Source organism: Malania oleifera, chromosome 10, assembly GCF_029873635.1.
Source record: "Malania oleifera isolate guangnan ecotype guangnan chromosome 10, ASM2987363v1, whole genome shotgun sequence".
Classification (NCBI taxonomy): domain Eukaryota; kingdom Viridiplantae; phylum Streptophyta; class Magnoliopsida; order Santalales; family Ximeniaceae; genus Malania; species Malania oleifera.
Genome location: NC_080426.1, coordinates 16,384,029 through 16,487,264, shown reverse-complemented (window position 1 = coordinate 16,487,264; position 103,236 = coordinate 16,384,029). Strand labels below are relative to the sequence as shown.

General features: G+C 37.3%; 1 protein-coding gene across 7 annotated transcripts; it reads right to left on the bottom strand.

The window, feature by feature from the left end:
- Positions 1-15,349: 15,349 nt before the first annotated feature.
- LOC131165423 (uncharacterized) lies at positions 15,350-101,569 on the bottom strand. Of its 7 annotated transcripts, none has more exons than XR_009139562.1 (15): positions 101,296-101,569; positions 98,294-98,378; positions 98,048-98,137; positions 97,921-97,965; positions 82,883-82,960; positions 82,183-82,258; positions 53,211-53,272; positions 45,172-45,282; positions 44,930-45,066; positions 44,796-44,835; positions 32,666-32,728; positions 32,159-32,352; positions 30,570-31,067; positions 29,412-29,752; positions 15,350-15,685 (listed from the first exon to the last, which is right to left on the bottom strand). XR_009139562.1 is itself a non-coding variant. In XM_058123228.1 (14 exons), exons 1-13 carry the CDS (start codon positions 101,493-101,495, stop codon positions 30,575-30,577), a joined length of 1,674 nt encoding a protein of 557 aa, XP_057979211.1. In that variant the 5' UTR covers positions 101,496-101,569; the 3' UTR covers positions 15,350-15,685; positions 30,570-30,574. The 7 variants fall into 7 exon arrangements, 5 of the variants coding, with proteins under 5 accessions (XP_057979211.1, XP_057979214.1, XP_057979212.1 ...); XR_009139561.1 differs by lacking the exon at positions 29,412-29,752 and adding an exon at positions 22,890-22,948; XM_058123228.1 differs by lacking the exon at positions 29,412-29,752.
- Between the last annotated feature and the right edge of the window lie 1,667 nt (positions 101,570-103,236).

The window sequence follows — 103,236 nt, the reverse complement described above, 5'->3', positions numbered from 1 at the left end:
ATCTCTCTATTGAAAAATTAGGTAAAATGGAAGACCTAACTTCAATTATAGGTTTCTCCCTCTATTTATAATATGTGTCAAGAACAACACCAATGGCCATAATACCCTTACTAACTCACACTTATTACCAACAAAACTCAAACACATAATAATAATGCTAAATGACTAAAATATCATTAGCACTCCCCCTTCAAGCTAGATTGTATATATCATACGCTCCTAGCTTGCTACAAATGAATTTCACATGAGCACCTCCCAAGGCTTTAGTGAACAAATCAACAAGCTAAAACTCAGACTTCACGTGAGTGGTTGTAATGAGCTTCTGTATAAATTTTTCCGAATTAAAGTGGCAATCAACTTCAATATATTTTTTCTGCTCATGTAAGACCAAGATGGAGGCAATATGTGTAACAACCCGAATAATAATGGAATTTAAATAATAAGAGGAGGGGAAATGGAAACGGTAACAGAAGGAGAGTAATCGCACTTTGGAAAAAAAAAAAAAAAGGGAAGTCATCAGGGCTTCGTCGATGAATACAGGGGATTCGTTGACGAGAGCTTAAGAGAATTCATGGACGAAGAAATGTTGAGAGGGTTTGAGCTGACTGAATTTCGTCGGCGAATTTATTGAAGGATTCATCGACGAATGACGTGGCTCGTCGACGAATCCAGTTCTATATATATCAAAAATCCGATTTTTAACTTCATTATTTAGCTACCTCACTTCTCTCTCTCTCTCTCCCCTTCGGCCCTCTCTCTCTCTCTCTCTCATCATTTTTGGGCCATATTTACGCCGGATCGACAATCCGAAGTCACCATGATGCTCCTGGGGAAGTTCTCTCCAAATCTGCCAGAGCAGATCCTTAGTGAAAGTAAGTTGGAAATCATCCCTAAGTTGAGGTAAGACTTTTTAAGTCAAATTTGATCTTATGGTAGTTATAAGAAATGATGTACGCATGAAAATACTGAAATTTAATACTGGGAGTTTCAAGTTTCAGGGTATTGATCAGGAAATCCTATGGGAGTCAGGCTAGGATATTTTAAGGGCTTTCTCAGTAACCAGGTAAGAGAATAAACTAAAAAAGTTATTTTTCATGCAAATTATTATTAATTATAAGTAGATCTATTTTCAGAAAAGCATATTTTATATCTGTTTATTAAGAATGAAATGTACGATTGGGAAAATACTGTTATGATGATTAAAATGTATATGTATGTATGAGATGCCAGAAAATCACGATTTTAGAATATGAAGTATGACTTTTAACAGCACATGTGTGGCATGAATATTATTTTATGTGAGATGTATTATGCTATGAAAGATTTTACGAGCAAAGCATGTTTTCAGGTATTATGAAAAGATGAGTTATGTTGTGATGATTTTGATGAATATATGATAAATGATTTATTTTCAGAATGTATATACCTAAAACGATTCTGGCGCGAGGCCATGTATTTATGTTATCGGCATGAGACCGTATTTATGTTATTGGCATGAGGTCGTATTTATGATATCGGCACGAGGTCGTATTTATGTATGATTTCGGCGCGAGGCCGTATTTATGATTCCGGTGCGAGGCCGTATTTATGAAAATGATTAGCACGAGACCGCTATTATATCATGTATTATATGTTATCAGAACCCGAATATTAGTTGAGTTTAGTTCAGGGGCTCGTTACCGTAGCTTATAGATCAGATGTTTATGATCAGATTAGTGCTAACCACCCCATGAGGGGGTGGGAGATGGATAGTCGATGTGGCTTTTAGTAGAGTGTGGACGTCCACCTCGCAGTCCGGACTAGGGTGTGGCGGGCCCATCGTACTTACAGACATATTTAACTCAGAAGTGGTCGGCCAGCCATTGTTGGGTCTCGCTTTCGGGCTGCACAACCCGCCATGGAGGGTAATACATGACACCAGCTAGCTATTCATCTTGGGTATATTTTTAGTATTACAGTTATAACAGATGTTTTATGTATGTTATGAATTATTAACAAATATGAAATTATATGATTATCCAGTATGATATGATGAATGTTTATAGAGTTATGAAATGTACTGTATACGTATGAAATGTGCCGTCGTTAAGTGGGTTTAGCTTTCCTGCTAGAAGGATAAGCGTTGAACTAGGATCAGGAGATTTTTGTTGTACGATCCTAGTGTTATTTTGACTTTTTGGAAAATTATAAATAAATATAGTATTTTAGGAATGTAAATAACTCTGGTATTATGTTTCATGGTTGAATGATTGAGATTTTATTTTACTGCTGCTTAGGTTTCCGCTGTGATTGACAGGTATCCCCGTTACCCACGGGTTCGGGTTGACTTTTTCATTTATTATGTTATATCTCTTATTAAGAAATTGAGGTCGCTACATTTGGTATCAGAGCCTAGGATACTAGGTTCTGTAGACTCTAGAGTGCAACAGTAATAATATCAGAGTATAGGATAAGGGGATTTGAGGTCTAGTTGTGTAGTCTAGATGCATGACTTCCGTGGTGGTTTGTATGATTTTCCTGGGGTGACGATTTCAGGAAAGTCATTGTAAACTATCATCAGGTTGGGTATCTAGGTTGCAAGATTGAACCTTGAATTAAGATCAGGAGAGATGAATTAAATAGGAGAATATACCATATGAGTTGAGTGATATGTATAGAGAAGAAGGTTTTGAGTTAAGTTACTTGTTTTTCAGGATGGACCTTGGTGGCAATAGTGCCCATGCCAGTGGGAGTGAGGGTACTGGACAAGAGATGGAGAAGATATTTGCAGTGCTGCAGTGTTTTGAGGAGCAGAGGATACTATTTGCTACATATAAATTGACTGGAGAGGCCGAGAGATGGTGGTCAACAGTGAGATTATTAGAGCAATAGAGGACTGTACTTGTGGAGATGATGTGGGAACGGTTTAAAGGAATATTCTTCGATAGGTATTTTCCAGCCTCGTTTAGGGAAGCTAAGATTGAGGAGTTCCTGAATCTGAAGTAGGAACAGCTATCAGTGTAGCAGTACGCGACGAGATTCATCGAACTATCTCGCTTCACCCCGTACATCATTCTAGATGAGACAAAGAAGGTACGGCAGTTTGAAAGAGGCCCGAGGAGAGAAATTTATAAGCAGGTATCGATTCTGAAGTTGCAAGATTTTGCTAAGTTAGTGGATAGAGCCACTATAGCAGAGATTGGAGAGCGGTTGGAGGCTGAGGAGCAAAGGCAGAAGAAGATGTCTACACCTTCTGGTTCCCAGCAGGGAGTCGGTTGTGCTACGTGGAAGAGAGGTGACTATTATAGAGACCAGAGACAGGAGACTGGGCATCGCGGTTTCCAAGGTGTGCAGCCACCTCCAGCTTGCCTATCTTGTGGGAAGAGACACCTAGGGGAGTGTCGTGTCGGGCGAGGTGTCTGTTACAGGTGCGGGGAGTCAGGGCATATGATGAGGGAGTGTCCGACACAGACTGGTACTGCTCCAGCTCCTAGATCTGCACGAGGAGGTTACTAGGCACCACGAGGAGGCTAGCCGAGGAATACGGCCCCAGCTAGAGTTTTCGCTTTGACGCCGGGTGACGCTGAGGCTGCCGGTGACATGGTGACAGGTACTGTTAGTATGTTTTCATTTAAAGTTATTACACTTTTTGATTTTGGTGCCACACATTCATTTGTGTCCTTTGAGTGTGTTAAATTATGTGGGACAGAAACGCAATCATTAGACATCGAGCTATTAGTGGCTACACCGACCGGGTCAGCGGTGAGATGTAGTAGGGTACTCTGTGGTTGTCCAATTAATGTTTAGGGGAAAATTTTATCTTCTGATTTGGTGGTATTAGATATGCATGGGTTTGACATTATTTTCTACATGGATTGGCTAGCGGCTAATTCTGCTATTATAGACTGCCGTGCTAGGGAAGTGATATTTAGACTTCTAGGGAAACCAGAATTTAGATTTATAGGGTCACGAGTGCAATCCTTACCTCAGATGGTCTCAACTGTTCAGCCAAGGAGACTGCTTCAAAATGGCTATCAGGGATTCGTGGCTTTTGTAAAGGAAATGTCAAAAAATTAATTAAAGCTTATTAATACGTCTGTAGTGAAAGAATTTACAGACGTGTTTCTAGATGAATTACCAGGTTTACCGACTGATCGTGAAGTAGATTTTCCCATTAATCTACTTCCAGGTACAACGCCTATTTCTAAAGCACCGTACCGAATGGTGCCGGCAGAGTTGGCAGAATTGAAGGATCAGTTGTAGGATTTGATTGATAAGGGCTTTATACGACCTAATGTATCGCTGTGGGGAGCTCCAGTACTGTTTGTAAAGAAGAAGGACGGGTCTATGAGGATGTGCATAGATTACAGAGAAATTAATAAAGTGACCCTCAAGAACAAGTATCCTCTACCTCGTATCGATGATTTGTTTGACCAGCTCCAGGGTACACGGGTGTATTTCAAGATCGATCTCAAGTTAGGCTACCATCAGGTAAAGGTGAGAGCAGAGGATGTATCGAAAACGGCTTTCAGGACTAGATATGGGCATTATGAGTTTCTAGTTATGCCATTTGGTCTGACGAATGCTCCTGCGATATTTATGGATTTAATGAATAGAATTTTTCATCCATACCTAGACCAGTTCGTGGTTGTTTTTATTGATGATGTACTGGTCTATTCGAGGAGCTATGAGGAGCATAAGATACATTTGAGGCGAGTTTTACAGATGCTCAGGGAGAAGAGGTTGTATGAAAAGTTCAACAAATGTGACTTCTGGCTCGAGAAATTGTACTTTTGGGGCATGTCATCTTCGGAGACAGAATTTCTATAAATCCCAGCAAGATTGAGGCGGTGGTGAATTGGGCTAGACTGAGGAACGTCTTGGAGATTAGGAGTTTCTTGGGGTTAGTCGATTATTATCGTCATTTTGTCGAGGGGTTCTCAGCCTTATCAGGGCCTCTGACACGACTGACGAAGAAGAATGCTAGATTTGAATGGAACGATAGCCATGAGCAGAGTTTTCAGGAGCTAAAGCAGAGGTTAGTCACAGCGCCGGTATTGATCATCCCATCTGGGGGTGAGGGGTACACTATTTACAGTGATGCGTCCTTGAAGGGACTTGACTGTGTGTTGATGTAGCATGGCAGGGTGGTGGCGTATGCGTCTAGACAGTTAAAAGAGTACGAAAAGAACTACCTTACTCACGATCTTGAGTTGGCTGCAGTGGTACACGCATTGAAAATTTGGAGACATTACCTATAAGGTGAGCAGTGCGAGATTTTCTCCGACCACAAGAGTTTGAAATATTTCTTCACCTAGAAGGAATTGAATATGAGATAGAGAAGGTGGTTAGAGTTGATTAAAGATTTTGACTGTATTATCAGTTACCACCCAGGGAAAGCAAACGTGGTAGCTGATGCATTGAGTAGGAAGTCTAGGGTATCTGCGTTGGCAGCTATAGAGATCCAGCATCCGATCATGATGGATCTGGAGAGACTCGACATTGAATTGTTAGAGAGTAATACTCCAGTATGTATCGCCAGCTTAGTGGTACAGTCTACACTACAAGAAAGAATTAAAGCTGCTCAAAAGGAGGATCCAGAATTGGTAGAGGTAATGGACAAAGTGCAGAGCGGTCAGGGAGATGAATTCTGTATTTCAGATGACAGAGTTTTACGGTTCCGTTCTAGACTGTATGTTCCTATTGATGCTGACATTAGGAGGACTATTTTAGATGAGGCCCACAGATATTTGTATATAGTTCATCCTGGCAGTACGAAAATGTACAGGGATCTATGAGAGTTTTACTGGTGGAGTGGAATGAAGAAGGAGATTGCCGAGTATGTAGCCCAGTGCTTGACGTACCAGCAGGTAAAAGCTGAGCACCAGAGACCAGCGGGTCAGTTGCAGCCACTATTTATCCTAGAGTGGAAGTGAGATCATATATCCATGGACTTTGTTTTAGGGCTGCCATCGACATCGCATGGTCAGAATGCGATTTGGGTGATTGTAGATTGGTTGACTAAGTCTCCCCATTTCCTCCCTATCAAGATCAACTATTCTCTCAGCCATTTAGTGGAGATTTACGTTCAGGAGATCGTCCGTTCTCATGGGGTGCCTGTATCTATTGTGTCAGATCAAGACCCGCGATTCACGTCACGATTTTGGAGGAGCTTGTAGGAGGCTCTGGGGCCTCAGTTATCGTTTAGCACGACATTTCATCTTCAGTCAGACGAAAAGATTGAGAGGACGATACAGATACTAGAGGATATGCTTCGTGCATATGTTTTAGATTTTGGGGGTAGTTGGACTCAGTTTATGTCACTGGTAGAGTTCGCGTATAATAACAACTACCAGTCTAGTATTGGCATGGCACCGTTTAAGGCCTTGTACGGTAGGAGATGTCGATCTCCTTTGTATTGGGATGAGATAGGTGAGCAGCGAGTTGTGGGTCCAGAGCTGGTACAACAGGCGTATGATAAGGTTTGACTTATCAGGGAAAGAATTAGTGCAGCTCAGAGCCAACAAAAGAGTTATGCCGACCATCGCTGCAGGAATTTAAAGTTTGACGTGGGTGATCACGTCTTTTTGAAGATAGCTCCGTTAAAAGGAGTTATGAGATTTGGTAGGAAGGGTAAGCTGAGCCCTAGGTTCATCGGTCTGTTTGAGATTTTAGAGAAAGTGGGACCGGTGGCTTACAGGTTAGCTTTACTACCTTCATTATCCAGAATTCACGACGTATTCCACGTATCGATGTTGAGGAAATACGTTCTAGATCCCTCTCATATCATCAGTTATGATGAGTTGGAGTTTAGTGATTCACTGGGGTATGAGGAGGTATCAGTACGGATTCTGGATAGGAAAGTACATGAGTTACGTAATAAGAGGATTCCTCAAGTAAAAATTTTGTGGAGGAATCATGCAATTGAAGAGGCTTGATGGGAATTTGAGGAACAGATGAAACAGAAATATCTGCAATTATTCCAATAAGTTTAAATGTAATTAGAAAATGTGAGTAAATATGTAATATTTCTTTGGCAGGTACATGTATGGTTTTAGTAGTGTAGCATTTTAGTTTTGGGAGGAATTTTATTTTGGTATATGTAATCTCCCAAGACTTGAGTTGTAACCACGGTATTCCTCCGCCATAAGTGAGGGTAAGTAATAAAACGAGTAGACCATTTTGCCTAATAAGGGATGATAAATTATGTGAATAGCAAATTTCGAGGACGAAATTTTATAAGGAGGGGAGAATGTAACAACCCGAATAATAATGGAATTTAAATAATAAGAGGAGGGGAAATGGAAACGATAACAGAAGGAGAGTCATCGCACTTTGGGAAAAAAAAAAAAAGGGAAGTCATTAGGGCTTCGTCGATGAATACAGGGGATTCGTCAATAAGAGCTTAAGAGAATTCGTCGACGAAGAAATGCCGAGAGGGTTTGAGCTTACTGAATTTCGTCGACGAATTTATTGAAGGATTCGTCGACAAATGACGTGGCTTGTCGACGAATCCAATTCTATATATGTCAAAAATCCGATTTTTAACTTCATTATTAAGCTACCTCACTTCTCTCTCTCTCCCCTTCGGCCCTCTCTCTCTTTCTCTCTCATCATTTTTAGGCCATATTTATGCCGGATCGACAATCCGAAGTCACCACGACGCTCCTGGGAAAGTTCTCTCCAAATATGCCGGAGCGGATCGTTGGTGAAAGCAAGTTGGAAATCTTCCCTAAGTTGAGGTAAGACTTTTTAAGTCAAATTTGATCTTATGGTAGTTATAAGAAATGATGTACGCATGAAAATACTGAAGTTTAATACTGGGAGTTTCAAGTTTCAGGGTATTGATCAGGAAATCCTACGGGGGTCAGGTTAGGATATTTTAGGGGCTTTCTCAGTAGTCAAGTAAGGGAATAAACTAAAGCAGTTATTTTTCATGCAAATTATTATTAATTATGAGTAAATCTATTTTTAGAAAAGCATATGTTATATCTGTTTATTACGAATGAAATGTACGATTGGGAAAATACTATTATGATGATTAAAATGTATATGTATGTATGAGATGCCAGAAAATCACGATTTTAGAATATGAAGTATGACTTTTAACAGCACATGTGTGACATGAATATTATTTTACGTGAGATGTATTATGATATGAAAGATTTTAGGAGCAAAACATGTTTTCAGGTATTATGAAAAGATGAGTTATGTTGTGATGATTTTGATGAATATATGATAAATGATTTATTTTCAGAATGTATATACTTGAAACGATTCTGGCGCAGGGCCATGTATTTATGTTATCGGCACGATGCCGTATTTATGACATCGGCACGAGGCCGTAGTCATGTATGATTTCGGCGTGAGGCCGTATTTATGATTCCGGCGCAAGGCCGTATTTATGAAAATGATCGGCATGATGCCGCTATTATATCATGTATTATATGTTATCAGAACCTGGATGTTAGTTTAGTTCAGTTCAAGGGCTCGGTACCGTAGCTTATAGATTAGATGTTTATGATCAAATTGGTGCTAACCACCCCACGAGAGGGTGGGAGATGGATAGTTGATATGGCTTTCAGTAGAGTGTGGACGTCCACCTGGTAGTCCGGACCAGGGTGTGGCGGGCCCATCGTGCTTACAGACATATTTAACTCGGCAGTGGTCAACCAGCCATTGTTGGGTCTCGCTTTCGGGCTGCACAACCCGCCATGGAGGGTAATACATGACACCAGCTAGCTATTCATCCTGGGTATATTTTTAGTATTACAGTTATAACAGATGTTTTATGTATGTTATGAATTATTAACAAATATGAAATTATATGATTATCCAGTATGATATGATGAATGTTTACATAGTTATGAAATGTACTATATATGTATAAGTCCCTTAAATATTCATGTTGCCATAGAGCTGTATTTAGTTTATTTTCCCTTACTGAGAAGTGTCTCACCCTCGAATATTAAATAATTTTCAGGAAATCCAGAGGGACTGGCGGGTCAAGGCCGCCGTTAAGTGGGTTTAGCTTCCCTACTTGAAGGGTAAGCGTTGAACTGGAATCGGGAGATTTTTGTTGTACGATCCTAGTGTTATTTTGACTTTTTGGAAAATTGTAAATAAATACAGTATTTTGAGAATGTAAATAACTCTGGTATTATGTTTCATGGTTGAATGATTGAGATTTTATTTTACTGCTGCTTAGGTTTCTGCTGTGATTGACAGGTGTCCCCGTTACCCCTGGATTCGGGTCGACTTTTCCATTTATTATGTTATATCTCTTATTAAGAAATTGAGGTCGCCACAATATGAATAGCAACTCAATTATTACACATCAACTTCATAGGCTGAGAATGTGGAAAACCTAGATTTTCAACATGTTCTTCAACCAACAAGTTCACATGTAGTGTGCGCCATAGTCTTATATTCTAACTCAATACTTGACCTGGCCACCACAATTTGTTTCTTACTTTTCCAAGACACCAAATTACCACCGACATTACTTGATTGTGGATCTTTAGTCGGAAGGTGACCCGACCTAATCTACATTTGTATATCTCTGAATATGATGACCACGATCCTTATATAAGATACCATTCCCTGGTGTACCCTTAATATATCTCAAATTGCGAATTACTACATCCCGATGACTTGTTCTTGAGAATCAATAAACTAACTCAAAACACTTGTTACGAAGGATATGTTTGGTTGAGTTACTATGAGATGATTCCACTTTCCAATAGGTCTCCAATACATACCTAGGTTAGGCCACAAATCACCCATAATTAGCACTAACTTACTATTGGGATCCATAGGTGTATCAACAGGTTTGGATCCTAGTAGCCTAGTCTAATCTAAAAGATCAAGAATACACTTCCTTTGTGAAGAGATAGTTTCCATACAAGATCTCAATACTTCCATACCCAAGAAGTACTTCAATTATCCCAAGTCCTTAGCCTGAGACTTACTTGGTATGTAACGACCCGTCTATTTTACCATAATTTTTTTCCCCACATACTTAAATATCATTCTTAAGAATAACCCTAATACCAATATAGCAAAATCAACCCAAACCCGTGGGTGTCGGGGATGCACCTATTATACATAGCAGACACCTAAGCAGCGGAAAATATAAAATTTCATCCATAACAAACAGTACCAGAGTTTTACTACATTCCATAATATTTCTATAAATATAAATATACAATCCTCAAAAAGACCAAAAGGAAAAACTAGGATCATAATCCAAAAACCATCTAACCCTAACTCAGTGACTCACCCTCCTATCGGGGTAGTTTGAACTGCCTCTATCGACGCGGAGCTCGGTCCACTTGTCTATCTGGATTCCTTGAAATGTTTTGTAAGTTAAGGTGAGACACCTCTCAATAAGGGAAATAAACTAATATCAGTTGTGTGGTGGTATGAGTATATTCGCACTATATTAGATAAACAATACATAACACTTGTCTGGATAAAAACTAATGATATAATACTAGATAAAACATACATAATCATGATCATGTTAAATCATACTGAATTTTAGTTATTATAAAATCATCTGCTATAACTGATAGTACTGAAATATTACCCAAGATGGATAGCTAGCTGAGGTCATGTATTACCCCCCATGACTGGGTTGTGCAGTCCAAAGGCGGGACCTGACAATGGCTGACCGACTATTGTCAAGTCAAATGTGTCTGTAAGTACGATGGGCCCGTCCCACCCTGGTTCGAACTGCTAGGGAGACGTCTACAACACTACACTGAAGTTACATCGACTATACTTCTCCCACACTCTCTATTAGAAAATGTGGTAGCACTAATTTAAACTGAACTGAATAGCTATGCTACCGAGCCCTGAATACTTATCTAAGCTAAACTATCTGGGTTCTGATAACATATAATATGTTTACATAAACTAATTTAACATGAAACTAGATTGATAGTATTTTTCTAAATTCTAACATATCATACATAATCACGGTCTTGCGCCGAATAATATACATAATTACAGCCTTGCGCTGGCTATCAATCGCGGCCTTGTGCCGAGCATATTATAACATATTGAACTGAAATTTGTACTATTTATCATAAAATTCTGAAACCATAATTTCCTGTATTATTTATGATTTTCCTGAAAAATTGTTGTAAACATGCTTTTACTGAAAATCTGACATAACATAATATTCGTAAAATGATACTCATGCCACACAGTTTTGAATAATATTAAAACCGATTACCTAAGCTGAATATATTTCTGGTTAAACATTTTAAAACCGTTTTCCTATTCAACAGTAGTATTTCCAAACATTCTGATATAACATACATAATTACTGTAAATACATACTGTTTAAAAATAATAAATTTTCATAAAAATAAATTGACTTAATTTATCCCCTTACCTGACTACTAAAAAGCCCGCAAATTTAACTAAATCTGCACCTGTGGTGTTCCCAGCTCAACATCCTGAAATTCACATTTTTCCCCAACCCCTTTTCATGCTAGAAATAATAACTAACTCAATCCTCCTTACAGGTGCTCTACTAGGCCTATTTTTCAAATGCCCAAACCATCTAAGCTGGCCCTACCTTATCTTGTTTTAAACCGATGCTATGCCTAAATTATTGTGTATATGCTCATTTCTTATTTTATCTTTTAAAGCTAAACCATTCATCCACCTTAACATTCACATCTCAACAACTTTTATTTTTTGTACATATTGTTCCTTAGTTTCCCAATATTCTAAACCATAAAGCATGGTTGGTTTTAGAGTCGTCTCATAAAACATTCCTCTTAAATTTTAAGGATATTCTATGATCACACAACACACTTGACCCACTCCTTCATTTTACCCAACCTATTTTAATTCTATGTACTACATCTTCTTCAATTTCCCCTCAAGCTTGCATAACATAATCCAAGATGTCTAAATCTATCAATGCTAATAATCCCTTGATTATCAATTTTAATCTTCTTTATGTTGCTACTTCTTACATTATTGAAATTACATTTCATTTATTCTATATTATTCTAATTTATCCTAAACCTTTTAGACTCTAATGTGACTCTCCAAAGTTCTAGTTTATTTTAAGCCTACCCCTACCCCCTTTCATGTTAGAAATGATAACTAACTCACTCCTCCTCATAGGTGCTCTACTACTCCTGTTTTTCAAATGCCCAAACCATTTAAGTTGCCCCTCCCTTATCTTGTTTTAAACCGGTGTTATGCCTAAATTATTGTGTATATGCTCATTTCTTAATTTATCTTTTAAAGTTGAATCATTCATCAACCTTAACATTAGCATCTCAACAACTTTTATTTTTTGCACATGTTGTTTCTTAGTTGCCCAACATTTTAAACCATAAAACATAACTAGCCTTACAGTCGTCTTATAAAATTTTCCTTTTTAATTTTATGATCACACAACACACTTGACCCACTCCTCAATTTTACTCAACCTATTTTAATTTTATGTGCTACATCTTCTTCAATTTTCCCGCCAGCTTGCATAATAGATCCAAGATATCTAAATTTATCAGTGTTGTTAATCTCTTAATTATCAAGTTTAATCTTCTACTACTCTTTAAATTATTGAAATTACATTTCATATATTCTACCTTATTCTTACTTATCCTAAACCTTTTAGACTCTAATGTGACTCTCCAAAGTTCTAGTTTAGATTCCACTCCGTTCTTACTATCATCAATCAACACGATATCATCTGAAAACAACATACACCAAGGGATCTCATTTTGGATATATTCCTAATTAGTTCATCAATTACTAAAGTAAAAAGATAAAGACTCAAAGCAGAATCTTTATGTGCACCTATAGCGACTGGAAAATCTCTAGATTCTCCTCCTACAGTCCTAATGTTAGTCATTACTTATCATACATATTCTCAATGACTTTTGTATATCTATTACAAGCTCCCTTCTTTTCTAAGACCCACCAAAGAACTTTCTTAGGTACTTTATCATAAGCTTTCTCTAGGTCAATAAAAACTATATGTAAGTCCCTTTCTTTTCCCTAAACTTTTCCATTAAACTTCTTAAAAGATAAATAACTTTTGTTGTCGATCTCTCAGACATAAAACCAAATTTACTTTTTGAAATTTTCGTTTCTAATCTTATTTTATGTTCAATTAATCTTTCCCATATCCTTTATTCCTTGAGTGCAAGGGTTTGGGCTGCGAGGGAGATTATTCTTGTACTCTTCAATTACCTTTAGTAGACTTTTTCATCTCTCCTCTTTCTGTATTGTTGATTGCTGTTTTGATTTGCTAATGTAGCCTGGGGCAGTTGACTCTAAGAAGTGACATGAACAAGGATTAAAAGGAGTCATTCATTTTCACATTTTAGAGGTTTTGTACCTCCCAAGCAGTTTAGAATAGGAGAATTCATGAATCAGCAGGATCAGCAATTCATATTTGTCTTTGTATTTGCATAAACAATATACATTTTAAATCAAAACATTAATTGCATCAGCATGTATTTCCTGTGCTAGCATTTGGCCTCTTGCCCCATCACCAATGCTATTTTTTCTCTTAACTTTATAGTGAAGACATACTGTTTATATCGGCATAATGCAATTATTTTTGCACCTATCACCACTTTAGCTTTGAATAATGCGGATTTTTATACTTGTGATAGTGACATGTCTAATACCTATAGAAAATGATACGAAGTAAGAAATAATTTTTTTGTTTGCAGGAATAACGTAATTTGCTTCTTACCTTATTCAATAATTTGATAAATTCAGTTATGGCATCCTTTTAGAGATAGAGTAGCATAAAATAAAATCACTTTTACGATAGAGTAACATCAAATACTTCAATTTCAAGTAGTATCTTAAAAAAAGGATGTTCTCAAGTCACAAGATTCCCTGCTTTGCAAGGCAAGGGGGAGGGTCATCACAGTGTATGCAACTTGCAACCCAACCCCTACTTTTTTATGCAAAGAGGTCGTTTCCTTAGACTCAAACTCATGACCAATCCATCACTAAGGGGAAACATTACGTGGATCCAAGGCCCACCCTCAATTTAAAGCAATGTTTGCAAAAGAAAAAAAATACATTAGTATTTTTAGATTATAAAGAAGAAAACATATAATATTTTTGTGTCCTATTTTTTCTGAGTACATTTCCCTGGAGACATAGATTTCGTTCATTTTTGTGAAAGCACTGGTTTATGATGTCTGGTGGCAAGTAGCCAAAAGATAGTTGTATTCCCTAGAAGCCAATGAGTTGGCTAGGATATTTTTAATTTCTCTATATTACAATTAATCAATTAAAATAGTTATAATCAAATATAATCTTTGTTATATGAATCTAAGTCGAGAAGATAAATCTAAAGTAATTTAAGAACATTGCACTCATGCTTGTCAGCACTCAAGTCCTAAATGCTTGCAGTCTTACGGCTGCTAATTGCGCATTGACTATTCAAATAGAATAGCCCATGTCTGCTTCTTAGGGGTGATAAGTTTCAAGTCGCTTGCGTAAAAGGCGCCAACACAAACATTGAGATGCTTGTCAATTAGATACTCTTAGTCACAATTGTACGGATTATATCTAGACCTAAAACTTCATACCTGTGCTGTATTTCAACTGCTAAACTTTAATTAACCATGCATCTGCTTATGTTCTCATGAAACTGAAAAACACACCTGAATTTGATTTAGTTGTTCAAGTATGGGAATAGATGAGGGAGCAACATGGAATCTATCTCTCAGTAAAGAGAGAACTATGTCAATGATTATGATGTGGTTCAAAGAGATTTTTCCCAAGGTGAAAATAAGATCACAAAGGAGTTCCAAATCTCATGAAGAGTTGGACAGTATAAGTGGGACATGAATGAACCACGTGTTTAATAGTAATTCCACACCCTAATAGTTTTGTGCAGAGAGAGTGAGAGATAGAAGGAGCCATGACATGGTAGCTGTAGCAGAATAGTTCTTTATATTCACTCTAATTGAAATTACCCCTATGATGAAAGTCCTGATTTCATTATGAGAATTAGAAGGCGTTCCAAGTCAAATTTATTAAGAGTTCTAATTAAGCATTAATGGAGACTAATTTAATTATTCCTAGTACCAAATTAGAATGAACCTAAGAAAATCATACACAAGGAACTAAATAAAATAAAGAAGAGAAGAGAGGTTAAACACATATGATACAGGTGGGAGGATAAAAAAAATTGCAAATATAAAGAAGTTTCAAAATTAGTGACGAGGATTATGGTACCGAATCCCCCCCACTCAACTCTTTTTTTTTTTCCTCTCTTATTAATTCTTAAGGAAAGGCAGCCATAGCTCTCCTCTCTTCTCACTCTCTCTCTCTCTCTCTCTCTCAATTGTAACGCCTCAAAACTTCACTTAACATAATAACAATAATTCATTTATTCACATATAATAACACACTACCTCTGATACATTAAGTGTGACAACCCGAACCCAAAAGGGAATTCCGGGTACATTCTTTCCATAACATAATTTACATGCATACAACAAAAGCAAAAGATCATCCATTTCCTACATACCAGAGTACTATCTCACAACCGCTATATCTACCATACCCAAAATTCATATTACAACCCAAAACACCCAAAACATCTAATATAAACAGACCAGTGTCCCACCAACACTCACCCTCAGCGAAATTGTCTAAGTCCCGCTTTGGAGCTCTAAGACTCGATTTCCCGTAGGCCCTGAAAAGTTGATATAATTTATTGGGGTGAAACACTTCTTAGTAAAACGAAATAAATTATTATCAGTGTGTGACTAACAAGAGTTTCAATGAAATCAAATACATTCTTTAATTTACTTTATCAGACAAATATGACATTTGTATAATATAACCCACACCTATACAGTTGAAAATACACATTTTCCTTCATTATATAAATCGGCCCAGTAAACAACACCATTGACATAAATTCACATATATGAGTAAAAGAAACCCCCTTTTAGACAAACAACATCATCATGTAATAACCCCACATGATCGGGTTGTGCGATCCGAAAATTGGACTTAGCCTTGACTGACCTACCACCAAGCTAAGTCAATAAACCTTGTCTGGAAGTACAATTTGCCTACAGCAACCTGGTCTGGACTCTAGGAGGGTACAACAACTCTTCGCGGCCAAATTGACTTTCCATTACCAACACTACTGAGAACAATGTGATTGTACTAACTCATTCACTAGCTGCGGTACCGTGCTCTCAATACATTTGGTCCTTAGGATTCTTAAACCATATAATGCAATTTAAGTAATAAAACAGTATCATGTTTCCATTTTCTCAACATGCATCTCACATCAATAATTCTAACCATTCACAACACGGTATAAAACTGTCATTTCACATCTCGGTATAAAACTGTCATTCCACATCTCACAAATTTCGCCGCATTTTCAATATTTTCATAAATCAGTATAAATCACATTTTCACTATATAATACCATAACAATACTCATATTCAATTATGCAAATAAAATGAATTAATCTCATGCAACACGATTTGAATGTTTATTCGTAATATAGTAAATTACCCGAGGAAAATATATTTTTGCTGAAAACTAGGTTTGATCATCTCCATAATTTTATTTAATTCAAAATATATACTTTTAGGGAAACAAAGATGATTAACCTACTCACTTTGGTTTTTCCCAAATATGTATAGTAATCAAAACGTCAATTTCATATGCCCGAATCATCCAACAAATCATTTACAACATTCACGAGTCCATATACTCAAGTTTAATCAGTTCAAATTCTAGAAAAAGCTGACATAATCTATTCCCCTTACTTGTTCCTGAAAATACGCCTACCACGCTCATTGGAATGAACCCTAGGTTCCTTAATACAACGAGGAGAAGGCTGCTGGCAAGCCGAGGAGAAAGAGAGAGGTGATCAGAGGCCGTGCCGGAGCCCCGGGAGGCCTTAGAAAGGAGAGAGACGCGCGGAAGAGAGAGATGACCGGGAGAGTTGAAACTTTAGCGGAGGGAGGGAGGAGAAATGAAGGGAAATAAAATTAAAATGACTTAAGTGCTATATATAACATCTCAGCATGGGACGAAACCGTCTACGATTTTCCTGAAACCGTCGACGGTTTGGCCTTTAACCAAATCAAAACCTTCGTATCTCTTCCTCAAGACCTCTCGGTAATTGAAATCGTCGACGATTTTTCTGAAATTTATGAAACCGTCGACGGTTTGCCTGAGGCTTACAAAACCGTCGACGGTTTGGTGCTGTACCAAACCGGGTTCTTACTTCCTCCCCTCCTTATAAAAATTTCGTCCTCAAAATTTGTTAACTCATACTTAGCATCACTTCTGGAACTACCGAATTAATCATCCGACTCTAGGAAGAGTCGATGACCACGCACATAGCGGCCCCGTCCCAAATTTATTAATAATTCTCACTTATAGCAGAGGAATATTGTTGGTACAATTACGGTCTTTGGGAGATTACAAGTAGTCAAATAAAATTTTCCCAAAACTACTTAAAACACAAAACCTAAAACATAAAGATCTACAATCACTCAAACTTAACTAGACAACCTGCACAAAACAAATTACCTTCACAATCAAACTCTTACCTGAACAACTTCACTTACCTAATTCACGTTGGTCTTGTCGAATAACTGCAGGTACCTCTGGCATATCTTCTCTTCCAATTCCTATGAGGCTTCCTCAATTGCATGATTTCTCCAAAATACTTTTACCAACAGTATCCTCTTGGTACGCAACTCTTGCTCCTTTCAATCTAGGATCTGAACAGGTACTTCATCATATGATAAGGTGTCACTTCCAATGATTCATGGCTTATCACATGTGAAGGGTCTGGAACGTATTTTCCCAGTATAGACACGTGAAACATGTCATGGATCCTAGATAGGGCTGGGGGTAATGCTATCCTGTAGACAACTGGACCAAACCTCTCCAGAATCTCAAATGACCCAATATACCTAGGGCTCAGCTGACCCTTCTTCCCAAATCTCATAACCCCCTTTATTGGAGCGATCCTCAGAAATATCATAGCCCCTACATCAAAATCTAGCTCTCGTAGGCGAGTATCAGCAAAACTCTTCTGCCGATTCTGAGCCATTTTAATTCTATCCTGGATAAGCCTAATTTTCTCAGAAGTTTGTTGAATAATTTTTGGTCCCAACATCTGTTATTCGCCAACTTCATCCCAATACAGTGGAGATCGACACCTTCGACCATACAACACTTCATACAATGTCATCACAATACTGATCTGGTAATAACTATTATTGTAAGTGAAACCACTGTCGAAATCCAACACACACGCTTGCAACATATCCTCCAATATCTAGATTGTTCTCTCTGGCTGTCCATCATTTTGGGGGTGAAAGGATGTGCTAAAAGTCAGTTGAGATCCCAAAGCTCTCTATAAGTTATTCCAAAACTTGGAGGTGAACCGTGGGTCTCGATCTGATAAAATGGACACTGGTACGCCATGAAGTCTAACTATCTCCTACACATACAACTTTGTCAACCTATTCATGGAATAATTGACTTCGATTTGAACAAAATGCGCAGTCTTTGTAAAACGATCAACAACTACCTAGATAGCGTTTTTCCCATGAAGTGCCGGTGGTAACCCCGTGACGAAGTCCATCGAAATGTGCTCCCACTTCCACCTAGGAATGTGAAATGGTTGCAATGGCCCTGCTGGTTTCAAGTGTTTAGCTTTCACCTGCTGACACGTAAGACACTACTCCATGAATTGGGCAATTTCCCTCTTCATATTGTTCCACCAGATTGACTCTCGCAAATCCCGATACATTTTTGTGCTTCCTAGATGTACGGAATAACGAGAGCGGTGAGCCTCCTCCAGAATAGTCCTTTTAATCTCTGCGTCATTAGGCACACATAGTCGGGCATGAAACCTTAGAACTCCTTTATCTGAGATATCAAAATATGCTCTCAATCCACTCTATAATTTACCCTCAATCTTTACCAATTCTGCATCTTTCATCTGAGCGGTCTTAATCTTTTCCAACAAGGACAGTTGGAGTACCAGACTAGTAATGTACGCCTGGTAATTCCCTTCCACAATTTCCACACCAAACTTTTCCAAATTCATCCTAATTTGATGTGAGCTACCACTGTTGAGACTGACGCATTCACTAATTTCTGACTCAAAGCATTAACTATCACATTAGCTTTCCCTGAGTGGTAATTGATGGTGCAGTCATAGTCCTTTATTAGTCCAAGTCATCTTCTTTATATCATATTTAGCTCCTTTTGTGTGAAAATGTATTTAAGGCTTTTATGATCTGTGAAAATTTCACACCTTTCACCGTATAAATAGTGTCTCTAGATTTTCAATGCAAAAACCATTGCTACCAACTCCAAGTCCTTTTGTGTGAAAATATATTTAAGGCTTTTATAATCTATGAAAATTTCACACATTTCACCGTATAAATAGTGTCTCTAGATTTTCAATGCAAAAACCATTGCTGCTAACTCCAAGTCGTGCGTAGGATAATTCTTCTTGTACTTCTTAAGCTACCGAGAAGCATATGCAACAAACTTTCCCCATTGCATTAGTACGCACCCAAGCCCTTTTTGAGACGCATCACTATAAATCACAAAATCCCCTTCTCCTAAAGAAATTGTCAGTACTGGCATAGTGATGAGTCGCTGCTTTAATTCCTGAAAGTTTTGTTCACATTCATATCTTACATTCTTCCTACTCAACTTTGTCAGAGGGTCTGATAACTTAGAAAAACCTTCTACGAATTGGCGATAATATCCTACCAAACCCAAGAAACTTCTGACCTCATGGACATTCTTCGGTCTTGCCCAATCCACCACTGCTTTTATCTTACTTCGGTCCACAGAAATACCACCCCCGAAAATCATGTGCCTTAGGAATGCAACTTTTCCCAGTAAGAACTCACATTTCTTGAATTTAGCATACAATCTTCTTTCCCTCAATACCTGGAGTACCATCCTCAAATGATCCTCATGTTCCTCGGGACTCTTTGAATATACCAGAATATCATCAATAAATATTATCACAAATTGGTCCAAATATTTATGGAATACTCTGTTCATGACGTCTATAAATGCAGTCGGAGCATTAGTCAATCCGAAAGGCATAACTAAGAATTCATAATGGTCATATCTAGTTCGGAAGGCAATCTTTGGAACATCCTCTACCTTGGCCTTCACTTGATGTTACTCGGATCGGAGATCAATCTTAGAGAAAACTTGTGTTCCCTAGAGTTGGTCAAACAAATCATCTATACGAGGAAGTGGATACCTGTTCTCAATGGTCACCTTGTTTATTTCCCAGTAGTCAATACACATCCTCGTCGACTCATCTTTCTTCTTCACGAACAATACTGGTGTTCCCCACGGTACTAGGTCTGATGAACCTCTTGTCCAATAACTCTTGTAAATGTTCCTTTAATTCTGCTGGAACCATTCTATATAGAGCCTTAGAAATCAGCGCTGTTCCCGGAGATAGGTCGATAGTAAACTCCACCTCACACTCAGGAGGTAACCTCGGTAAATCCTCTGAAAACACGTTAGGAAATTCCCTTACTATCGGTATATTCTCAAGTCTTAATTTTCCTTTTAGTGCTTCCTTCACACAAGCTAGGTACCCCTGACATGCTTTCAAGAGTAGCCTTTTAGCCTGCATGGCTGACAGTATTTGTGTTGAGGCGCACAAGAATGCCCCAACAAATTCGTATTCTTGCTCCCTTAGAGGTCTGAACATTACCTCTTTCTTGTAACAGTCAATATTGGCATAACTGGAAGCTAGTCAGTCCATCCCCAGAATCACCTCAAACCTATGCATGTCAAGGACTACCAGATTAGCCGGTAGCGTCCTTCCTTGAATACTGATTGGATAATCTTTAAGTATTCTCCTACATACCACTACGGTTCCTGTCGGTGTAGGCACCAATAGATCGACATCCAATAGCTGAGCTTCTACTCCACATAGTTTGATAAACTCCTGAGCTATAAATGAATGTGTCGCCCCTGAAACAAACAATACAATAGCTTTATGTGAAAAAATTAAAATAGTACCTGTCACCACGTCACCGGTGTCCTCCGCATCTTTTGGCGTAAGCGAATACACCCGCACCTGGGCGGTATTCCTCTAGTAGCCACCTCGGGGTGCCTAATTGTGTCCCTAGAATTGATTAGGTGTGGGCGCATCCCTAGGCGATGCACGACAGCCTCGTGCCATGTGGCCAGGTCTACTACATCGATAATAGGCAATCGTTCTAGCCCAGCATTCACCCCAATGCCTCTAATAACACCTGGGACAAGGAGGGCGTGATGGATTTCCTTAAGGAGCTTGGTGTCCCACTTCCCGTCGCTGGCCCGCATTGTTGCTATTTTTCTTCCACAGACCATGGCTGGTACCAGCTTGAAAACCAAGAGGCATGAGCCTCTTCCTCTGATTTAATAGCCCCATGCTCCTCTGCAGACTGGTCTCCAACACGATGACTTTATCCACCAACTCTGAGAAGTCCTCGACCTGAAACACCACTACCTGCTCGTAGATTCCCTATCTTAGACCTTTCTCAAACCTCCGCGCTTTCTTTGGCTTATCTGGAACCATGTAGGGGGCGAAACGAGACAATTCCACAAACTTGGCCGCATACTACTATACGGTCAAGTGCCCCTGAGTCAGATTCATAAACCCCTTCGCCTTAGCTTCTGTGGTGGAAGCGGGGAAGTATCTGTCAAAGAAAACTTCTTTAAAACGGCCCCAGGTCATAGCTGCGAGTCCTGACCTCTGTTCTTCAATCATTTTTATTGCTCTCCACCATCGCTTAGCCTCCCTAATTAACTTAAAAGTGGCGTACTGAACCCTCTGTTCATCTGTGCAGTGCAGGACGGCTAGTAGCTCTTCAATCTCCTGAATCCAGTCCTCTGCTGCGATCGGGTTAGCTCCTCCTGCAAACAATAGCAGATTCATATGAGTAAACTGTTCGATGGTGCAGCCCTGGTCTGCAAGTGGGTAGTTCTGCCCTCTAGAGTCCCGCCTAATATCCATCATAACCTGTCGGGCTAAACCTCGAAGCACCATAGAGGTATCAATATCATCCTCACTGAAAGCCCCCAAATTATTACTCCCTCCAGCATCCACGTTCTTATCTCTAGGATCCATCCTAAAAATAGGACGAAAAATAATTTCCTTAGAATCTTATTGTCAAAATACGACAAGTACAACTAATTAGCTAAAACTATAGAATTCATTACATTCTCGTACTAAAATACTTACGACTTTTCCAGATGAACTTTTCCCGCACAAATAAACCATTTGACCTCCAAACTCCCAAGTTAGGGTTCAACCTTACCGCTCAAAAACAAAATTGTCGATGGTTTGCCATGATTATTCTAACACCGTCGCCTTAGGAAAATCACAGAAGACCATCAAGGGATTTGTTATAAGACAAAATCTCAAAATCTCAGGTACTCTACTCACTATCCATCCTATACCTGACCCACTTTATAACACCTAGACTACCCATTCTTACTCTCATCACTACTTCCTATACTTTGGTAGTATTATCCTCTAAAATCTGCAGAACCTATCTACCTAAGCTCTGATACCACAATTGTAACGCCCCAAAACTTCACTTAACATAATAACAATAATTCATTTATTCACATATAATAACACACTACCTCTGATACCATAAGTGTGACAACTCGAACCCAAAATGGGGTTCCAGGTACATTCTCTCCATAATATAATTTACATGCATACAGCAGAAGCAAAAGACCATCCATTTCCTACGTACTAGAGTACTATCTCACAACCATTATATCTACCATGCCCAAAATTCATATTACAACCCAGAACACCCAAAACATCATATAAACAGACCAGTGTCCGACCAACACTCACCCTCAGCGAGATCGTCTAAGTCCCACTGTGGAGCTCTTAGGCTCAATTTCTTGTAGGTCCTGAAAATTTGATATAATTTATTGGGGTGAGACACTTCTCAATAAGACGTAATAGATTATTAAAAGTATATGACTAACATGAGTTTCAATGAAATCAAACACATTCTTTAATTTACCTTATCAGACAAATATGACATTTGTATAATATAACTTACACCTATACAATTGAAAATACACATTTTCCTTCACAATATAAATCGGCTCAGTAAACAAAACCATTTACATAAATTCACATATATGAGTAGAAGAAAAACCCACTTTTGGACAAACAACATCATCATGTAATAATCCCACATGTCCGAAGACTGGACTTAGCCTTGGCTGGCCTACCACCAAGCTAAGTCAATAAACCTTGCCTACAAGTATGATTTGTCTACCGCAACCTGGTTCGGACTCTAGGAGGGTACAACAACTCTTCGCGGCCAAATCGACTTTCCATTACCAACACTTCTCATAACAGTGTGACTGCACTAACTCATTCAATGGCTATGGTACCGTGCTCTCAATACATTTGATCCTCATGATTCTTAAACCATATAATACAATTTAAGTAATAAAACAGTATCATGTTTCCATTTTCTCAACATGCATCTCACATCAGTATTTCCAACCATTCATAACACGGCATAAAACCGTCATTTCACATCCCGGTATAAAACTGTCATTTCACATCTCGGTATAAAACTGTTATTCCACATCTCACAAATTTCGCCGCATTTCCAATATTTTCATAAATCAATATAAATCACATTTTCACTATATAATACCATAATAATACTCAGATTCAATTATGCAAATAAAATGAATTAATGTTATGCCACACAATTTGAATGTTAATTCGTAATACGATAAACTGCCCGAGAAAAATATTTTTTTGCTGAAAACTAGGTTTGATCATCTCCATAATTTTATTTAATTCAAAATATATACTTTTCAGGAAACAAAGATGATTAACCTACTCACTTTAGTTTTTCCCAAATACGTATAATAATCAAAACGTCAATTTTATATGCCTGAATCATCCAGAAAATCATTTACAGCATTCAGGAGTCCATATACTCAAGTTTAATTGGTTCAAATTCAAGAAAAAGCTAACATAATCTATTCCCCTTACTTGTTCCTGAAAATACGCCTACCACGCTCGTTGGAATGAACCCCAGGTTCCTTAATACGACGAGGAGAAGGCCGTCAGCAAGCCGAGGAGAAAGAGAGAGGTGACCGAAGGCCATGCCGGAGCCCTGGGAGGCCTTACAAAGGAGAGAAACATGCGGGAGAGAGAGAGATGACCGGGAGAGTTGAAACCCTAGCGGAGGGAGAGAGGAGAAATGAAGGGAAATAAAATTAAAATGACTTAAGTGCTATTTATAACATCTTAGCTCGGGACGAAATCGTCGACGATTTCCTAAAACTGTTGACGATTTGGCCTTTAACCAAACCAAAACCTTCGTATCTCTTCCTCAAGACCTCTCGATAGTTTGAAATCGTCAACGATTTTTCTGAGATTTCTGAAACCGTCGACGGTTTGGTCTCAAACCAAACCTTTCCTGATAAAATCGTCGACGGTTTGCCTGAGGCTTACAAAACCGTCGACAGTTGGGTGTTGTACCAAACCGGGTTCCTACTCTCTCTCTCTCTCTCTCTCTCTCAAAAGAGTAAGAGGATTGTGTACACTCAGAAGCTTGTTTGTTGCATTTGTCTCATGTGGATATGCTTAAAGGCTTAGTGTCATGGTCTCACATCGAATGTGTACTAGGAAGATCTTGGGCTTATAAGGATGGTTTGGACTCCAGCTAAGTGAGGCGCCTTTTATAGGACAAACCCATGAGGCCAATGGGCCAAAGCGAACAATACTTCACCGGAGTTGGGTCCAGGACCGTTACATTTGACATCAGAGTTACCCTGGTGGTACTATCATGTGGGTGGATCCTACACAGAGATGTAAGCAACTCCGATGATGGCGCCAGAGATTGGATGGAAGAGTTTGTCATAGTCCCACATCGGATGTGTACAAGGGAGATATTGAGCTTATAAGGATGGTTTGGATTCCAACTATTTGGGGCGCTTTTTACAAGACAAATCCAAGAGGCCAGTGGGCCAAAGTGGACAATACCTCATCGGAGTTGGATCCAAGACCATTACACTTAGCATTTATACGACTTAGTGAATAATTGGGTAAAATGGAAGACTTAATGTCAATTATAGGTTTCTCCCTCTATTTATAATATATGACAAGTACAATACCAATGACCATAATATCCTTACTATCTCACACTTACTAACATAACTCTTAACACATACTAATAATGCTAAATGATGAAATAACCATTAACACTAAGCATATATGTCATATGTTCTTAGCTTGTTACAAATGAATTTCACATGAGCACCTCCCAATGTTGTAGTGAATAAATCAGCAAGCTAAAAGTGGTTGTAATAAGCTTCTATACAAGTTTCTTTTGAACAAAATGGCAATAAAATTCAATGTGCTTTGTGCGCTCATGCAAGAGCAAGTTAGAGGCAATATGAATAATAATCAATTATCAAACATCAGATCTATAGGCTAAGAATGTGGAAAACCCAGTTCTTCAAACATGTTCTTCAACCAAACTAGTTCACCTATAGTGTGAGTCATAGCCCTATATTCTAGTTCAACACTTGACCTGATCACCACAGTTTGTTTAATACTCTTCCAAGAAACCAAATTACCACCAACAAAGATGCAATACCCAGTTGTAGATCTTCGATCAGAAGGCAACCTCGCCCAATCGGCATTTATACATCCCTAAATATGAGTGTGACCCTAATCTAGATATAAGAGACCTTTCTTCAACTACCACAGTTTCAACCAAGCTAGTTCACCTATAGTGTGAGTCATATCCCTACATTCTAATTCAGCACTTGACCTAACCACCACAGTTTGTAATACTCTTCCAAGAAACCAAATTACCACCAACAAAGATGCAGTACCTAGTTGTAGATCTTCGATCGAAAGGCGACCTCGCCCAATTTGCATTTGTACATCCCTAAACATGGGTGTGACCCCGATCCTGATATAAGAGACCTTTCCTAGGTGCAACTTTAAGGTATCTCAAAATGCAAATTACTACATCCGAGTAACTTGTTCTCGGAGAATCGAGAAGATATATTTGGTCAAGTGACTGTGAGATAATTCAATTTTCTAAGAAGTCTTCGATACCATCCTGGGTTAGGACAGAAATCACCCCTATTTGACACTACCATATTGTTGGGATCCATGGGTAGGGGTGAGCATAATTCAATTAAAACTGAATTAATCGATTAAATTCAGTCGGCTAGGGTCGGCTAAAAATTTATTCGGTTCGGTTCAGTTTTCATTTTCATTGAATTTTGATTTTTGGTTTTCGGTTCGATTTTGGGGTTCGATTAATTTGGTTAACCAAATTAACCAAATAGTATAAATTAATAATAAATAATTATATGTATTATATATTAAAATATTAAATCGGTTAACCTATTTAACAATCAAAATTCGGTTCAGTCAATTCGGTCGATTTTGCGTTCAGTTAAATATGGAATTTCGGTCAGTTTGGTCAATTATATTTTTTAACCGAAATTTTTTGGTTAATTTGGTTAAATTCAGTTTTAAGTTCAGTTAAATCGATCAGTTCAGTCAATGAGATTTTTTAACCGAAATTTTTTGATTAATTTAGTTATTTTTTTTGGTTAATTCGGTCGACCGAATGCTCACCCCATGGGATTAATAGGTTTGGATTCCAACATCTCAGTCTCATCTAAAAGATCAAGAACGTACTTTCTTGTGACAAGACTTTCCATCGAGATTTTTCAATGCTTCTATAGCTAAGACGTACTTCAATAGTCCCAAATCCTTGGTTTGAAATTTAGCTTGTATAAAAACTTTAGATACTAGATGCCTTGAACATCATCTTACAATAAGCAAAGCCCAGCCAAATGGAGTAGTATGATAAAATTAAAAAAAGATCCAATGCGCACTGTTAAGGCCATACTCAAGTATGGCAACACTAAAACGACCAAGTTATGCTCTTGGAGACTATTTTAAATCGTATATTTCTTGAGCCGACATACTAAGCCTGACTCCCCTTAAGGAACAAACCCAAGTGGTCGCACTATATAAACCTCCTCCTGAGGATCACCAAGTAAGCAAGCATTCTTCACATCTATTGATGTAGAGGCCATCGACAAGTAGTAGCTAAGGAAATGAATGAACATACTGAAGCAAGTTCATACACTTGAGTATATTCCTTAACAACAAGGCGAGCCTTCAATCAAGTCATAAAACCATCTAGATTGACCTCCATAGTATACACCCAAAGGCAATCAATCATTGCATTCCTTTACCCATAATGGGACAAGGCTTTAGGAATAAATTTTGGGAGAGCAACTGAAGATGAAGTACTAACAAAATAGTAATATGAGGGTTACAAGAAATCATAACAAAATTAGAGATTGGATATTGGATACAACTACATTCACCTATTCGAACAATAATGAGAGTATCAACATCTTGGGTAATAGGTTAATTTGACAAGGGAACAAAAGGCATAGAAGTGAAAACCAGATGAGGTTCTCCTCCCTTCAGTCATCAAGTGTATATTTGAAAATTGGGATTATCCAAGCAGTGAGGACTCAAACTAGATGAAGATGTAGGAGGATTAGGCATAGATATTATGTTAGGATCTAGAAGGTAAGGCAGAGGAAGGGACTCATTAAGGTCAACATAACTCAAGGAATCAAAGTAGTATGGTGTAGACTTAAAAAAATGTGACATTAGCAAAGACAAAGAATCGATGTAAAGTAGGGAAATGTGACATTAGCAGAGACAAAGAATCGATTTAAAGTAGGGCTATAACATCGATATCTCTTTTGAGTATAGGAATACCCCAAATTGGTAGCACAAGGATCCAACTTACCTGTTCCTGAAGTTAATTGATGGACAAAAGACACAAACAAATATATGAGGAGGAAGAGAACAAAAGAGCCTTAGGGCAAACAACTAAATATGGGATTTTACCACCAAGGATAAAGGATGTCATTTTATTAATAAGAGAGCAAGTAGTAAGCACGACATCATTCCAAAAAGACTTTGGGGACATTCATTGCTACAATAGGGTACAAGTAACTTCGAGAATATATTTGTTTTTTCCATTTTGCAACTCCATTTTGTTGCGGAGTATGGGAACAAGATGACTAATGGATCATACCAAAATCAATCATAGAGGTACTGAATTGTGTACTGAAGTACTGGCATATCAAACTAAGTCTTTATTTGAGAATAGAAGTTACAAAGGATGTTGAACAACTCAAAAAGAACTTTCACCAAATGCAACCAAGTCATTCTGGAATAGTCATCAACAAATGTACAAATAACCGAAACCCCAATTTCCACGTGACACGACTAAACCCCAAACATCATAAAGGACAAGCATGAAAGGACCATTTGCCCGTTTGTTGACCTGTGAAGCAAAGAAAACACAACAATGTTTTCCCAACTGAAAAGACTCACGCTCAAGGCTAGACACAAAACTCAAGGTAGGAACCAGTTGTTTCAATTTGTCCAAGGATGGATGACCAAGGCAACGATGGATTTGAAGTGGTGTAGTGGCGACTGTGCAGGAAATGGGAGTAGAGAGCAACTCAAAGTAGTAACGTACACAAGCCTCACATTATGTGTCAATTGTCTTCCTCATCTTCATATCTCAAATGACCACAAAATTAGGAAAGAAGATTATAAAACAATTTAGTGCCTTTCTAAGCTTAACTAACATGAGATTGGAAGGGGACTTAGGGATGCACAAAACACAAGAAAGAGATATGAAGGGAGTAGGATTTATAGTTCCTATCCCCTCAGTTGTAGTTGTGGACACAACAAGAAGGGAAACTTGAGGTAGATTTTTAGGATACTAGAGGGCGGAAAAAAAAATTGGTTACACGTCACATGGTCAATAACAACAAAGTCAATAATCCAAGGACTAGTGGGAGAGATACCAGATGATATACAAACTGTAGGATTACCCTTTTGAGGAAAAGATGAAATGTGATGAGATGTTTGATACTATAGGAATCTAGAAAACTCTTCCTTCAAGACAGTTATAGCACACTGTTCACTTAAACAAGTGCTTGATGGTGGACGGACACTTTTGGGATTTGGGAACTCCATCCTAGAGCATATACAACTTCTATACAGTAGCAATAAGAAATACACAGCAAACAACATCCTCCTCGAATTCATGAACACCATCCCAGCACACAAGTTCGACAACCAGAGCAAACCACAAGTCCATGATGAAAAAAATAAAAATGAATCAAGAACAAAGAAGTACCAAGCTTTCAGGCCTCAATGAACTCAATAAACATTGACCCACAGCATCGTGCATTAGCAAACATTCCAAGAATGCTGCAAATGAGCAACTAAAAAAGGTACCTTTGCACAAAAAAGATGACAAACCTGGTATTATGGTGTAGGGAAAGATTCAAGACATATTAGAGCAAATAAATGGCTGCTCAAAAGACTCTCACATGCTGGTGTGCCAGTGCATGAGGTCGGCACTTCCAGCTTTCATCCTACACATGGCGGCGCATGGAGGTTCCTCTGGCTATGAAATTTTTGCATGCTGGCAAATTGGCAGGTTCTGTGGCTTGCTATGTGGTTAGTTTGGCAAAACATGAGATCTTTCTTGAGGTTTTGAAGCGAACAGCAGCATCCAGGATTTTCCCAGGGACTGCGGTGCAGCTTTTTCTAGCAACTCCTGAACCTGCTCCCGGACATTGATGATGCTGATGATCCTTCTACAGCAGCACATTTGTGTGGTATAATGATGTTTGGTATAATGATGTTTAGGGTTTTAGCAGAGGTCATGCAATTAGGGTTTAGGTCAGATCTTGCTCTGATACATATTGAATGATTAAGTAAAATGGAGGACATAACAGCAATGATAGGTCTCTCCCCCTATTTATAATATATGTCAAATACAATACCACTTACCATAATACCTAATTCACACATTAGTATAATGCTAAATGACCAAATGACCATCTACACGGCTATTGAAAGAGAAGCTGAAAGAACTCAATTGAATACAGACGGTGTCTGTCTTTTTAGTAATAGGTTTTTCATAGTTCTATATTTTATTTGATGTTGCGTTTGCATGCATCACCTTCTTACACATACTTGGTTATTGAGCTTGCATGATTGCATTAGCGGGATGCAGTGTTTTTTTTTCACTCAAAAATTCTGGTTTACATCACCAACAATTGGGCACAAAACAATTCTTAATGTCATAAAATTGCAGCGTTCTGGGTGCAAATTTTTTTGTTTGAATTCTGACTGCTAATTATGTTAATCTACGAGTCTCTGATAAAATTTTGGTTGAAAATTATTATTAATCTATGTCATATTTCTATTGATCTGTCAGATTTTAGAAAAAATAAAAGGCATATATTAATGTTTTAAGTGTGTTGTATCATTTCTTTTTAAAACATAGGGATATTTTTGCCACAATGATTTATACTACTCGTACAGATTAACTTTCTGAACAGTATTCATACCATAAAACAACTTTATTGAATATGTGGCAGAGATAAATAATTTGCAGCATGAATGTACCTTTTTCACTGGATTTTTCTGGAAAAAAGTTGCAGTTTGTCTTTGCTTATGCAACCAAGCAAGCCTGAAACCCCATAATGTGCATATTTCACATCAAGAATGGGATGCTGATGTGGTTTAAGATTCTGTGTGACATTCAAACTTGGCAACTCGGCCAGTCTCAATCCATGTGTTAGTTCATCCCCATACGCAAATAATGGATAGCGATTCTCCACATTTATAATGGTAGACTTCGTCATTTGAACATCACCTACACAAGCGGGTGCAGATCCCAATTTATGGTAAAAGCTACCAGCCACCCGCTTGAGATGTACTTGAGATCCCAGTATACCTTGTTCAAGAACAGCATCTGAATGAGGACGTGAAGATAGAGAAGTCACAGTTCCAGTGGAGGCCTGTACTTTGGGACGATATGAAACAACAATGTCATCACTAGAAGCATTATAAGCAAGTGATGTACAAATGCCTTGATTCTCCAGTCCAGGAACCAGAAATGGCCTTCAGGTAACAAGATAAGTAATTAGTTAATTTTGGGTTACAAGTGTTAACAATATATTTACTTGTTTATATTGAACATAAGCAAGTGTCCAATAATGGAGATGTTATTGCTAAAGCTGTATTTGTTGCTTCCAAAGCTCCAGTAATAACATTTCCATCACACATATAAGAATTATGATAAGTTTTCTTTTACTACTTCTATTACTTCTCTTTCATGCGCAAGACACAGAACAAGGAGGAAAGTTTTGACGTCGATAACTGATACAACACTAAGGGTTCACAACAAAAGAAAACTTAAGCATGCAGCAGTCTCAATGTTCAAAGATAAAGGGCAGACATCTAATAAGTAGTATTAACAAGGTATATAGAGTAAACTCAGAAATGACGATACTCCAATTAGAGTCAAAATGATTGATAGTGTCATGCACAAATACATATGAGACGTATAAACCCTAGAAGTGAAGTACAAGAGGTAAAAGAGCATCTTATAAACACACATTAGCTAATTGCCACATATTGTCATTTTAGCATCCAAATAACATCATTTTGTGCATAAGAGAAGTCCACGGTCCACTGCAAACCTATATCAGTTAATTAAATCAATTTACTAAATCAAATTAGAACTATGAAACTCATTGTGAAAGTTCATGAAAATGTAAAAAACTATAAAGATAAAATGAACAAAACAAAAAATTTAAATACAACGTCTATTACGCAAGGCTCCCACACCATATATCTAATCTTCACATTTGGAGAGATTCCATCCACGACTCGTAAAGTTTGGAAACTATACACTAAATATTTAAACAATAAATATGTTTTCTGAACAGGGTTTGGTAACAATAGATTTAATTTAACAACAAATAATACTACTAAATATGATAATATGAATTTACCTTTTATTAAGAAAAATAGATGCACATTATTTTAATATGATATTGTGCTTATGGAAAAATATTCAATCCTTAAAGGTGGTGAGAATTGGGGTAAGGATCTGATATTGGTAGTTTATATTATATTCAAGATATAGAAACATGAAGCAACGTGAGATAAAGGAAATATAATTTTAAAAGAACTACAAATAAGCCAACCTTTCTCTATGACAGCTGGTGTTCCACACACAAGGGCCAATAGATGCAGCAGTAAGGAGTTTTCGGTCAATGCAACCATGAGCAGGATTATGCAAAAGAGAGTGTATAGTATGAATTGGGTGGGTGGCAAGCCCACACATTGATCCTAAAAGACGCCCACTTTGACGCATATCAAACACCAAAAGCATGCCATTCTGCAAAATTGAAAAAAAAAAATTTGCATTGACCTTAGGATTATAATTTGAAAACAAAGAACTCTTTAGGAATCAATAGAAACAAAGGAGTAAAAGATACAGATGAACAGGGGAAAAGAAGTGAAAAAAAGAAAGGAACTTTCTTAGAAATTAAACAGGTGAAAGGATCCCTTTAATATTGTTAACAACTGAAGACACGGTTGCACTATTTTGGTTCAAATCTCTCAAAATATAATCTATAAGGACTCTGAAATATCAAATAATTTATTCAAAGAAAGGCCAACCATATTATTGTGAGAGTTAAATAACAAACCTGTAAACCAGCATACATAAAATTTGGACTGTTAAGATCCCAGGAACATGACCAAGCTGGTGCCTGGAAGTACAAAATTTATCTTGAGATGGTGATGACAATAGTTATGTTTTTAATAAATAAATTTTCATACATTTCTGAAGAAATTTCATAACAAATCAACAAACAAAGCAAACATGATGCTAAGACACAAAGTAAATCTATCTGCAACTCCCTTTTTGAAAGAGCATCCCTATGATAGACAGGGATCTTGTTAAGAATTTGATGCAATTACTCCAACTTATAAATAGGAATTTTTTATGATACATGAAGTAGGTATAACCACATAGTATATTTCCAATTGCATTTTATCTTAACCCTACAAATTAATCTCTGCTATTTCACTTGGGGGACCGGCCATTAATAATCAGTCATGATTCATGTTTTATGCTCCTTCAGTTAATTTTTTCTACACTTTTAAAACAGAAATTTCACATATTTTACTCACCTTTCTTTTCTAGACGATGCACTAGCAATCACCGAGCTGAGTGATTGATGATTAAAGGAACTAGAGATAGGAAGATGTTCAGTTGTTTGATGGCTGAAATTTTCACACAAATATTCGACTGATAAGGTAGAACGAATTTATAAGAACTGATTGTTTGAAGAACAGCTGGCTTAAGATAATAGAAGGCCTTATGGACTGGTAGATCAGCAAAGAAACAAATACACTGGCAACACCAACTCAATAATGGAGATGGGACAGGCATTTCTCATGATCAATGCCCTCCCTAGAAGTGCAGAAATAATTACCCTGATTATGTGCTAAATTATAGTATCTTCTTTGAATAAAGAAGAATTCGCATTCATTTTCTAGAGCACAAACGTGAAAACAAGCGTCATACTCCATTTCCTGTCGTTATTTTCGCATATATTTCTTTAATGTAACCGTTCACAAAACTAATCAATCTGTCATTGAATTAAGTGTTATTGGTATCAAAACACAAAATATCTTCTATTAAAATGAAAATATAAGCTTCACAGCAGTTGATGAAGAGCAACAAATTTAGCAACAGATCTCATAAATGGAGATGTTTCAGGTCTGAATGATGAAAAAGCATCTTAAATGATGGGGGCAAAATTTTCAAAAAATATAGACCATTACATATTTTCTCATCACCTCAACCCACTTTATTTTTGCCCATCTCCTCTGCCTCAATTGATTTACACCTTGTCAGGGCAACTATTTGTCTTATTTGTGGATGAACAGATCATACTAGACATCATTTTCCCATCTTGTCTGCATATCGGTATAATTTCCAGGTTCTTTCAAATGCTCTCCTGTCTTGTTTATCTTTCGTTATACAGCCACTCATTTATCTCAACATGGTCACTTCAGCTGTGCCCATATTGTGACCAACTACTTTCATAATTGGCTGATTGCTCCCAAATTGAACCACAAAGCAATGAAGGCCTTATTGCCGTCACAATAACTACTTATTTTTTCTTATGGCTAGTCTTATAGACATCTAGTTTCACGATTGCACAACATTCTGTATCATAAAGTACAGAGGACCATCAATGAAGAACTTTAGATGCTTATACGGCTTAGCTTTAGAAATTAGAATTTTTATTTTAGTTTGGAAATATTCTAGTTATTTTAAAAGTTTGCTTAATTTAGGGTGATTTTGCATGTTTTAAGTATTTTAGGGTTATCTTGTATTGCTTGTTTTAGTTGTAATGCTGGGCATATAAATACTCGTCTGTGTCTTGTATTAGACAGTTATCAAAATTTGAAATTCAGAACTGCCTCCTAATTCCATCTCTCTCTCTCACTCTCTCGTGCAGCCCTCTCCCTCTTCTCTTCTTCTTCTTCTTCTCTTTTCTCTGCTTCTCTCCCTCAATTCTTGTTCAATAATTGGGTAAAATGGAAGACCTAACCTCAATGGTAGTTCTCTCCCGCTATTTATAATATCTGCCAAGTACATTCCAATGACCATAATACCTTACTAACTCATACTTACTAACATAACCATAGCACATACTAATAATGCTAAATGACTAAAATAACTATTAACACTCCCCCTCAAGCTGGAGCATATATATCATATGCTCCTAGTTGTTACAAATGAATTTAACACGAGTACCTCCCAAGGCTTTAGTGAATAACCCTTGCTAACTCATACTTACTAAGATAACTCCAGCATATACTAAGAATACTAAATGACTAAAATAACCAATAACACTCCCCCTCAAGTTGGAGCATATATATCATATGATCCTAGTTGTTACAAATGAATTTAACATAAGCACCTCCCAAGGCTTTAGTGACTAAATCAACAAGCTGCAAGTCAAACTTCACATGAGTTGTTGTAATGAGCTTCTGCACAAGCTTCTCTTGAACAAAGTGGCAATCAGCTTCGATGTACTTTGTCTGCTCTTGGAAGACCTTGGTTGGAGGCAATATCAATAGTAGCTTGATATCGCAGATGAGTGTGCTGAAAATCCAGTTCTTCCAATGTTCTTCAACCCAACAAGTTCACACATAGTGTGAGCCATGGCTCTATACTTTAACTCAACACTTGACCTGGCCACCACAGTTTGTTTGTTACTCTTCAAAGAAACCAAATTACCACCAATAGAGATACAATATCTAGTTGTGGATATTCTGTGGTAAGGTGACCTAACCTAATCTACATTTGTATATTCTTAAATACGAGTGTAACCCTGATCCTGATGTGAGAGACCTCTTCCAGGTGCAAATTTGAGAAATCTCAAGATGCGAATTATTGCATCCCAGTGACTTGTTCTCGCAAAATCAAAAAACTGATTAACACTTTTTGTAAAAGATATGCTCGGTTAAGCGATTGTAAGATAATTCAACTTTCCAACAAGTCTCCCATACTATCCTGGATTAAGTAACAAATCACCTATATTTCGCACTTACTATTGGGATCCATAGGTGTATCAAGAGGTTTGGATCCTATTAATATTTGATTAAAATGAATGACCTAACTTGAAAATAGGTCTCTCCCTCTATTTATAATACAAATTAAATACATTCTAATGACGATAATACCCTTACTCTCACTAATTAACATACTAACACACTTAATAATAATAATAATAATAATAATAATAATAATAATAATAATACTAAAAGACATAAATAACCTCTAACACTCCCACTTCAGCTGGAGGTTGGAGCATAAATGTCATATGCTCCTAGCTTGTTACAATAAATTTAACACAAGCACCCCCCAATGCTTTGGTAAACAAATCAACAAGCTACATATCCGACTTCACATAAGTGGTAGTAATAAGCTTCTACACAAGTTTCTCCCAAATAAAGTGGCAATCAACTTCAATGTGCTTCATTCGCTCATGAAAGACCAAGTTGGAGGCAATATGAAGAGCAGCTTGATTGTCATGCATCAACTTCATAGGTTGAGAATGAGAAATACCCAACTCTTTCAACATGTTTTTCAACCAAACAAGTTCACAGGCAGTGTGAGCCATAGCTCTATATTTTGATTCAGCACTTGACCTGGCCACCGCAGTTTGTTTCTTACTCTTCCAAGAAACCAAATTACCAACAAGATACAATAACTGGTTGTGGATCTCCAGTCAGAAGGCGACCCAGACCAATTTGCATCTGTATATCCATGGATATAAGTATGACTCTAATCACGATATAAAAGACCTTTCCTCGGTGCACCTTTGAGATATCTCAAGATGCGAATTACTGTGTCCCAATGACTTGTCCTATGACTATCTAGAAATTGACTCTCAACACTTGTTGCAAAAGATATATATAGTTGAGTAACTGTAAGATAACTCAACTTTCCAACATGCCTTCAGTATTATCCGAGATTAGGTAGCAAATCACCCATATCTGACACTAACTTGCTGTTAGGATCCATAGGTGTATCAACCGGTTTAGATCCCAACAATCCAAATTCATCCAATAGATCAAGAGCACACTTCCTCTATGACAAAACAGTTCCCGTACAAGATCTAGATACGTCTATACCCAAGAAGTTTTCAATGGTCCCAAATCCTTGGGCTGAAACTTAGTTTGTAGAAAAAATTTAAGACTCTAAATACCTTTATCATCACCACCTGTAATAACAATATCATCCACATAAATAACAAGAAGGATCCTTCCCAATGAAGTATGATGATAAAACATAGAATGATCCACAACACACCATCGTAGACCAAACTCAAGTACTACAACACAAACACCAAACTAGAGCCTTATTGAGCCGACACACTAAGCCTGACTGCCCCTAAGCAACAAACCTAGGTGGTTGCTCCATATAAAGCTCCTCCTCAAGGTTAGCATGCAAGAAGACATTTTTCACATCTAACTGATGTAGAGGCCAATGACAAGTAGTAGCCAAGGAGATGAACAAATGTACTGATGTAAGTTTGGCAAATGGAGAAAAAGTATCAAAATAATCTAGACCATACACCTAAATATATCCCTTAGCAACAAGACGAGCCACAGGACCATTAATGTTGGCTTTCACAATGTAAACCTATCAACAACCAACCACAGACTTGTTAGGAGGAAGAGTTACCAAATCCAAAGTACCATTGTCATGTAAAGCAGTCATCTCTTAACCATAGCATCCCTCCACCCAAAATGGGCTAAGACTTCCTAAACAAATTTAGAAAGGGTAGTAGATGATAGAGCAGTAACAAAACAATAATAGGAGGGCGATAAGGAGTCATAACAAACATAGTTGGAAATGGGGTATTGAGTACATGTGTGTTTACCTTTTCAAACAGCAATAGGATAATCAATATCATGGGGAGTCAAGTATGATCATCAAATGAGGAAACCAAAGGCTTGGCAGTAGAAGCTAGAGGGGACTCTCTTCCTTGGAGCCACCGTCGTGAATACACCTGTGAATTAGGAAGATCAAGGCGATAAGGACTCAAGTTACGTGGAGACTCATATGATAGGTTGGGCAAGGACAACAAAGTAGAATCTTGAAGATTAGGGAAGAGACTCATTGAGCTCAAGCGCACTTAGTGACTGGGTGTAGTAAGGTGTAGACTCAAAAAAGGTAACATCGGCAGAAACAAAGAAGCGATGCAACACAAGACTATAACAATGATATCCCTTTTGAGTATACGAGTAGCCCAAAAAGAGACATTTTATAGCACTAGGATCCAACTTATCCACCCCAGGAGTTAGTTGGTGAACAAAAGACACACATCCGAATATGCGAGGAGGAAAAGAAAACAAAGGAGAAGTAGGAAAGAGAATAGAGTAGGGAATTTTGCCACTAAGAACAGAGGATTGCATTCTGGTCGGACAGATAACAAGCTGTAAGTACAACATCACTCCAAAACACTTTAGGTACATACATTTGATAAATTAAGGTGCGAGTGATTACAAGAAGAAGTCTATTTTTCCTATCTGCAAACCTATTTTATTGAGTGTGGGAGCAGGATGATTGATGAACAATACCAAACTGAAACATATAAGTTGTGAATTGTGCATTGAAATACTCTAACATTATCACTTCAAAGTATTCAAACTGGCAAACCAAATTGAATCTTGATTTCAGAACTAAAGGCACAAAATACATGAAATAACTAGAAACTATTTTTATTAAATATAACCAAGTCATTCTTGAATAATCATCCACAAAGGTTACGAAGTATTGGAAACCCAAACCCCACTAGGACCCCAAACATCATAATGAACTAACATAAAAGAGCTTGCAGCCTTATTGAATCAAGAAGCCAAAGGAGAATGATGGTGCTTTCCCAAGTGACAAGACTCACAATTAAGACTAGACACAGAACTCAAACTAGGAACAAGATATTTTAACTTTTCTGATGGATGACCAAGGCAACAATAAATTTGAAAAGGTGTGGCAGCAGCAGTGTAGGTGGTAGCAGGAGATAGCAATTTTGCTTCATGCCCTCTGCCAATCGTCTTCCTCGTCTTCAAATCCTGAATTACCACAAAATTTGGGTAGAACATCACTAAACAATTCGTGGATTTAGTAATTTTGCTAACAAACATAAGACTGATAGAAATTTGGGAATATATAAAATCGAAGAAAGAGATATAGAAGAAGTGGGATTTACAGTCGCAATTCCCTTGACTACAATTGTGGATCTATCAGCAAGAGTAACACAAGGTAAATTTGCAGGATATTGAAGAGTGGAGAAGAAGCTAGGTATACTTGTGATATGATTTGTGGCAATGGAGTCTATGACCCAAGGACTAGGCCGAGAAGCATTGGATGACAGCATACTGTGTGATTTCTTGTTTGGGCAAGAGATGCAATGGGAAGAGAAGCTTGTTGTGACGCTTGACACTACTAGAACTTGGAATACTCTTCCTCTGACATGGATACAGTACGTTGCCACCCACTCGGCCCCAAAGGTTAGGAGTCAGTGGTGGCTGCATTAGCAACACGTGAAGGTCTACTATGAAGATCCCAACACTGCTCAATAGTATGATTACTCTGTCCACAATGAGTGCACTTGCAAGGAGCCTCTACCTCGTCCGTCTCTTCCACTATGACCACTCGAACCACCTAGATAACTTTTGCAATTGTTTCGTAGAGACCTAGAATCACCTTATGTAGCAAAGGTTGTCCTCCGAGAGCCAAATGCAAGAGCAGGACTGCCTCAAACTCAAGTTTCAATCTTGCTAGAACACGAAGAACTATCATCGGCTCCCTCTGCTTCTACATCTCATGAACGTTGGCAATTAAAGGATGCACAACGTTAAGCTCCTCATTAATACACTTCATCTCTCCAAAATAATCTAAAATACTCATATCTCCTTGTTGTAACTGAAAGTACTCCTAGGATAAATCATACATACGTGTAATGTTATTAGAGAATAGAAGTTTGACATAATCCCAAATCTCTTTGCATATATCTAGATGCATACGCATCCGTGCGATCTGTGGCTCCATCAAATTCCATAAGAGGGAAACAATCAAGGCATCTTCTTGAACCCACACATCCTTTCGCTTCTCATCAGAAGGATCAAATTGGAGCGAGTGATCAAATTTTCCTAATCTTGCTAAATAAACCCGAACAGATTTATACCATTGAACATAGTTCTTTCCATCCAACTTTTGAATCGTTATTTGTGGCAATGACGTAGGAAATTTGTTTTCGGGATTCATAGATTCCATCCCAACTCTCACAAATCAGCAACCACACCAACGTCAAACAAGAAGAACAATCAAAACTAATCGGGACAATCACAAACTATGTGAACCACAAACACAACCACGGATGAGGTGAACAACTCACCAATGGATATAGCACTGCCACAGCCTCACAATTGAACATACGAACGCTGTCACTGCTCCAAAAAACTCACAAAGAAGCCTTCACAAAATCTGGACCAAGATTAATGGAATATTGTAAGTGCATGGTCGAAAAAGGTTGGATTTTTTTAGGAAAAACAGGCCTAACAACTTGATAATATTGTCTAGAGAAGAAATTAGAACATGGCAGAGGAAAAAAAAGAAAAAGGTGTCCGGAAAATCACTCACGCGCTAGCGCGTGGGTCGGCTCTACCTACATTTGGTCTGCGCATGGGAGCTCATCCAGAGATGGGGTTTTGTGGGTTTAGGCTTCAAGGGGTTTTGTTTCTGGGTGTATGGTTGGTTTTGTGAAATAATATGGGGTGGAGGTGGTTCTGGGAAGGACAATCATGAGAATGGTTTTTCCTGACAATGACTTAGGGGAATAGGATTTAGGTTGGATCACGCTCTGATATTACGTTAAGATTTGATTAAAATGAATAGCCTAACTTGAAGATAGGTCTCCACCTCTATTTATTATACAAATTAAATACATTCTAATGACAATAATACCCTTACACTAATTAACATACTAACACACTTAATAATAATAGTACTAAAAGACATAAATAACCTTTAACAGATCCCAAAAGCCTAGTCTCATCTAAAAGATTAAGAACATACTTCCCCTGTGACAAGACGATTCCTATACGAGATCTCGATACTTCTATACCCGAGAAATACTTCAATGGTCCTGAGTCCTTATTTGAAATTTGGTTTGTAGGAAAAGTTTTAGATCCTAGATGCCTTGATCATCATCACAAAAAATGAAAATATCATTTACATACACAATAAGCAAAATCCTGTCGGATGGAGTATGACAATAAAATACAGAGTGATCTACCACACACTGTCAAAGGCTAAAGCTACCAAACTCAAGTACTACAGCACTGATTCGACCAAATCATGCTCTACGAGACACTTTTAAATCATACTATAATTTCTTGAGCCAGCACCTTGAGCCTAACTCCTCTTGAGTAAGAAACCCAGGTGGTTGCTCCATATAGATTCCTACTGAAGATTATAGTGTAGGAAAGCATTCTTCCCATCTAATTGATGTAGAAGACAATGACAAGAAGTGGCTAAGGAGATGAACAAACGTACTAAGGCAAGTTTAGAAATCGGAGAGAATATGTTTAAATAATCCGAACTATACACTTGTGTAGATACTTAGCAACAAAGCGGGCCTTCAAGCGGGCCACAAAACTATCAAGATTGACTCAGAGTGTACACCCAGTGACAACCTACACAGACTTATTAGGAGGAAGAGGTACCAAATCCAACTATCATTACATGTAGTGCATGCCCAAACTCATTATCATGTAGCACATGCATCTCTTCAACCATTGTAATCCTCCACCCAAAATGGGATAGGGCTTCAAAAATAGATTTTGGAAAAGCAACAAGTGCGTGATGAAGGAAACACTTTTTTGGGATTTGGAGTCGCCATTCCAACACGCACAACTTCATTGCAGCATAAAATCAGAAATACAGCGAATGAAATGCTCTTGGGATTCATAGACTCCATCCCAACACTCAAAAAAAAACAACAACAAACACGGTGAACTTCCGGACAACTGAAACAACCACAGATAAGGTTAAGCACTCAATCAACCACAAACAAATCACCAACAACCAGACATAGCACTGCCACAGTTGCCCCAAAAAATTAGCCTACACAAGGCACCAACCAATCACCTAAATTATACTAGACAACCACAAATAAGGTTAATCACAAAATCAACCACAAACAAGTCACTAACAATGGGACATAGCACTGTCACAGCCCCCAAAAATTAGCCTACACACACCACTGCCACAAAACACCACCTGATCGCCTTACAAGTACCAAACAACAACCAAAGAATTGCCACAAGCGAACAATCAAAAAACGTTGAATCTTCTACCAAAAAACATGACCAACAACTTGATATTATGATCTATGGATGGATTCACAACATTTTGGAAGGAATCGGAGGCAAAAATTGCTGGGAAAATCTCTCACACGCCGGTGCATGGGGATGGACTTGTCAGCGGTTCACCGGCGCATGGAGGCACATGAGTGGTCCTCCAACCACGAAATTTCACCCACCTACTGATCAGAGGGTTCTATGAATGGCTATGGTGTTGGTTTTGCGAAATATGGTTATTGAGATTCTGAAGAAGGCAGCACTGTCCAGGAAGTTTCTGGTGACTTCCGTGTTTTTCGGCGACTCCTGAGTTTGTTTCCAACCTCTAAAGGTACAGGTGATCCTCCTATAACAACATATTTGCATGGGACGGCCAAGTTTAGGGTTTGGTTTGGTGGTAGGGTTAATTTCGAGTCCTACTCTAATACCATGTTGAATAATTGGGTAAAATGGAAGACCTAACCTCAATGATAGGTCTCGCCCTCTATCTGTAATATATTTCAAGTACATTTCGATGACCAAAATATCCTTACTTACTCTCACTTATTAACATAGCTCTAGCATATACTAATAATTCTAAATGACTAAAATAACCATTAACGATTTTGTCTCTCTCTTTGCTCCCTCTTACAATCCTACATCAATTTGGCATTAGAGCAAATTTTGATTCATCCAAAATCTTCCTCTATTATCATCTGTAAATGATCCATCTAAGAATAATCCAAAAATCAAAGCCATAGACCAAAGCAAGTCGCCACTAATATTGTTTCAAAACTGAAGAATTCTATCATATTATGCCGATCCATCAAGGAAATTGGAGACTCAAAACACTTCATCACCTACAACATTCTCCAAAAATCTCAAACACAAACTTCTTAGCATCATTCAAATGCACCTCGATCATCATTGAAGAAAGACACTGCCGAAAGGCCTTTCATTTATACTTCATCACTAGCTGACCACTACAGAACCCCCATGTGCCACCCGAAGCTGCTCCATCCATCGAGCCTTCAAAATCCCTAGCTCCCTGGCATTAATTCTTCACACGGTCACCAGCATTGATATCACCAACCCTTGATCTAATAAGGGGTTATTTGATGGAGGACCACATGGAGAATTTTAGATGCTTATGTTGCTATAGCCTTAGAAATTAAGATTTTTATTGTAGTTTGGGAAAAAAATCTTGTTATTTTAGAAGTTCATGTACTTTAGGGTAATTTTAAAATTGTTTATTTTACTTGTAATATTGAGTGTATAAGTATTTTGCAAAACTTTATAAATCTTGGTTTCTCTTTAGCTCTCCTGCAGCCTATAAATCCTGGTCTCTGTGTGTGTGTGTGTGTGTTTCTTTTATCATCCTACATCACCTGATCTTACTACCATCATAATTTTTTTTTTTTAATGAAAACCCCAATTTATTGATAGCCCTCACTTATGGTGGAGGAAAACCATGCTTACAATCATGCCACAGGGGATTTACAAAACCAAAACAAGCCTAGCAAAACTTGTACCAAAAACCGACTACAACAAACGAAACAAGCCCAAAAGTAATCAAAACAAACAAACACAAACAAAAACAAATTACCTGCAACCTGATGTCAAATACCTGCAAAACAAAAAACCCGAGGAAAACATAGGAGAACCAAATGATGACAATTAAAGACGAAGGCTTGGAATACTCATCTTATCCATACAAATTAGACCTCTCATTTTACTCGGCAGCAAATCTCCTACTACCATCATAAAAATTACTAGCTTCATCCTATTACCTTCTATAATTCTTTTTTGCATAGAAAAAGAAACTTAAAATACAAAAAATGGAATTCTATCTTCTATAATGTTAACTACAGTTTTGATTTCAGGTAAAACAAAGCTATTATGCAAATTAATGCCCAGTGGAAACAAATGATCTTACAACGCAGCAACCAACGATGAAATATACAGAAAAACACAATCACGCAAATTATATGAAAGCAATAAAACAATGACACGAAGAATTAAGTGGTTCGGCAATGCCTACATACACAGGAGCAAACGGCTGTGAATTTTTACTATCTTCTATCAAAAGACATAGAGTTACATCATACAACATGTATATATAACCCTCCCGGAGGTTTTCCCCCTGAAACCCAACCTGTACAACTTCCCAATTCAAAATTCGAAAATCAGCGCTCAGTAACCGAGCAAAACCATCGACAATTTTTATCATACCGTCGATGGTTTAAAGCTGAGACCAAACAGTCGATGTAACAGGACAAAAACAGTCGACTGTTTCTTCTACACTTGACAAAACCATCAACGGTTTCCTCCTGCATGTCAGCTTCACTGTTTTCTACCATGTTTTCTCTTTGTATACGCATTTCACTCAACATATGAGCCACATATTACAAAAAAATCTATAAATGAAGTTGCAGTAAGCTTGGAGGAGATTCATGAGGAATGAGTATATAACAGAGAAAACATAAAAAGGGGGAAATTTTGGGATTTCAATTCAATATTAAAATACCAACAATTTTTGTTGATACGGGACATCACATTTCAAAGTTGTTCATGATTAATCAATTTCACGAATACCATAATTTGAAGGGTGAAATATTAGCCCATTAAGATGCAATATATATTGCTCAGTGACTATTACTATCAAATATCATTTTAAACCTTGATGATTACTTATCAAAAAGTTTACAACAAAAAAAAAGGTTAAAAATGCCTTAAATAGTAGCCTCTTAAACAAATTAAGAAAAAAAAAAGATTTAAAGATACAAAAGAGTGATGAAAATAAAAAATAAAAAGATATCACAACATGCATGAAAATAACAAATAAAAAGCTAACACAACATGCATTTTGTAGACTATATTTGAAGGATGGAGAAACTATTTTACCGGTAAATCATAAGTGAGGACTACACTGTTGTCTCCCATGCTGTAACAATAAAATGAATTTGGTTTAATTCATTTCCAGAAACAAAATATTTCCAGAAGAAACCATTCCGAGAAAAAGGAACCAAAAGGTATACCTTAGAATTGATATTTGTTTCCCAAGAGAAGCTAAAAGTACTAGTCTGCCACAGGAAGAAACATGTAGATCTTTAACAGCTTTTGTACTTGCAGGAAGCTGTATATCTTCATTTTCACGAGGATATATCAAGTTTATCTGCAGATGCAGAAGTTCATAACTAATCATCCTAAGAAGGATTAAGCTAAATACTGAATACATAATGCAAGTACAGAGTTTTCTTGGTGAACTAAAGAACTTTACTTTGTTCAGCATATGTGCCCCACTCATCCCAGAGGCTCTTCGTGCAAGAATCAGAATTTGATAAGAAACATTCATATCAAAATGCCTTGCACTTTCAACTGCCAACTCATGCTGTGAAAATGTCAGATGCAAACATATGGCAGAAGTCATAACAATAGTAGCATAAAAATTCAAGCAACAAAACTAGCAAATGGCAAAAGCAACCCCCTAAAAAAAATAATGCAGCATGAAAAACCATCACCTGATAAATTGATTCAAAAATCCACAAGATTACCATGGACAAAGGAAAAAATTACAGACCTAGAAATCCCCACAAGCATAAAGGAAGCAGCAAATAAGATAAGAAAAAAAAAAAATTTGTTTAGAAAATAAGGACAATCCTAGGATTGAGGTTTGTTTAGAATTTTATATGCCACTCAACTCCTCATCCTAGATACTAATGTCCTTTTGTCAATAAGATGAATGCATATTCAATAAGAAAGTTAGGACTTACGGAGGACATACTTTTGGACAATTCAAAAAATATGACGATCCCCAGTCTATATCACAAAACATAAGCGTGGATATCTGATGTATTATCAGACACAGCCATTATAAAGGAGTTAAAGACACACTCACTCTCCCTGTCTCTTGCTCTCAAAAAGGAGTCAAAAATTGTGTGGCTTTCTATAAACCACATAATTTTGCTCGTCGAAAGAATAACAGGAAATGCAGAGGGTCTCTCTCTCTGATGACCACAGCATTTTCCCACGGAAAGAATGACAGGAAATGCAAGGGGTCCACAATAGCAGAAGAACAGCAGTCAACTGTAAATTATGTCATCCCGATCAAAGCACAAAGTTTTCTCGATGCCTCCAAAACATGAAGGAATAAGCACAACTGAATAAGATAACTCCACAAAACAAGAAAAGAAATCAAAGAACCTGCCTTCAAGAATCCTAACAGTTCTCTCCAATGTATTCCAAACAACCACAAAAAAAAAAAAGGAGAAGGCTTACAAAAGAAATCCCTAGGACCCAAAGCATTAGACATTAGTTTTCTAATTAAATGGGATCATAAAAAAAAAAAAAATGGGCCAAGGGAAAGCAATAAAACACCAAATGATGAGAGAATAAAGAGCTCATCTGTAGGCAAGCAAGGCAGTGAATAAAAACATGATGCACTGACTCATGACAACCCTCAAACATATCATATAAAATTCACCAGATCTCACTTAGGATCTAGTAGGCTAACCCTTATTCTATTTAACAAATTAGACCACACACAAAGAAAACTCAGAAGGATTGAAAACTCCAAAACCTTTCACAAGGGAAGGAGCTACCCACAAGACCATTTTGATTTAGATTCCACCATAGTACCATCTTGTATCCCCATCCTTTCCAGAGACCTTACAGAAAAGTAAGAGCACAAAACAAATTTTGAAGTTTCCATCCATTGTTAAAATCCCAATCCCAAGTATCATTGTAAATAATACACAAATTAGGAAAGTGGGTAAATATGGGGGATTTGATATTATTTAGTAAGGGAATTGTTTCCTTGTTTAGAATAGGTAATCGTATTATATATTGGGATGTACATATGAACAAATCAATGCAGAAAAGATTCATAGCTTCTGCTTACATGGTATCAGAGCTAAGGTTTCTCAACCTTAGCTAACTATGGCCAGCGGCACCGTCAACAGCAGAGGGTTGACCTCTTCTGCAAATATCGACGGTGACTCAAAGGCCACATTTGTTGGGAGTTCGAATGGGCTAGATAACACAGCCTTTCCACTCTCATTGGAAAAATTAAATGGAAAAAATTTCCATGAGTGGGCTCAATCCATAAAATTGGTGATTGAGGGAAAAGGGAAGCTAGGTTATCTTACCGGTGAAAGGAGGAAACCAGACCCTACCGACGTTGTAGCCTAGCAAAAATGGAGGTCTGAAAACTCCATAGTCACAGCTTGGCTCGTCAACTCGATGCAGCCGTCAATTGGAAAAGTCTACTTGTTCTTGCCAACGGCGAAGGACGTCTGGGAAGCCGTACGTGAGACATACTCTGACGTCGAGAGTTACTCGCAAATCTTCGAAATCAAGACCCGATTGTGGCAGATGAGGCAAGGTGAGAGAGGCGTTACCGAGTATTTCATGGAGATGACCCATCTCTGGCAGGAGCTCGACCTGAGCATCGACGAGGAGTGGGAGTGCTCCGGCGATAGTACACAATACCGAAGGAGGCTCGAAAACGAAAGGGTCTTCGAGTTTCTTGCCGCCCTGAAACAAGAGCTTGACGACGTGAGGGGACGGATCCTTGGCCGGCGACCTCTTCCTTCAACCCGAGAGGTCTTCGCAGAGGTTTGAGGGAGGAGAACAAGAGGTGTGTGATAGCGAGGCCCCAAAATGATCATGTTGGGCTGGATCTCCCCGTACCCATATCCGCCCAAAAAATAGATGGGCACGCTAATGGGCCTGATGTTTCAGCCCTTGCATCAAAAGGCCCAGGGGGACCTAGTCAACGACCACAAAAAGGTAAATTATGGTGCGAACATTGTCAAAAAACAGGTTGTTTAAAAAATACCTTCTGGGAGATTCATGGAAAACCGGCAGATTGGAAGCTAAGACAATACCAAAAAAATTGTGGGTACCAAGCTAGCACTGAAGGGTCAGCTGAATGATTACAAGGAGAAAACACCAATACCTCTTCAAATAGTGCATTCAGTCTTGAACAGTTGGATCAGCTATATAAAATGATTTCGTCAATTCAAACATCGAGTCAGTCTTCTGGTTCCTTGGCTCACCGAGGTAATTATCTATCAGCTTTAAATACTACATCCTGTTACAAATCTCCATAGATAATTGAGTCGGGTGCATCTGATCATATGACTGGGTCTTATCAATGTTTTTCATCCTACTCACCATATGTTGGGAATTTGAGAGTAAAAATTGCAGATGGCTCTCTCTCACCAATTACTGGAAAAGGAAGTATTCGCATATCTGATTCTATAACTTTACAATCCGTCCTACATGTTCCCAAGTTATCTTGCAACCTGTTATCCATCAGTCAGTTAACAAAAGACTCAAATTGTTCTGCTAAATTTGTTTCCTCTCATTGTGTTTTTCAGGACCTATCATCGGAGAAGACGATTGGCACTGCTAAAGCGTATGAGGGACTCAACTACTTTGAGAAGGCAAGCTTGAGTGAACTATGTAATACTGCAATTTGTGATTCTGCATCTACTTCTAGAAATAGTGAACTTTTGTTATGGCATTCAAGGATGGGTCATCCCAATTTCCAATATTTAAAACGTTTGTTTCCTTCTATTTGTTCAAATAAAATGTCTTCTGAGTTTCAATGTGAAGTGTGTGAGCTTGCAAAACATTGTCATACTTCTTTCCCATCATCCATATACAAACCATCTCGCTCATTTACTATGTTTCACAGTGATGTATGGGGTCCCTCACGTTCCCTCAATCGCACCAATACAAAATGGTTCATTACCTTTATTGATGACCATACTTGTCTTTGTTGGGTCTACTTATTGAAAGACAAAACTGAAGTCCGTTCCATTTTCATCAGTTTTCATTCCATGATTCATACACAGTTCCAGACTCATATTCAAATTTTACGTACTAGTAATAGTACGGAATATTTTAATACTATTCTGGGAACTTATCTTCAAAAAAATGGGATTGTTCATCAGAGTTCTTGTCTGGATACCCCTCAACAAAATGGGGTTGCTGAACGAAAAAATAGACATATACTTGAAGTAGCCCAGGCATTAATGTTTACTACCAATATGAAACATTATTTTTAGGGCGATGCCATCTTAACAGCCACACATCTCATTAATCGAATGCCGAGTCGAGCACTTTCCTTTGTCACCCCTCTTCAGAAATTCCAGGAACACTTTCCTACCTCTCGACTCCCCTCTAGTCTCCTGCTGAAAATCTTTGGTTGTACTGCTTTTGTTCATGTTCATGCACACCATCGCGATAAATTGGATCCTCGTGCCATTAAATGTGTCTTCCTTGGTTATTCTCCTACCCAAAAAGGCTACAAATGTTATGATCCGGTCTCAAAACGACTATTTGTTAGTCTTGATGTAACTTTCTTTGAAACCACTCCTTATTTCCCAAAGCCCTCTCTTCAGAGGGAGAAATGGAGTGAAGATTGGTTCTTCCCTCTTTACTACTAAATCTGAATCATCTAATTCAGTACCACCTATTGAGCCTCCTGTCCCTCCATTCCCTCCTGTTGTTTCATTCCCTAACCCATCTATCAAGTCTTCCATTGCATTACTTCCTAACCTGCCAAACACAACAGAACACTTAACCTCAGGGGGAGATACAGGAGAGTAAAACAACGCAGACATACTTGTTTACTCAAGAAAGCCGAAAACAAAGGATAAGGAGAATCTCATACCTGAGGCACCAAGAGTGTTGGAACCGGTGATGGCTCCGAATAACCATGAGCCCATGCCCAATCCCGATCTGGTAATTGAGTCTTCTTCTGATAATCCTGTACCGGATGATATCAATTTACCTATTGCAATCAGAAAACAAACCAAGTCATGTACTCAATACCCTTGGTCTAAATACATGTCTTATAAAAGTTTGTCTACAGGATATCGTACGTTTGTCTCTAACCTTGACCGAATGAAAATGCCAAAGAACATTCAGGAAGCTCTAGAAATACCTAAATGGAGAGAGGTAGTCATGGAAGAAATGCAAGCCCTAGAAAAAAATGGAACTTGGGAGTTAACAAATCTACCGAAAGGGAAGAAGCCAATGGGTTGTAAATGAGTCTTCACAGTGAAATATAAATCTGATGGAACAGTTGAAAGATATAAAGCTAGACTTGTTGCAAAAGGTTTTACATAGACTTACGACATTGACTATACGGAAACATTTGCACCAGTGGCAAACTTAAATACAGTTCGAGTTCTCTTGTCCTTGGCAGCCAACTTAGATTGGCCACTACAACAACTTGATATTAAAAATGCCTTTTTAAATGGAGAATTAGAAGAGGAAGTATACATGACTATAACACCAAGATTCAGTGGGAAAGGAGAAGAAAACAAAGTGTGTAAACTCAAGAAGTCCTTGTATGGCCTCAAACAATCTCCCAGAGCATGGTTCGACAGATTCGCAAAAGTACTAAAGAATCAAGGTTATCGACAAGGGCAATTAGACCATACACTGTTCTTCCAACAGTCTGAAAGAGGTAAGAGAACAATTCTAATAGTGTATGTTGATGATATAATCCTTAGTGGTGATGATACTGTAGAGATGGAGAGATTGAAGAAGGTTCTGGCTGCTAAATTTGAAGTTAAAGACTTGGGACAAATGCGGTATTTTTTGGGCATGGAAGTGGCGAGAATGAAAAAGGAAATTAGTGTTTCTCAGCGAAAGTATGTTACTGATCTCCTAATTGAAACTGGCATGCTGGGATGCAAACTCAGTGAAACCCCGATGGAAGCAGTAAAGAGGGTTGAAGACATTGGAAAACCAGTGGAAAAAGAGAGGGATTAGAGATTGGTTGGCAAGCTAATCTACCTATCACATACTAGACCAGATATTGCATTTGCAGTCAGTGTAGTAAGTCAACACATGCATTCACCAAAAGAAGCCCACTTAGATGCTGTGTACAAGATCCTTAGATATCTCAAGGGATCCCCGGGAAGAGGACTCTTCTTTAAGAAATGTAAAAGCAAGGAAGTAGAAATCTTTACAGATGCAGATTGAGCATGTTCAGTGGAAGATGGAAGGTCCACCACAGGTTATTGTACATTCGTCTGGGGAAATCTGGTAACTTGGAGAAGCAAAAAACATAATGTGGTGGCTCGTAGTAGTGCTGAACCTGAATTCAGGGCAGTCGCTCAAGGGATATGTGAAGGACTGTGGTTACGGAAACTCTTGGAAGAATTACAGGTCCTGGTGAACTTTCCTATCAAACTCTATAGTGATGATAAGGCAGCTATCAGCATCTCTCTCAATCCAGTTCAACACGACAGGACTAAACATGTGGAAGTAAACAGACACTTCATCAAAGAGAAAATTGAAGAAGGAATTATCTATATGACTTATGTACCTACCAAGGAACAAACTGCAGATATCTTCACTAAAGGATTGGGACGACAGAACTTTGATGATCTCATTAGCAAGTTGGAGATGATTAATATTTATGATTCAACTTGAGAGGGAGTGTTAAAATCCCAATCCAAAGTATCATTGTAAATAATACACAAATTAGGAAAGTGGGTAATTATGGGGGATTTGATATTATTCAGTAAGGGAATTGTTTCCTTGTTTAGAATAGGTAATCGTATTATATATTGGGATGTACATATGAACAAATCAATGCAAAAAAGATTCATAGCTTCTGCTTACAGCCATTCATGCCCCTCCAAGAACAGAAGTCCAAGAACAAAAATAAATATCTCTAGCACTGAGGAATCGGAGGTTTCAGTTATTGGCCACTGAAAGAGAGAGAAGTGCCTCTTAAAGGAACATCCCCAAAGATCAAGCCACATAATCCATCCAAAACCCAAACTAATGAACATTATCAATTACATAAAGAGGCAAATATGATGTTATACCCCTCCACACTCCAATTCCAATTCACTATGCATGCCATTAGACTTCCAACCATCTGGACTTCCATAAAGGACAGAATGATGCACCTCAAGTGACTATTCAACCCAGTGTTGAACCTCTCATGTCATATACCAAAGGGAACAACATTCATCAAAGCAAGTGAATAAATAAAGAAATATAAGGCCAAAGAGACACAACAAAGCACCCCTTTCTCACTTAATCAGATGAAATATGCACATTCCTGTTCACCCATAGGAAGTCATAAAAATTTCTGCATTCTCCAACCATTGGCTAACCCCTTTGCAACCCTAACTGAACCAAGTAAAAGAAATTTAAAGTGCACTTGAGAAGGGTAACTGTGCGAGCCTACCATACATAAAAGTGGTGAGATCCCTTCCAAACGACCAGCTGAACTTTCTACTAAACCATGCTGTAAGTACAGCTGGACATCAAATTAGCCCCCAAAGGCAAGCAACAGTAAGAACAGGACAAGAATCCAATCCCACAAGTAAGTTCCCTAGCCAACTCCAGCATGTTATCCATGACCTAATACCATGGTCATACTCTTTCCCATATTAATCATCAACCTAGGAACAGCTTCAAAACATTCAAGAATATGTTTCAATTACCAAGGGTACAAGTATCAACACTATTCATCACTTGCAAATTCAAGTAAAATGCTAAGCAAGCATTTTTCCTAAAATCGCTATTAGGTTTTGGGCCAACAATGTATACCAGGCCTTAATACTCCCCCGCATATGCAGCTCTATTGCACATGGAGAGATATATAAACAATTACTACAAACATTATGGGGAATAACATAATTTTTTTTTCACAAACATACATGAAACACAGGTAACGAGAATGGAGCCCAGGACCTCTTCAGTCTGGTATCATGTTAAGCAACCACTTAACCTAAAAGCTTAAGCTATGAGATTGTCGGCCAAAATTGTATATCAAATCTTTACAAGAATAAAGAGGTCCTTCTCTCCAAAGATAGAAATACACATGTCAGAAAGCTCCACAGTATACCACCTTCCAAGCCTGCAAAACATGAACACGCCAAGATGGGGGTAAAGTTTCCAAAATTGCATTTTATGACACTTTATCCCACCATAAGAATGAGAAGAAAACTCAGGCGGCCTTGACATTTCAGCAATGCTCTCATTAGATGGATTTGACTTCTGCATGGAAGCTTGGACCTAACTTGTGTAGGCTGTGTAGCCAAGTCAACATAACACAATGAATGAAAAAAGATATTCATAGCAACTGGCAGCCAAGCGCATAAAATTAAATAAGAAACAACCTTATGAGACTTGTAGGGGAATATACTTTATTAGAACTGCACACTAGTTCATATCAGATCACCCACTGGCTCTAAGACCAAGAGACAAAAGTCCTCAGTTCTGTTACATTTGGATTATAATGTCACTAAACACAGAGGTAACAAAGAGACATACCTCTAATACAAAGTTGCAGTGAAGAGATCCCTCTCCTCTGAAGTGCAATTGACATCTAGGTCCTACAAATTAAACTTAAACAATCAATAATAATCCACTACATCAATAGTGTACCATGTATTATACACATCAAAATGAAAGATAAAAAGAGCATTGGTAAATGAGCTCAAAAAATCAACAATAAACACAGGTTAATAGAGCTGAGAGAAGCAGGACTTGCAGTGTAGATATTCCAAATTTGGCTTCGGTTAAAATGAGTCAAATTTAAGGAAAGATTGGGACTAAAAATATCGCCTCTTGAGGTGCTTTAAATTTTAAATATTCACCCAGTCCCAATCAGTCGTTGAAGTACACTTTGCCATAGGCAGTGAAGTGGCTTCTATGAATTACGACAGAAATTAAATGATTTTTATCCAAAACGTGGAGCATGTTTTGAGGAGCTATTAAATTATCTAACTCAAGATCTTGCAACTCCACAAAAGCAACATAGCTAATTCTCGAATTAATGCCAAAAACATATGAATTACCTATAAATACTTTAAAATGTTATAAATTCATAAGTAGTTAATACATTAGTAATTAATTGGTAAAACCACCATCCATATAAAAGGATGGGAAAGTATTTATGGCTAAACGTAATAAAATATAAGGTAAAAAAAATATAGAAAAAGAAATGTATTGTTGGCCTTCCAAGGCTTAAATTCTTGTTTTGATGATAACAAATAAAATGAACTTAACATATTTGGTTAAGTGATGATATTTCAAGTTTCAAGTATGTGAACACAAGGTAAAAGGCTCACAAGGATTAATTCAAAGCTTATGCTCCAAAGAAAGATGATCAAATAAAGCTTAAAGAGTCAAAACATGGATTCAAAGATGATATCTAATAAAGCTTGAAAATCATGAGAACGTGGATGTTAAAAAGCACTTGCTAATAGCTTAAAGTATGTTGAAGCTTGAAGTCAAGATGGAACCAAAGAAAGACAAAGCAAGAGAGCTCAAAGAAAGACAAGCATGAAGACTTAAGTGCTTAGAATGTCAAAAGTCTTAAGAAGTCTTTATGTAAGTACTTCTTGTTTAAATATCTTATGAAATATTTTTGAAACTCTTTAGGGGTTATTCATTGACTTAGAGACCTTATTTAAAACCCCAGAAAATGTTTTATAAGTTAACAAAGCAAGAGAGCAAAAAGGATTTTTAAAACCTAAAATGAAAAATTTGAAGTTCGTCTACCCAGACGACTAAGGTGTGTACACTCAGAAGTCTGAAGATGTACCTCAGATGACTGAAGTTTTACTTTAGACGTCTGAAGAATTTCTTCAGAATACTGAAGAATTAGTTCAGTCTACTGAAAATTTATTTGTTGAAACACAGAACAAACAGAACACCCTAAGAAGACTTAACCCTCAATTCAGTCGTTTGAGCTGGGATTTTAGAAGACTGAACCCTCAGCTCAATCCTCTGACCCTATGTCCAGTTCATATTTTTCAGTGTGTTAAGGAACATCAGAAGACTGAACTCGATAGTTTAGTCAACTAAACACTATTAACAGTAAAAAATTTTAAATGTTTTAAAATTCAAATAATGGTTGCTTGTGCCTCAAATTTTCTAAAAACTTGGAAGATACTCCAAGTAACCTTGGAAAACACGAAAACACTTTTCTAAGCCTATAAATACATGGTTTTGCAAATAAAATTACACCAAGAACAAAGATTTGAAAAATCTGTTCATAAAGCTAAAAGCCATCTTGCTATCTTGCTACTCTCTCTTACTCAACACTTCGCACAACTGAATTGCTGAATTTCTGAAGTGTTGATGCTTCCTATCTCTAAGCTCTGAGTTCTGAGTTGCTAAATCTTATCTAAAAGGAACACAGTGATAAATTCTCTTGAGCTTCATTGTATTTCATAATGATATTTAATTATTGAAGTACATAGTGATTGAATTTGTACTAATCTGCTCTATGTGAGAGTGTTCTTGTACGCAACTACCTTTTCTTGTTTCTTGACGATTCCAAGTTGTTGAATCGTTGACCAAGCGTGGGGTATCGCTTGGAGAAATCTCGCTCTAGCCTATTGAAGGAGTGACCAAGTGTGGGGTATCACTTGGAGAGGTCTTGCTCTAGCCTACTTAAGGAGTGTTTGAGCAAGGAGTATCGCTTGTAAAAGGTTTGTTCCGCCCGAAAAGGAACAACATAGTGGAATCCTTTGGTGGTACTGATCAAAGGCGAGGACGTAGGCTGGGGATAAGTTGAACCTCGTAAAAAACGTGGTGTCACTCTCTTTCCCTATTCTCTTTACTTTTCAGCAAATATTAACTACGTGGTTGTGCTTTAATTTTTGTTCATGTACACTACCGAAAAGAAGTACGTTAGTTGATCAATACAAATTGCAGAAACCGTAAGGGAGTACGTTGATTGGTTAACACCCAAAGACTTATTAACTGAAAGTTTATTTAAGGTCTAAGTTTTTGGAAAGAGTATTCGATTACATATTGAGCATCATATTGAGAAATAAATCCATCAATACAGGGCTTAAATCAATCATATACACAAGGCTACAAACAAAGCTGAAAATTTGCCAAAATGCTGCATATTGTATTTTATGATTGATTGCTTTGAGTTATTAAAGTGTTGAATCTTGAAAGCATTGCTGGAATCAATCTAACTTGTGTATCTTGTTTTGATCATTTTGGTTGAATTGAATTGCTAGAAGAATATCTGAAAATCTACTAAGTATTCAAGTTACCATACTTATACTTATTTATAAAGGTTTATAACTTAATTAATTTTCCGCTGAACTTGTGATTATAAACCAATTTTGTTTGTGTTGTGTTGAAGTAGTGGTTTGTGGATTGATTGTCCAAATAAGGTTTGGTTGTGTGATTGTTAAATCAACAAGAGGTTAAGAATTCTTGAAAAGAATTAAAAGAAAATTTTAAAAACCAATTCACCTCCCCCCCCCCCCCCCCCTCTTGGGACTACACCTTAACTTTCAATTGGTATTAGAGCGGGATTGTAGCAAATCCTAACTAGTAGCTATATAAAGATCTAGATGGCACATATAAGAGTAGCTCCCTTTGGAGAGTGTCAATCCTCAACTAGGTCTCCCATCTTTTGTGGTATAAACTATACTTTTTGAAAACAAAGAAAGAGAATCTACCTACAAACTATGGATTGGAAAGCTTGGAAGGTTATCACACATGGTGACTAAATTCCTACAAAACTTGTAGATGGAAAAGAAGTACCCAAAGAAGAAAAAGACATGACCGACAATGACAATAAGATGTTACAAATAAACTCAAGTGCTGTGAATTGATTATATTGTGCTCTTGATATAAATGAATTCAATAGGGTCATGGCATGTAAATCAACCAAAGAAATATGAGATAAATTAGAAGTAACCTATGAAGGTACTATTAATGTAAGGGATAATAGAATTGATATGCTCACTAGCGAGTATGAAGCCTTAAGGATGAACCCGGATGAATCTATCACTAGTATGTACACTAGGTTCGCCCATATAATAAACTCCCTCAATGTCTTAGGAAAAAATTACTCAACTTATGAAATAATTCGAAAAATTCTTAGAGGAATTCCACCGATTTGGGAACCTAAGGCCACTGCAATAACTGAAAGAAGAAATTTGAAAAATACCTCCCTAGATGAACTCAAAGGATCCCTTCTCACATATGAGATGGCTATGAATGAAAGAAGTGGAAAAACTAAAGCTTAAGAATCAATTGCTTTTAAAGCTTCAAATGAAAACTCAAGTAATAAAGATGAAGAAGAAATGGATGAAAATGAAATAGCCTTTATATCCAAGAAACTTGCCAAAATCCTTAGAAGGAAGAACAAATTTACAAGAAAAATCTGGAATTCAAAATCAGATGAAGAAGAAAAAGAAATCAGTAAAAAGAAAACAAAAGCTAAACCTCCAACATGCTATAATTGCAAGAAAGTAGGACACCTAAGACCGGATTGTCCAAAACTTAAGAAAGATTCCAAAAAGAAAAAGAAAAAGGCAATGAAAGCCACTACTTGGGATAACATGAGTACAAGTAGTTCAGTTAATTAATCAAGTGACCAGCAGGTTACTTGCTATATGGCATGGGATGATGAAGAATAAATTCCTCATCCAATTCTCCTAATAGTTCTTGTGATGATTCAGTAGAAGAATCCAATGATGAGAGTATGCCCTCTTATGAAGAATTACAAAATGAATTATTCAAAGTTCATAAGATTCTAGTTAGAGTAACAAAACGATATACTTCATTGAAAAATAAGAATGAAGCTGTTATGAAGGAATTATAATCTAAAAATCTTACTGAAAATGAAAAAGATTTGAAAATCAAGATATTAGAAAGTAAGAATGAAAAGATGATGAAGTAATTAGAAGATATAAGATCCCTAACTTCCATTAATAATGAGAAAGATCAATATATTTCTGAACTAGAGAATAAAATCAGCAAGATATCTCAAGACAAAGAAACGCTACAAGGAAAGGGCAAAAATATACAAAATTCAGAAATCTATGATCTTAAGAGACAAATTGAAGATCAAGCCAAAATCACAACTTCACTAAAGGAAAAGAAAATTTTGATAGAATGACTGGTGCCCAAAGAATGTCTTTAAATAAAGAAGGCGTAAGGTACAATGGAGTTGAAAATACAAGGAAAAAGAACCTCTATATGGGGTACTTTACAAAAGCCTCCAAAGATTACGCTAGCACCTCCTCAAATGCCTACACACACACCACATGTTTTCTATGTAAGAAAAAGGAGCATATTAAGTTCGAATGTCCATTAAAGAGGAAAGGTGTGAAAACTAAACAAGTTTGGAGAATTAAAGAAACATCTCTCGTTAAACCATCCGGACCCAAGAAAGTATGGGTACCTAGATCAAAAGCCAAGTTCATAACCTAAGGATCCAAAGATTTTTGGATTAGTCATTCCCTTTAGAAATTAAGAAAGTCACTTAATACAATTTTCAATAAATGAACTAGTTGAAATAAAAGATGAGTTTAAGAGCTTATTGACAATTATATCATTGAAACAATACAAACAAAATGGCATTGTTGGCCAAAATCATAGGATGAATCATTCAAGGCTTAAGTTAGAAAATATTAAGATTTGAAAAGCAAATTTTGGAATTCATATGAAATCAAAAGAAAGAAAATCTGAAGCAATATGAAAAATATTTGAGAAAAATGAGAAGTAGTTAAGCTGAATGAGAAATACTTAAGAAACATGAGAACAATTTGAGCAAAATTGTAGCACAATGCACAAATAATGATAATATGCTCCATGCTTATATGATATGCTGATATTATGATATGCTACATGCTGATATTTTGATATCCATATGTGATGAGACACTAATATGAACTAAATCATGAGCTATGCTAAAATGCTGACATATATGATATCATGATAATGACTTGACTTACATTGATGATTGATGGCTCACTATACATTGCAAATTTGAGCATGAAATTATTGAGCATGGTTATAAAGCATGAATCTTGGTATGATATAATATTAGAATTAGTATCTATGAAATACATTGGTATCCATGAGAATGTTAAGTGATACTTGAGAATGACAGCATATTTGTATACATGAGCATGTGATGATATTGATATATGAGTATGAGATTAATTCTTGACCATATCAACTTACATACTAAATGATCATTTTATAATGGATAAACATAAGCATGTTATGACATAGATGATATTGAAATAATATTGGTACTATTCTTGATAATAGTATCAATGAGCACTTACATGAAATAAATCAATATTTGAGTATGGCATGATAAATTTAAAAACACAATTGGCATCTTCATGAATACATAGTTTTCAATTGGTACCACAAATAAAAATCTGAATTTATTGAATATAAGATACATTTCATTTAAGGGGAGTTAGACTTATTAAATATGGATATCATGATTTATGGAAAACAATTGAAAATAATGATATACATTCCTTTGTATTTTCTCATGCTACTTTGAATCTTGTTGTCTATCTTATCATGCACATGGTTTTAAATAAAGGCCGAGACTGTTAAGTAACGCCATTACGTAACGCCGTTACGTAACGATTTTTTGGGTTATGGATACCGTTACACACTGCGAAATTGCTAGGAAGAAAAATCACGGCTGTAGCGACCGTTACATAAAGGCTGCTACAGCCGTTACATAGTTGCTACAGGACTGTTACATCAAAAAAATTATTTTTTTTTTTACTTTTTCTTCTCACTTTTTCCCTCTCATTCATAAATCATTCTCAATATACCATATGGCGAGAGGGGGAAAAGATTATACTGAGGATGACAATGATACAAAATTTACTATTTTTTTAAATACTCACAAGAGATGCATTAATTAACAATTTGAAAATTACTGACTTAACAAAATATTTTATTTTGACAATATTAGTAATGTGATATTTATGTTCTATATTTCTCAACTTCAACCTTCTTTCTTTTCTAGCTATTTTATATTTGTATTATTCGTATGTCTTATGTGTCTAATAGATTAATGAAGTGTATAATGTATTTTGTTTTATTAATTAATTTAGCACACGTAAGAATTTATCACAGATAAGAACAATAAGAAGTATAAATACGTACACACGCGTAATTTTTCTATCAATGTTGGTTTAAAACAAATGTAAACTTGTTACCCTTACCAAAAAAATTTAGTTACTCGAACTAAAGGATCCAAAATACACTAAAACTTTTTCTAAGAAGCGCTAAAAGCTTAAAACATGCAAGTACGCTAATATGCACAAGGTTGTGCGTGCTACAAAAAAAATTCACGGCCGTTACACCCGCTTCCCGTTATGTAACATCCACTACTCCCGCTTCCCGTTACACCCGTTACCGTTACATTACGCCACCCATTACCGCGATTTAAAACCATAATCATGCATGATGAATGCAAACTTTTACTTATAGTTGCTCTTTGCCTTAGTATTTATACTTTTTTTTTCTTATCTTACTCTTTTTGATTGATGTCAAAAAGGGGAGAAATTTTGAGCAAAAATTGAACATAATACTGCATACTTAAGTTGATAAGTTGATATATTGGTATCTTGATCTTGAATGATGTGAGTTTGATATATAAGCATGATATTAAAATTAATATTGAACTTGATCTTGATATTGCAAATATTGTTAACATAATGCTTATTGTAAGAAGGAGTCTTTTTAAGGTTTATTCAATTTTTTACTCCTTATTTGTCATCATCAAAAAGGGAGAGATTGTTCGCCTTACAAGGCTTAAAATCTTGGTTTGATGATAACAAATAAGATAAACTTGACATATTTGGTAAAGTGATGATATTTCAGGATTCAAGTATGCGAACACAAGGTAAAAGGCTCACAAAGATTAATTCAAAACTTATGTTCCAAAGAAAGATGATCAAATGAAGCTTAAAGAGTCAAAGCATGGGTTCAAAGATGATATCTAATAAAGCTTGAAGATCATGAGAGTGTGGATGTTAAAAAGCACTTGATAAAAGCTTAAAGTATGTTGAAGCTTGAAGTGAAGATGGAACCAAAGAAAGACAAAGCAAGAGAGCTCAAAGAAAGACAAGCATGAAAACTTAAGTGCTTAAAATGTCAAAAGTCTTAAAAAGTATTTATGTAAGTACTTCTTGTTTAATATCTTATGAAATATTTTTGAAGCTCCTTAGAGGTTATTCTTTGACTTAGTGACCTTATTCAAAACCCCGGAAAATGTTTTATATGTTAACAAAGCAAGAGAGCAAAAAGGATTTTTGAAACCTAAAATGAAAATTCTGAAGTTGGTCTACCCAGACGATTAAGGTGTGTACCCTCAGAAGTATGAAGATGTACCTCAGACGACTGAAGTTTTACTTTACACGTCTGAAGAATTTCTTCAGAAGACTAAAGAATTAGTTCAGTCTACTGAAAATTTATTTGTTGAAACATAGAATAGGCAGAACACTCTCAGAAGACTAAACCCTCAGTTCAGTCGTCTGAACTGGGACTTCAGAAGACTGAACCCTCAGTTCAGTCGTCTACCATGTGTCCAATTCATATTTTTTAGTGTGTTAAGGAACATCAAAAGACTGAACCCGATAGTTCAGTCGACTGAACACTATTAACGGTAAAAAATTTAAAATGTTTTAAAATTCAAATAATGGTTGCTTGAGCCCCAAATTTTCTAAAAACTTGGAAGATACTCCAAGTAAACTTGGGCAACACAAAAACTAATACATGGTTTTGCAAATAAAATTACACCAAGAACAAAGATTTGAAGAATCTATTCATAAAGCTGAAACTCATCTTGCTATCTTACTGCTCTCTCTTGCTCAACACTTTGCACAACTAAGTTGCTGTATTTCTAAAGTGCTGATCCTTCCTACCTCTGAGTTTTGAGTTGCTAAATCTTTATCTAGAAGGAACTCGGTGATAAATTCTCTTGAGCTTCATTGTATTTCATATTGATATCTAATTATTGAAGTAAATAGTGATTGAATTTGTACTAATCTGCTCTATGCGAGAATGTTCTTGTATGCACCTATTTTTTCTTGTTTCTTGTTCCAGGTTGTTGCATCATGGACCAAACGTGGGGTATCGCTTGAAGAGGTTTTGCTCTAGCCTATTGAAGGAGTGACCAAGTGCGGAGTATCACTTGGAGAGGTCTTGCTATAGCCTACTTAAGGAGTGTTTGAGCGTGGGGTATCGCTTGTAAAAGGTTTGTTCCGCCCGGAAAGGAATGGCATAGTGGAATCCTTTGGTGGTATTGGCCAAAGGCGAGGACATAGGCTGGGGATAAGTCGAACCTCGTAAAAAACATGGTGTCACTCTCTTTCCCTATTCTGTTTACTTTTCAGCAAATATTAATTGCGTGGTTATGTTTTAATTTCTGTTCATAAACACTACGTGGATTAGATATTAAAAAACTAAAGCTTAATTTGTTTTTGGGAATTTGTGGAAACTGAAAAGAAGTACGTTAGTTGATCAATACAAATTGCAGAAACCGTAAGGGAGTACGTTGATTGGTTAACACCCAAAGACTTATTAACTGAAAGTTTATTTAAGGTCTAAGTTTTTGGAAAGAGTATTCGATTACATATTGAGCATCATATTGAGAAATAAATCCATCAATACGGGCTTAAATCAATCATATACACAGGGCTACAAACAAAGCTAAAAAATTGCCAAAAGTGCTGCATATTGTATTTTGTGATTGATTGCTTTGAGTTATTAAAGTGCTGAATCTTGAACGCATTGCTGGAATCAATCTAACTTGTGTATCTTGTTTGGATCATTTTGGTTTAATTGAATTGCTGGAAGAATATTTGAAAATCTACAAAGTATTCAAGTTACCATACTTACACTTAATTATAAAGGTTTATAACTTAATTAATTTTCCGCTGAACTTGTGATTATAAACCAATTTTGTTTGTGTTGTATTGAAGTATTGGTTTGTGGATTGATTGTCCAAATAAGGTTTGGTTGTGTGATTGTTAAATCAACAAGAGGTTAAGAATTCTTAAAAAGAATTAAAAGAAAATTTTAAAAACCAATTCACCCCCCCTCTTAGGACTACACCTTAACTTTTATGTATTAAGAAGAATGTACAAAGAGGATGAGAATTCCTCAAAAAGCGAAAAAGAAAAAAATAATAAAATAATAAACCAAAGGCTAAGTAAAGATAGCCAGTCAATCCCGTCGAATGTAAGAAAAAAACCATATTGCAAAATAACCTTAGAGAACACACACAAGGACACTAAAAACACAATCCTGTATTACTACCGATTAATTTGGTCGATCAGCTATCCCTAGGGTCCAAATAACCGATAATCAAAGGTCTACAAACCAAAGTTTTAATTTCAGAAGTACATTTATGCGAGGCGTAGGTACTAGCACCCCCTACGCACCTATTTTACGACCGGATCTATTAAGCTTCATTTGATCACCGATCCATTTATTATCCTTCATTTTATTCATATTACCTTTGCATTTAATATTGCTCCACGATGTGTTCCCACGGTATTGTGATTTAAAATGCAAAACTTCCCACACCTTAAGAAAACCAATAGAGAGTGCTATTACGTCCCCTTATAGCATCCATCGCAAAATTCACTAATTAGGCTTAGTGTTTTCAAGTTCCCAAGCATTCAAACCATTCTCAGATTCAAATAGAAATTAAATCAAGGTTTCACAACAATTCATAGTCATACCACGGAAAAATGCAATCACATGTCATTAAGGCGTCATGTTCAATTCAAACTATCATGGGCCTAAACAAACATCATAAAAGTATCCTTCCACTGCATTTTGGAACAATTCAACAATCCTTCATTCACAAATAGGTAAATGCACATGAAACAAGGTACCGGGGCCACCGAGGCTCAATTTTCATACATTCTTTGAACCTCATACTCAAATTAGGATGCAAATGAACTCAAGATACCATGAAAACTTTTATAAAAAATAAAAAATAAAAAAAATACAAACATCACTGGAAATTTTTGGTATTTTTCAAAAATTTTCTATAATTTTTTATGAAATTTTTAACAATTTATAAAGGCTAAAAAATAATATAAACTATAAGAAAAATTAATAAAAATACTTAAAAAGGACAAAAAATAACCTAAAAAATCCTATGTTTTGGGAAAGCATCCCCTAAACTTCCCAAACAGAAAGCTCCCTAAGAACTTCAAAAGAAAACATTTTTTATTAGAAACAACCAAATTAAAAATAATAATAATAAATAAATAAATAAATAAATAAAGAAAATGGTTTTTTAATAAAAAAAATTTTGGTTGTCTCCCATTTTTTTAGAATTTTTTTTGCAATTTCAAATATTTGTTATTGATTTTTAAAGTTTAATACAATTTTTTAAAAAATAAATAAATAAATAAAATAGGATAGACTGGTTGATCCAAACTCGTCAATCGGTCCAAACAATTTGCCTCAGCACGCATGCACGTGCCACGCAAGCGTGGGGTCGCCAATCAGAAGGTTTTTTGGTGGTCTTCTCTAGAGAAACACCAGAGCAAAGATGCCAGAAACCTGAAAACTTAAATCTCTTACTTTGGCCTCCTTCAAACCACCACCATTTTTCTCCTTTTAGCCCTTCGATTATTTTCCTACCAAAAATAGTGCCAAAAACCTGCAAAATCATGGTTGTTCATCTCTTAGCTAGTCGTCGCTGGCGACCATGGCACCAGCTGGATTCTAGGCCTCCTAAAGCTCTACTGGCCTATTTTTCTACCTATTTCAACCCTAGGTATCTTATTTTTCCTATTTCCCACCATTTTGGTGTCCCATGAGCGTAAATTGATGACCTAGTTTGTTTTCTAACTGCAATGGGTAAATTAATGTCATCAAGTGCAGACTTATCAGATGAAAGCTCATGGCCATCTGTTATCTGACTGGGACTAGGCGTGGACTCATGATTGCTCAGAACTATCACCGGTTCCAACTCTCTTGGTGCCTTAGGTATAAGATTCTCCCTGTACTTTGTCTTTGGCTTTCTTGAGTAAACAAGTATTTCCTTATTATTTTGTTTTTCTGCATCTCCCCCTGAGTTTAAGTGATTGTTTGCACAGGACAGGTCAGGAAATGATGCAATAGAAGACTTAGTAGATGGCATAGAATCAACAGTAGAGAAATCAAAGAACTGATCTTCACTCCACTTCTCCCCACGAAGAGAGGACTTTTGGAAATAAGGAGTGGTTTCAAAGAACATGACATCAAGGCTTGTAGCCTTTCTAAGTAGGAGAGTAACCAATAAAAACGCACTTAATGGCATGAGGTTCCAATTTATACCGATTGTGAGCATGAACATGAACAAATGCAGTACATCCAAAGATTTTCAAAGAGAGATTGAAGTTGAGTCGAGAGTTGGGAAAGCATTCCTAGAATTTCTGGAGAGTGGCAAAAGAAAGAACCCGACTAGGCATTCGATTAATGAGATGTGTAGCTGTTAAAATGGCATCGCCCCAAAAATATTTTTTCATATTTGTAGTGAACATCAATGCTCGCGCTACTTCAAGAATATGCCTATTTTTACGTTCAGCAACCCCATTTTGTTGAGGGGTATCCACACAGCAACTTTGATGAACAATTCCATTTTCTTGAAGATAATGTCCCAAGATATCATTGAAATATTCTGTACCATTATCAGTACGTAAAATTTGAATATGAGTTTGGAATTGTGTTTGAATCATGGAGTGGAAACTGACAAAAATAGATCGGGCTTCAGTTTAATCTTTCAACAAGTAGACCCAACAAATACGAGTATGATCATCAATAAAAGTAACAAACCATTTTGTATAAGTGCGATTAAGAGAGCGTGAGGGCCCCTATAAATCACTGTGAATCATAGTAAACGTGTTGGATGGTTTGTGTGTGGACTTTGGAAATGAATTACGTTGGTATTTTGCAAGTTCACAAATCTCACATTGAAAATTAGAAGAAGTTTATTTGAGCAAATGGAAGGAATTTATTAAAGAAACACAAAAATTCAATTCTATTTTCATGGTATCAGAGCTAGGGTTTCTAAACCTTAGCTACGCAATGGCCGACGGCTTTGTCAACAGGAGAGGGTCGAGATCCTCTGAAAATCTCGATGGCGACTTTGAAGCCACATCCATCGTGAGTTTGAATGGGCCAGACAACTCGGCCTTTCCACTCTCGGTGGAGAAATTGAACGGAAAAAATTTCCGTGAGTAGGCTCAGCCCATCAAACTTGTGATTGAAGGCAAAGGGAGATTAGGATATCTTACCGGAGAGAAGAAAAAAGCCTGCCTCAACCGATGTTGCAGCACTGCAAAAATGGAAGTCTAAGAATTCCATGGTGACTGCGTGGCTCGTAAACCTGATGAAGCCTTCAATTGGAAAGATTTATTTGTTCTTACCAACGGCGAAGGACGTCTGGGACGCTGTTTGCTAGACGTACTCCGATGTCAAGAGCTACTCTCAGATCTTCGAGATAAAAACTCGATTGTGGCAGATGAAGCAAGGTGAGAGAGATGTCACCAAGTACTTCATGGAGATGACACACCTCTAGCAGAAACTCGACCTGAGCGTCGAGGAAGAGTGGGAATGCTCCGGTGACAGCACCCGCTACAAGAGACGACTTGAGAACAAACGAGTCTTCGAGTTCTTGGCCGGCCTCAACCGCGACCTAGACAATGTGTGAGGGAGGATCCTTGGCCGACAACCCCTACCATCGACCCAAGAAGTCTTCGCAGAGGTGAGGCAGGAGGAGAGCCGTAGAAATGTGATGCTGAAGACACCTATTAGCCAAATTGGACCTGAAATATCAGCCCTAAACCCGAAATCTAAAGGGCCTGACGTTTCGAGCCTAATTTCAAAAGCCCCTACGAGATCTGGACAAAAGCCACATAAAGGGAGATTATGGTGCGAGCACTGCCGCAAGCCAGACCATTCAAAAGATACCTGCTGGGAAATTCATGGAAAACTTGCAGATTGGAAGCCAAGGCATAATCAAAAAAATCGTGGCTACTAGCAATAATTCAGCTGAGAAGTCACAAGGCGAGAAAAATAACAATACCACTCCAAGTGGCATATTCAGTCCAAAGCAATTGGAACAACTATATAAAATGTTCTCCTCCATTCAAACATTGGGTCAGTCTTCCACTAGTTTTTTAGCCCACCGAGGTAATTTTCTGTCAGCCTTAAATACTATTTCCCATTACAAATCTCCATGGAAAATTGACTCGGGTGCCTCTAATCATATGACTGATTCTTATCATTTGTTCTCATCCTATTCACCATGTGCTGGAAATTTAAAAGTTAAAATTGCAGATGGATCTCTCTCATCTGTTGCAGGCAGAGGAAATATTCAAATATCCGATTCTATAACTTTAAAATCTATTCTACATGTCCCTAAGTTGTCTTGCAATTTGTTATCCATTAGCCAGTTGACAAAGGATTCCAATTGCTCTACTAAATTTGTTTCATCTCACTGTGTTTTCCAGGACCTATCATTGGGGAAGACGATTGGTAGTGCTAAGACGTGTGAGGGACTCTACTCCTTTGCGGAGGCAAATACGAGTGAACAATGTAATACTGCAATTTGTGATTCTGCATCTATTTCTAGAGATAGTGAAATTTTGTTATGGCATTCTAGGATGGGTCATCCCAATTTTCAATATTTAAGACGTTTATTTCCTTTTTGATCAAATAAAACTTCTTCTGATTTTCAATGTGAAAGTTGTGAGCTTGCAAAACACCAGTGTAATTCCTTCCCAAAGTCTACATACAAATCATCCCGCCCATTTACTATGATTCACAGTGATTTATAGGGCCCCTCACACTCCCTTAATCGCACTCATACGAAATGGTTTGTTACTTTTATTGATGATCATACTCGTATTTAATGGGTCTACTTGTTAAAAGATAAAATTGATGTCCATTCTACTTTCATCACTTTCCACCCCATGATTCAAACACAATTCCTAACTCAAATCCAAATTTTACGTACTGATAATAGTACGGAATATTTCGATAATATCTTGGGACATTATCTTCAAGAAAGTGGAATTGTTCATCAAAGTTCGTGTGTGGATACCCCTCAACAAAATGGGGTTGCTAAACGTAAAAACAAACATATACTTGAAGTAGCTCGGGCATTGATGTTCACTACAAATATGAAAAACTATTTTTGGGGCGATGCCATTTTAACAGCTACGCATCTCATTAATCGGATGCCGAGTCGGGTTCTTTTTTTGCCACTCCTCTCTAGAAATTCCAAGAATATTTCCCCAACTCTCAACTCCTCCAATCTCTCTTTGAAAATCTTTGAATGTACTACATTTGTTTATGTTCACGCTCGTCGAGTTTACGAGCCACGTAGTCACCATGGAATTCTCGAACTTCCATTTTTGCAGAGCTGCAACGTCGGTCGAGGCGGGCTTCTTCCTCTCGCTGGTAAGGTATCCTAACCTCCCTTTGCCTTAAATCACAAGTTTGATGGACTGAGCCCACTCACGGAAATTTTTTCCATTCAATCTCTCCACCGAGAGTGGAAAGGCCAAGTTGTCATAGCCCATTCGAACCCACGATGGAGGTGGCTTCAGAGTCGCCGTCGAGAATTTCAAAGGAGCTCGACCCTCTGCTGTTGACGGCACCGTCGGCCATTGCTAGATAAGGTTTAGAAACCCTAACTCTGATACCATGAAAACAAAATGGAATTTCTGTATTTCTTGAACAATATTGTACAAACCAATATACAACATTTATAATACAATTGGAATGTCTAAATATGGAAACAATCTCCTAACAGAATCACTCTCAATAATATACAATCTTCTACATTTATATACTTCCCTAATTTACACGAAGATACTCGAGATTTCTACAACCTCTTCCTTGCCCAAGAAAAGACTTTTGGCAATAAGAGAAAGTTTTTCCAAGGATAGCAGCTTATCCTTATATGCAATAACTCCTCAATTAACTCAATTATGGCTCAATTAAGATTTAAAAGTGCAATTCAGGGTTCATGTTTGACTTTATGAAGAAAGGCTTGGGGAATGGGGAGAGAAACTTCAATTAGTCTCTCCCATTGAGTTACATTGATAAATTATGATATATTGATATCTAAAAATCTTCTAATTGACAATTTAACAAATGATTATTGAAGCTATGATCATACTTAGTTGAGATTATCTCATGGATTAATATTTTATGGTTTAAGCATTACTGATCTATTTGCTCTATTTAAAATTTTAAACTGAAAATGAATACAAATCAAACAAACTGTTGACTGCTGAATTACTCTGGGAACTCAAGGTACTCTTGGAAATTCAGTTTTCCCAAAGACAGGAGGGGTGACGGTTCACTTTCCAAATTTTTTTGTTGATTGAACATTAACTAAGCATAGGTGGTATTGAATGAGATCATGCATTTTATATATATTCAAAGTCATACCAACACAAAAAGGTATCAAAATACATGTGTGCGAATGATACTCTTATACTTTTACGTACTGCAAGAACTTCATTGCCTATTGTATTTTTTATTATATTGAGCTTATCGTAATATCATTTGAATAGGTTGAAACTATTATAAGCCTCTCTAGTCTCACTAGTTCTGTTAGAAAATAAATAAATAAAAATAAAAAAATAAAAAACCATCAGTGAGCTAGAAAAGAACCTGAGGACCAAAAGTTTCTTTTCATTTGTAAAAGGATAGTTTACCTAGGAGGTAAAGGGTAGGTTGCCCTAAGGGCAGGTTGTATAGTACGTAGGTTGTATTGATTTTGGCAGGTAGCCAAGAGAGAGTGAAAAGGATTCTATAAAGGACATGATGTCCTGAGAGAGATATTTTTCCTGTGGACAACATATTGCAAGCAAGGGTGATAATTTGGCACGAAAGTACAAAATCATCGAATTGTCACTGCCAGCATTAAAAAACAGGTTTTGTTGCTGTAATTTGTGAGTTTTCTTTGTGAATTTGTTTCAATTCAGCAGGGCAATCAAATAATCAATATCAAAAGTTAATTGAAGATAGTTTTAAAAAATTGGGAGTAATGATTGTGGGAAATTGTGTTAAAGACAGATGACTGGAAAAATGAATGCTTTTTGCCATACTCTAGGCATAATAGCAAGCCATTCCATACCTTTCCTAAGTATGGGAAAAAGTATGCAAATTCATTTTTTTATGGAAGATGTCCTATGAATGTGTTTTCTGTAAATAGAGTCATTTGTATGCAAGTTTATCCGAAACCCCATCCAAAGCCTTATGACATATCTTCGAATGATAACACCACCTTACACAGTTACACGTTTATGAGAGATGTTTGTTTCTTATCCAAATGGGTGAATATTTGGCTAATGTTTGCTGTGATATTATACCAATGAAGATTGGCCATGTACTCCTTGGTTCTCTATTGTTGGATGATTTGGGTTTGATTCCAGGACATGAGAACACATATGTCTTCCACTATAAAAGGAAAACATTTTGAAGCCTACTCTACCAACCAATCAGGACAAAGAATCTGAGATTATTGATCATGTCAAAGTTACTAAACTTGAAGACACCACAAGGCAAAGAATGTGTTTGAAGACATCCAAAGTCCTTCAAACATTCCTATTGTAGAGTTTGTCATCCCCGATGAGTTCATTGATGCTAATTCTCGAGTCAAGTCTATGGTGCTGCCAATGAAACGTGGTTTCTTCCTCATTCAAGTGTTCACTTTCGAGACGTCCAAATCTACTTATTCTTTTTGATCCTCCAAAAATTCAAAATCCGGGGCCGACTTTTTTATAATTGGGAGAAAGTTGATGTAGGACAAGCAGCAAGACGTTGGGAAGAGCCATGTTAGAGAATAATTACGAACAATCGGGTTAAAGGATTGTTGGGTTTAATTAGTAGTTTAAAATGTATTTAGTAAAATTAGTATAACATTATGTGTATTTTGGGGGGGCTTGTTAGTAATATTTGTGTAAAGTATGGGTATGTTTGAAACGTAATGTAGTTTTAGGTGTTTTTATGCAATTTCATGTAAAGAGGCTTTCTTATAAATAGTGTGTGAAAGCCATGATGCAGGCAGTTGTTAATGAATTTGAATTGTTGAATTGAACGTGAGTTCCCCCCTGGTATCTCCTCTCTCCTCCCTCCCATTTCCTTCCTCTCTTCTATTTCTTCTAAATTTTCCCATGATTGCAAAACCTTGACGCTGCCCCTGCATCACTTGGTCAAGTGGAAGGTCATCAAACAACCCTTCACTAGGGGACGAACAGACATTAAATAACTGGCTGATTTCAACAATTCTTTACTTGGTGATGAGCTTTGGAGACTTGTTAAAGGGAAAAATCCCTAGAGAAGAATGATCTGGGGGCCAAATATGGGCTTGAGAAGCTTGTGAGCCTTATAGCAAGGGTTGGGATAATTTCTTCTCTTAAATTAGATACACTGTGGGTAATGAAGATAGCATCTTCTTCTAACATAATCTGACGTGGAATATCCCCTTCTTCACACACAATTCCCTAAACTTTTCAGCTTGGCAGGAGACATTTCTCTTGAGAGGAATGCTAACGACTTGGATCTTGACAATTACTCTGATTTTCTTGGTCAAATTTACAGCACAGCCCCCTCGAGCAGCACTTCATATTGGACCCTCAAGAAAAATGGCATATTTTCTGTCAGCTCCTACTATAAAAAATTGAACACAAATTATAGAGTCAGTCTCAACTTCCCCTGAATAGACATTTGGAAGACTCCACCTCCCACCAAAGTTGACTTCTTTGCATGGGAAGCTGCTTTGGGGAAAGTTCCTACCATTAACAACATTCAGAAAAAGGGCATAACTCTTGCAAATAGGTGTTTCTTGTCGCCATCGGAGATCGGTCTAGAATCCACTTGTTAGAGATTGGGGATGATCCAGAACACAAACACAAGCAACCAATCACAAGGAACACTGGAATTACGTGGTTCAGCCAAACTCGGCCTACGTCCACGAGAGAGAGAGAGTTTCACTATATCAATAGGAAATGCAGTAGAGGAGGAGTAACACACACAAACTCAACTCTTAGCTCAACCTCTCCGTCTCTCAATCACAGTTTACAACACACACAGCTCACTTGTTTACACCACCTATTACAATTATGCATTTTCCTCTACAACACACAACCCTTTTTATAGGAGGGGAGAGGAGCCATGGAGATAGCGCAACATGCGTAGCATTTATTTGAGCCAAGAGCATGCGTAGCATTTACTTGGAAGATACAATCTTCTCATTCATTGAGCATGAGTAGCATTTACTTGGAAGATACGATCTTCTCATTTATTGCAATTACATGTGTGGCCCAACAAATCACCCCCTCCAAACATGCGGGGCAACCAAGTGTTGGCTGCTCTGGTGCTAAAAATTGTGTCCTCACCCTAGTCTCTGGGCGACCGCACCCCCTTGCAAGAGTGGCCACACCCCCTCACTAGGGTGCTCATGCAGTGATCATCTTCTGAATGGTTTCAGTGGATCTAGGAGACCCACTGAATCTGAGCATAGCTCCAATTTCTCTGTAGTCACTATCTTTGTCAACATGTCTGCCGGGTTTTTGGTGCCAAGGATCTTCTTAACTGCCACATCAGCAGCAGGTCCCACCTCTGCCACGTCATCAGTGTCATGTCAACATTAACGTCGTCATAATGGTCAGAGAATATACCATCAATCAAGTAATTTTCCATTACTGTTACCATTTACTTGGAAGATATCTTCTCATTCATTAAGCATGTGTAGCATTTACTTAGAAGATACAATCTTCTCCTTTATTGCAACCACATGTGTGGCCCAACAAATCACCCCCTCCAAACATGTGGGGCAACCAAGTGTTAGCTGCTCTGATACTAGTTGTTAGAGATTGGGGATGATCCTGAACACAAACACAAGCAACCAATCACAAGGAACACCGAAGTTACGTGGTTCGGCCAAACTCGGCCTACGTCCACGAGAGAGAGGGAGTTTCACTATATCAATAGGAAATGCAGTGGAGGAGGAGTAATACACTCAAACTCAACTCTCAGCTAAACCTCTCTGCCTCTCAATCACAGTTTACAACACACACAGCTCACTTGCTTACACCACCGATTACACTTATGCATTTTCCTCTACAACACACAACCCTTTTTATAGGTGGGGAGAGGAACCATGGAGACAGCGTAGCATGCGCAGCATTTATTTGAGCCAAGAGCATGCGTAGCATTTACTTGAGCCAAGAGCATGCGTGGCATTTACTTGGAAGATACAATCTTCTCATTCATTGAGCATGCTTAGCATTTACTTGGAAGATACAATCTTCTCATTTATTGCAACCACATGTGTGGCCCAACACCACTGATCATCCTTCTTCACTGTTTATGGATGAGAAACTTTTGGAATCAAGCTCTAGCAATGATTGGGCAGCAGAGGGTTACAGGCTTACAATCAAGACAGTTGAGCAAGAAATTTGGGCCTGGATATCTTTATTATTTGGGCTTTTTGGATACTTTACACTGTTGGAGATAACTGTTTTGTTCTTTTTGTTGAAATTGGGTGGCACCCCTTTTGTGACCTTCAATGAATTCTATCTTTTTATTGATTAAAAGAACAGAAAAATAAAATAATTGCATCATCAGCAAACTGCAGATGAGACGCCATAACTCCATCCCTACCTACAGAAATGCCCAGGGCAAGACCCTTATCAATGACCCTCTCAATCATCCGACACAGCACATCAACAGCCAAAACAAAAAAGAAAAGGAGATAAAGGATCCCCTTGCCTCGCACCCCTAGAATTAGAAATCAAGTTTAAAAATCTAACCAACAATTTTCTGCTCCATTTCTGCACTAGGATATCCACATCATGTAACACTTCATTTAGAAATTCTTTTCTTAAGGGAACCAAAGCAGATCATTGGGCAGAAGTTGGATGAAAAAAATAAGAAAACATATATATAACTATTATAAATTATTTGATTTAATTATGGAACTCATTAATGTGAAACAAGCAATCAAATAGACTCTTCTGATCAAGACAAAAAGTTTTTGGATCTCACTGTTAAAATACCCAAACTGTACCACATCCATGGGACCAATAATGATGCGGTGATGATAAATAATGTTTAATAATTTTTTTTCCCTACTAGTAAACCCTAGATGGCTCAATCAGTTACAATTAAGTTCTTGTTTTAGGACCAAAAACGAATTAATTTAAAAAAAAAAAAAAAAAACAGCACAAGAGAAAATTACAATAACATCGGCAAAGTGAATTCATTTCTAATGGAGAAGCAATAAAACTTGGCAGCAAAGGCAAATAGTTAAATTCCCTCTTTCACTGCTAAGATTTAACCTGATCACTAAAAGATGATTATGAAAATGTTGGAGAGTTATAGTGGGCTTCATGGGAACATGAACCTAACAAAAATATGCCACCTAAGTGTAAAATATTTTCTAATTTCATCAATGGGAAACCATTCATTTCAAATATCCCTCCTACTAGGCATGTAGGTTGTAGAACCACCTATGCAGATACATAAACAATCTACAACAGCTCATGTTGATATTGCCTGTAAAGGGACATCTTGCAAAGACTAAATCACGGGCTCATACCTTATTAACCATAAGAGTGCCCTCAACCTCAAATCCAGGTTGTTCCTTCTCCTACATATTGGGCGAAACTCATTCAAGATTCTGTGCTTTCATGCTTACAAGATTGAAAAAATTTATATGAGTTTCTAATCACAAGGTTGCAATTTTGTCATAAAATAACCTCTATTAGCTTGAAAAAAATCACAACTCTAAGCCCAACATAATCTTCCCTCGACAAATTAAGTAATGCCTACGGTCCCATCTCTGGAAATTCCCCATGCTCACTGTACTTGCTCTAGCCCCTCCCGTATATTTTTTTTCTTTTTTTTTTTTTTTTTTTGGCTGGGACCATTCCCATTCATCATTACAACACAACAGGAGTCAAAAGGTATTAGTAAAAGCATAACCAGCATAAAGACTAAAACATGGGTAAATTCTATGCCTTGTTTTCAATGTCCAGAAACAACAATAAAGCTTATATTAGAGAAATATCTTCACCTTCCATCTATAGATTATTGTACAGTTATTAGAGCATATATTTAGGCATTATTCTTGGGATCTTGTTCCCTTTCTCATATATTTATATACAAATTGTAACCTTGAATATGACATAGAAAAAAGTCCTCCTTCAATTTTAACATGGTATCAAAGCCGACGGTTCTCTACGTATATTTTTTCAAAACCATTTGATTTTCATTTTTTATTTTTTTGCAATCATGTCCAACATCACATCTTCGGAGGTCTCCTCCTCCAATGCAACATCCCCATCAATTCTAGATGTGTCTGCTCCATATTTTCTCCATTCTACTGATCACCCAGGTGCCATCCTAGTCTCCACCCTTCTCAATGGTAACAATTATCCTACCTAGAAGAGAGCCATGAAAATGGCCTTGAATGCCAAAAATAAGTTTGGTTTTGTTAATGGTACCCTTCCCAAACCAACGTCCTCCTCAGCAAAAACTCAATTGTGGGAACGTTGCAGTGATATGATCTTATCATGGATCCTCAACTCCATTGATAAATTCATTGTTCACAGTCTGATCTATTATGAATGCCCCCGTGATGTATGGCTGGATCCTGAGGAACGTTTCTCTCCAAGCCACAATTCTAGAATTTTCAAGTTGAAGCGTGATTTAGGTGCCTCAGATCATATGACTTCCAATTTGTCTTCTCTAGATAATATTCAACTTCTTAATCAATCATGCCCCATTAAGCTTCCAAATGGTGGCATTGTTCCTATAACTCATACTGGCACTCTACATTTTTCTCCTAGTCTCTCTCTTTCTAATGTTCTTTATGTGCCTTCATTTAAATTTAATTTACTGTTTATCAACAAACTCACCACTGCTCTCAATTGTGTTGCTATATTTTTTTTCTACCTCTTGTGTTTTCCAGTACCTATCAACGAGGAGGCTGATTGGAACGAGAGAAGTACGGGATGGACATCACCACTATAAACCTTTCTCCGCCTCAATTTTCCACTCTCAGCGTGTTCCCGACCCTACTCTTTGGCATCAACGTCTTGGTCACCCTTCTATTTCATTCATGTATTCTAAGAACTTTAAATGTTTCGTATTCTTATTTGGCTTGTGATGTTTGTGCTAGAGCAAAGCACACCGTTTACCATTTTCTTTAAATACAAATAAGAGCACATTTTGTTTTAATAGGATTTATTATGACATATGGGGTGGTTATCCTACAACTTCACATTCTGGTGCACATTATTTTTTAACAATCGTAGATGACTACTCGCGTACTACATGGGTCTATCTTATGCACATGAAATTTGATAATTTCACTTGCCTTAAAAATTTTTGCGCATGATTAAAAATCAATTCAATTGCACCATTAAGCATGTGCACACTGATAATGGTCGGGAATTTCTATCCAATCAACTTCAAACTTTTTTTCACGATCAAGGCATTTTTCACAAGCGCACATGTGTGGATACATCTCAACAGAATGGCGTTGCCGAGCGTAAACACTGTCATTTTCTTAATGTGGCTCCGTGTTTACGTTTTCAAGCCAATCTTCCCATATCTTTTTGGGGTGAATGCATTCTCACAGCCACTTATTTAATTAACCGCACTCCTCCACCCAGCCTCACTCATAAGTCACCTTATGAACTGCTTTTTTAGAAACCACCATCGTATACACACTTGCGAGTATTTGGGTGTTTGTGCTATGCCCAAACTGCTCGCCAACATTGCGATAAATTCTCTTTTCGTGCTCTTCGATGTGTTTTCTTAGGCTATCCTGCCCATCATAAGGCTTATCGTGTATACGATCTTGAAAACAAAAAAAATTTCATCTCCCGTGATGTCACTTTTAAAGAAAATGTTTTTCCCTATCATCACATACTTCCAAATCCTACATCTTGTCCAATCCTTCCCCTCCCTATTCTTGCTATCCATCCTTCCTACACTTTACCTATCCAACCAAACACACCTATCCCTAGTCCCTCATCTCTCCCTCTTTCTCCCTTGGTCTCCTCACCCTCACCCTCTTCCCCACCACCCCCTCCACCCATCTCTTCACGGCCAAGACGAGTTGCCACACATCCCTTTTACTTGGACGATTATATCTGCCCTCTTTTACCAAAATCTTCCACGGCTTCACAAGTTTTAAGATCTTCCTCAGGTATAGTTCCTTGTCTCTACTCTTTTTTATCTTATCATCGTTTTTCTAATCGTCATTTGGCTTTTCTTTCTGTTATGTCCCAACATCCCGACCCCACCTCATATTCTCAAGTTGTGCACCACCCACATAGGCGTGATGTCATGGCTGCTGAAATCCAAGCCTTAGAAGCCAATCATACTTAGATTCTTCAACCCCTTCCATCTGAAAAAAACCAATTGGCTGTAAGTGGGTGTTCAAAACAAAAATTGGGGCTGATGGATCCATAGAACGACACAAAGCTCGCTTGGTGGCCAAGGGTTACACTCAAGTAGAAAGTTTGGATTATCATGACACTTTTACTCCTGTTGCTAAACTAGAAACTGTTAGGTGTGTTCTTGCAGTGGCTGCAGCTCGGAATTGGCATCTCCTTCAATTGGACATCAACAATGCTTTTCTCCACAATGACCTCGATGAGGAGGTTTATATGACCCCTCCACCGAGTTATTGCACACAAGGGGAGACTTGTGTTTGTCGTCTTCAGAAATCACTCTATGGCCTTAAGCAAGCCTCTTACAATTGGTTCCCTAAATTATCTTCTATTTTACTTGCTAAGGGTTTCACCCAATCTCAGGCCGATCACTCTCTCTTCACCCACTCTCGGGATCAGTCTTTTACTCTCATACTTATTTATATTGATGACATTCTCATGGCAAGCAATGATCTCTCCGATATTAGCAATTTCAAGGTCATGCTTGCTCAAAAATTCAAACTCAAGGATCTTGGCAAACTAAAATATTTACTTGGCCTCGAAGTTGCTCGCTCTCCCACTGAAATATTTCTTAATCAACGAAAATGTGCTCTTAATATCCTCATCATCCTGCCAACTTTCCCATGGAACAAAACCTCAAGCTCAATAATACTAATGGTGATCTTCTCTCCAATCCAAGCTCGTTTCGACGACTCATTGGCCGTTTGATATATCTCAACATCACTCGTCCTGACATTGGGTTTCCAGTCAACATTCTAAGCCAATTTATGCACTAGCCTAGACAACCACATTATGATGTTGTTGTACGTATTCTTTAGTACATTAAGGCATCTCCAGGCCAAGGCTTATTTTTTCCTACTGCCAACACTCTTCAAGTCTCAGCCTACTCTGATTCGGATTGGGCTAGTTGTCCACTCACTCGCCGCTGCACCACCGATTTTTTTATTCAGCTGGGCACTAGCCCCATTTCCTAGCGCACTAAGAAACAAACTACAGTCTCTCGCTCCTCGGCCGAAGCTGAGTATCTGGCACTTGCTTCCACTACCTGTGAATTTACATGGCTCAAAACTCTTTTAAATGATCTTGATGTACCGCATTTCCAGCCTATGCTATTATATTGTGACAACCAAGCGGCTCTTTACATTGCGCAGAATCCTACTTTCCACGAACGTACAAAACATATAGAAATTGATTGTCATGTTGTTTGTGAAAAGTTACAGGCTAGCCTCATCTTCACTAAGCACGTTCCTACCCACAGTCAGCTTGCCGATATCTTCACCAAAGCTTTGGGTTGTGAACCTTTCCAAGACTTATCACACAGGTTGGGCATTATTAATCTCCATGCTCCAACTTGAGAGGGAGTATTAGAGAAATATTTTCACCTTCCATCTATAGATTATTGTACAGTCATTAGAGCAGATATTTAGGCATTATTCTTGGAATTATTCTTGTGATCTTGTTCCCTTTCTCATGTATTTATATACAAACTGTAACCTTGAATATGACATAGAAAAAAGTCCTTCTTCAATTTTAACAGCTTATGATACACTCCCACTTTTCTTCACAAAATCAATACACTCCTTGAAAGAACAAATTTATATAGCCATGTCAAATGCATGATAGCTTCTCCTTCCCTTAAGGACTACAACCTTTCACCATAACCAAGGGCCTTCTAAGAAAAAGCCTCTCATAATTCTTGGGTTAATTGCATGTAGGTTACCCCTGGAATCCTAAATTTTAGTGAATTCCCAACTTATTCGCATTGACTACCCAAAACTCAAAAAGTGACCAGAATGGAGGAAAACTAATTTACAAGGATGATTATAACCTTACTTATATTTACTTAAATAAAATATTTTAAACCCTAATCTCATTACTTTGTAACTCTCCCTCTCTCAAAGGTAACTAATTACACAAACTCCATCAACACTGTTAGGCTACACATAGATGAATGGAAGATTGGTTAACATTTTTGCCCCTTGTTCAATATTTCCAAGTGCCTAATGTATGTGAATTGCCCAAATCTATTCTTATGCATTAGATTATATTGAGGGTTCCCCTTCCTATCTCTATGACACAAGGCTTGGGAATATTATGTGTTTTTCCATGCAAAGCTATAAATTTTTCATCTAAGTTTTATTAATTTGGGAATGTTTTAAAATTTTGTCATGATTTTCATCCATTTTGATTTGTAGCCCCTTTTGCCACATCTAGCATCCCTTGGTTTTTCTTTCAAGCTTTCTTCAATTTTCCAGTGGTCGTTGTATTCTTAGGCAAGTCTTTCCCTCTGCATGGCAATTTCTTATTTTTGGTTCGCCTGTAAGAGGGTGTTTGGCTCGAGTTATTCTAGAAGCTCACTTGGAATCAATGGGTTCTTATGCCCAAAAATAGGATTATTATCTCATAAAAATATTTTTGTTTAGTTCATTCATCACAATTCCTGAAAATATAAGATTATAATGTTTCACACAACATGGGAATTCAAATGTTATTTCAATAAGATTACCAAAATACCCCTAAACTAGTAATGATAATAAATAGTGGGTATATTCTTGTCACTCACTAGTAATAATAATTATAATAATAATAGCAGCAGCAGTAACAACAACAAATATTTTAATCATAATAATGCAAAATGATAATAATCATAATAATAATATTATTGAATAATAATTTTATAGTAATAATCATAATAACGAAAATAAATAAACAATAATTAATATTATTTTATTATTATTATTAGCCAACAAAACTAATCACTGAAAACCAATAATAATAATAATAATAATAATTTATTTTTATTTTTAGTTTAATATTTTTCTTTTTAATATTAATTTGTTTTTCAGTTTTTTGTTTTTTTTTATGATTTCATATCCTCGGTCAAATTTTAGATTATCTCCCTCTCTTAATATATCTTCTTTTTTATTAAATAAAAATAATAATATTATTATTAGTGAACAAGACGGAGCAATTTTGTCAAGGAGCAATGAATGCTGGGAGATTTTTGTCCCGTATACCTAAAGGAATCCAAGATTACCCAAGGACGAGAGGGTTCTGGGGGCATTCCTGAGGAATCTAACATGCCCACCACAGGGGATTCCCATGGTTCCAATTGTGGGCATCCAGCATTCCACATTTTTAGAATCCTAAACGATAACCCATGCCAAACATCCCTGAAATTCATTTTTTATTTTTATTTTTGCATTTGCACCAATAGAATTTCAAACTTTTGAGTTTTTATTTTATTTTTAGATTTTTAAGGGCCTGATTCTTTATCCTCAACTCCACATTCCGAACAAAGTTGGAACATTTATTGACTTTGCTTCCATCAAATTTTGCAGCACTTTTTGTCGACAGGAAAGATTTTACAGAATGTATAGAACTGCTGTATCCATCATGTTTTATTGCAAGGTGCCTTTGCATTCATTTGTATGCAGTTTATTCTAATCCATTAATTTCAGGTTTCCAGATGGCTAACAATATGTTAAAACATTCAAGTATTCAACATGGGCGGGATTCATATGTTGTTTTCCCACTTCAAGTATTTGCCTTGGCTTGAAAAAATGGGGCATGGAAGGTCTAGAGAGTGAGGCAGCTAACTTCATGGGGACTCTCAACTCCCTAACTTATCAAGTGTTATACAATTATTAAGGGATTAAATTGCTACTATTCTAAGAACTAAGGGGATTTCTTGCCAAAAGATTTTTATCCCTTTACAGCTTAAGTAAGGGTATAGGTGTCCTTTAGAAAGTTTCTCTCTCCATCTGAGTAATCCCAATCTTCGAAAAAAAAAAAAATTTGGGAGGACATTGCACCAATAGTGACAAATAAGGTGGGAGCTTACTCAAATTGAGAACTAAGGGGGTTACTTGCAACTATCCCCCGAGAATTAAGGGTAATTTGTTAAAAGCCCACACTTTTCAGCTAGGGAAAATGAAATACGGCAATATCAATTCCAAAGTTTTCAGCACCTGAACACTGAACACTGTTAGATTTCCACTACACCTAAAAGGTTAATCTATTAGGTTGGGGCCAACAATGTATATCAAGCCTTAACATTCCCCCGCACATGCAGTCTGACAGTACGTGGAGAGATAAACACGCGATAAATAACATCCATGATATGAAACACAATAATATTTTTTTAAATGCACACAATAAACGCAGGCAACAAAACTAGAACCCAAGACCTCCTGGTAACCAGCTCTAATACCATGTTAGATTACCACTTTACCTAAAAGCTTAAGTAATTAGGATGTGGATCAACAATGTATATCAAGCTTTAACAAACACAAAACGAGATGGTTTTACAAGTGGCAGACCTTCAAACATGCGAAGGGAATACCATGACAATGCCATCATTTTTCTTCTTTAAAAAAACTAAAAAATGGAGTATATATATATCCAACACCTTCTCTAGTTTAAAATCCCTCCTTTGCTGAGATAGTGGTCTTAAATATTGAGGGGTGTTGGTAATGTCACATACTAAAAGTGCTGTCGCAGAAAGCAAAAATTTGTGTTTCTCCAACCTTATCTTTGGTCCATGTGTAACATTTTCGTGCAAATAGTTGAAAGCAGCCATCAATCACTAATATGTCTGGACTATGAATCAAATAATCAACCATAACTGTAACCAAGAATTCTACATAATTAATATTTTTAATGCAGTTCTCTTGTTCACTTCATTAGGATCTACTCTATAATCAAGTGAAGTAAAATAATTTACAAATTACTAAATAAAATCTTGAATGCAAGTCCACCTCATCACATCTATGATCATTTGAGGCCGTGTACCATTATGCCTCCATGCATAATTTGTATACTTCAATGCATTACATGTCTCTTAACAACACTCATGATAAAGCTGCAAGCATGCAACCATAGCTACAAAACCTTGACCCAATAAAAAGGAAACAACTAAACCATCAATATTTGTTTTGAAAAACAAATGTGAATATAAAAAAATATTGATTTGCTAGTCATCAGAAAATAGGGAAAATTACCAGATTGCCCATGCTGAAACTCTTTACCAGAAATAAATCCATCCACCATGTGTGCACCCGCCCCACAAACTGGGCTCTACAAAACCAAAATTACGCCCCAAACTCAATAGCAGAAGTGCAGGTTTTTTTTTTTTTCACCAGAAAAAAGGGGGGGGGGGGGGGAGCAGATTCAATATCAGTATGGAACAGACTGCTTCACCACTATCAGATGCTCAATTAACAGCTGAAATTTTTTGTCCTAATTATTGATTTTATGTCACCCCATGATGCTCTTCCACATCAAAATCAACAATATCTACCAAATAAAATACATATAGTAAAAAAAATACTTTTAAGCTAGGCATGCACAGAATACATGAACTAAAAGTCTCAACTGCCTAAGAAAATAGAACAATGTACAAACTGTCAGAAGAGAAGGGGGAAGCTCAAATTCTTCCATAGAAAGTACATCATTGAACATCAATGAAAGAGTGGCAAGAAGTAAAACTTCCATAAGCATCATTAACATGCCATTTAATTTGCAGGCCTTAGCTTAAATAATAGTTAATGAGGCAGTTGGCATGCATACACACAAGTAGCACCAACTGAAGGCATACAACAACCAAAGACAAATATTTAGAAGAAATCAGACAACATATCCTTTAAATTTCCCAAAAAAATGTAAGCTTCCAAGTTACGAAAATAATGTAATTGAGCATACCTGGAGGTGATGTAATGCCTTGAGCAAATTATCTTGTACATTAAGTAAAGTATCTTGTATATCAAGCAAATTCGCTCTCTGCACAACCAAACAAAAGGCAGGTTAGCAACAGAATTACAACTCAACTTATACTCTCTCCCATAAATTATCAAAACCTGCATTAAAAGTTTGAATCCAAAACCTACAGAAATGAAATAGACAAGGAATAAGAACAAGAACTTGATATCTATTCATGCAACAGAAGCACCTGAGACAGCAGTAGCAATGTCCAACCAGCATAAAAAAGAAGTTTCAGTTATGGCATGAGACCAACCCAAAAAATTACTAACTACAAGTAACTGAATTCTATGAACCAAAAGCAGAATCAGAATATTTTCTGTAATCAGCAAGATTGGGAACCATAATGGTTTAGCGAGGGTTCTATGGAGACTCCAGCCATATACCACAACTGTGCCCGACCAAAAATCAACAATGGTGTCCATCAACAATGTCTACATCTCAAGAGAGACACAAACACATGTGCATGTGTTTGCTAACTGCTAACAATAAAAATTGATGAACTTCCATAGTGGAATAGAACCCATATAAGTACAACTCAATCCATATTCAACAATAAAATATTGTGCTGCTCTTAGTTGTGCCAGTGCTTTCATCTTCGGTCTCCATAACTGCTAAAACACATAGAATCTCTATGGAAGATATTAACAGAGATTGAGCAGCAGCATCCTCCAGTTCCATATAGTAATCACTTGTGCCTTGCAGCATGATGGGGTAGAGACATAAAGAAAGAGAAAAAGAAGAAAAAAGGAAAGTGATAGGGAAAAACACACTCAAATCAAATTCATTTATGGTCGACTAATTTGAAATCAGGATGGCCAAGTTGTGACCATCCATCTAACATCATTGAAATTTGTGAATTCAGTAAATTTTCATTATATCCCCCCTTAATCCTTCAGAAGTTGGTAGAGTCACCAATTTTCAATGATAACATAATGCAGGAAGTTTGAAATAGGATCAATAAAAATTTGGTCCATGAGAAATCCCACTATATCTGAAGATACAGCAGGTCTCCTCTTGTCCGAAGTAATTGAGCACAAGATATTGAGAGACCATAGATCCACATACTGCAATGTTATTACTGAAGTTAGAACATACATCTCCAAAATTTATCAGTTAAGACAGTATATAGTGTTCTTAAAGGTAAGTGTTTAGTGCTTACTACAAAAGCAATTTTTTACCATATTTAAAGCAAAATAGCTGCTTATTTTGGGCTTCTGGTTGAGTTAAATTCCCTGCTAAGATAAAAGACCTCCTTGCAGCTCAATAATGAGACTTTTTAGAGATCCACAGCATCATGTTGAGGAATGAATTATGCAGAAATGCAAAATGCACATAAAAATTTTGTGATGTCTGCTATATATTGCAGAATATATCTCAAAGTTGGTGATAATGCATATAAATGATGCACCACAACTGAGCACTCGGTCACATGGGGTTCTATACTGGGAACCCCAGACCATGTCAACTATAAAATTAGTTGTGTACCTGTCCCTTCCCATCAAATAGAAAAATATTTGTAACCCAAAAAAATGGAAACAAAGAGCTTATAAAATGTAGCAATCTAACCAATGTTCAAAATGGCAGGTACAGTAAGGAAAAACAAAGAACAAAAACAAACACAAAAAATGAAACTGAAAATAAAAAAAAAACAAAGAATGAACCAAATAAAAAACAAATGACAACATGAAGAATGTATAGCACCTGTAACTGAGGATTATATCAGTTCAAAAAATGTGAATGGTTATAGAATTTACTAAATATTTAAAAATATGAGTCAAAAAATTACAGCAAAAGTGCTGCCCATGTACATTATTTTGACATACAGAGTGACAATAGACCAATAAATGCATGACACAAAAGGTATCAATAAAGAGAAAAAGATTAACAGAAGTTATTTAAGGGACTGTTTAGTATCACTGTCAAAAATTAGAGAAACGAAAACCAAAAACTAAAAATGAGCAACCTGTTTGGTTAAATTTATAAAACTAATATAAATTAAAAACTTAATTAAGAAATGTTCATTTTTGTCTTTAAATCAAATAATATTAAGGATGGCACTTGTACAGTTTTATACACACAAAGAGAATAATACAGAGTTTATTAGTTTTAACATGGAATCAGAGCCTTCTAAACTTAATTTTTTTTTCACTTTTCCCTAACCTTCCTTGCCGTCGCCCACCGTTTCTGAACGCACGCAACAGCCTCCGTCCGGCGTTCTCTGTTCGTTTCTAAACGCACGCAACAGCCTCCGTCTGGCGCTCTCTGTCTTCGGCGTCATTTCACGCTCATAGTTCCGGCGCTCTCTGTCTCCCAGTCGTCCGGTGCTCTCTCAATCACCGGTGTACGCTCTCCTCTCTCTTTCGGTAACTTCAGTTATCTTCTCTTGCAGCTGGTCTCCTTAGGCACACCATCACAGTCTCTCTAAACCCGATCGCGGCTCGCTCTGCCACTCTATTTCTCTCATCTCTCAGCATCATCTCTCGGCTTCGTCTCTCGGCGTCAACTTCGTCTCTCCGGCAGTAGCAACAGCGGTGGGTTTTCTTTGGCGCTCTACTCGTTCTGCAATCTTAGTTCCCCATCCTGGTCTCCGACTCACCGCCGGCGTTCTCTTTTTTTTTTTTTTTTTTTTTATATCGAAAATCTGAGTTCCAATAAATGGTTCGCATCATTCGTTATTTTCACATACATTACAATTTTTCTCCAGAAGCAGACCGAGAGTAACCAATTCAGAAATTAGAGTTTTTGATCAAAAACTTTGCAAGCGTACCTGCTTCGAATTTAGAAAGGCGTTCGGGACTTGATTATTTTTTATTGTGCTTCAAATTTTAAATATTGTCCTTGCATCTCTTTTTTTTTCTACATGACCACCACGTGCAGGATATAGATAGCTCTCCGCAGCGAGCCACCTCACCTCTCAGTTCCGTATTCGGCTCTCTCTGGCAGCATTCTTTCTCTGGAGAAGCACCAATTTTTCGGCGTGGTATCTCTCAGACTCGTCTCCCAAAGTGCTCGTATCTCCTAGATTCGTCTCTCGAATTCTGTTAAATTGCTCTTTGCTCTACATCGGTAAGTATCATCCATTTTTTTTATGGTGTCTTTAACTGATGTTGCTCGCCCTATAGAGATTGTTTTGAATGACTCCAACTATAATGCTTGGGCCCAACAAATGTCAATTTTTTTTATTGGTCGGAGATTATGGAGTTTTCTCACTGGAACAAAACAAAAACCCACAAAAACTGACATGCAATCCATAAAGGTGTTTTATGAGGCTCTTAATGAATGGGAAAGTACTCAGTGTAAGATCCTTTCCTGGTTTATTAATACATCAGTTCCTACTATTCAAAGTCTACTTCCTAAGTTTCGTAATGCCAAACTTGCTTGGGATTTTTTGGCAAAACGATACAACTGTGGTAGTGATGCTGCTCTCGAGTTTCAGTTGGAAACTACGCTTTCCCAGATGCGCCAGGAACCAAGACAGTCTAATGCCGAGTTTCATGCTCAAGTTAGTGGCATTTGGGATCAACTTTCTCAAGTTGACCCTGTTTTTTCTGATGAGTAGTTAATTAAGCTTTTTGCTACATATCAGGATCGTCGTCAGTTCATATACTTTATGATGCATATTCGGGATGAATTTGAGAATACTCGAGCTTCTTTGTTACATCGATCTCCTCTTCCTACACTTGAGGTTGCTCTTGGGGAGCTCATTTCTGAGGAGACATGACAACAGACTCGTCGAGTTCATTCTACCGATATGGTCTTGGCTACTGCTCCGTCTAGCTCCTCTACTCCGACTACTCCTGCTGCAGCTGTTGCTTCTTCTAAACCGCACCGTTTTAATGGCCAATGCCACTATTGTAAGGAAGACGGTCACTGTATTTCCGATTGTCCTAAGAATAAGGCCAAGGATGCTAGGGATGCTCTCAAGGCTAAGGCATCTTACTCTTCCAAGCCTATTGCTTCTGTCTCCACCAGCTCCTCAGTTTCTACTCCATCTTCTGCACCTCCTTTGTCATCTCTTTCTGCAACTGACCTTCTACTACCTTATCAGTCTCCACAGGTACCTCTACATCTTGGTTTATTGATTCTGCCTATTGAAATCATATGACCTTTGATTCCTCTTTAGTGACACATAAGTAGACTTTAAATCCTATTTCGTTAATTTATACTGCTGATGATTCACATATGTCTGTTAGTCATCTTGGTCATGTTTCTACTCCTACTTTTTCTGTAGCTGACACATATGTTGTGCCTAACTTGTCTCTCACTCTTTTCTGTTGGTCAACTTGTTGAAAGTGGTTTGATCTTAACCTTTTCTCACAAAGGTTGTGATGTGTAGGATCCGAAGACGGGCCAGCTTGTTGGGACTGGGTGTAAAGTTGGTCGCCTCTTCGAGCTCACATCTCTGCATCTGCCTTGTTCGTGTTCTCCTCCGTCTCTTTCAGCTGCAGTGTCTTCTAGTTCTTGGCATTCTCGTCTCAGTCATACCTCTTTGTCTCGTGTTCAGTCTTTAGCTTCTAGTGGTTGCTTAGGAAATGTTAAGTTTGAACCTTTTGATTGCATGCCTTGTCAACTTAGGAAACAAAAAGCTTTACCATTTAATGAAAGTAATTCTTTGTCTTCTGCACCTGTTGATTTGGTTCATTCTGATATTTGGGGACCTGCTCCTGTCCTTACTAAGGGCGGGTCTCGTTACTTTGTCATTTTTATCGATGATTACTCTCAGTATACATGGATTTATCCTTTGCATGATCACACTGGGTTACTTAATGTTTTTCGTGACTTTAAGTAGATGATTAAAACTCAGTTTGATCGCACCATTAAAGTCTTTTGGTTCGATAATGCCCTGGAATATACTTCTACCCCTTTCATTGAAGAACTTTAAGAGTCCGGAACTTTATCCCATCGATCCTATCCATCGACCTACCAATAGAATGGTCGTGCAGAACGTAAGCATCATCACATTCTTGACACTATTCGCTCTCAACTCTTCTCTGCATCCCTCCCAGAATCCTTTTGGGGTGAAGCTGCTCTTACCGTTGTTTACACTATTAATCGGGTTCCAACCCCTACTCTTTCCAATAAATCTCCATATAAGGCTCTCTATGGAAAGGTACCTGATTATTCTCTTCTCAAAGTATTTGGTTGTGCTTGCTTTCTTTTACTCCCACCTCATGAACATACAAAACTTGAACCTCGCTCTTGTCTCTGTTGCTTTCTTGGTTATGGCATTGAACACAAGGGTTATCGGTGCTACGTCCCTATAGCCAAGTGTCTTCGAGTCTCTCGACATGTTCAGTTTTGATAACACAAAATGTTCACTGGTATCTCTCCATTTTCTTCCAATTGTCCCTCATACTCTCCCATTTTCACTGACCCTCCCATAGATCCCTCTCCCGATTTTTCCTCTAATGCAGATGCAGGTCATGACAGTTCATCAGGTGATCACTCCACATCTGCCTCTCCCGAACCTGGACCATCTAATGATCATGCCATCGCATCCACTCCGCCTAAGTCCTCTGCTTTGGATGTCCGTCATTCTAGTCGGGTAAGGGCACCTCCTACCTATCTTAGTGATTATCACTATTTTTCTACTCTTGACTCCCTTCACGAGCCTCACAATCATCGCAAAGTTTGTTCTGTTCCTATTTGGCAGCAAGCTATGTCTGAAGAACTTGACGCACTTCACAAAACTCATACTTGGGACCTAGTTGACTTGCCTCTTGGAAAGACTGTAGTTGGGAACAAATGGATGTATAAACGGAAAACGAACTCCGACAATTTTGAAGTAAGACATAAAGCTCGTTTAGTGGCAAAGGGCTTTACTCAGGAGTATGGCATTGATTATGAGGAGACATTTGCCCCTATTGCTCGTATTACCTCCATTCGCTCCCTTTTGGCTATTGCCTCTGCCCGACGATGGCCTTTATTTTAGATGGATGTCAAGAATGCCTTCTTACATGGTGATTTGGCTAAGAAGGTATATATGCAGCCCCCTCCAGAGTATCCTCATCTTCCTGGTAAGGTCTGTCGTCTCCACCGTGCTTTATATGGGCTTAAGCAAGGTCCCCATGCTTGGTTTGCCAAGTTCAGCTCCACTGTTGCACAGCTTGGGTTTGCTTCTAGCCCCTATGATTTAGCCCTTTTTACCCGTCACACTACTATTGGCATCACTATTCTACTACTTTATGTTGACGATATGATCATTACTGGTGATGATACTTCTGGTATTCATGAGCTTAAGCAATTTATGTGTTAGCAGTTTGAGATGAAAGACCTCGGTTCTCTTCGCTACTTCCTCAACTTAGAAGTGCCCCTTACCTCTGACGGCTACTCTTTGACCCAAGCCAAATATGCCTCTGATCTTCTCACACGTGCTGGTCTCATAGATTGTAAGATAACCGATAGTCCGTTGGAGCCCAACATCAAACTCCGTCCTACTGATGGGGAGCACCTTCCCAATGTCACTTGTTACTGACAGCTTGTTAGGAGCTTGATTTATCTCACTGTCACTAGACCACATTGCCTATGCAGTGCACCTTGTTAGCCAGTTTATGTCGGCTCCTCGTTCCGTTCACTATGCAGCTGTTCTTTGCATCTTACGATATGTGAAGGGAACATTATTTCATGGGCTTTTTTTTTCCTCTCACTCATCCTTGACGTTGCAGGTTTATTCAGATGCTAATTGGGCAGGGGACCCTACTGATCCTCGGTCTACCGCTGGTTTTCTTTTTCTACTAGGTGACTCTCTGATCTCTTGGCGGAGCAAAAAGCAGACTATTGTTGCTTGCTCTAGCACTGAGGCTGAGTATCGGGCTCTTGCCGATACTACTTCTGAGCTTCTTTGACTTCGTTGGCTTCTCCAAGATATGGGTGTTCCTCAGCCCTCAAGCACTCCGCTTTATTGTGACAATCATAGTACTGTCCAGATCGCTAACAACAATGCCTTTCATGAACGCACCAAACACATCGAGATCGACTGTCATTTTGCACGTCATCATCTTCAGGAAGGACATTTCGCCTCTTGTTAGTTCCTTCGGCTGATCAGTTGGCTGATATCTTCACGAAGGCTCATCCACCTGGTCGTCATCGTGCTTTAGTCTACAAATTCCAGTTGACATCTTTGATACCACCTTGAGTTTGAGGGGGGGATGTTAGCATATCTCCCTAATTATATATCTCCCTAATTTAGGCACATCTATGTACTTACTGAGTCACCCTTGTAGTCTGCCTCCTTCACCTATAAAAGGATGGCTCTTGTACAGTTTTATAATAATACACATTAAAAAAAAATAACTATAATAAAATAAAATTGATTATAATTATTTCACTTAATTTTTCTACTTTCAAATTTTACTTTACAATAAAAAAATTTATTGAACATGACAATTGAAAATTAGTAAAAGTATTTTGTGATTGGCTTTATCATTATTTTTTGAAATTTATATGTATTTTTGTTTTTAATTATATTTAAATTTGAAATCAGAATGAATAATTTCTGCATTTCTTGAATAATTTGTACATGGCCAATACACAATATTTGTAATACATTCGGAAATTCTAAATATGGAAACAATCTCCTAAAAGAATCTCTCTCAATAATATATAATCCTCTACATAAATACCTTCCAAAATTCCTCCAAGATACTTGGGATTTCTACACTCCCCTTCAAGTTAGATCATAGATATTGATCATATCCAACTTACAGATGAAATCATCAAAGCTCTGTCTAGCTAACCCTTTGGTAAAGAAATCTGTTGTTTGTTCCTTGGTAGGTACATAAGTCATACAGATGGTTCCTTCTTCAACCTTCCCTTTGATAAAGTGTCGGTCCACTTCTACATATTTAGTCTTGTCATGTTGAACTGGATTGAGAGAGATACTGATGGCTACTTTGTTGTCACAGCAGAGTTTGATAGGGAATTTCATCAGGATTTGCAATTCTTCCAAGAAGAGGGACTTGCATATGATATTTATTGACCTTGAGAAAGCATATGATAGGATACCTAGGGAAGTTCTATGGTGGGTTTTAGAAAAAAAAGGTGTATGTTGTAGGTATACCGATGTCATTAAGGATATGTACGATGGAGTAATGACTAGTGTAAAGACTAGATGGAGAAACTAGAGAATTTCCAGTTACCATAGATGTACATCAAGGATCTGCTTTGAGTCCTTATCTTTTTGCTTTAGTGATGGACCAATTGACTAAGAGTATTCAAAAGGAGGTTCCATAGTGTATGTTATTTGCAGATGATATTGTATTAATTGACAAAACTAGGGATGGAGTAGAGGCTGAGTTAGAATTATAGAGAGAAGCTTTGGAATCTAGAGGCTTTAAGATAAGTAGAAATAAAACAGAATATATGAAATGTAATTTTAGTAATGATAGGAGGAATATTGGAGACAAAGTTAAACTTGATGATGAAGAAATAAATAACACTTGTAGATTTCGATACCTTGGATCTATTATGCAAGCTAAAGGAGAAATTGAAGATGATGTAATGCATAGAGTTAAAGCAGGTCGGGTAAAATGGAGAAGTGCTTCAAGTGTTCTATGTGATCGTAGAATACCCTTAAAATTGAAAGGGAAGTTTTATAGGACAGCTATAAGACCAGCTATGCTATATGGATCAGAATGTTGGGCGACGAAGAAACATAATATCCCAAAAGTAAAAGTTGCCGAGATGAGGATGCTTAGATGGATGAGTGGTATAACATTGAAAGATAAATTAAGGAATGAACATATTCGTGGTAAGTTAGGTGTAGCTCCTATAGAAGATAAAATAAGGGAGGGACGACTCAGATGGTATGGACACTTGCAACGTAGGCCTTATGGTGCACCTGTGAGGAAGAGTGACTTAGTTACTGTGGGGGGCAGTAGAAGGGGTAGGGGTAGACCTAAAATAACTTGGGAGGACATAGTGAGTAAGGATTTAATATCTTTGAATCTATCAAAAGAAATGGTCCATGATCGCATAAATTGGCGGAAAAGGATTCATATAGCCGACCCCACTTAGTGGGACTAAGGCTTGGTTTTGTTGTTGTTGTTGTTATTTGCAATTCTTCTTCCAAGAGTTATTGTAACCATAGTCCTTCACATATCCCTTGTGCAACTGCCCTGAATTCAACTTCAGCACTACTTTGAGCCACTACATTCTGTTTTTTACTACTCCAAGTCACCAAATTTCCCCATACAAAGGTGCACTATCCGGTGGTAGACCTTCTATCTTCTGCTGATCCTGCCCAATCTGCATCTGTGAAAATTTCTAATTCCTTGCTTTCACATTTCTTGAAGAAGAGTCCTTTACCCGGAGAACCCTTGAGATACCTGAGGATTTTGTACACAGCATCTGGGTGAGTCTTTTTCGGTGAATGCATGTGTTGGCTTACCACACTTACCGCAAATGCAATGTCGGGTCTGGTAGGTGATAGGTAGATTAGTTTACCAACCAATCTCTGATACCTCTCCTTTTCAAATGGTATTCCGTAGTCTTCAACCCTTTCACTAGGCTTGCATCCAAGCATGCCAGTTTCTATTAGGAGATCAAGGATATACTTTCGCTAAGAGACACTGATACCCATTTTTGATCTAGCAACTTCCATTCCCAAGAAGTACCGCATTTGTCTCAGGTCCTTAACTTCAAACTCAACAGCTAGGACTTTCTTCAATCTTTCCATCTCCACTGTATCATCTCCAGTTATGATTATATCATCAACATACACAATCAGAATTGTTTTCTTACCACTTTCAGACTGTTGGAAGAATATAGTGTGATCTGATTGCCCTTGTTGATATCCTTGGTTTTTCATCACCTTCGCAAATCTGTCGAACCAAGCTCTAGGAGATTGCTTGAGGCCATACAGGGACTTCTTCAGTTTACATACTCAGTTTTCTTCACCTTTCTTACTAAAACCCGGTGGTATCATCATGTAGACTTCTTCTTCTAACTCGTCATTTAGAAATGCATTCTTAATGTCGAGTTGCTGGAGTGGCCAATCTAAGTTGGCTGCCAAGGGCCGGAGGACCCGAACTATATTCAATTTTGCCACTGATGCAAATGTCTCTGTGTAGTCAATGTCATAGGTTTGTGCACACCCTTTTGCAACAAGTCGGGCCTTATACCATTCAATTGTCCCATCGGCTTCATATTTCACTGTGAAGACCCAGTTGCAGCCTACTAGCTTCTTCCCTCTCAGCAAATTCATAACGTCCCAAGTTCCATTTTTTTTCAGGGCCAACATTTCTTCCATGACAGCTTCCCTCCATTCAGGAATCTCTAGGGTTTCCTCAATATTCTTTGGAATATTTATCCTGTCAAGGTTAGAAGTAAAAGCACGATACCCTGTAGACAGAGATTTATAAGACATGTATTTTGACCAGGGATATAGAGTACATGACCTAGTTTGTTTTCTGACTGCAATGGGTAAATTAATGTCATCAGGTGCAGACTTATCAAAAGGAAGCTCATGGCCATCTATTACCTAATCAGGATTGGGCGTGGACTCATGGTTGCTCGGAGCTATCACCGGTTCCAACTCTCTTGGTGCTTCAGGTATGAGATTCTCCCTGTTCTTTGCTTTTGGCATTCTTGAGTAAACAAGTATTTCCTTGTTATTTTGTTTTTCTACATCTCCCCTTGAGTTTAAGTGATCTTTTGCACATGATAGTTCAGGAAATGATGCAATGGGAGACTCAGTATATGGCACAGATTCAACAACAGACAGTTAAGGAAATGATGCAATGGGAGACTCAATATATGGCATAGATTCAACAACAGAGAAATCAAAGAACTGATCTTCACTCCACTTCTCCCCCTAAGAGAGGGCTTTTGGAAGTAAGGAGTAGTTTCAAAAAACGTGACATCAAGGCTAACAAACAATTTTTTTGTGACAGGATCATAACATTTGTAGCCTTTCTGAGGAGAGTAACCAATAAAAACGCACTTAATGGCACGAGGTTCCAATTTATCCCGATTGTGAGCATGAATGTACAAATGTAGTACACCCAAAAATTTTCAGAGAGAGAATGGAGTGGAGCCAAGAGTTGGGAAAACAATCTTGAAATTTCTAGAGAGGAGTGGCAAAAGAAAGAACCCAACTAGGCATTCGATTAATGAGATATGTAGCTGTTAAAATGGCATCGCCCCAAAAATATTTTTCATATTTGTAGTAAACATCAATACCCGAGCTGCTTCAAGAATATGCCTATTTTTTTATTTCAGCAATCCCATTTTGTTGAGAGGTATCCACACAGGAACTTTGATGAACAATTCCATTTTCCTGAAGATACAACAACAACAAAACCAAGCCTTAGTCCCACTAAGTGGGATCGGCTATATGAATCCTCTTCAGGACCATTTTCCTGAAGATCATGTCCCAAGATATTATTGAAATATTCTATACTATTATCAGTACGTAAAATTTGAATGCGAGTTTGAAATTGTGTTTGAATCATGGAGTGGAAACTGACAAAAATAGAACGGACTTCAGCCTTATCTTTCAACAAGTAAACCCAACAAATACGAGTATGATCATCAATAAAAGTAACAAACCATTTCATGTGAGTATGATTAAGAGAGCATAAGGGCCCCCATTAATCACTATGTATCATAGTAAAAGGTCTGGATGGTTTGTATGTGGACTTTGGAAAGGAATTACGTGTGAGAAAGCCGTGAACCTACTGAAGTTAGTTAATTCAATTATTCAGTTGATAAGTCAGCAAACAACTCAGCTTACAGTCCCTAAAATATTAAAATTTCCTATCCATTCCCCATGTACTCTGCCCTATAAATAGTGGCCTTATCCCAGTCATTTTAAGTAGTGAAAAAATAGAAAAGAATCTCGAAAATCCAGCAAAAAGTGCTGCAGCACTGTAGCTTTTTATATATGTAATTTCCTCATCAAGTCCGTAAATTAAAGAGGCATTTTTTAGTATTTTTCTTCTCTGTTTTTTCTGTTTCTATTCTCCTGTTCCAACATTACGTTGATGTTTTGCAAGTTCACAAGTCTCACACTGAAATTCAGAAGACGTTTTATTTGAACTAATGGAAGGAAATAAACGTCTTAAGTATTGAAAATTTGGATGACCCATCATAAAATGCCATAACAAAATTTCACTATCCCTGGGAATAGATGCAGAATCACAAATAACAGTTTGACATTGTTCACTCACATTAGCCTCCTCAAAGTATGTATCATAGTAAAAGGTCAGGATGGTTTGTACGTGGACTTTGGAAAGGATTTACGTGTGAGAAAGCTGTGAACCTACTGAAGTTGGTTAATTCAATTATTTAGTTGATAAGTCAGCAAACAACTCAGCTTACAGTCAGCTGAACATTCAGCAATAAAATTATTCAGTCAGCAAGTTGCAGCCAGTGTGATTCTTATTCAAAGTTCTATTCAGTTTTTCAAACTGGAATACAGCTGTCATCCATTAATAGCACAAAAGTGAGTTATTTAGTCTAGGAACTTGTCATATTCTTTGCCTTGTTTCTAGGTTTATTTAATGAGTTGTTAAGTCCCTAGAATATTAAAATTTCCTATCTATTCCCCATGTACTCTGCCCTATAAATAGTGGCCTTATCCCAGTCATTTTAAGTAGTGAAAAAATAGAAAAGAATCTCAAAAATCCAGCAAAAAGTCCTGCAGCACTGTAGCTTTTTATATATGTAATTTCTTCATCAAGTTAGTAAATTAAAAAGGCATTTTTCAGTGTTTTTCTTCTCTGTTTTTTCTGTTTCTATTCTTCTGTTCCAACATTACGTTGGTGTTTTGCAAGTTCACAAGTCTCACACTGAAATTCAAAAGACGTTTTATTTGAACTAATGGAAAGAAATAAACGTCTTAAGTATTGAAAATTTGGATGACCCATCCTAAAATGCCATAACAAAATTCCACTATCCCTGAGAATAGATGCAGAATCACAAATAACAGTTTGACATTGTTCACTCACACTAGCCTCCTCAAAATAGTAGAGTCCCTCACACTCCTTAGCACTGTCAATCGTCTTCCCCGATGATAGGTCCTGAAAAACACAATAAGAGGGAAGAAATTTAGTAGAACAATTGGAATTCTTAGTTAACTGGCTAATGGATAGCAAGTTGCAGGATAAATTAGGAACATGAAGAACAGACTCTGGTGTGACGGAATGAAAGAGTCAGATATTCCCTTTGCCTGTGACAGAGGAGAGTGATCCATCTGCAATTTTAACTTTCAAATTTCCAGCATAGGGTGAATATGATGAGAAAAGATGATAGGCATCGATCATGTGGTCAGAAGCACCAGAATCAATAATCCAAGGAGTTTTGGATTTAGAGGTTATATTCAAGGCTTGCAAAAAATTACCTCTTTGGGCTAACGAACCCGAAGAAATATTTGTGGAAGACAAAGCTCTGTAATAACTAAACAAGGTCTCGTCCGCCAGCTGCCTCAACATTTTCTCATCAATCCCAATTTCTCTGTCTGCATCAAAGACGTCAAAATCTTGTTGGACGTCAAAGTCTCGCTCCATTCTTTCCTCTTCTTCTTCTTCTTCTTCTTCATCAAAGCCACGCAACGCGGATCGACTGTCAGCATTATCAAAAGGAAGCTTGCATCGGATGTCAATGAGGCGGTGGAGGACCTAGTCAACGTTGTGCTTGTGAATGTAGAAGGCAGATGGCGTAGATCTGGGAGGTGTGACCTTCACCCTTGACACAGATGCGCATGTCGACGCCATTGAATGAGTGACGGCAGAGCAGGAGGATGGGTTCCAGCGCTTTGTAGAGGTAGGACTTCTGGAACCTAGTGCAAGCAATGCGACCACCGAACTTCTTGGGCTCGCACTGCCGAGGATCGGTAACGAGGAGGGTCCGGTTGTAGCAAACCAAGATGTCCTTATGGTAGAAGGCAACGAGGGCCTTGGCGATGCTTTGGCGGAGGCACCGATCAAGACGGAGATGGCCAGATGCAGCGACAACGCCGATGACGAAGAGGAATCCATGGAGTTCTCGAACCTTGTAAAACTCTGTTGGAGGACCTCGTGAGATTCAGAGGTCATTGAACCTCTACTTTAATCGACGGTTTCCACCATTGATAGCTAGGTTTAATCTCCTAGCCCTGATACCAAGTTAGAGAGCTCATCCTCAAAACCTAGGTGTCAAGGAGAGAGAGCTAAGAGGATTTTTATACTAGCTTGAGACTACTCAAAGAGGCCATGTGGGACTGGACGTACACCAACACTCCCCCTCAAGCTCATGGGGGGAAATGAGATAAGGAAGAGTCCAACCCACGGAGGAGCCAAGCAACCCAAGGCCCAGCTCTAATACCATGAAATCAGAATGAATAATTTCTGTATTTTTTGAATAATTTGTACAAGGCCAATACACAATATTTATAATACACTCGGGAATTCTAAATATGGAAACAATCTCCTAAAAGAATCTCTCTCAATAATATACAATCCTCTACATAAATACCTTCCTAAATTCCTCCAAGATACTCGAGATTTCTACAAAATTCATAAATTTTAAAGTGTATAAAATGAATAATTTAATCCAAAAAAACTACTTTTGAATATTAAAATTTTTGACAACAGGTTACAAAAACAACTGAAAACCATAAAATCTAGTTTTCAGTTTTTGACAAACAGCTAAAAACCAACAACGAAAACAAAAAACTGACAACATAAACAAATGCATTTTTATATCTATTTCTTCACAATGAGAAACAAAAACATAAAATAGAAAATAGGAATGAAACCAAATACGCCCTAAAAAATTATGAGAGGCAAGAACGCAAGCTATAACTAATTCATTACTACAAATCCAAATAATTAATACAGTTTTTCTAATTGTTAAACATTATAAACTTTATCCCAAAAACATTAGGGACCCCATTTTATGAAGCTAATAAATGAACGAAGATTTGCATGGCATGCAAAAGGAACAACTTATAGACATGTAAGCAACCACCAATTAGCAGTTTTTTTGCCTTCGCCTACCTCAGTTCTGAGGGAACCAATTTCAGCCTCAAGGGATTTAACTTTCTGCAGAAGGCACAGCCATTTTTTAATAATTCTTCTAAAAATACATTTTAGAATGTACCCACAAGAGAAGGCACGATGTGACCTTTTGTAGATTATCACCCTGGACAGCCACTGGAGATGCATAAAGCTTTCTAACATCCCTCAAAACACAAACTGCATTACATTGAGGACACTGCAAGAATAAAATGTGGAGGTGAATGTAGAAAACTGCGTGCTTATTGAGGACTCTAGGAGGACAAAAAGTAGAGGTGAGTAAAGAAAAAAAATACACTGCCAAACAGTATGAAGATAAAAATAATTAACAGCATGGTTATGACTGCAAAAATACCTTTGCAGACCTTCTTCGGCATTGGGATTGTTGAATCCACTTAGTAATGCATGAGAAACCATAAACATGTCCACATGGAAGACAACTGTGATCCTCAACCATATGAATATGACAAGCAGGGAGGGAGAGGAAGAGAGAGAGAGTATATAAATGAAATAGTTGCAAACAGTATTGTCATTGATTTTGAAGTTTACAGGTACATGAAGAATGATTAACCAACAGTGTTGATATTGAATAAAAGAACACGATATCCACATCTGAGTATTCGATAAATGAAAAACCAACTTTAGCAAGGAAAGTTAATTGCCTGATATGAGCTCAAGCATGTAACCTAAGAAGTTAATATCAGATAGAATTTAAAGCAAATAGAGATATAATACCACATTTTAAACTTGAATTACATAAAGTTAGGACCTGCTGGAAATTTCAAATTCCAAAGAATTGGAACTAGTTTGGTTGCTTATTGGACAAAATTCCCAAATGTTACTATTTCCATGGATGTACATAGTTTCCAAGAGATCTCTAAAGTCTGACTCAAACATTATAAACAAAAATTTTCAATCCCCACTTCTTTTGAATCTGTTGCTAATACTACATGTCCACATTCTATTTCCATTATTTGCCCACAAAAGTATTATTGGAAGGTAGATTGGCTTTCAGAAAAATTCCAATACTTTTATTGAAAGGACCGATTGCTAAAAACTATTTCTCCTCACCTCTGAATTATTCAGCAGTGATAAAAGTTTGGGTTTCTCGGCACAAAAGATGTTACATGACCAAACACAAGATCATAAACGAGACTGTGCTGTCAAAATAGGTTTACTGGTATAAAAAATATTAGTAGGACATTAGCAGCACCATCAAAAATCCAACCATGCCCAATCAATATTAACACTGATACTTGGTAATTTTTGCCCCCAATATTCTAAAATCCTAAAATTTAAAGTTTCAGGCTTTCAGCACAATAACAGGCTCTACAAGAAAACAAACGTTTTGTGTGTGTGTGTGTGTGTGTGTGTGTGTGTGTGAAAGAGAGAGAGAGAGAGAAAACTTGCTTTTGATTCACTTTGATATGCATCCAAAAAAGTAAACTATAAAATATCCAATGAAATAAGAACAGCGTTGCAGTTATGGAATTAAGAATTGATACGTGACATGGGATTGAAAACATGCAGGAGAGAGTAAATACAAGTAAATAGTAGGAAATATAAACGAAATCAAACATTCCATTTCCAATAAATTGAAGTTTTAGGACATCAAAGTTGTACCAGAATGCTAGTACCATTGAGTATACAAAATAACACAATTTTGGACACAAGTACCTCATAGATTAGTTTGTAGCTAGCAGCTCCTATATGCATGCATGAGAGAGAGATACAATTTTTTTTTTAATCTTTAATGTGCTACAATGGAAAAGAGATACACAATTTAAATACTCTCAAAGTTCTGACTAAAAAAGAGAGTTTGAATTAACAAGGCATTGTGAGTACCTAATTATCTTGTAACAAAAATTCTAGTCAGGCAACGTAACATGCATGGAAGTGTAAAAATGTGCAACCTCAGTTGTTGAAATACCCAAATTTTCTTCTTCTATAACTTGTGGCAAAATAAAGTGCCTCTTCTTCTACAACCACGAACCATCTTCCCAGTGGTCAGGTACAGCAACTACTTCCCACATCATATTGTCCATCCAACATGCTAAAGACCAAACTTTCAGTGTTCATTGGCACCTAATATTTTTAGTACTAAATTTTTCAGTGTAATCAAACACCAACTACATAATTAAGGCACTTAGCAATGTTTGATCAAACTGCAATCAAGGAATTAAGACACTTAAAAATAGTCCTTCAGGGGAAACATGGTGCTTTAACATTTTCTCTTTCTCTTGTAGTTTTAGGGTTTGTTTGGATCAAGGATTTTTCGAGGAAAATGAAAGGAAAATAAAGAAGAAACTCATTTTTCCTTATATTTTCCTTCTCTATTAGATATTGTCAAAAATGAAAGTCTGTTTTAATATGACTGAAGATTAGGAAAAATTAAATATTAATAATGTTTAAAATTAAAATTTTGTTTATAAATTTGGTATATTTCTCATTTTCTTTCTCATTTTCCTTGATAAACAAACATGAAAATAAGGATTAATTGATATTTTTCTTTCCTTCCCCTAATATTTTTTGAGCTCCAAACAGGGCCCTAATATTATCAATAGGAGAATCTTGATGAAGTAAAAAGCATCAATTTCATTTATCATGTGTTTGGGAACATGGATCTTGAGTTTGGGCTTGGATTTGTGTTGATTTGACGAAAAAGCAGTATAAAATTGTCTCAAGTGTCATCAAAATCCACACCAATCCAACTCCAAGGCGTTTCAAACACAACCTTAGAACATGATCAATCAAACCTTCTGTTTCAAAAATCAAATTAACAATGAGCAGATGTCTGATTATCAATAATGCCTTGCCCAACTATTTCTCAATTTCTTGTCAACGATCAAAAAATCAAAGTGGGGGGGGGGGGTTATTTTATTTTCCTGGAAAATAGGTACCTAGTTCCGATTGCTTTCCGTCCCATGCATAAGAAAGTAAAATATATTTGTAACATATATAACTTCCATCTGAAAACGGAAAACTACTCCACAAGGAAAGAAAAATTACTTCTTTTCTCAGAAAAAAAATTTCCAGCTTCCCGGTGAAAAATATTTTGCGTCCAGCCGAACAAAGATTGTTGTTCCAGAGTTCCAACTTCGTAAAAAGTAAAAACCAAGTGATATTTTTCTCGACGTCAATCCCATCTTGAACCCAAATTTTTTCCCAATCTTTAGCGGATCCCTATTTATGTTACAACACAATCGGAACCGACATTCCATAAAAATAATGAATATCGTACAATCCACTCTTGCCCTGATATTAACAATAATCGCACAAAGAAACATGATAGTGAAATTGGAGATAATCAGCTTCTCCAAGGTACTTAACCGAAAAAGGGGTCATTCCTACTCTCACCTGACTTGATGGTTGCCCTGAGACGTCCATGGTTCCATGCATACGGGACAACCCGAGCCATCCACATCGTAGACACTACCGAGAGGTCCTCTGTTTCCACCAGTTGAAGAAGACGGCAAAGTGTCCCCGTGCTCTGTTCTTCTGACTCGACCCTCTTCCGCCTCTTCTTGTTCTTCACCATCGATGAGCATTGGGTCCATAATCTCTCTTTGATCGTCTTGTATGCAGAGGCAAACGAGGCCGAAGGAGGGGAACTTTCCCGAGTTTTATCCCATTTTATTAATATTTTAAAATAATATATTAAATAATATAATAAAATAGACATAATTTCGCTGTTTCGTCTAACGAAATTTAAATAGTGGGAATGAGCATCGAATGCCACGTCACGGACAAATCTCGCTAGATCAGCGAAATTTGCATGGGGACTCTTCATCTGTTGAAAAGTGCGGTCTCTTGGCTTGTTCCTCAACCATCTATCATGCATACATTTTTTTTATTATGATTTCTCACTCACGCCACCCACTCCCTCACTGGCGCACGCTCTCCCACTTGAACTCTGACTGCATGGAGATGCAGAGTTGCAGATGGCGGCAGTAGAACCAGGAGGAATGGAAAATGATGAATAGAAGAGCGACAGCTCACTCGATCAAGTGGTCTCCCCCTGCATGCATCATTAGTACTTCAGTAGTACTGGATGAAATTTTATAGGCATATATAGAGCAAGCAACATACTACTAGCTAGGCTACCTAGCTAGCTACTATTATAATTATGTGTGTGTGCGTGGAAGCTGACATTGAATAATTTATTCAAAAGTATTTTTTTAATGACTAGTCAATTTTTTATAAATGATGCTAAGTACTCCTTTTTATAAAAACATGAAACTCTTCAAGAAGTTTATTTTTTTTAATATTAAAATATTAAATAATGATTAAGTGAGATTGGGAAGCCACCTACTCCAATAAGTTTTGAAATAATAATAATTAAGTAATATAATTATAATAATATTATTTTTATTTTCATATTTAAAATTTTTATCTGTTTATATTTTTACTATTTATTAAATATTTTTGGATCAATTTATGCAATATACTAACATTTACATTTACTGATGATTTTTACCCAACCAGGCATAATTGATAACCTTTTTATAGTTCGGTTGGTCTGTCACCTTTGGGCATCCATCAAAATCTTACTATCATTCTTTCAATTATCCTAACTAATTCAATGATTATTTGAAAGTTTGTGCACCTTTGGGTCAACTGTAATAATCAAATAATCATTCTGTAATAATTTTCGCAAAATCATATTTCAATCAACGTTTATAATTTTTTTCCTAGCAATATCACTTTTGTTGACTTTTTGAGTCTAATTTCTGTTTTGATACTGATAAAGCATAAGTATCTTACTTGTGCACTAAGCTTATGAACAGGGTTAATTCTTTGCACGCATGGATGGTAACGACGCAAGGAAGTCATAAGGACTACAAAGATCATACTTCACGATGGCTTAACGGAAGACAAAAATAATGAAGACATTTTTGTGTCGTATTGTAATACATATAATTTTATTTAGTTTGTAATTGATTTGGTCTGTAATAATGCATGCATCTGCATGACATCGAATTTTTTGGGTTAACTCAAAGCCATAGGTTGACCTTATGACACATCACTTGGAAAATTCTCTCTATCTTATAAGTCATATCTATGAAAACAGGGGTAAATTTTTAATCTCAAATAGGACAAAAATCGAGCTTTGGGCAACCAAACTTAGAAGGTTAAAATAAGTTCAGGTGACCGAATGTGTAAAGGTCAAAAAATTGACTAGGGCCCGAGTGACCGAACTAAAAATGAATTGAATGTCCACGGTCAACAGAACCTTAGAGCTAACACTTTTCACCTTCCCTAGGCGACTGAACTATTCGTTCAGAATAGGCTTTAGCG

Bases quoted from the DNA above. Each gene is read 5' to 3' on its own strand.
- LOC131165423 (XM_058123228.1), bottom strand. From the start codon at position 101,495: ATGGACCCAATGCTCATCGATGGTGAAGAACAAGAAGAGGCGGAAGAG. The intron at 98,379-101,295 runs GTGAGAGTAGGA...TGAGGATCACAG, and splicing joins CAGGGCAACCATCAAGTCAG to TTGTCTTCCATGTGGACATG. The intron at 45,283-53,210 runs GTATGTCTCTTT...ACATTTTCACAG, and splicing joins ACTGCAACTTTGTATTAGAG to CATGAGTTGGCAGTTGAAAG.